The 137,821-nt window shown below is 51.0% G+C and overlaps 7 protein-coding genes, 1 long non-coding RNA gene and 2 other non-coding genes across 21 annotated transcripts in view; 6 read left to right on the top strand and 4 right to left on the bottom strand.

The window, feature by feature from the left end:
• The window catches only part of LOC125085061 (complement C3-like), a 26,359-nt gene extending 26,120 nt beyond the window's left edge, over positions 1 to 239 (top strand). Inside the window, exon 41 of the mRNA XM_047703194.1 lies at positions 1 to 239. This exon is cut by the window's left edge and continues 254 nt beyond it. The gene's annotated coding sequence lies outside the window, so the exon portion shown is untranslated.
• Positions 240 to 15,599: 15,360 nt separating this feature from the next.
• SHFL (shiftless antiviral inhibitor of ribosomal frameshifting) lies at positions 15,600 to 20,577 on the top strand. The gene is made up of 8 exons (XM_047703178.1): positions 15,600 to 15,913; positions 16,386 to 16,509; positions 16,705 to 16,754; positions 18,130 to 18,168; positions 18,332 to 18,481; positions 18,897 to 19,000; positions 19,126 to 19,280; positions 19,821 to 20,577. Exons 1-8 carry the CDS (start codon positions 15,893 to 15,895, stop codon positions 20,045 to 20,047), a joined length of 870 nt encoding a protein of 289 aa, XP_047559134.1. The 5' UTR covers positions 15,600 to 15,892; the 3' UTR covers positions 20,048 to 20,577.
• On the bottom strand, positions 20,085 to 27,651 carry ANGPTL6 (angiopoietin like 6). The gene is made up of 7 exons (XM_047703126.1): positions 27,596 to 27,651; positions 26,380 to 26,464; positions 23,032 to 23,614; positions 22,167 to 22,344; positions 21,429 to 21,616; positions 21,077 to 21,347; positions 20,085 to 20,522 (listed from the first exon to the last, which is right to left on the bottom strand). The coding sequence occupies exons 3-7, from the start codon at positions 23,605 to 23,607 to the stop codon at positions 20,332 to 20,334; spliced, it is 1,404 nt and encodes a 467-aa protein (XP_047559082.1). The 5' UTR covers positions 23,608 to 23,614; positions 26,380 to 26,464; positions 27,596 to 27,651; the 3' UTR covers positions 20,085 to 20,331.
• Positions 23,569 to 25,013, top strand: LOC125085054 (uncharacterized). Its single transcript, XR_007122769.1, has 2 exons — positions 23,569 to 23,907; positions 24,353 to 25,013. It is a non-coding gene; the product is annotated as an uncharacterized LOC125085054 (long non-coding RNA).
• A 1,144-nt stretch (positions 27,652 to 28,795) lies between the features above and the next one.
• Positions 28,796 to 36,246, top strand: LOC125085025 (suppressor of SWI4 1 homolog). Of its 4 annotated transcripts, XM_047703148.1 has the most exons (14): positions 28,796 to 28,891; positions 28,980 to 29,150; positions 29,628 to 29,729; positions 29,917 to 29,967; positions 30,074 to 30,244; positions 31,593 to 31,669; positions 31,866 to 31,973; positions 32,067 to 32,190; positions 32,289 to 32,367; positions 32,479 to 32,608; positions 32,685 to 32,851; positions 32,935 to 33,051; positions 33,929 to 33,948; positions 34,904 to 35,125. In XM_047703148.1, the coding sequence occupies exons 1-14, from the start codon at positions 28,874 to 28,876 to the stop codon at positions 35,123 to 35,125; spliced, it is 1,557 nt and encodes a 518-aa protein (XP_047559104.1). In that variant the 5' UTR covers positions 28,796 to 28,873. The 4 variants fall into 4 exon arrangements, with proteins under 4 accessions (XP_047559104.1, XP_047559093.1, XP_047559114.1 ...); XM_047703137.1 differs by lacking the exon at positions 33,929 to 33,948 and having other exon boundaries at positions 32,935 to 33,015; positions 34,904 to 36,153; XM_047703158.1 differs by lacking the exons at positions 28,796 to 28,891; positions 28,980 to 29,150; positions 29,628 to 29,729; ... (7 more) ...; positions 32,685 to 32,851; positions 32,935 to 33,051 and having other exon boundaries at positions 33,164 to 34,609; positions 34,904 to 36,246.
• Positions 29,772 to 29,857, top strand: LOC125090182 (small nucleolar RNA SNORD105). The gene has a single exon (XR_007124231.1). It is a non-coding gene; the product is annotated as a small nucleolar RNA SNORD105 (small nucleolar RNA).
• LOC125090201 (small nucleolar RNA U105B) lies at positions 31,698 to 31,785 on the top strand. Its single transcript, XR_007124237.1, has one exon. It is a non-coding gene; the product is annotated as a small nucleolar RNA U105B (small nucleolar RNA).
• Positions 36,247 to 36,248: 2 nt separating the features above from the next.
• On the bottom strand, positions 36,249 to 40,468 carry EIF3G (eukaryotic translation initiation factor 3 subunit G). Its single transcript, XM_047703170.1, has 11 exons — positions 40,358 to 40,468; positions 40,173 to 40,219; positions 39,595 to 39,678; positions 39,408 to 39,496; positions 39,215 to 39,274; positions 38,252 to 38,356; positions 37,969 to 38,158; positions 37,083 to 37,190; positions 36,852 to 36,988; positions 36,659 to 36,765; positions 36,249 to 36,375 (listed from the first exon to the last, which is right to left on the bottom strand). The coding sequence occupies exons 1-11, from the start codon at positions 40,375 to 40,377 to the stop codon at positions 36,360 to 36,362; spliced, it is 963 nt and encodes a 320-aa protein (XP_047559126.1). The 5' UTR covers positions 40,378 to 40,468; the 3' UTR covers positions 36,249 to 36,359.
• Positions 40,469 to 55,707: 15,239 nt separating this feature from the next.
• Positions 55,708 to 100,360, bottom strand: DNMT1 (DNA methyltransferase 1). Of its 4 annotated transcripts, none has more exons than XM_047703117.1 (40): positions 100,205 to 100,360; positions 91,583 to 91,619; positions 90,781 to 90,888; positions 90,369 to 90,588; positions 89,673 to 89,751; positions 88,061 to 88,136; positions 85,571 to 85,605; positions 85,110 to 85,194; positions 82,799 to 82,833; positions 81,686 to 81,770; positions 79,947 to 79,981; positions 79,149 to 79,230; positions 76,334 to 76,368; positions 75,964 to 76,009; positions 75,789 to 75,869; positions 75,610 to 75,719; positions 72,503 to 72,621; positions 72,133 to 72,225; positions 71,183 to 71,334; positions 70,834 to 71,021; positions 70,546 to 70,729; positions 68,830 to 68,927; positions 68,472 to 68,619; positions 67,045 to 67,160; positions 66,661 to 66,865; positions 66,449 to 66,582; positions 65,320 to 65,493; positions 63,446 to 63,667; positions 62,444 to 62,636; positions 61,627 to 61,711; positions 61,321 to 61,449; positions 60,891 to 61,173; positions 60,533 to 60,674; positions 59,506 to 59,672; positions 58,936 to 59,113; positions 58,117 to 58,312; positions 57,667 to 57,833; positions 57,341 to 57,457; positions 56,344 to 56,439; positions 55,708 to 56,063 (listed from the first exon to the last, which is right to left on the bottom strand). In XM_047703117.1, exons 1-40 carry the CDS (start codon positions 100,282 to 100,284, stop codon positions 55,974 to 55,976), a joined length of 4,905 nt encoding a protein of 1,634 aa, XP_047559073.1. In that variant the 5' UTR covers positions 100,285 to 100,360; the 3' UTR covers positions 55,708 to 55,973. The 4 variants fall into 4 exon arrangements, with proteins under 4 accessions (XP_047559073.1, XP_047559042.1, XP_047559053.1 ...); XM_047703086.1 differs by having other exon boundaries at positions 56,349 to 56,439; XM_047703097.1 differs by lacking the exon at positions 100,205 to 100,360 and adding an exon at positions 99,622 to 99,992 and having other exon boundaries at positions 56,349 to 56,439.
• Positions 100,361 to 119,661: 19,301 nt separating this feature from the next.
• S1PR2 (sphingosine-1-phosphate receptor 2) lies at positions 119,662 to 134,031 on the bottom strand. Of its 6 annotated transcripts, XM_047703026.1 has the most exons (4): positions 127,018 to 127,203; positions 124,905 to 124,982; positions 124,455 to 124,495; positions 119,662 to 122,174 (listed from the first exon to the last, which is right to left on the bottom strand). In XM_047703026.1, the coding sequence occupies exon 4, from the start codon at positions 122,130 to 122,132 to the stop codon at positions 121,074 to 121,076; it is 1,059 nt and encodes a 352-aa protein (XP_047558982.1). In that variant the 5' UTR covers positions 122,133 to 122,174; positions 124,455 to 124,495; positions 124,905 to 124,982; positions 127,018 to 127,203; the 3' UTR covers positions 119,662 to 121,073. The 6 variants fall into 6 exon arrangements, with proteins under 6 accessions (XP_047558982.1, XP_047558989.1, XP_047558972.1 ...); XM_047703033.1 differs by lacking the exons at positions 124,455 to 124,495; positions 127,018 to 127,203 and adding an exon at positions 133,981 to 133,998; XM_047703016.1 differs by lacking the exon at positions 124,455 to 124,495 and having other exon boundaries at positions 127,018 to 127,202.
• Between the last annotated feature and the right edge of the window lie 3,790 nt (positions 134,032 to 137,821).

The raw sequence follows: 137,821 nt of genomic DNA, 5'->3' as shown, positions 1-137,821 counted from the left end.
AACATTCATCAAGGAACCTGACATCACAAGGACGTGCCTCCTCCCTCACCCTCCAACGGCATTTCAATTATACTGGCCTCCTTTGTGTCCATCCAACACCCAAGTTGATTCCTACCTCAGGACCTTTGCACACACACTGTTCCCTCTACCAAGTACATCCTTCCTCCAGATATATGCATGGGTTGAACCCTTCCCTTATCTGGACTTTCTTTGTCCTCATGGCTGAATAATATTCTGGAATTGAAGTGTTTAAGTGTTCCTTCCTCAGAGATACTTCCTTTAATAACATATCTAAAAGAGATCCCCCTTCCATCACTCTCTCCCCTTACCCCGCTTTATTCTCTCAATAACACTTATAAATACATTGTATATGATATTATCGGTCTGATTGTTAAATGGACATTTCTCCTGCCTTTACAATGTCGGGGCCATGTCTGTCTTGTTCACTGCAGTGTTCTCAGTTCACACAACAGGGGGCTGGTACACAGTAGGTGCTCAGGAAATGATTGTTAAATGAATGCATGAATGAATGAATTATGAATGAATTTGGTGCCCACCCTGCACTTGGTCCTGATGGAATATTTGATAAGGAACCCCCGGCAACTGGGGAGCTGAGACAGGGGCCAAGGGAAAGTGAACGAGTTTCATCATGTGGCCTGGGATGGAAGTGGGAGAGCTGCCAAGCCAAGGCAGAAACTCAGTGTCTCCAGGAAACCCCAAGTGCCAAGGGACTGCAAGGCACCCAGCATGGCTTGATCTTGGGGTCTCAATGAGGGACCAAGTTAAGAGGGAGAAAGAGAAAGATGGGGCAGGGAGGTTGCTGGGTTGGCTGACTTCATAAAAGGTTTTGAATCCCAGGCTAGAGGACTTAGTCATTATCAAGGGCAGCAGGGAGCCATGGAAGACGTTTGACCAAGAGAGGAGCTGACCAGCCCTGAGGTAGAAGGCCCAGCTGGTTGATGGATGAGAGCGGAGTTGATGGCAGGAGACCCGGGGAGGAGGCTGGAGCTGTGGGGCCACAAGAATAGCGCAGCAGGAAGAATAGCTGCTGCCTGAGTTCAGATTCTGCCTCCACTTCCTCCTGGCTGTGTGACCTTGGCCAGTTTGTCACCTCTCTGTGCTTTGGTTTCCTCGTCTTTACCATTACTTCCCTCAGAGAGTAATTGTGAGTGCCAGCATACAGTAAATATTCAGTAAATCCTCACCGGCCTTCCAATGAGGAGGACAAGAGGCCATGGGAGAGAGCAGAGTTGCTAGAATCTACAGGTCAGAGAGAAAAAGCAGGTCAACGACTCCTGCTCAAAGCCCTCCCAACGCCTGTTGCTCCGCTGCCACAGCCCTCAAGGCCCTGCACTGTGGCCCCGTCACCTCTCTGATCCCATGGCCCCCCACTCTCCACCTCACTCACTCCAGCCACACTGGCCTCCACAGTTCGCAGAAACTTCTAGCTCTTTCTTGCCTCTGGGCTATTGCTTAAGCTGTTCCCTCTGCCCAGAACACTTTTCCCATGATTGCTTACTCTTCATCCCTCCAGTCTCCACTCAGAGACACCTCCAGCCACCCCAGCCAGATGTACTGGACCCTTTTCTCTCCCTGCAACCTGCTTGTTTACTTCAGAGTACATGCTATAGTGCATGTGACATGCTGGGTTCTTTACTCACAGCTTTGCTGTCTGTCTCCCATACGGCTGGGAAGAAAGGCAATTTAGTCACAGTTATAACTGCAGCAGCCCACGCAGGGCCTGGCACACAGTAGGTGTTCATTTTGCTGAATTAATGATGGATTAAATTAAAGAGAAGAAAGGGAGAGGAGAAAGAGAGAAGCGAATGGAAAGGAGAAGGAAAGAAGCCAGCAGCAGAGGGGCTCACAGCCCTCAAGCTTAGAATTTTTTTATACATTTTAGAAGAGTTTAGGGGTGCCTGGGTGGCTCAGAAGGGTTAAGCCTCTGCCCTCAGCTCAGGTCATGATCTCAGGGTCCTGGGATTGAGCCCTACATCAGGCTCCAGCCCTACATGGGGCTCCCTGCTCAGTGAGGAGCCTGCTTCTCCCTCTCTCTCTGCCTGCCTCTCTGCCTACTTGTGATCTCTCTCTGTGTCAAATAAATGAATAAATCTTTTTAAAAAATAAAATAATTTTTATTTTACTTTTTTTTAATAAAAGAATTTTTAAAAGAAGAGTATGTAACAGAGACTATATGTGACCTGAAAAGCCTAAAATATTTATTACCTTGTCATTTATGGAAGGAAATAAAAGTGCCTACCCCTGAATTAGTGCCTTAGTTTTATCTATTGCTATCAAACAAATTACCCCAAAACTTGGAGGTTTGAAGCAGTAAGTATTATCATTTACAGTTTTGGTGGGTTAGAATCCACAGGGAGCCGCTGAACTGCACGGTTTGGGCTCAGGGGTCTCTCACAAGATTACAATTAAATGTCAGCTGGGGCTGCTGTCATCTGAAAGCTCGACTGAGGCTGGAGAAGCCCTCTCCAAGGTAGCTCCCTCACATGGCGGGCAAGCTGGTGGGAATTATTAGTGGAGGATCCAATTCCCTACCATGTGAACCTCTCCAAATCATTCCCTCATGTCCTTATGATATGGCAGCTGGCTTTCCCCAAAGTGAGCAATCGAAGAGAAAAAAGCAAGGAGGAAATCACAGTGCCTTTTAAGAGCTAGTCTCAGAAATCACACAGCATCATTTCCACAACTCTATTGGTCTCATGAGCCTGCCTGATTCAGTGAGGACAAGGACTATACAGGGCATGACTGTCAGGAGGCAGGGGTTCCTGGAGGCCATCTTGAAGGCTACCAACCACAGTTTAGTGGCAGAGTTTGGTATCTGAACCCAAGCAATCTCACTCCAGAGTCTGCATTCAGTACCAAGTACATATGTCTCTCAGTGGCAAAGGGTAGGCACACTTGTAAAACAGACCTCATTTTTTAGATAAGTTTTAAATTTACAGAAACACTGAGAAGAGGGTACAAAGAGAATTTCCATGTACCTCTGCAGTTTCCCTATTATCAACATCTTACATTACCATGATACATTTGTTAGAAATGGCAAACCAATATATTTTTTAAGATTTTATTTATGTACTTGAGAGAGAGAGAGAGTGAGAGAGAGAGAGCATGAGAAGGGAGAGGGTTAGAGGAAGAAGCAGACTCCCCGCTGAGCAGGGAGCCCAATGCGGGACTTGATCCTGGGACTCCAGGATCATGACCTGAGCTGAAGGCAGTCTCTTCACCAACTGAACCACCCAGGTGCCCCACAAACTAATATTGATACATCTTTGTTCCCTGAAATCCACACTTTAGATTTCCTCAGTTTTCACCTAATTGCCCTTTTCCTGTTCCAGGATCTCACCCAGGACATCATATTATATTTAGTCTGTGACAATTTCCCAGGCTTCTTCTTTTTTTTATGTCTCCAACAGTTTCGAGGAATCCTAGCCAGGGATATTGCAAGATGACCTTTTATTGGGATTTATCTGATGTTCTTTCATGATTACACTTGTGGGGTGATAGGTTTAGAGAAGGAATATTGCAGAAGTAAGATGACATCTCCATATTATATCAAGGATATATAAATCAACATGATTCATGACAACTGCTGTTGACCTTGATCAACGACTGAAGTAGTGTCTGTCAGGTCCCCCACCGTAACGTTACTAGCTCTGCTCCCTTTTGCACAGTGCACTCTTCAGAAAGAAGTCTTTCTGTACAGTTCATGCCAAGGGGGAGTTATGTTCCCCTTCCTTCATGGCAGTATAGTTTCATGAATTACTTGGAATTCTTCTGCACAGGACACTAGACTCTTTTCCCCCATTTATTAACCTATTTAATCACTAATTGTATTATCTGGAGTGTAGCTCAATATTGCTTGACCTTGTTGCTCAAATCATTCTCTTTAGCCAATAGGAGCTCTTTCAGTGGGCTCCTTGTAGGTGTGTACTACTAAATTAGATCCTAGGAGCGCCTGGGTGGCTCAGTGGGTTAAAGCTTCTGCCTTCGGCTCGGGTCATGATCCCAGGGTTGTGGGATCAAGCCCCACATTGGGCTCTCTGCTCCGCAGGGAGCCTGCCTCCCCCTCTCTCTCTGCCTTCCTCTCTGCTTACTTGTGATCTCTGTCTGTCAAATAAATAAATAAAATCTTTTAAAAAATAAAAATAAAATAATGAATTAGATCCTAATAGAGTTGGAAGTTTATATTCTCACTGCACCATAAACTGAGGTTTTTCTTTTTTCTCGAGATGAAATTCACATAACATACAATTAATCACTTTAAAGTGCACAATTCAGTTGCTCTTAATATATTTAAAATATTAGGCCACCAGCACCTCTCTTGAGTTCCAAAATTGTTTCCTCACTCCAGAAAAACACTCTGTCTCCATTAAGTAATCACTCCCCACTTCCCTCTACCTCCCAGCCCTGGTAACCACTTTAATCTGCTTTCCATCTCTATGGATTTGCCTATTCTGGATATATCATGAAAAGAAATTAGGCAACGGGGTGCCTGGATGGCTCAGTCAGTTGAGCATCCAACTCCTGATTTCAGCTCAGGTCATGATCTCAGTGTCGTGAGATTGAGCCCCAGATGGGCTCCACACTCAGCCCAGAGTCTGCCTGAGATTTCTCTCCCTCTCCCTTTGCCCCTCTCCCCGAGCCGTGCTCTCCTTTTCTCTCAAATAAATAAATAAATAAATAAAATATTTTTTAAGAATAAAAAGAATCATGGGGCACCTGGGTGGCTCAGTGGGTTAAAGCCTCTGCCTTCAGCTCAGGTCATGATCTCAGGGTCCTGGGATCGAGCGCCGCATCGGGCTCTCTGCTCAGCAGGGAGCCTGCTTCCTCTGCTCTCTCTCTGCCTGCCTCTCTGCTTACTTGTGATCTCTGTCAAATAAATAAATAAAATCTTTTTTAAAAAAAAGAATAAAAAGAATTGGGCAATATGTGACCCTTTAGCTTCTTTCACTTGGCCTATTTTCAAGATTCATCAACGTTGAAACATGTTCTTTGTTCTTTGTTTCTTTTATGGCTGAACAATATTCCATTGTATGGATGCAGCATATTTTGTTTATCCATTCATGTGTCCTTAGACATTTGGTTCATCTCCACCTTTGATTACTGTAAATAAGACTGCTATGAACATGGGTGTACAAATACCTATTTGAGCCTTCCCTGAACATGTCCTGAGATAACTCCCACTTGGCCACGGTGTACAATCTATTTAACGTGCTGTCAGATTCGGTTTGCTAGTGTTATTTATCCGCTAGCTCTTGCTCTCCTGGTTACCTACTAGCTCCTGGTCGAGGGTTGCCCCAAAGGGCATTAACAGCTGTGCACGCTGAGAACCAAGGAGACGCTGAAGAAGAGAACAGAAAAATGTGTGTGCCTTCTTGAGGTAGGATTTGCATTGCATGGAAATGTCCCTGGCAGGTCCAGCTGGAATCCAGGGAGGCCAAGGAGATGGAAAGCAGGGCACCAGGAGGTTACACATACAGATACAACATAGACACGTTACACATATCTACCCGTGTGCACATGTAAATACACAATTCCTCTCTCTGAGGCTGCACGATGTTCCAATCCTACTTTTCTACACATTTGTTTCACTCTCCACTCACATCAGTCACACATGAACAAAATAGAAAGTTTTAAAAATTAGTAAAGGTTGGGGCGCCTGGGTGGCTCAGTGGGTTAAGCCTCTGCCTTCAGCTCAGGTCATGATCCCAGGGTTCTGGGATCGAGCCCCGCATCGGGCTCTCTGCTCAGCAGGGAGCCTGCTTCTCACCCCCCTCCCCGCCTACCTCTCTGCCTACTTGTGATCTCTGTCAAATAAATAAATAAAATCTTTAAAAAAAATTAGTAAAGGTTATTAGCTTAATCACAGAACCTGATTGATTCTGGCTAATTTAACCAGAAAAGTTTAAGAACACTTAAGAGTGGGAGCATCTGGATGGTGAAGTCGGTTAAGTGCGTGACTCTTGGTTCCCACTCAGTTCAGGGGTCTGGGATCCCTCCCCACGAGGGGTCCCACTCCACTTGGAGTCTGCTTGAGATTCTCTCTCCCTCTCCTGCTGCCCCTCCCACTTCTGTGCACACCCGCTCTTTCTCTCTAAAATAAAAATAAATAAGGGGCACTAGGGTGGCTTAGTTGGTTAAGCCTCTGCCTTTGACTCAGGTCATGTCCCAGGGTGCTGGGATCAAGCCCCGAATCCAGCTCCCTGCTCAGTGGGAAGCCTGCTTCTCCCTCTCCCACTCCCCCTGCTTCTGTTCCTTCTCTCGCTGTGTCTCTCTCTGTCAAAAAAATAAATAAAAATCGTTTAAAAAGGGGCGCCTGGGTGGCTCAGTGGGTTAAGCCTCTGCCTTCGGCTCAGGTCATGATCCCACGGTCCTGGGATCGACCCCCACATCAGGTTGTCTGCTCGGGAGGGAGCCTGCTTCCCCATCTTCTCTCTCTGCCTGCTGCTCTGCCTACTTGTGATCTCTGTCAAATAAATAAATAAAATCTTTTTTTTTTAATTTTTTTAAAAAAGATTTTATTTATTTATTTGACAGAGAGAATGAGCATGAGCAGGGAGAGAGGCAGGGAGAGAGAAAGAGAGAGACAAACAGAGCCTGACACAGGGCTGATCCCAGGACTCTGAGATCATGACACTTAATGGACTAAGCCACACAGTGCCCTATCAAATATTATAAACCAGATATTATAACTATGCCCAAGAAGTAAGAGCAAACACCTTTGAACTAATGGAAACAAAGGAAACCTCAATAGAAAAATAAAGTTGTTAGAAAAAGAACCACACATGGGAAACCTGAGTGGCTCAGTTGGTTAAGCACCTGCCTTGGCTCAGGTTGTGGTCCTGGGGTTCTGGGATCGAGCCCTGAGTCTGCTCCCTTCTCAGGGGGGTATCAACTTCTCCCTCTCCCTCTGCCCCCCAGCCCCTGCTCATGCTTTCTTTCACCCTCTCCCTCTCTCAAATAAATAAATAAAATCTTTTAAAAAAAAGAAAGAAAGAAAGAACCACATGGATGTTTTGGAACTGAAATATACAATAACCAAAATTAATAGTTCACTGGATTAACTAAGTAGCAGAATGGAGATCGAAAAGGAAAGAGGCAGTGAACTTGAGGAGAGAGCAAGAGAAATTATCCAGTCTCTACGCCGGCGCTGTAGCATACTATGAAGAGGTCCAATGCTCCTGTCATCAGAATCCCAGAGAAAGAGAAGAACCGTAGTACAGAAAAAGATGTTTGAAGAAGTGCTGGAGGAAAACTCCCCCAGGGGACAAAAGATAGAAGCCTGCTTCAGGACAGAGATTTTTGTCTGTTTTCCTCACGAGTAGAGCAACACTTGGCACTCAGCATCTGTTGGATAGCTAAGACCCGGTGAGGTGCGGGAGCATCTCCAGCAGATCCAGAGTGGGCACCGGAAAGTTGCCTTTTAACGAGTGAGGCTCTGGTGTTCTGGGAGGTTCGAGAACCAATTCAGCTCTTCCTCCTTCTCCCACCCAATTCCATGCCTGTAGCTTCTAGCATCCCACATACCACCTCCTTCTGGAACACCAGCCAGACGCTCCCTCCTCTGCCTGCCTGGATATACATAGGGAACATTATGGTTCTTTCCTGAAGCCCCTAGGGACCCTTTGAAGCCAGAGTGGGTATCTCTAGTGTGTCTCATTCTCTCATTTAACTCTACAATAGGCACAAGTGCTGTTTTCCCATTTCGTGGATGAGCAAAGAAAGGGCTTCAGGAGGTTCAACCATGGGTTTGGGGTCCCCCATGGGTAAGCGGCAGAGAGAGACCACATTCTGGTTTGAGACCACATCACGTGACAAGAGTAAAAACAGGGGTGCCTGGGTAGCTCAGTGGGTTAAGCCTCTGCCTTCAGCTCAGGTCATGATCTCAGGTTCCTGGGATCCAGCCCCATGTTTGGCTCCCTCTCTCTGCCTGCCTCTCTGCCAACTTGTGATCTCTTTCAAATAAAGAAATAAAATCTTTAAAAAAAAAAAAGTCAAAACAAACACTGAACACCTGTTACAAGGCTCTGGTCTAAGCACTGCTCACCCATGACCGCCTTTTCTTTTCCCAGCAACTCTTTGAGATGGGGACTGTTTTCTTCCAATTTTGTAAGTGAGAGGACAGATGTGCTAAAAGTGTGTGTATCTTCCCAGAGTCCCTGATAACAAAGTTCCTCTTTTGATCCCGAATACTATTGGTTCAGAAATCTGAACATATATTTTTTAAATTCTTGTTTTTCTTTGAATGCCACTATGATGAAGTCAGGTAGAAAAATAAGTCATTCTTGTGGCTCAGTTGGTTAAGAATCTGCCTTTGGCTCAGGTCATGATCCCAGGGGTCCTAGGATCAAGTCCTACATAGGGCTCCCTGCACAGCGGGAGTCTGCTTCCTCCTCTGCCCCTTCCCCCACCCATGCGCATTCTCTCTGTCTCTCTCTCTCTCTCTCTTTCCCTCTCCCTCTCGCTTTCTCCAATAAATAAACTTTAAAAAATCTTTAAAAAAAGAGGTAGTTCAAAGGACAAAGATCTCAAGGGGCATCTGGGCTGGTCTCAGGGTTGTGAGTTGAAACCCTGCCTTGGGCTTCATGCTGGAAGCAGAGCTTATTTAAAAAGTAAAATAAGTAGGGGCGCCTGGGTGGCTCAGTGGGTTAAAGCCTCTGCCTTTGGCTCAGGTCATGATCTCACGGTCCTGGGTTTGAGCCCCACATCGGGCTCTCTGCTCAGCAGGGAGCCTGATTCCTCCTCTCTCTGCCTGCCTCTCTGCCTACTTGTGATCTCTGCCTGTCAAATAAATGAATGGAATCTTAAAAAAAGGAAAAAAAAGTAAAATAAGTAGAATAGAGTAGAATAGAATAAGCAGAGGACAAAGATCTGGAAAAAATATCCATCATATTTAATGGGTGTTATCCCAGGGGCAAGGGCAATGAGGAGTTACTGTCCCTTCGAGTATTATTATTATTTTGAATGCTACATGAGGACACCCTAGCAAAGAGATTCCCCCAAAAGCTGACATATAGAAAAGAAAATGTGATGCCCCCCCATCTCAAGCTCCCACCCGCTTCCCCTCTCCACGAACCAGAACTATCTACAGTTTGCTTTCACGTACCCTGTCCCCGTTCTCCCCATGTTTGTGGACACGCCAGTGGTCTCGGACAAAACCATAACTTAAGGTTTTGTTTTCCTGTGTGTATAGACTTCCTCTTTCTAAACCAAACGTTTCTTAACGTTTGATTTTTTTTTTTTCCTTTTTGGTACAAGCACACTATACTTTTGTAATCAGAAAGAAGAAAAGGCAGAGTCCTGTTCCGGGGCAGAGAGCCATCCACCATCTTCGAAATTTCCAAATGTAAAAATATCGAAATTTCAAACTGTAAAAAGAGATGAGGTCACGTGGGGTGGCCTAGAGCGCAGGATCTGGTGCAGGTACCTCACATACACTTTCCTGATACTTCGCCTGTGAGCTTTCTGGAACACAGGGTTAATGATTAACGGCGCGTTTCTGCTGCCAGAACACAGGCCACCCTGCCCAGGACTGGAGCAGAGGACTGTCCTCCCACAGGGCCACACATTAGGAAAAGCAACATAAACAAGGGGATATGATAAAAGAAACAGCTATATGCTCCTTGGAAGGCTACTGTTTGCTTTGTATCCTCTAAGTCAGCACAATCCCATAAAATTATAAAGAAACTGGTGAGGCGCGCCTGGGTGGCTCAGGGGGTTTAGCGTCTGATTTCTACTTAGGTCAGGATCTCAGGGTCCTGGGATCAAGCCCAGCATCTAGCTCTGCACTCCCTGGGGCGTCTGCTTCTCCCTTTCCCTCTGCCCCTCCCTTCCCTCCCTATGCTCTCCCTCTCTCTCTGTGTCTCAAATTAAAAAAAGAAACCAGTGAAATTAATTATGATAATTTTATTTAGCCCAGTATATCCAAAATATTATCATTTCGACATGCAATAACATAAAAAAGCCAGTGATGTGTTATTTTACCTAAATTTTCAAAATCCGGGAGCGTTTGACACTGACAGCACATCTGAATTAGGACCTGTCACATTTCAAGAGCTCTAATGCCACATGTGGCCAGTGGCTGGCTTCCCTGTCAGACAGCACAGGTCGACATGGCTTATCTCTATGAACTCATGGAAACTGCACAACTCTATTCCCATTTCAGAGATGGGAAAACTGAGGCCCAGGAAGTTTAAGCAAGATTTAGTAATTGACTCAAACCCAGACTGGTTCCGAAGCGAACCTGCCGTGACCTGTACCCTTCCCGTCCTCCATTCTAGCTTGATGAGTGGTGTGATCGCAGGCCTGCTTTCAAGTCCCAAAGACGTTGCTTATAAGCGGGGTGCCCTGCGTACTTCGTTTAATCACTCTGAAACTCAGATTTATCATCTGAAAAAGGGACAGTGACACGGAAGCCAGAAGGCAGAGGAATGAATGAATGACCCCAAAGCCCCGAGGACACCCCACACAGCGAGCCCTGGATACACTCCAGGTATTGTAGCCACGGTAATTTTTCCACTTACTGAATTTATTTAAGCAGAGCCCGAAACATGTTACCCAACCTTTGCACATAATGCATTCCTGGAAATGTGTTTGAAGCCGATTTCGCAAAACTCAAACAATAGATTTCTGTGCCGTGAAGAACATTCCGTTTACTAAGGACTAGGCCAAGTATGAAACCCCAAGCTACTTTTCATCTCTTAGGTGTCATGCTCCAAGACGTATTTCCAGGATTTCATATATATTATTTTTAGAAGTAATTGGGTTTATCTTACGGTGTATTTTTTGGTCCCGCTGACAAAAGTGATGGGTGCTTATTGAGACAAAAAAAAGATTCAATAATTAGGGGCGCCTGGGTGGCTCAGTGGGTTAAAGCCTCTGCCTTCAGCTCAGGTCATGATCCCAGGGTCCTGGGATCAAGCCCCACATGGGGCTCTCTGCTCAGCAGGGAGCCTGTTTCCCTTCCTGCTTCTGCCTGCCTCTCTGCCTACTTGTGACCTCTGTCTGTCAAATAAATAAATAAAATCTTTTTTTAAAAATTCAATTGTTAGAGAAATATGCAGTGCGGAAAGTAAAGGTAGTATGGAGACCCCAGGCAGAAATACACACAAATGGTTGGTGTGTGCACCCAAGGAGGGGCTGTCCCTCCAAGATGTCAAAGCATCAGAACCCAGAACATGAAAGAAATGGTTCAAATACCATGCAGATTGCTTTCGTAGGTTTTGCCAAGTTGCGCTCCCCAACCGTCCTACCAAGAGATGCCCTCACGGTTTGGAGATTTCCTGCTTCCCCAAACCTCCAACTCTGGGCATTCCCAAGTTTTCTTCATTTGGTTAAATTGAGGGGAAATTGACTAAATTATGAGAGGCACACACATGCTCCGATTGTGTCCACTGCCTCCACAATTAAACCCGTCACCCAGCTTAAGCCTCCAAGGATCCGGCTAAAAGATGGGCTTCTTTCGACCTGAGCTTCCCTTCCCTCCACTAGCCCCCACCACCAGTGGCCTTTAGCTTCCTGTAATGGACCAAACCGCTTCCCACCTCAAGTACACAGGCTGGGCCTCTTCGACTAGGAAACTCTAATTCACCTTTCAGAGAGAACTAGAGTAAGTTCCCAAACCTGTTTTCCCATTTGGATTAACTTCACCACCTTTGTGGGGGTGCTATGAGGATCATACGAAATACAGAGTTTCAACCACTTGGCACAGTGTTTCACAGTGTTAGGATTTCAGCTCGAGGGGCACCTCCTCCAGGAAGCCCTCCCTGGCCACCCTGCCCAGGTCAGGATTCCCATGTGTTATCCTTTTTCATGGACCCCTCAATGACTTTTTTGGGGGGTATATGTCATACATTCAATATGAGAAACAAAGGCAGAAGAAAAATAATTAAATGACCTTACTACCTACAACCCATTGACAAGTCCTTGAAACAGGCAAAGTGACCTTCCTCTCGGGACTCAACTGCCTCATTGTTGAATTTTGCTAAGGGCAAAAGGCAATCTTAGCCCACCATCCAACCCCCATCCTGAAAGCCTACTTTAATAAAAATTCTTTTGGAAGCTTCTTCCTTTATCTCTAAACCCCCCAAGATAGTACATGTTGGCAATCATCGCCCAAGCATATGGCCCACTGATAGATATCTGAGGAGTCTTATGACCAGGGTTTTATTACGCAGTAATAAATGACCTTCTCCCAGCAACAGCTAGCCCCCTCAAGGTCCAGGAAACCTTGCTTCCAAAATTCTTTAGAGACTTAGGCTATCACCAAACCCCTCCCAACTTGAATGTGGATAATGGGCCACTCCTCCTGACCCCAGTACAGCTCCTTCTGCCCATGGGTCCTGTCCTCGTGCTTGAATAAAACCACCTTTTTGCACCAAAGACGTATCAAGAGTTCTTTCTTTCTTTTTTTTTTTTTTAAAGATTTTATTTATTTATTTGTCAGAGAGAGAGAGAGAGTACAAGTAGGCAGAGTGGCAAGCAGAGGCAGAGAGAGAAGCAGGCTCGCCACTGAGCAAGGAGCCTGATGCGGGACTCAATTCCAGGACCCTGGGATCATGACCAGAGCCGAAGGCAGCGGCTCAACCCACTGAGCCACCCAGGCGTCCCTCAAGAATTCTTTCTTAGTCCTCGGCTTCGAATCCTAGCATTCTTTCCTACATCGAATATAATAATTACTTGTGATATCATCTGCTTTGTGCTTCTCTTTACTATTAAGACCATGAGCGAGAGAAGGGCAGAAATGGTACCCAGCTCCACACCCGCCACCAAAGGATGCACTCGACGCCTGTCCATCAAATTAACGGATGTGATGAGGGAGCAGAAGCCTGGCTGAGGACCAAGCACAGGCTGACACTCGCAACCCCCCCTCCCCCATATGTGTGACCTTCCTCCAGGAAACTTCCAACTTACTTAATGCTTTGCTAGAGGGGAAAACGTACTTAGCTTGATAATAGCAAAGCCTCCAGGAGCCTGAGGATCTTCTTTAGCATATGAAGGACCTTTTAGACACCTCCCTTTGTCCTGACCTCCCTCAGCAGCTTGGTATAGAATCAATTCCTCCTCACAACCCCCATGCCACTCTTTCTGCCCACAGGTCCTGTCCCCGTGGTTAATAAAACTGCCATTTTCACCAAATGTTTCAAGAATTCTTTCATGGCCATCGGCTCTGGAGTTCACCCCCTCCCCCAAACCTCACCCACATCCCAAAACCACATCAAATGGATAGATAGGTAAGGGTTCAATCTTTGACTCAACTAACCAACATGTCAGAGGCTATTCTTCTTTTTTAAGATTTATTTATTTGGTGGGGGAAGGGCAGAGGGAGAAGAAGAGGGAGCATGTCAAGCAGACACCCCGCTGGGCGCACTGCCCGCCTTGGAGCTCGTTCTTGCAATCCTGAGACCAGGACTGGAGCCACTGAGCCACCTCGACGCCCTGGGACTAGTTCTTATCCCTGTTAGCTGCACATCTCTTTTCTCCCTAGCCACACCTTTCCATAAAGACAAAAGATAAAATGCAGTAATACTCCAACCGACTACCCACGCACCTACAAGCCACACTCCGCCAGGCAAAGATGGCCACAAAGTCAGAAAACTGTTGGTGGGTAGGCAGCGCCCCCATGTGATCGCTGGAAATGTTTGCTTCTCTGTCCATCCACGGTGGCCAAAATGCAATACTCTGGTTCTATCTTCTGTTTATCCTTCCGAATCCACTGCTCTGAGAGGCTGACCACGGGGCTGGCTCCCTGGCTCTCCCTGCCGTCTGGTGCAGCCAGTGAGAGGCTCCAGCAAGAGATGGGAAGATGGGAGCCGGCAGAAGAAGGGGTCTTGCTTCTCCTCTCCCTGAACACAAGCCGGATCTAGTGACTTGATTTTAACATACAAAAGGTCATGGTGGAAGTGATGCTGTGTGACTTCCAACACTAGTTATAAAAGATGCAACTCCCACCTGGCCTTTCTTCTCTTGTTGGATCCCCTGCTTTAGGGAGGTCAACGGGCCAAGCTGGAGGTGGGGGTACACTCAAGCACCCAAGGAGGGAGGAATTGAGCCATCCCACCAACAGCAAGCACCTGCCCATCACATTGAATGAGCCATCTTGGAAGTGGACCCTCCCGCCCCAGTCAAACATTCAGGTGACTGCAGCTCCCGCCAACATCGTGACCAATATTTGCGAGAGCCCCTGAGCCAGAAAGTCCAGCAAAACCATTCCTAGATTCCTGATGCACAAAAACTCTATGAGACTGTTTGATGCTCAGTGCCCAGAACAGTGCCTGGCACAGAGTTAAGAGCTCGATATGATGGCCGTTATTATGAGAATCTAGCAGATCTGGGGGCGCCTGGGTGGCTCAGTCAGTTAGGCATCCAACTCTTGGTTTCCTCTTTAGGACATGATCTCAGGGTTGTGAGATCGAGTCCTGCGTCGGGTTCATACTGGACACGGAACTTGCTTAAGAGTCTCTCTTTCCCCCCCTTCTTGTGGCCCCCCCCCGCCCCTCCCAGGTGTGCTCCACAGGTGCACTCTCTCTCTCTATCGCTCTCTGTCTCTCTCTCTCTCCATCTCTTTTAAAAAAAGGGATCTAGCAGACCTGGTTCATGTTAGAGCTGGATCAGTCTCCCACCTGTTCCTGCCTGCTTGTCACCCACCCCGGCTGCAGCCTCCTTCTCCACTGCATAAGTAGTAATTACATACTATATATTATATATCCTGTATCTATATAACAAGAGATTCCCCTCCACACCTCCCCCCTTCCTTCAGGATAAAATCCCAGGTACTCTATGCAGCCTCCACGCTCTCCTCTCTGCTGGAAATTCCATTCAGCCACAAAGAATCGTGAACTGTTTCTGTTCACTAATTGGCTCCAGATGGGGTGCACAGACCCACAAAGCAAGCTTTGGAGGTCAAGGAGAAAACATTAGAACACCTATATTTTTTAAATCTCCATTTTTGGTGCGTTTGTTAAAGAATATCTTTATGTAATAGAGGCCCCAGGCTGGCTAGGTGGGTGGAGCATGTGACTCCTGCTCTCAGGGTCACGAGTTCAAGCCCCACCTTGGGTGTGGAGCCTACTTTAGGGGGGGAAAAAAGGGCTAGCGGAGAAGATTCTCCACCTTCCAATTTACGGTGCAGATTCCCAGGAACCCCTAGACTACAGGCTGCTGCCGCCAGACTGTTAAAGACCAGTAACCTCTGTTTTTAACAAGCATCTTCTCGGTACACAGTAGGTGGCCCAGTGACAAGTTAGCCTATCCCAGGTGCTATTACGCGCTCTACCCCGGGTCTCGAATCCTGGCAGACACACACAACCAAGACGTAGCCACTGTATCATCCCCATTTTACAGAGGAGTAAACTGAGGTTCGGAAAGAAGACACGGCCGCGTTTAAGAGACTCAGAGCGAGTACGGGGCCCAGGTCCTCCATTCCTGAGGGAGGGGAGGAGAGCGAGCGATGAAGTGGGGGGGCGCGAGCTGAGGGGGCACGGAGATTCGCGGCGGCCTTCCGATGCGGCCCCGCCCCCACGAGGGACGTGAAGACGCGGACCCCGCGCAGCGTGGGGACATGTGACCGATTGCAGAGGCCGCGGCGCCTCCACCGCCCGAGGTCCGCGCGCTCCGCCGCAGGGCGCAGACCCCTGGCGCCCGCCCGGGTCTGGGGCGCAAGAGCAGAGGCGGAGCCGGGGCGGAGCCAGAGCGCCCCGTCTACCCCGTCACCCCCAGTAATCGAAAGCGAAAGAGGGGGCCAGGGAGGAAGGGCGGGGACGCCCGGAGGCCCCGCCCCCTGCCGTGCGCGGCTGCTGGACCCGCGGGCGCGCCCAGGTAGGGGGGCTCCGAGCGCGCAGTGCGGACCCTCGCGGGAAACTGCGCCGCCGCCACCATGTCTCAAGAAGGTGTGGAGGTAGGAGATGGCTACGGCTGGGCCGGGGGGCTCGCGAGAGGCGCCGAGGAGGGGCCGGGGGCGCGGAGGGGCTTCGCAGTTTCTGGGGACTCCATCCGAAGCCCAGACCTACCGCCTGGCTGGCACTCGTCCCCCCCTCCCCCGGAAAGGAGAATGACCGCCACATCCCCCGGGTGAGATGAGGCCTCCTCAAAGAAAAGCGGGGGCTGCAGGGTAAAGGGTCAGAGGCCAGAGGTTACCTGGCCAGCCTCCTCCCTTATCCTGGGACGCTGGCACCAGTCCGCTCCCTCCCCCAGTGCCCTGTGGGGACTTTGGCTTTTTCCAGGAAATGCCGTAGAGGGATGGCGGGGGTGGAGGGGGGGGAGACCAAAACCAAGGGTCAAGTTCAGGCTGGAAGAAGGATGCCTAGAGATGGAGGGGGGTCAGTCGCTCCTTTCCTTACGCGATCGGAACCCCCCTTTGCCCCCCCAAGCTGGAGAAAAGCGTCCGGCGCCTCCGGGAGAAGTTTCATGGGAAGGTATCCTCCAGGAAGGCGGGGACTCTGATGAGGAGATTTGCCAGCGACCACACGGGAGTGGGGCGCTCCATCGTGTACGGTGAGCCGGTTGGGGTCCGGGGCCTGGTAGGGGTTGGGAACCGGGAGCGCGCAAAAGAGGTGTGATCTGGTTTAAGGGTAGGAAGAGGCGCTGAAATGATCTTCTGAGAAGGGTCTGTACTGGGCCCCTGGGGGACCCTGAAACTCCCACAAGATCCTTCAAGGACCTTTTACTTACACTTACTCTTGCCACCAGGAGTAAAGCAGCAAGATGGACAGGAACTGAGTAATGACCTGGATGCCCAGGTAAACTGCCCCCCCCATCAAAGGGTGGGGTATCTGAGGAGGGGGAACCGAAGGAACCTGGTATATCCATGATGAGCCCCTTCTGTGCACCACCAGTCCCCAATTCATGATCCACATAGACTTACCTTTCCAGCCACAGGTCCAACCAGGGAGTGTGCAAACTAGGCGCTCATTACATTGTGATGGCATTGAGTGGGAGAGAGAGACGAAACTAGGCAGTGAAGCAAATCAGGATTAGTGTCATTGTAGAGGACCCTGGAGGTCAGAAAAGGCTTTCTGGAAGGGGTGTGAGGAATAGTGATCCTGGAAAGTGGGGTGGTTGGAAAGGGTCTTCCTGGAAGAGGCAACAGAATGAGCAACAGGCGGACAGGCTAGGATAAACAGAAATGGGGGAGGAGAGAGGGGCAGGGGACCCCATGTGATGAATGAATGAAAGAATGAATGAAAGGCTTTGAGGCACAGGTGCAGTGTGGCTCCTTTACCCCTTAAATGATTTTGGTGGCCAGAGCACTGTGGATCTCACCTGCCTGAAAGCACCCCCCTAGTTGTTAGAGTGTAATAAGGTACATATTGTATTCTTTACATTCACTCATGTAAAGGGTATGATAAAAAATAATGAGAGGGGCACCTGGCTGTCTCAGTGCGGGGGAGGGGAGTATACGGACTCTTTCTCAGGGTCACGAGTTCAAGCCCCACATTGGGCATGAAGCCTACTTCAAATAAAGAAAAATGATAATAGGAAAGTGAGCGCTCCCCCTGCAGTAGGGTTTTCTTGAATTTCATCCCCATACTGATCCACTGAGTCGGTCCCGTTATCACGTCCGTGCTGCAGACGACAGAACCGAGATGGAGAGTGATGGAATCACTTGCCGGGTTCACACAGCAAGCAGGTGGCGGTTGGGAGGGATGTCAGCCATGGCGCTCTGAGATGCCCCTCATTAGTGGTTTGGCTCCACTCCCACAGCTGGAAACGTTGGAGTCAGGATTGGAACCTGCATCTCTCTGAATCCAGAGCCCAAGCACTTAGCCTAGAGCCGCATGGACTCAAAAAGGCGACGGGTCACAGCGCCACCAAGTGTGGAGCATGGGGTCCGGGCCTGCTGGGCCATGCGCACTCAGGGTGATCTCAGGCAACCCCTCTCCCAGCTCAGAGCCTCTGTTTCTTTATCTCAGCAGTGGGGGTGGTAGGTGCATCCCCACTCAAGGTGACTATGAGGATAACTGAGTTCATGCACCTGACCTTCTCTAAGCTCCTCCCGAGTTAGGAACTCCCTACTCATATGGGGCCAGAACCTGGCCACTCCGCCCCAACAAATAATGGTAAAAAGAGGTCCAAGCTGCGTCCCCATTTCCTGCCCCTGATGTCTCCACCCAGGACCCACCGGAGGACATGAAGCAGGACCAGGACATCCAGGTGAGTCCAGGGTATGGGACAGCAGTAAGTAGAGTGGAGGAGGACATCCACAGGCGGGGAGAGTGGAGGGCATCCGTGGATGAGGAGAGGGAAGAGGGAAGAGGGCTGATGTGTGTTTAGGTTCACAGTGAGGCGTGACCGCCCTTTTGTCCCCATCCTGCAGGCCGTGGCGACCTCCCTCCTGCCCCTGACAGAAGCCAACCTCCGCATGTTCCAGCGAGCCCAGGAAGACCTCATTCCCGCCGTGGATCGGCAGTTCGCCTGCTCCTCCTGTGATCACGTTTGGTGGCGGCGCGTACCGCAGCGTAAGGAGGTGATGACCCAATCCCCCTTCTCGGTACCCATACTTCTGACTTGAGAGTATCAACCCCAAGAGCCCAATCCCTCACCCACAATCTCGGAGCTTGGCCTCCATCTCAGACCCCATCCCTCCGGCCCTCCAGCTCCACCCCCACCTCAGAGCCCGACCTCTGGCTCCACAGTTTTGACAGCTGCCACCGAAATCAAACCTGACCCCAAAACCACAATCCCAGGTCTGGATTTGGAACCCCTGATCAGTGGTGTGCTTCTGGTAAATGCTTAGTAGCCCAGCTAGTGTAGGGAGGTGGGGGGAGAACCCCAGATTTGTAGTATTTGTCAGTTTCCATGGGGTACCTATTCCCACTGCCAGTATCAAGTTCCAGGGGCGCCCCTCTGACAAGAGCCTGCTCCCTACTCTACATGCCCAGGTGTCCCGATGCAGGAAGTGTCGAAAGCGCTATGAGCCGGTGCCCTGTGACAAGATGTGGGGTGTGGCTGAGTTCCACTGCCCGAGGTGTCGGCACAACTTCCGGTGAGGGTGCTGACCCCCACCCAACCCCCACCCCCACCCCGCCCTGCACCCCCCCAGCCCTGCCCTGGTCCCACCCTGCCCCCGGCCTTACCTTTGGACCCTCATGACCCTGCCCCCCCCCCCAGGGGCTGGGCACAGATGGGGTCCTCATCCCCCTGCTATGGGTGCGGCTTCCCCGTGTATCCAACACGGATCCTCCCTCCGCGCTGGGACCGGGACACGGATCGCCGCAGCACCCACACCCACTCCTGCTCGGCTGCCGATTGCTACAACCGGCGAGGTGAGGGCCCTGCATGTCCCCCATGACCTCCCTCCACTCAGGGCAGCCTACTTGACCTTGACTCCTGGGACATCCACCTCTGAGGCCTTAGTACCAAGGTGCCTGCCTGCTTCTTCCACGTGCCTCCTAAGGCCTCCGCCCCCAGAGCCACTTAGCGCGTCCCATGGCATTAGCCCCTCCTTTCACATCTTCAGTGGCCTCCCAACACCAGGCCACCCAAGACCATGATCCTCCTAATAGCCGTCAGCCATGTTCTGTGGTCTTGGCCCTGAGGCTTGGTGGTTTCACCCTGTTCATGACCTTAGCCTCTGCCCCTGTGGTCTGTGTTCTTGGTTCCTGTTTTGTGTCCTGTAGTCTCAGGTGATGCCCATGTCCCTGGGTCTGTTGTGGCTTCAATACCTGGAACTTGCATTTCTGAGTTTCCTGTGGCTCTGGCCCAGGTCCCTCCCCTCTCCTGAGCGCCCCATGGCTACAGCCCCTTTGCCCCCAGACTCTTGGGTGGCCTCAGGCTCCACGGTCTCAGAACCTCTCCCTCCCCAGAGCCCCACATGCCTGGGACGTCCTGCGCACACCCCAAGAGCCGGAAGCAGAACCACCTACCCAAAGTCCTGCACCCCAGCAACCCCCACATCAGCAGTGGCTCCACGGTGGCCACCTGCCTGAGCCAGGGGGGCCTAGAAGACCTGGACAACCTCATCCTGGAGGACCTAAAGGAGGAGCTGGAAGAAGAGGACGATGAGGAGGAGGAGGGCGGGCCCAGGGAGTGACCCAGACAAGGGGCAGATCCAAGCCAGACACACTCTGTGGAGATTTTGTGTTGTTATAAAATATGAGCTCAAACTGAGATCGAAACGCCCTCGGGGAGCCATTTGGGTCTGAGAGATGGGCAGGGGGATTCCTGGGTCCCGTTTTCAGGGCCGGGGAGCAAATCCACACCAGGATGGGCTATGGGATGTGGCCCACGCCATGTCACAAAGCAAGTGTGGCCAGAACAACGTGGGCTCCTGCTGACAAACGTTCCCTGGGACCCAGGGGACGGATGGACAGATGGTCACAGCCTCAGGGGCCGGATCAACATGGCAGCCTTCTTGAGAGAGTAAGCCCCGCCACGAAACTCAGCCCAGTAGACACCATCTTGGTAGCGGCTGCGGTAATGGCCACCGCGGTGCCACACACCATTGAGGTTGGAGTGGGCACAGGCGTGGTACCACCAGCCTCCCCGCTGGTACAGGGCACAGTTACCTGAGAAGAGAGAAACCGCATATCCTGTCACCAAAATAAAAGCTTCTTCCACTACCTCACTAGTGCAAGGCTTTCGTCAGGCATCCCCTGGCCTTCCTTACTCTTACTGAACACAACCCTGAGGTCCTCTCTCTCCTCCCCAAAGTAAGAACCCTGGCCCCCATTTTCTTTTTTAGAGTAATATCTTTAATTCCTTCCCTGTCACCCTACCAAAGTACAAGTTACACCTTTTCCACCCTTTTCTGGAAACCAGGAGCTCTACCTTTATGGGGGGGGGGGGAGGGAATCACCTACTTCCTTTCTAGAATAAGATTTTTAGCTCTCATTCCCTGCCTTTCACCAGAACAGGAATCTTGACTCTATTAGGAAAGAATTTGCCTCATCAAAGAAGGAATCTAGGCTTTCCATCCCCTCACCAGAATAAAAGTGCTCTCTGTTCTCTTGCTTACCCTGATCCTTATCAGAGGGAAGTTTCACCCCACTTTTCATTCATTTCCTCCCTAGGAGTCCCACCTCCGGTCCCCACTCCCCACCAGAATAAGAGCTCTCCTTACCAGAATAGGAGTCTCGGTCCCTATCCACGGTGCTGAAAGGCTTGTCATTGTGCCAGGAAAGAGAGTCTCCAGCATCTCCATAGTACTGGCCAAGCCGAAGGCGATAGTGGTCACTCTCAGGCTCCAAGGAGAAACCATCATAACGGGCTCGTGCCCCACGCCCTCCCCAGTCCTCCAGGAGCACCAGCAACTCATGGTCCCCACGGCTGGTTAGCTGATGCACAGGTTCCAGGCCCAGCCAGTATTCCCCATCAGGCTGCCCAAAGCCCACCTGGCAGGACAGGGAAGTCAGAAGGTCAGAAACAGGTTCCCCACCCTCTGCCCAGCCCTCCCCCTACCTGCCTGCGCCCACCTTGTAGTGCTGCCAGGTGGTGAAGAAATTGACAGAGCCGTCTTGCCGCCTTTGGATCACTGTCCAGCCTCCACCCTCCAGCTGTTGCTCACACCACACTGACACTACATGCCGGCCCAGTCGCAGCTCATACACGCCACTCTGCCTGTGGCCCGCCTGGTGGGCCTCTGCACAATCCTGCCACGGACCTGTGGGTACAGAGATGGGGGAAGGCAGAGCCCGGACTAACCAACCCCTTATTGAGATGAGTCCTGATTCTCACCTCATCCCCTCACCAGAATAGCAGTCCTGCCTCTCCCACTCCCTGACCAAAATAAAAGCCCTAATATCCATTTCCTTACCTGAGTTAAAACTCTAATTCATTCTTTTCTCACTACAGCAAATACGGAGCCTGGGGTACTTAAATCCTGGTTCTACAGTCTCACCAGAATAGAAATCCTGAACATGACACTCAGAACTAGCTTAAATGTTCACCAATAGGCAGTCCTAAATTCCCTGTCCTCTCATCAAAGGAAGAGTACCTCCTTCCCTGTTCTCATACCACAGTAAGAATTTTGGTCTTTATCAGAATGAGAGTCATAGCTCCTTGTTCCATCACCAGAATAAAAGCATCATTTCCTCTGGTCTCCTTACCATGAGAGAAATCGGCCATTAAAATTCTGGCTCCTATTTCCCTCTATCCACTGCACTGGAATCCCTTAGCTCCTCACACCCTCAACAGCCCTGCCCTCATCTTACCTGTTGGCTTGGTGGGGACAGCAGGGTGCCCTGCGGGCATGGGAGAGGCCAAGGGGCCCTGCTGTCTCAGGGTCTGGTCTCTCTGGGGCTCTGGAGCTGGGTCTAGCCTTCTGCTGGTGTCATTAGTGCCACCCACCAGACTGACAGGAACCACAGGCACCAGGGGTGGTGGCAGGAGCTGGGATGACCAAGAGACTCAGATGTGACCGCAGTAGCCTTCAGTTGAAAAGATACTGGGGCCCTAAATCCCCCAACACCCAGATAGGTGGGAGATCAGGCAGGGCCATGTCCTAGCTCTAGAAATGATACTCCCCAAAGCCTAACTCTAGCTTTCAAGAGTACAGCTGGGCCTAAATTCACAGCTGAACTGATCTGTGCCTCTGACGCTCCTTTTCTGCAAAGTAGAGATAATGAGTTGAGTACCTCCAATAATAAGTATTAACTTGGAATCCTCCCAACAGCCCTGTAAGGTGTGGGTTGTCACAGAGCAACAATCTTACTCAAAATTGGGACCAGCCATATTCCAGAATTAAGGATAATATGGCAGCATTTAGAAAGAGTAACATAGGACAGACATCTAATAGCATAACACCTCCATAACATGGGTCTTTAGTCTTTACATAATAATATGCTTGATTACAAACTCTACGAATATTTATATTAAGTGGATAAGTAATGATTTTAAGTGGCCACAATCGCGTTCTGACCCAAATGAGCTGTGGGAGGTGAGGTCGGAATCCGGTTTGGGGAGCTTTTCAGATTTCAAAACTGCGGATCAGAGATCGCGCGTGGGGTCGCAGGAGCCCCGTCTTACAAATGTTTCACACAGGAAGTGGCTACGACTCCTGGCGAGCTTAGAGGTTACCTGCTGCTGCCCGCCCGTGCCCCCCGGGCACAGGCGCTCCAGGCGGGCGATGAGGCCACTCTGCTGGGTGACCAGCTGCGCCAGCTCCCGGAACTTGACATCCAGCTGATGGAAGCGGGCGGCGGCGCGCTGCGCCTCTGCTGACACGTTGAGCACGCGCTCCCCAAGCAGCGCCAGCAGCGCAGCGGGCTCCGCCCCCGGGACTGGCCCCGCCCCCGGGCCCGCCTCGTGCTGCAGCTGCGCGCGCAACTGGCCCAGGCGCGCGCTCAGGCCGCGGCTCTCTTTGCGGAGCGCGCGCACCTCTCCCGCCACGGCGCCGTCGGCTGCGGCCAGTCGCTGAAGTTCGCGCAGCAGTTCCTCGTGGCGGCCCACGCGCATGCGTAGCGCCGCTACCTCGCTGGCGTTCACGGCCTCCGCGGCCGGGCGCGCGGCAGACGGTCCGCTCCAGCACACGGCGCCCGTGAACTTCTGCTGGGGCAGCACGAAGGTGTAGGTGCAGCGCGGGGTGCCTGCCCGTGCCCACGTCGCATCCAGCAGGAGCAGCAGCTGCAGCGTGCGCAGCGGAGGCGCCCACATGGCAGACCTGCAGGCAGAGGACGAACGGGAAGGAGGGCAGCCCCCCGAGCCTAGCTTGGGCCCCCAGCTCTCCGGCTGGGCCGAACCTGCTTTGCTCCAGGTCCACGCAGGCTCGCCTCCCCGCCGAGCCCCTCCGCACCGCCCCCCCACCCCGCCACCTGGCTGGAAATGCCCAAATGGGATCCCACCCCGGCCACTCCATTGAGTTCCAGGCGCCCTGTGGGACAGCATGTCGTGCATTCATTCAACAACCGTTCACTGAGTGCTTGCTGTGTTCCAGCCTCAGTTCTAAGGAATACGGTAGGGAACAAAACACAAAAATTCTTGCCCTCTTGGGCAAAAAACAAGGTCAATAAACTATAGGAATTAATATAGTGTATTAGATGGTGCTAAGATAGCAGTAAATAGTGGAGAGATGTGGGGATCCGTCCTGGGCAATTTGAAAGGAGGGAAGACCTCCTGGAGGAGGTGACATTTGAATAAACACCTGAAGGAAGTGAGGGAGAAAGTAATGAGGATGTCTGAGGATGAAGAGCATCCCTGCCAGGGGGAACAGCAAATGCAAAGGCCCTGAGGCTAGACTGTTCCTGGGAGGCTGGAGCAGAAGCAGAGGGAGAATGGGTGGGAAGAGGTGAGGTGGGGTGAGAGGTTAAGTCTCACTAACTCAGACTAGTAGCAGACACCCCATCTCCCACATCCTCAGACTAAAACCCCAGAATCATCCCTGTCTCCTCTTTCTTCACAGCAGATCCAACCTATCAGCCAGGCCTGTCAGCTCTTCTGTTTAGGCCCTGAATTCCTCCACGTCCCGCACAGCCATCACCCTCCAACATGATCCCAGCTCCAGACTCCATCTGGATTTCCTTATAGCAGCTGCCCCCCCAGGCCTCCAGTTGTCTGTCATCAACCTCTGGTCTGTTTCCCACAGCTGCCAGAGTCAGGCCATGTGTCTCCCTTTCCTAGAACCCCTCGTGGTCCCCAGCTCACTCAGAGCAAAAGCCCAGGTCTTCCTGTGCCCGACAAAGCCCTGCACCCTCTTCCTATCCCGTCCCCGCCCTCTTCTCCCTCCCACTCACCCCTCACTCACTCTGTTCCAGGCACACTGACCTCCTTGCTGCTTCTGAAACACAACAAGGATGGTCCTGCCTCAGGGCCTTTGCTATTACCTCACTCTAGAGCATTCTTCCTAGAATTTTCACATGGCTCCCCCTCTTTCCTTATTTGGGTCTTAGCTCACATGTCCCCTCCTCAGAAGCCCTCCCTGACAACCCCATTTAGCGTTGCTCCTCCTGGGCGCTCCCTGTCACAGTCCAACTTTTTCATTTCAGCATTTGTCACTCTGAAATTGCCTCACTTGTTTGCCATTGTTTATGATCTGAATTCCTCCACCAAAACATCAGCTCTCAGAGGCTGAGTCTGGGTTTTGTCCCGTGCCTTGTGCCACCCACACACCCCTCAGCACCCACAAGCCCCAGGTCAGCTACATCCTCCCACGTGTTCCCTGGCTCACATAGGTGAGCTCCTGTAATTATCTTCCCTTGAGGGCATGCACAGAGGCCTCCTAGCCTGGCCCCCATGGCCTTCATTCTTGGGATTCACCTACCTACAGCCTCTCAGACTAAGGACATACGTGCCTCCCGCATGCACTTGCCCACACTCAGAACATGTCACAGGTGTCCACACATCACCCCCGTATTTTCCAAGTCCCACTATGTCCAAAGCCAGACATCCTGGTGGTCACACAGGCTCGTGCCCTGGGGTCTTCATTGTCACACACATTGCCTTGTTCACACATTGACCAAGCACTCCTTTAATGCCTACTGTGTGCCGAGAGCTGTTCCAGGCAATGGGGACACAGCCATGACCAATACAGACACACAAAAAAATCCCTGCCTTCATGGAGCCAACATCTCGGTGGGGAAAGCAGATGGGGGGTAGGGCAGAGGGTGTTAAGTGTTTAGGAGAACACTCAAGGAAGGGGGTGGGAGTCCCCGGATGAGGGGCCATTTTAAACGGGGTCAAGACTCACTAAGAATATGCCACTTGAGGGGCGCCTGGGTGGCTCAGTGGGTTAAAGCCTCTGCCTTCAGCTCAGGTCATGATCCCAGGGTCCTGGGATCGAGCCCCGCATCGGGCTCTCTGCTTAGCAGGGAGCCTGCTTCCTCCTCTCTCTCTCTCTGCCTGCTGCTCTGCCTACTTGTGATCGCTGTCTGTCAAATAAATAATCTTTAAAAAAAAAAAAAAAGGGAAGAAGATGCCACTCGAGCAAAGACCTGTAGAAAGAGAGAAGGGTAAGAACATTCCTGGCAGAGGGAACAGCAAGTGCAAAGGCCCTGAGCTAGGACCTTGCTTGATGTGCCCAAGGAACATCAGGGAGGCCTGTAAGACTGCAACAGAGTGAGCAAGGGGTAGAGCGGGAGGAGTTGAGGGCAGGGAGGGAACGGGGCAAAATGGGCAGGGCTTTGTGGGCCTCAAGAGGACCTGGGCTTTTTCCCTGAATGAGGTGGGAACCCCAGAGGGTTTTGAGCTGGATGCTCACCCTCATAGTCGCACACCAAACAGGAGCTCTCCTTGCCCCCTCCTTGAAGACACCAGGTCCCCCACAACAGGGATGGACCACCCCCCTTGGAGCCAGATTGCATATGTGCAACATCCCCCACCTTCCAGGATCTCAACCCGGGGTAAGAGGGAGGCCTAGGGAAGCCCAGGTCTCCCAACAGACAAAATCAGCCTCCACCTGCCCTCCTGCCCTCCCGCCCTCTCACCTCTCACCTCTCAGGACCAAGACCCTGCGTCTGGCAAGGCTCGAAGCAGGCACAAGGAGACCCAGGAGCAGCTGAAGGTCCAACAGGAGCGCCTAAGTGAGGATGGGGAGAGGCTGGTGGGAGAGCAGGAGGGAGGAGGCTGGTCGCCCCAGAGCCTGGGATGAGAGCTGTGGTGCTGAGCCTGGGAGTTCCAACTGTAAATATTTAGCATTTCCCGCATGAGAACCGAGGCAGAACTGCCAGATCCCCCTGCCCAGGCCACCAGAGCCTGATAACACAGGTCAGCGTTCCGGACGTTCCCCCACAGCAGAGCACAGAGCGTGGGAGGCTGCAGGCCCCGGGAGGCTAGCGGGATTCCAACCTCCGACATGCACACACCACAGAGAAAGACAACAACAGCAGACATCAGATCAGCAGCACCTGCTGCATCAGACACGACTCTCGACTCCACACCTTTAATCTCAGTCTTCCAAAACCAGCGCTGGTCTCTCCTGTAGGCAGCCGCATTTTACAACAGGGAAAACTGAGTGTGCGAGAGGGTGAGTGACTTGTCTGCAGCCACATGGCTGGAGAATGATGGGACTCAGCCCCGGTAACTTGGCTCCAACATTCACACACGAATAACCACAACCCTCACACACACCCAGGTGCCTGTAACAGTGCAGACACAAAGACACACGGATATCCAACGAGACATGGGGACCCCTGCACAGAGCCACAAAGATAGACAAATGGAATCTGTGTGTGTGAGTGTGTGTGTGTGTGTGTGTGTATCTGCGGATTTGCCTGGCATGGGCACATATAAAGACACACCTGGAAACAAAGCACAGATTCCAGCAGCAACTGTGTGTCCAAAATATAGTCACAAACACACACACACACACACACACACACCACGACTTAAAGGAAAACACCCTGTGGGTGGAGTACATCTGTTCTGTGTCAGACGCATACACACCCAGGCACACAGGGTCTCACGCTGGCAAGCACAGAGGTGCTAACTAGGTGTACGGTGAACCTCTGGCACCCGCCCACCTGCCCGCCACAGTGAACATGTTCCCATTTGTCTCCCGCACACAGCGTCACATCCTCAGGCCAAATCTTGCAGGGACAAAACAGGCAAAAGTAAGCATGCAGTCATTTCTCAGAGGTACAAAGAGACTCACGTATAGCCCACCAGAGCCTGGACTAGGGTCTCCCACCTGCACAAAGGCCTCACTGACCTCCAGATACAGTCTCAGGAAGCAGTCCTCTTCGCCCAGTTCCTACCGTCCTGAACTCGTAACCCGAGTGGACTCCCGGGCTGAAAGAGGAAATGGTCGTCCCAGATCTGAGAGAGGCTGCCAGGCTGGGCTCCAGGCCTGGGCTGCCCCCCCCACTGGGCCCCATGGCCCCCCACCCGCAGTCCCCTCCAGCTTCCTCCATTGGCAGCCGAGAAGAAACCTCATAAGTCATAGAGAAGGACTGACAGAAGGGAGTGAGAGTCCAAGAGACAGAGGAGGGGATAGTCATGGGGGAGATGGACAGAGACAGGGGGAGTCAGGAAGAGGGATGTGAAGAGAGAAAAGGGGATAGAGACAGAGACAGGAGAGATCAAAACTTGAAGGCAATGAGAGACAACTGATGGCAGAGACAAAGCTGGGGCAGAGGCAGAGGCAGACAGAGATAGGAAGAAGACAGGGATGGGAAGGGAAAGACAGAGGAGAGAAAAGGGGAAAGAATTGGGGAGGAGAACCAGGATAGGGGAAGCAAATGGGGGAGGGGAGACAGCTGAGGGAGGGGAAGCTTATGGGGGAAGGAAACCAATGGGACAGGGAAAGAGACGTTGGGGGCGTCCCTTTCCCCCACCCCAAGGTTCTGGGGTAGAAGCCAGAGGCCTGAGGCCAAGACTGGGGCTTTGAGCGGAAACCAGGAGGAGGTGAGTTATTCACAAAGCTCCCGCCTTGCCCTAAGTTTCCAGAAGGTGATGTGGAGTTTCCATCTCTTAGCCACAGACAGGGCCTCCGGGGAAGACAGCTGGCCCTCAGGAGCTGAGGCCCACATGTCTAACTGCCACGCTCTACTCATTTCTCTGGTTGTTCCTCAAGGGCCTGGTGCTGGCGTGCCAAGCATTGTGCATACATCATCTTTTTAAATGGGTCAGAGGAGAAATGATCACCATCCTCACTTTAGGACACTTGTGGGAGCCTTGGAGTGGATAAATTGGCTCTCAAATTCACCCAGCTGGTGTAAATGGGCCGAGGAAGGATTCGAACCCAGGGTTCATTTCTCTGCAGCCCAAGCTGCTTCCCCGAGACGCTAGCCCCGCCCGGTTTCCGTAGAAACAAGCACCAGGTGTCTCCATAGCAACCCCTCCGCGGATTCCTGCCTGCCGCTACCTGGTGCGCATGCCCGTGTGCACCGCGCGTGCCGCCCCACGTGATCACCACGCCGGCGGCGGAAGTAAGCGGCGCAGCGCCGGAAGCACAAGGCAGAAGGATCCTGGTGGAGGAGTTGGCGGCATGGGGCAGTCGGGGCGGGTGAGACGCTGCGGCAGGGGGAGCGGTTGGGGCTGGCGGGGTCCCTCCGGCGGCCGTGGCGTTGACCGCTCGCCTTTCACCTCCGCAGTCCCGGCACCAGAAGCGTGCGCGCGCCCAGGCGCAGCTCCGCAACCTCGAGGCCTACGCCGCGCAGCCACACTCGTTCGTGTTCGCGCGGGGTCGCGCAGGCCGCGGCGTCCGGCAGCTCAGCTTGGATCTGCGTAGGGTCATGGAGCCCCTCACCGCCACCCGCCTGCAGGTCTGCACCACCCACCTCGCCTACATCAGCCACGGGCCCGGTCTTCGCGGCTGCGGAGGTGGCTTCAACCGCGGAACCCCGCGTGGCTTCAGTCTCGGGTGGAGAAAGGGAGCTCTGTGGAGAACATCGTCTCAGCCACTTAGGGATGTGTGGGGGCAGCGGATGAACGCGCTCAGCTGGGGCTTGCCTGGATGCCTAAGGCTGGTGGTTTAGTAACTCGGATGGAAACGGCCTCTCTTAAAGGTCTGGGGAAGTTAACGTCGCACGGCCCAGTTGGATCATCTGCGGACTGGGCGGTGCACAGTATACAAGGGACGAATTCAAATCTGATTAGTTCTAGAGGTCGAGCTCATTCCATTCCTTTCTTCTCTTTCTCGGAAAAATTAAATGCAAGGAAGGGCATAACAGCTTCAGCTCACAGTCTTTGCTCCAGAAGAGAGATTTATGATGCTTCCAATTTGTTTTTGCAATTCTCAGATACGAAAGAAAAACACTCTGAAGGATTGTGTGGCGGTGGCTGGGCCCCTTGGGGTCACACACTTCCTGATCTTGAGTAAAACGGAGACCAACATCTACTTTGTGAGTTAATACCCACAGCCCTCATCTTCTCCCTCCCCTGTTCCCCCAACTCTCATGATGAACCCATACGCCTCTGAGTTGCCATGATTCTGGCTTCAAAGTAAACGCTCTGAAGAGTTAAGCAGAGGTTCCCACTCCCTGCTCCCTAGCTGAACGCCTCGACTCTCACCAGCTGTTTTTTCTGTAGAAGCTGATGCGGCTCCCGGGAGGCCCCACCTTGACCTTCCGGATCAACAAGGTAAGGTTTGGAGGTGGTAGGAGGGCCATGTTGGGTGGAGGATGGGTTTGGGGTGGTGCCAGCTGCATGTGGTCGGCAGGCACCCACTCCTCGCCCTGTCCTGCAGTACACGTTAGTGCGAGACGTCGTATCCTCCTTGCGCCGACACCGCATGCACGAGCAACAGTTTGCCCACCCGCCCCTCCTGGTCCTCAACAGTTTCGGTCCCCATGGCATGCACGTGAAGCTCATGGCCACCATGTTCCAGAACCTGTTCCCCTCCATCAATGTGCACAAGGTGAGCGGATCCTGGTGTGGTGGCAGGTAAGAGTGGACGGGCAGACAGTACAGTAGGTACCACACATAGGCCCTGGGGATTTTGCTCAGTCTTCACCTCCCAGCATTGAGGCTCAGAGCTCCAGCTCCTGAGGTCCAGTCTCACCCTTGTGTTCTGTGACACCGGGGTAAGAGGCTCCCTCATGAGCTGCCTTACTCTCCGGAAGATGGAAAATGATGCTGACCATCCTTTATTTCTCAGATGTGTATTGAGTGTTGGGCTGAGTAGTGTGGTAGGTGTTGTGACTCCATCTTAAGATAGAAAAATAGTTTGAGGGGCGCCTGGGTGGCTCAGTGGGTTAAGCCTCTGCCTTCGGCTCAGGTCATGATCCCAGGGTCCTGGCATCGAGCCCCGCATTGGGCTCTCTGCTCAGCAGGGAGCCTGCTTCCTCCTCTCTCTCTGCCTGCCTCTCTGCCTACTTGTGATGTTTCTCTTTGTCAAATAAATAAAATCTTTAAAAAAAAAAAAAGGAGTGAAATGCCTTTTTTTTTAAATACGATTTTTTAAAAGTATTTATTTATTTATTTGACAGAGATCGCAAATAGAGACAGGCAGAGAGAGGAGGGAGCAGGCTCCCTGCTGATCAGAGAGCCCGATGCGGCACTCGATCCCAGGACCCTGAGGTCATGGCCTGAGCGGAAGACAGAGGCTTTTTTTTTTTAATGTTTCATTTTTTTTTAAAGATTTTATTTATTTATTTGACAGACAGAGATCACAAGTAGGCAGAGAGGCAGGCAGAGAGAGAGGGGGAAGCAGGCTCCCTGCTAACCAAAGAGCCTGATGCGGGGCTCGATCCCAGGACCCCAGGATCATGACCTGAGCTGAAGGCAGAGGCTTTAACCCACTGAGCCACCCAGGCGCCCCTTAAATAAGATTTTTAAAATTTATTTAACAGAGAGAGTAGGAGCCGGGGGAGGGGCAAAGGGAGAGGGAGAAGCAGGCTCCCCACTGAGCAGGGATCCTGGGATCATGACCTGAGCCAGAGGCTGACGTTTGGACACCCAGGCACCCCAGGACTGGATTTTTTAACTTCTTTGGTTCCAGGGCCCCAGCTCCTAATGTCTGGTACCAGCAGGTTTCACACTGGGCTGCTAGATGCTGATCATCAGGGAGTCTGGTGTGCACAGCCTCAGTGAGCTTCAGAACCAGGATTTCAAGCCAGCAGCCCAGCCAGTGCGTTAGGCCCCCCAGCGCTAGCAGCACCCGGTGCACCCTTGCTGGGGATTTCTGGAGTGGCCATGGCCTGGGCTTGTGCCATGCAGGGAAGCCTGTGGGTGGTTCACGTGGTTCCATGTGCCCCCCCCCCCAGGTGAACCTAAACACGGTCAAGCGCTGCCTTCTCATCAGTTACAGTCCCGACTCCCAGGAGCTGGATTTCCGTCATTAGTGAGTCCTGCGAGGGGTGGGCGGGGCCTCACGTGCGGCTGACGATCGATCGATCGCGCTGCGGCTGAGGCGCTGTGATTGCTCAGTCTCAAAGTAAACTCTCTGATGCCCTGTGGAAAGGGTAGGCGGGTGGAGCTGACCTCCAGTCAGTCTCTTGACTCCTGACTCCCCCCTTCTCACACCCTGGCTCCTGCAGTAGCATCAAAGTCGTTCCTGTGGGCGCAAGTCGTGGGATGAAGAAGCTTCTGCAGGAGAAGTTCCCCAACATGAGCCGTCTGCAGGACATCAGCGAGCTGTTGGCCACGTGAGGAGGGTGCTGGGTGGGAGATCAGTCCTGGGGACCTGCTGTCCTGGGGGCCTGCCATCCCCTGCTGACCTTGGTGTGTCCTTTGCGCAGGGGCGCGGGGCTGTCGGAGAGCGAGGCGGAGCCGGATGGCGAGCACAACATTACAGAGCTGCCCCAGGCTGTGGCAGGCCGCGGGAACATGCGGGCCCAGCAGAGCGCTGTGAGGCTCACTGAGGTGAGGCCCGGCCCCAGGGCAGGCCTAGGGGCAGAGGTCACTTCACTGGCAGCCCCTAGCCCTGAGGGAGAACTGACTCTTCCCCCTTGTCTCTCCAGATTGGGCCTCGAATGACGCTGCAGCTCATCAAAATCCAGGAGGGTGTGGGGGAGGGGAACGTGCTGTTCCACAGTTTTGGTGAGAACGGGGCCGGCGGACCATGGGGCTGGGAGTCTCAGGCCCTCCAAGGTGGGTCACGGGGTGCACCGGACACACTTGGATCATGGTGACCTGTCTTTTCCTGGCCAGTGCACAAGACTGAGGAGGAACTACAGGCCATCCTGGCAGCCAAGGAGGAGAAGCTGCGGCTCAAGGCCCAGAGGCAGGACCAGCAGGCCCAGAACATCCAGCGCAAGCGGGAGCAGCGGGAGGCACACAAGTGTGTGGCAGTGGGCTGTGCTGGGGAGGCAGGGTCCCAGGTGCAGGTTGCCACCCTCAGTGCCACCCCTTTGCAGGAAGAAGAGCCTGGCGGGCATGAAGCGGGCACGAGCAGGGGCTGATGGGGATAGCGATGCAGAGGACCCCGGTGTCCCCCCAGAGACAGAGGGGGCTGGCCAGCCAGAGGAAGAGGAGGACGAAGCCGAGTATTTCCGCCAGGCAGTGGGAGAGGAGCCCGATGAGGGTATGTGGCTGGGGTCGCCACATCTGGGCACCTTAGGCTTGTCCCTGTGCTGTGGTGGTCTTGACACCATGTTCTTCCCACAGACATGTTCCCAAAGGCAGCCAAGCGAAGACGGCGTGCTGGGCCCCCAGGCAAGAAGCAGCAAGGAAAGGAGCGGAGGCCTGGTCAAGGCACTGACTCTAGGCCTCCAAAGGCCAAGGGCAGCAGGCCCCAGCGGGGCCAGACCAAGCCGGGACGCAGAGGAGCTGCCTGGGACCGCAGGCGAGGCCAAGCACGGCCACCTAAGAAAGCGGTCTGAGGCCAAACCGGAGCGCCAGATGGAATGCCCCAAATTGGGGCCCACAAGATTCTGCCTTGGGCTAGTGTAGTCCTGGGTTTCCTTTCATAAAGGAGCCGTTTCCCCAACTTCCCACTGTGGTAAATGACTGATTTCCCATAAGTCTGAGTCTGCATTTGCAATGGAAAAACTTGGGAGTTCTGTGTATAAAGCCAAGGGGCCCATGGCCAGGAGTCTGGGAATTGGATGGGATTCTGCCCCAAACCTGCATTCTTTTCCCCCATGCTGAGCAGCGGGAGTGCGGGGCCGCTTGCACAGATGAAGCTGATGGGCCTCTCGCCGCCTCCCCACTTCCCCCAGCACCCCCAGGATTACTTGCAAGCTTGTAAGGGGCCCGCTCTGGAGGGCAGGGTGTGAAGAGGAAGGAAACCAGGGGGCGGTAGAAGGACTGGAACTGGCTGTGGGTGGAGCTGCAGGGAAGGGAGGGGCCGGCCGCGGCACTGCTAACTCAGGGACTGGGGACTAGCACCGCCAGGGCAGCAGGCACGCCGGCCATGGCTGCCACCACCTCAGGTGAGGAGCGGACACTGCTGGGTTGGTTGAGCCCAGCAGATGTCTTGGGTCCTCAGCCGCTGCGCCTCAGCCCAGGATGGAGGGTGGGGGCGGCTGGCTCCTAGGAGGTGGAGGGCGCTGAGTCAATCACGTCTGGACAGGGACTTCCTCCCAGAGCAGAGATTGGACCGGGAGGCAGAAATGTGGCTGGGCCAGCAGTCAGGCAAGGGAAGGGTGCATGCATTGAGCAAGGAGCCAGGGGCCTGGAGTTGACTAGAGAGACCAGGAATGGGCTATTTGCCCACCCCTGAGGTGGAGTTGGTACGTGGAAGAGAATCCTTCCCTGCATGGCTGAGTCCCAGGCCTTGTTCTGGGCACTGGAAAGCCAGGGGCAGGGCACTCCCTGGCCTCAGGAGATGTTCTGGGGGCTTTCTTAACAGTGGTCAGGTGGATGTATGGGCTTTACAGAAATCGGGGACAGGATGCCTTTGCAATGTTAGAGGAGTCAGAACGGGCCTCTTGGGGTTAGAGACCTGGAGATAAGTGGGGGCTGGTGAGTCAGGCAAAGAGACTCCATGCAAAGGCCCTGAGGTGGAATGTGCCTTACAGAAGAGCCTGAAAGGCGGTGTGGGAAGGACTGTCAGGAGTGAGTCACCCAGAGCCTGGGAGAAGAGCAAGCTGGTGTGAGGGAGCCTTTTGCTCCTGGGGCCCTTCAGTGGAAGAAGCGTGCACTGCGTTTTCCTGCCAGTGAGGAGGAAGCCAAGAGGGCGCTGAGCAGAGGAATGTGACCTGACCCGGGAGACTGTAGGGAGAACGGGTTGGGATGAGATCAGGAACTGGGAGGCTGGGCCAGATTCTGAAGATGGTGGCAGTGAGACTTGCTGATGCGCCAAGTCTTAGAGGTACTGGGGCGCCCCCCCCCAAGCCTGGTGGTTCTGAGTTACCACTCTTGGTTTACACGTGTCCTGCGAAGGCAGTGACCACGCCCCTTCTTGACGGTTCAGGACCCAGAGCAAGCTTAGTCACCATCACAGGACTTTGGCTTCTGAACTTCCTGGGCGTGTTTCCTCTGTAAACTGGCAGGTGGCTTCTGGGCAGGGAAAGGACTGAGAAATCGTGTCCCTAGGGGGCTTATGTGACCAGGCACAGGGCAGAGGCTCTGGAGGCAACGAGAGCCACACCAGGAGGGACAGTGCTCACGGGGTGACCCCATCTGCCCATAGGTGCACGGCCCTGCCCAGCCAACTTCTCAGCTGCCATTGATAACGTTCTCAGTGGCTTCCAGGAAAACTTTCTGTGGCCCCTGCTGGTGGGTGAGTTCCTGGTGGCCGTGGCCAGCAACAGCCTTGCCCTCTACCGCTTTAGCACACGGGAACAGCGCCCGTGGCACCCCGCGGTGGTCTTTTCAGCCCAGCTGGCCATCAGCGACCTGCTCTATGCCCTGACACTGCTCCCGCTGGCTGCTTACTTCTACCCGCCCAAAAATTGGCAATACGGGGAGCTGGCCTGCCGCCTGGAGCGCTTCCTCTTCACCTGCAACCTGCTGGGCAGTGTCTTCTTCCTCGCCTGCATCAGCCTGAACCGCTACCTGGGCATCGTCCACCCCTTCTTCGTCCGCAGCAGCTTGCGGCCCAAGCACGCCTGGGCGGTCAGTGCCGCAGGCTGGGCCCTGGCAGCCCTGCTGGCCTCGCCGACGCTCGGCTTCTCCCACCTGAAGCGGCCGCTGGAGGCAGGCGGCTGCACAGGGGCCCAGCCCATGGCCTGCACCAGGTGCATGGGGACGGCAGGTGACCACCACCTGGAGGCCTATGCAGCCTACAGCATGGCGCTGGCGGTGCTGGGCTGTGGCCTGCCCCTGCTGCTCACCCTGGCAGCCTACAGTGCCCTCGGGCGGGCGGTGCTGCGCAGCCACGGCATGACAGCGGCTGAGAAGCTGCGTGTGGTGGTGCTGGTGGCCAGCGGCCTGGCCCTCTATGCCAGCTCCTACGTGCCCTACTATGTCACACAGGTGCTCAACGTGCACGCACGGCAGCGCTGGAGGACCCGTTGCCCGACCTTTGCCAACGAGGCTGAGGCCCAGGCAGCACTGGACTGGAGGACCTACATGAGCCACCAGGTCACGCGGGGCCTCATGCCCTTGGCCATCTGCCTCCACCCACTGCTCTACATGGCCGTGGCACCCAGCCTGGGCTGCTGCCCCCAGAGCTGCCTCGGCTGCACGGGGAGCCGAACCCCGGAGGAGGATGCTAGGAGATCTGGCCAAGTCCTGCCCCTCAAGATCACAGCCACTCCCCACACCTTGGGGCCCTAATCCCCTGAGCTTGGCCCATGAACTATTTTGAGCTGCCACCTTCTCACCACAAGGCACTGAGACTAGCAGCAGAATGGGAGCTGAGAGCCTGGGAGGCCCCCAGCCCTGAGCCGCCCCAAACCACCACTTCCTCCCCTACAGAAAGACCCGCTGGGGGCCAGAGTGGGAGATTTCTGCCTACAGCACTGATCTTAGGGAGGGTTGGCCCTGCTAGCCACAGAGCAGGTGACAGCCGTGAATAAACGAGATAGAATGTGACAACTGGAGCCTTTTTATTGCCGGGAGCCCCGGGCTCTCGGGGGCTACCTTCTAGGGCCATGAGGTCCTGGGGCCGGGGCCGAGAAGCAGCAGCAAAGGTGGCAACTGGCTTAGTTGGTTGATGGCCTAGAGAGAGAGACCGGTGGTGAGGACAGCGAGTGCAAGGGCTCCAGGCCCTGAAGGGAATTCCAAGACCCCTTGCCACACACACGTGGGGCCTCCGTGACAGTGGGGCGGGGGGCGGGGGAGGACGACGAGGACACAGTCAGATGAGCAGTGGGCCCCTCGAGAAGGAAAAGACAGTAAACCCGTAGCTCAGAACAGGCTTAGGGACTATGTGGGGCCCACAGTCAACCCGAGTATTGGCTGGGAAAGGTAGGGGGAGGCGGGGGTGTGGCAGAAGTCTTACTTGGCCCACTCAACGTTGAGGATGAGGTGGTCATATCCAAAGCCGGACACCCCAGCGATGGCTCGTGCGGCATCCTCACGGCGGTGGAAGCTGATGAAGGCAAAGCCCTGAGGGAGGGGTATGGAGTCAGGGGTGCTCAGGGAACAACCAGGACAGGTGACCCCTTCCACAACCCCCATGGCCACCAGCCCACCTTGGACTGGCCAGTGGTCTTGTCCTTTGCCAAGTAGATGCGAGAGATGGAGCCAAAGGGCCGGAAGAGCTCTTGGAGGTCAGTCTCACGAGTGTCCTCTGACAGGTTGGTGACACGGATAGTGGCATTGTCGTCGGCTAGATAGGCAAGGCACAACTTGTAGAGGACAGCCCTAACCAGGCCCTGAACGAAGGATAATCATGAGACTAAGAGGGTCCACCTGCCACTCACCTCTGCGGTTGGGCTGCATGGACTCCCCGCGGCGGCTGGCCCCATCCCGCAGGCTCGGTGGCACGTACTTCCCAGTCTTGTTCTGGGCAGCCTGCACGGGCTCCAGCTCTGGAGACCAAAGCAGCTGGGTCAGGCCTCACCCTGGCACAGAGGAGGCACACATCCCCCCAGGATGCTGGCAGCTCTGACCCTGAGGTAGCCCCGGCACCATCTATCAAGCCACCGACACCTGGTTGTTCCGAGGCCCGCTGGCGGCAGTGACATGAAGATCACATCCAGAAAGTCAAAGCAAGAACCCACAGGAGTTGATGCCATCCAAGGCAACACAGGACTGTGGTCTGCTCAGCTTCATGACACACAAGAACACCGCAGGGACAGATGACAGGCGTGCTGCACACCTAGTCACAGTGTAGAACCGTCCAGACTCAACCCACTATCAGCAAACCACACCAAAAGACTTGGACCCCAATCACGGGTCAGTCTGCACAGGTGCACACACATACCCGCCTCCCCTCCCCAACACACATGCACATCCATGGCAGATGGACACAGCACGCTCAAGTCTGGTCACAGTCTGCAGCACAATCACACCTGGCAAGTCTCAAGCACATGCAGTGTAGACACACAGGCATGCAAAGGAATGATCCACCAGACCCCAACAAGGAACGATGGGTGACACTACCATCAGTCACAGCACCAGCCCAGCAGGTCTCTCTCTCAAACACAGGCCACAGCCACAGACCTACAGTGCTAGTGCCGACGTGAGAGATGACAACTTCCCAAGGGGGACAGCCCCAGTCACAGCACAAGACCAAGGTCTCTCCCAGTGGTGCACAGGACTCTCCCCACCCCACGGCCTGCCAAGCCGCATCCCAGGCCCGGGCACCTCCAGGCAGCTTCTCCTTCTCCCCGGTGGAAAGGCCCAGCTGCTCAGCCAACTCCTTCTGCATGGGCCCCAGCGTGTCCTTGTAGGGGCAGCGGGTCGTCCAGTGGTCGCCCTTGCAGATGCGGCAGGACACGATCTTCTGGCCCTTGAGCTTGTTCATCGGGTCCTCCTCTTCCTGGCAGTTCAGATCCTGGCCGAGCAGTCAACGGGGGTTCAGAGCGAGGCTGCCACACCCCGGCCACCACCATCATGGCCACCAGGCCTGCCCTGTTGCCCCACTCACCTCTTTGCTCGTGATGAATGTCATGGATACATCGTCACTGACTGTAGTGGTGGCCACGTTGGGCCCTGGTGGGTCAAACTCTGAGTTCCCAAACTTCTTCCAGTTCTGGGCTCAGGGCAGGATGGGGGGACAGGTAAGGGCAAGTGGGACCCCCTCCATTGGCACCCCAGACCTACAGTAGCCTCCTTCAGGGTGCCTGGCCCTTGAACCACATTCTTCACCCTCCTGAAAAGCCCCCCATTGTGTGACAATGACAGTTCCTGTTTCCTAGTGGGTCTCACTAGGATATGCCAGCTCCTAGCTTCATACCAGCTCAGGAAGCAGGGACAGCTTTTGGCCCCAAGTTCTAGAAAAGAGAACCAAGGCCCAGGGGGAAACAGCCCCACAGCTAATGATTCCTGGGGGACCCGTGACAATAGGTGGGCCAGCTCCCATAAGGGAAGTCATGTGCAGGGGTGCACAGAGGTCACCCAGACTATGAGGACCATTAGCTAAACAACCAAAGCCTCAGCTTCCTCCTCTATAAAGTGAGGACCACAAATGCTCCCCACCTCCCAGGACAGCTAGGGGGATGGATGAGAGAACACTTCCTGCAAAGCACTTGGCACTGCGGTCTGGCACACAGGAAGTGCACAGAAAATTTATGACTATCATTTCTTCCTAAGCACACAGCCCAATTAAATGGAAGCTGCTATGACCACATGAGGGGAGGGCTTGCCTCTGTTCCTCCTGGTAAACAGGCTGAAAGGAGTTAAGAATCTAAGCCCACCCACCTTCTGCACCCTGGACTTCTCAGTACCCCCAACAGAGCACAAACACCCCTCGACCTCAGTTCTGCTCCAACACCATAGGGACAAAGAGCTAAACCCCACGTCTACAAATAAAGGTATCAGAAAAAAGGATTCCTAATTCCTCTGAGTCAGCTCTGGGACAGCCCCCAAGACAAGGGAAGAAGGGTCTCACCTTTCTCCTTGCGACAGCCTTTGAGGCCTTCCGCGTCTCAATTCTGAATGTGCGGACAATCTGTGGATGGGAGGGGGGAGGTTGGGACTTTGTCTCAGGGGTCCTGGGGCCAACTAACCCAACCCACACGCCATCCCCTCCCGGCCCAAATGCCCCCAAGCCCAGGGGCACCCACCTCTTCCCCCAGCCTCACCTTGAACTTCTTGCCATCCTCATCTATCTTGTACTCTGTCACTGTCTTGATGTTTCCATTGATGACCTCCTTGGGAGGCGGCAGTGGAGCTAGGAGAGAGAAGAGGTGAGGGAACTGAGCGCTGGGGACCAGGAGGGAATGCCGCTGAGAAGAGACAGCCCGGAATGGAGCAGATATCAGCACTCACCTCCCGGCAGTAACTCAGGTTCTGGGCTGGTGTCGCCAGTGGCCAGAGGGATCCCCTTGAGGAGCTCGCTGGTGACACATTTGTCTAGGAAAGGGAGTGTGGGGAGAGGGCTGAGCTGGAGGAGTGGGAACTCCCAAGCTAAAAATGAAGGGACCTTTGGGATGATGCCCACCTCAGGGGCGGAGGAGGGTCGGACCAAGGGCTGAGGACTGGCAAAGAAGTGCCCTGGGATAGCCGTGCCAGGACGTGGAGCGGTGGTGACCTCGAGCAGTGGCAAGGATGAAAGCGAGGGGCAGCCCATAAAGATACCCGGCGCCAGTATAAAGGCAGGAGGCAGGCTGTTACAACTTCCTCCCCGGAGCAGGTCTGAGCACTGGGCGGTGGCATGCGAGGAGGAGGGACTGGCCAGCGACTATCTGGAATCGGCGACAGGCGGGCCCAGAGGGAGGATAGCGCGGGGCAGAGGGTGACCGTGAAGGGGGATGTGGGATCGGACGGAGGTGCCAGGGTTGGAGCAGGCGGCAGTGACCTGCCTGGGGAACTGGCTGCGGTGACCTGGGACGAGCCGGCATACTCACCGTCCTCGCCCTCCTCCTCCACCTGGTCGGCCCAGCTGGGCTTCGAACTGCAAAGACAAGTTTGCGGAAGGGAAGGCTGAGTGAGCGAGGCCAGGCCCCTGCCGGCCCGACGCACCAGGACCCACGATACTCCCCCAGGAACCCCAAGCCACCCCCCAGGGTCCGCCCCGCGACCCCCGACTCACTCAAAATCTCCAGTCGGCATTTCCAAACCTTCCCCACGCAACACAAGCCCGGGCCAGAGAGCGGAAGTGAGGGGAGGGGAGACTTCCTGTGCCGCCGCCTAGAGCAGCCCGGCACCAGCGCCCACAGCGCCCCCTGCGGACGGAGGTGGAGGTGCCGGCTGAGGGGGAGGCTGGGCGCTGGCACTCAGGCTGAACAGAGCCTCAATTCCATTTACCTTTTAGAAAAATTTAAAATGTGGGGTGCCTGGGTGGCTTGGTGGGTTAAGCCTCTGCCTTTGGCTCAGGTCATGATCTTAGGCTCCTGGGATCCAGCCCCACATCGGGTTCTCTGCTCAGCGGGGAGCCTGCTTACCCTTCTCTCTCTGCCTGCCTATTGTGATCTCTCTCTCTCTGTCAAATAAATAAATAAAATCTTTAAAAAAAATTTTTTAAATGTACTAGTAACAATAAAGTTCACTTATTGAGAGCTTTCTGCATGCCAGGCGCTGCGAGGAGGAAATTATCATTTTCGTTTTGCAGCTGAAGAAATCAAGGCTGGTCTTCCTAGTCTGGGAAGAGTTTTCCTTTTTTTTTTTTTTTTTTTTTTTTTTTTTTTTTTTTTTTTTAAGGCTTTATTTATTTATTTGACAGACAAAGAGAGGGAGAGAGCACTAGCAGGGGGAGAGGTAGGCAGAAGGAAAGGGAGGAGCAGGCAGAGGACGAGAGAGGAGCCGGCTCCCCCCTGAGCAGGGAGCCCCGCATGGGACTCAACCCCAGCTGACTGCAATTAACCGACTGAGCCACCCAGGCACCCATCTCTGATAGAATCTTTTCCACTTACTTGTTTATTGTCCAGCTCTCCCTTAAGAGTATTAATCTCGGGGCGCCTGGGTGGCTCATTGGGTTAAGTCTCTGCCTTCGGCTCAGGTCATGATCTCAGGGTCCTGGGATTGAGCCCGCTGGCTTCCCCCCTCTCTCTGCCTGCCTCTCTGCCTATTTGCGATCTCTCTCATCCTGCCAAATAAATAAATAAAATTAAAAAAAAAAAAAAGAGTATTATTCTCAGAGGAACACACTTGGCTCCCAAGGAGGCCAGAATGAATTCTTGGGTAACAAAACACCTTGGATATTACAATGGCTTGTGACCCTCCAAAATATTACTCCTACATATTTATTTTACATCGTCAGGGAGAAATTTGAATTAATTAGATTGAAATTAAATTACAGGGGCGCCTGGGTGGCTCAGTGGGTTAAAGCCTCTGCCTTCAGCTCAGGTCATGATCTCAGGGTCCTGGGATCGAGCCCCACATTGGGCTCCCTCCTCAGCGGGGAGCCTGCTTCTCCCTCTCCTTCTGCCTGCTGCTCTGCCTACTTCTGCACTCTCTCACTCTGTCAAATAAATAAATAAAAATATTTTTTAAAATAAATTAAATTACATTGAAAGATAATCACACTTTTTTCCTTTAAAGGGGCGATAACGTAAAAAGGTTGAGAAACCCTGTGTGGGAGGTCATCGGTAGAAAGCAGACATTTCCCTGCTTTGTTTGCCTCTTGGGTGCCCAGCACATATGGGCAGGGGGTGGTCTGCCCATACTAAGTGCTCCATTAATGGGCATTTGGGGCAAGGTGGGAACTGGATCATAAAGGGCTTTTTAAACCAGGCTAAGGACTGTAGCTCTGTAGGCTGTCAGTATGGCTGAGGTCACGGACATGTTTTGAATGGTGACCCATTGTGACCACATTTTCTTGGGAGAAAGATTGTTCTGGAAGCCTGTAGAGGGTAGAGTGGTAAGAAATGAATTAGCAGATGAGAAAGGAGCCTGGGAAAATGAGCAAAGAAGGGTGTTTTGGCAGTAAGAATGAAAATACAAAGTTTGTACAAAGGGCCAATAAACATTTGGGCAAACTTACTCAAATTTACTCCAAGAAATGCAAAATCTTAGCAACATAGCAGATGGGCAAAACTTTAAAAATTTGATATTACCCAACGGTAGCAAAGATGTAGAAAAAGAGGCTCTCATACACGCATTAATGCATGAGATTACACAGACACTTTGGATAGAAATTTGACATTCAGTAAAACTTAAAATGAACATACGAATTTTGTTTTATGGTGGCACAGGCTTACGATAGATCAGTTTCCAATGCACAACACAGTGATTCGACCCTTCTGTACATCGTGTGGCATTCAATATCGTCACCACCTGCCACCATACAAAGTTATTACAACATTTTTAAGATTTTATTTATTTGAGAGTGAGCACAAGCAGGTGGAGTGGGAGAGGGAGAAGCAGGCTCCCCGCTGAGCAGGAAGCCGATGCGGGGCTCGATCCCAAGACCTGGGATCATGACCTGAGCCAAAGGCAGACGCTTAACCGAATGAGCCATCAAGGCGCCCACCCACAATATTATTGAGTAGAATCCCTATGTAGTACTCTTCCCCACCATGACTTGTTTTTTGTATTTTTTTTTAAATAACTGGGAGTTTGTACCTCTTAATCCCCTTCATCTGATTCACCCGTATCTGTTTTCCTTTGAGCAAGCCAGTAGTTCCACCTGTGAGAAAAAATGTATACATGTATGTGACAATGTAAGAATCATTGTTCCGGGGGCGCCTGGGTGGCTCAATGGTTAAAGCGTCTGCCTTCAGCTCAGGTCATGATCCCAGGGTCCTGGGATCGAGTCCCGCATTCGGGCTTTCTGCTCAGCAGGGAGCCTGCCTCCTTCTCTCTCTCTTTCTGCCTGCCTCTCTGCCTACTTGTGATCTGTCTGTTAAATAAATTTTAAAAAAATCTTAAAAAAAAAAAGAGTCATTGTGCAGTATTGCTCATGAGAGCAAAAACTGGACTGGCCTAGCTGTCTGTTGCAGGTTAAATAGATTAGGGTATGCTATGCCACAATCTATGTGATTAAGGAAATAGATCTCCATTTGTGGTTATGTTAAAAAAAAGTATATCTCCCAAGATACTAGGAGGAAGCAAGATGTAAAAATGGCATGGATTATAGGGACCAATCCGTGGAAATATTTAATAGCACATATATGGGGGCGCCTGGGTGGTTCAGTTGGTTAAACGGCTGTTTTTGGCTCAGGTTATGATCGCAGGGTCCTGGGATTGAGCCCCATGGTTGGGATCCCTGCTCACTGGGGAGCCTGCTTCTTCCTCTGCCTTTGCTGCTTCCCCTGCTTGTGCTCCCTAGTTCGTACCCTCTTTCAAATTAATGAATAAAATCTTTTTTTTAAAAAAGCACATATAGGGGTGCCTGGGTGGCTCAGTGGGTTAAGCCTCTGCCTTTGGCTCAGGTCATGATCCCAGGGTCCTTGGATCGAGCCCCACATCGGGCTCTCTGCTCAGCGGGAAGCCTGCTTCCCCTCCTCTCTCTCTCTCTCTGCCTGCCTCTCTGCCTACTTGTGATCTCTCTCTGTCGAATAAATAAATAAAAATATTTTTTAAAAAAGCACATATATGTAGGGGCACCTGGGTGGCTCAGTGGGTTAAAGCCTCTGCCTTCGGCTCAGGTCATGACCTCAGGGTCCTGGGATTGAGCCCTGCATCGGGCTCCCTGCTTGGCAGGGAACGTGCTTCCTCCTCTCTCTCTCTCTGCCTGACTCTCTGCCCACTTGCCATCTCTGTCTGTCAAATAAATTAAATCTTTTTTTAAAAAGTGCACATATATGTAGATATATGCAAACTATTATCTGAAAAGAAATATCAAACTGGGGGCACCTAGGTGGCTCAGTCTGCTGAGTGTCTGCCTTCAGCTCTCGTTGTGATCCTGGGATTCTGGGATTGAGCCCCATGTCAGGCTCCCTGCTCAGTGAGGAGTCTGCTTCTCCCTCTGCCCCTCCCCCCTGCTCATGCTCTCTCTCAAATAAATAAAATCTTTTAAAAAAATCACTTTCTTTTTTTCTTTTTTTTTTTTTTAAAGATTTATATTTTATTTATTTGACAGAGAGAGATCACAAGTAGACAGAGAGGCAGGCAGAGAAAGAGGGGGAAGCAGGCTCCCTGCCGAACAGAGAGCCCAATGCGGGGCTCAATCCCAGGACCCCGAGATCATGACCTGAGCCAAAGGCAGAGGCTTTAACCAACTGAGCCACACAGGCACCCCTATATCAAACTTTCTGAGGGATGTTTCAAGAGGAAGACATCAGGAGAGGAAAACTTGTTTTTGGAGTTTTCTGCTATATTTAAAAATTTTTACTATGTGTATACATTATTTTGGTTTAAATATAAGTATACGTATACATATAACATTATGCACTTGATTTTTTTTAAGATTTTATTTACTTGTCAGAGAGAGAGAGAGAGAGAGACCACAAGCAGGGGGCGCAGCAGGCCGAGGGAGAAGCAGGCTTCCTGCTGAGCATGAGCCTGATTCGCAGGGCTTGATCCCACGACGCTGGGATCATGACCGGAGCCGAAAGCAGACACTTAACGACTGAGCCACCCAGGCATTCCAATTATGCACTTTATATATAAATCTGCAGTGTGTAATATACGTGAGATGCAACATATAAATGTATTTTAGTGTGTTTTGCACACCCACAACCCTGCATTCCCTCTTCTAGGATTGGCCTAAGGAAGGTCATGTCCAAGTGTATTAAACTGTCTGTAAAAAGGGTCCATCCAGCACAGTGTGGCTTGAGGGATTGGAAAGCTGAAAACAGCACAAGCATCCTGAACAACGGATTAGCTACCTGTCGCCCCATCTGTGCAAGCACAATCCCTGGAGAGAAACCGTGCTTCTGTGGGTGCCCACAGGACATTAACCACTAAAAACGGACACTTCCGGGAATTTCTATCTGGCTTCACCTTTGCTACCTTTCTGGCATTTTTCTCTATAGAACACTTTTTTGTCTTTAAACATCAGGTACGGGGTGCCTGGGTGGCTCAGGGGGTTAAAGCCTCTGCCTTTGGCTCAGGTCATGATCCCAGAGTCCTGGGATCGAGCCCCACATCAGACTCTCTGCTCAGCGGGGAGCCTGGCTCCCCTTCTCTCTCTGCCTGCCTCTCTGCCTACTTGTGATCTCTGTCTGTCAAATAAATAAATAAAATCTTAAAAAAAAAATAAACATCAGGCACATATCACCTTTACAAAAAGTCAGGTATTTCCCAGGGAAAACGAAGAGGTCCCAAGGGAGCACAGGATGTGGGGAGAAGCTGGACTCCAAGGGTGGATGGAAAAATAAAAACGCCCATGATTCCCTCTCCTCCAGCTCTTCTTTGTAGCACAAACATCCTTCCCACATCCGGAATCTCTCCTGGACAGCCGCCAGGACAAGAGCCCAACCAGCTGCGCCCAGCACATGAGGAGGGCCATGGGGACATGCACAGTAGGCCAGTAGGCCGTCCCCCCAGAAACTCTGGCAGCTCTAGGGCCGTTCGCCAGATCTCACGGTGTAGAATTCTACTTCCTGGTATTTTCCAGAAGAAACGAATTTTCCTATCTACAAAAACCCAGGTGTTAGAATATGGACACAGATGGGTGGTGGGGGGTGGGGTGGGGTGGGGAGAAGGGGGTTCAAATCACAGGAATGTGTTCTTTCACAAGCCCACAGGCTAGAAGTCTGAGATCAAGGTGCTGAGCAGACAGGGCCCTGCTGAGGCCTTTCTCCTTGGCTTTGTAGGCGGCCATCTTGGCCCTCTGTTTTCACGTGGTCCCTACAGAAGGACACCAGTCATCCAGTCATATGGGATTAGGGTCTCCCTGCATGACCTTATTTTTTTTTTTAAGATTTTATTTATTTATTTGACAGACAGAGATCACAAGTAGGCAGAGAGGCAGGCAGAGAGAAGAGGAAGCAGTCTCCCCGATGAGCAGAGAGTCTGATGTGGGACTCGATCCCAGGACCCTGGGATCATGACCTGAGCTGAAAGCAGAGGCTTTAACCCACTGAACCACCCAGGCGCCCCAGCATGACCTTATTTTAACTCAGTTATTTCTGTAAAGGTCCGATCTCCAAATACACTCACATTCTGAAGTCCTTGGGTTCAGGCTTAAATATGAATTTCAGGGCCACACAATTCAGCCCATGACACAACTCAAAAGTCTACCCACATATGAATGGATAGTCAAAGATAAGCTGTGGTCCATCTCTCCAGTGAGGTACAATATAGCAAAAAAAGAGCAATCTAACACCCACAATGAGAGGGGTGCATATCCCAGACACAAAAGAAATGATTCCATAGGGTACCATTTGCAGGGAAATTCTCAAACAGGCAAGACCAACCGATAATGAAATCAGAACTGAGATGATCTCTGAGGGTGGATGGGTGCCAGCACCTTCCAAGTGATGGGAATCTCCTACATGTCCATCTGAGCCGTGGAGGACACCAGCAGGTGTAAAAGGTAATCCAGCTGTACACCTATAAGATGATCTGTACCCTTTAATGAAATCTGGAGAGGAACAAAGCAAAGTTCATTCACTCCATCTCAGTTCTATCCATAGCACTTTTTGCTCTTTAAAAATTACCTTGTTGGGGAGCCTGGGTGGTTCAGTGGGTTAAAGCCTCTGCCTTTGGCTCAGGTCATGATCTCAGGGTCCTGGAATTGAGCCCCACATCGGGCTCTCTGCTCAGAGGGGAGCCTGCTCCCCCCGATCCCTGCCTGCCTCTCTGCCTACTTGTGATCTCTCTTTGTCAAATAAATAAATAAAATCTTAAAAAAAAAAAAATCGGTAGAGTTCTGGAAGATGTGAATGAAGATGGCAGCCTCCTGGTCTCCAGCCCGGAGGAGCCAAGAGCCCGGGGCCCCACTCCTCAGTGCGCCCTCAGAGAATAGCGCCCAATTACTCCCGTCACCCTGGCCTCCGGCCGCGCTCTGAGCTGACCGAGCCTGCGACCGGTTCAAGGTAACGCTGGTTAACTGAAAGCTAAGCTGCTGGGGTGTTATCAACCTATGAGACCTGTGGATGGGAAATACCAAAACCCAGCTCACCCTGCTAGCCACTCCCACAGTAGGGGTGAGAAAAACCTGAGGAACACTTGTGAAGTGTACATTCCAGAGGCAGAGACTCACTAAAACCTGGGACTTAACCACGGACTACAGAACACTTCCATTCCCCATACCTCACCACTATATTGCCAGTGGCCTATTTACAGAAGTTCCTTTTACCTGTTTTATCATAGAGAAATATTAGAAAAAAATGACAATGTATACCTAATGGCAAAAAGCACGATTCGAAGTGACAGAGCATGCATAAGAAGCAGACATGGCAGAGATGTTGGGATTATCAGACAGAGGATATAAAACAACCTGGATTAATATGCTAAGGGCTCTGTGGATAAAGTGACCAGTATGTAAGAACAGATGAGCAATGTAAACAGAGATTTGGAAATTCTAATAAAGAGTCAAAAAGCAATGCTACAGATAAAACCACAACAAAAACAAACAAAAACCAAACTGCTCTAACAGAAATGCAGAAAGCCTTTGATGAGATTATTAGAAAACTGGACACTAATACATCTGACTAAATAATATGAGTTTGAGGGTATCACGATAAAAACTGCAAAATGAAAAGCATAGGGGAAAAGACTGAAAAACCAACCAACCAACCAACCAACCAACCAACAAAAAAACAACCGCAGACTATCCAGACACTGTGGAATAATTACAAGCAAGATAATCCAAGTAATGGAAATACCAGAAGATGAGAGAGAGGAATACAAGAACTAAATGAAAAAATGACTGAAAACTTCCCCAAATTAATACCCGATACCAAATCATGGAAATAGCAGAATAAATGCCAAAACTAAAAAAAAAAAAAAAAAAAAAAAAAATCACCTTGTTCGTTGTCGATTTTGTCTGCCTGGTTTGGTCTCAGGGCAGGAAGGGACACTGTTGGTTTGTCATCTCGCCATGTGCCCAGACTAGGCACCGGGTCTGGAATAGAGTTGGTGTGCAGTCAGTGGTTGTAGGACACTATCTACCTAAGTTTTCTAGTCACAGATGACCATATGAGAATGTGGACAAAGCTGACAGACAATGGCAGGGTGTGGGGCACCATCACAACTTAAAAAGGGAAACAGGTGCTGACCACCCATTTTGGTGATTCTGGGATGCACTGCATTTTTTCTATAGCTTGCCTTTCTTCAAAAACTCCAAACATGGGGCGCCTGGGTGGCTCAGTGGGTTGGGCAGCTGCCTTCGGTTTGGGTCCTGGGATCGAGCCCCACGTCGGGCTCCCTGCTTGGTGGAGAGCCTGCTTCTCCCTCTCCCTCTCCCAGTAGGCAGAGACTGCTGCTCTGCCTACTCGTGCTCTCTATCTCTCTGTTAAATAAAGAAATATTTTTTTAAAAAAATACAATAAGGGGCACCTGGGTGGCTCAGTAGGTTAAAGCCTCTGCCGTTGGCTCAGGTCATGAACCCAGGGTTCTAGGATCGAGCCCCACATCGGGCTCTCTGCTCAGCAGGGAGCCTGCTTCCCCCTTCTCTTTCTCTGCCTGCCTCTCTGCCTACCTGTGATCTCTGTCAAATAAATAAATAAATAATCTTTAAAATTAAAAAAAAAAAAAAACAATAAAAAAACCCGGACAAACATGCTTGAGAGAGAAAAGCAGGTTGCAGATACCTATGTGTGGTAAGATAGCACTAACCAAATATTTTTAAAGACCTAGAGAACATGAGGTTTATGGACTCACAAATGTGGGAGTGGTGGAAAAACTTGGACAGGAAGAAGACACGCAAGCAACGCTCTCTTAGTGGTTATGTCTGGGGAAGTAGCAGAGGGGGATCTGGGAGGCACACAAAAGGGTTATAGCTGTGCCTTGCATGTTTAGGTCATTATGTCATTTGTCATTATGTCATGCTGTGGGAAACAGCAGGGAAGTTGCTACAAAAAAACTCCACACAGAATCAGCACGTGATCCAGCAATCCCACTTCTGGGTACACCCTCAAAGGAATTGAAAGCAGGGACACACACGGATATTTGTACCCGTGCTCAAAGTAGCAGGGATCACTTTGGCAAAAAGCAGAAGCAGCCCCAGTGTCTGTTGACAGATGAATGGGCACACAAAACATGGTCCATCCAGTCAATGGACCGTTATTCAGCCTTAAAAAGGAACGACCTTCGGACACCTGCTAAGACCCAGAAGAACCTTAAGGCCACTGTGCTCAGTGAACCAAGCCAGTCACAAAAGGACAAATACTGCAGGATTCCACTCATAGGGGCTCCCTAGAGTCAAGTTCACCGAGACAGGAAGCAGATGGTGGGAGCCAGGGTTGGGGGAGGGAGGTGGGCAGTCGGGTGTTTCATGGGGCAGAAGTTCTGTTTGGGAAGATGAGAAAGTTCTGGAGACGGATGGTGGGGATGGCTGCACGACTGTGGAAATGTGTTTAATGCTACGGAACTGAACACTGAAAATGGTTAAAATGGTAATTTCTATGTATTTTAGCGTGATTAAGAAATTAAAAACACAGGGACATACCCACACTGAAAACAATGAGCTACCACTTCACGTCCATTAGGACGGATGTTTAATTAATAAACAGAAAACTAAGCATCAGTAAGGAAGGGGAGCAAATGGAACCCTGTGCATTGCTGATGGGAATGGAAACGGGTGCAGCCACTGTGGAAAAGAGTTTGAGACTTTCTCAAACAGTGAAACATGGGAATTGCCTTCTGGTCCAGCAATTCCACTCCTAGGTACGTACTCACAATAATTGAGAGAAGAGGGGCACCTGGGTGGTTCAGTGGGTTAAGCCTCTGCCTTTGGCTCAGGTCATGAATTTGGGGTCCTGGGATGGAGCCCGGCATTGGGCTCTCTGCTCGATGGGGAGCCTGCTTCTCCCTCCCCCTCTGCCTGCTTCTCTGCCTACTTGTGATTTCTATCTCTCTGTCAAATAAATAAATAAAATCTTTAAAAAAATTTGAGAGAAGGGACTCAGGTCCCCCCACACCAGTGCTCACGGGACCTTTGCTCACCATAGCCCGTGGAAACCACCAAGGGTTCCCTGATGGACACAAAAATGTGTGGTGTGTCGGACAACGAGGTGTTATTCAGCCTAAAAGATAATGAAGGTCTGGCACCTGCCACAACATGGATGAACGTCAAAAACATGCTAAGTGAGGGGCGCCTAGGTCGCTCAGTTGGTTAAGTGTCCGGCTCTTGATTTCGGCTCAGGTCATGATCTCGGGGTCCTGGGATTGATCCCCACATCGGGCTCTGTGCTCAGCGGGGGGTCTGCTTGAGATTCTCTCTCCCCCTCTCCCTCTGTCCCTTCCCTGCTCTAATAAATTTAAGATTTCATTAAATGTAAGATTTAATAAATAAAGCCATAAAAAAAAGCAAAACCATGCTCAGTGAAAGAAACCAGATACAAAAGGACGAATACAGGATTCCGATGGGAGGTGCCCGGAGAGCACAAGCTCGGACAGAAAGGAGAGTAGAGGGGGTTGGCGGGAGGGAGGATAAGGAGTTAGTGTTTAATGACTCTGTTTGGGATAAAAATGTGCTGGAAAGTGCAGTGAGGGTTGCACAACAATGTGAATGCAGTTGAATGGGCACTGAATTATACACTTTAAATGCTTTATAAAAAAACAAGCAAACAAAAGCCACATTAAAAAAAAAAAACAAACCCAAACCCAGCCATGATTCTTGACTGAATTAGATTAGGGTTACAAAATGAGCATCTAAATCTATTCTATCAGCTGATTTACTAATGGCCATTCTGTTGGAGACAGGAGCTTTCTCACCAGCGGGCACCACCAGCTTCTCATTAAATATAGTTCTTGCCAGAAAGGCCTGATTTCCCCCCTTTTAATGATTTCGAAGTACATGATCGTGTTTAACAGTCACCTCAAATGGTAACGAGACTCTGAGCCACCCGTGGATTTCATTGATTAGAGGCACTAAAATCTACTACAACCCGTGTTCTTGTCAATTCTCAAGTCCATGAGGTTTTTCTTCCTAGGAAAAGGCTGGGTTGGACTCTGACGGAAGATTCCCTGCCAGGCAGCCCGAGAGGTAGAAGTTGCCGGAAGCCATGTCCCCTCCCTCAGCCCCAGGAGTGCCACAGGAGTGTGGTCCACAGCCTGGCTCAGACCGGTGCTCTTGGGGTACACGAAGGCAGATGTACCTGACAGGCAACCACACCCTTGGGCCACGACGGAGGGACAGGCCACTGCCCAGCTCAGACCCCATTGCCAAGCCAAAGCGCAAAACAGTTTCTATGCCTCACGCTAAAGTGAATCTTCAGGGGCACCTGGGTGGCTCAGTGGCTTAAAGCCTCTGCCTTCGGCTCAGGTCATGATCCCAGGGTCCTGGCATCGAGCCCTGCACCGGGCTCTCTGATCGGCAGGGAGCCTGCTTCCCGCCCCCTCTCTGCCTGCCTCTCTGCCTACTTGTGATCTCTGTCTGTCAAATAAATCAATAAAATCTTAAAAAAAAAAGTGAATCTTCACATTGTTCTTGGTATCGAGTTGTATACCTGAAGCAAAGACTTCAGCTGGAAAAGTATCACAATAATAAGGGAATTCAGCAGGTTGGCTAGATTTAAAAAAAGTAACAACAAAAAAACCCCACACAGTATCCAAAGTCAATAATCAATACAAGGGGGGCGCCTGGGTGGCTCAGTGGGTTAAGCCGCTGCCTTCGGCTCAGGTCATGATCTCAGGGTCCTGGGATCGAGGCCCGCATCGGGCTCTCTGCTCAGCAGGGAGCCTGCTTCCCTCTCTCTCTCTCTCTCTCTCTGCCTGCCTCTCCATCTGCTTGTGATCTCTCTCTGTCAAATAAATAAATAAAATCTTTAAAAAAAAAATAATCAATACAAGGGGCGCCTGGGTGGCTCAGCGGGTTAATCCTCTGCCTTCGGCTCAGGTCGTGATCTCAGGGTCCTGGGATGGAGCCCCGTGTTGGGCTTTCTGCACAGCGGGGAGCCTGCTTCCCCCTCCCACTCTGGCTACCTGTCTACTTGTGATCTCTGTCTGTCGAATAAATAAAAAATAATAATAATCAATACAAAGGGTGCCCGGGTGGCTCAATCGTTAACCGTCTACCTTCATCTCGGGTCACGATCCCAGGTCCTGGGATCGAGCCCCACATCGGGCTCCGTGCTCAGCAGGAAGCCTGCTTCTCCCTCTCCCGCTCCCCCTGCTTGTGTTCCCTCTCTCGCTGTATCTCTGTCAAATAAATAAATTAAAAAAAAAAAAAAATCAATACAAGTCACTCTTTCTATAGAGGCAAAGGACCACTACTTAGAAAATAACATCCTTCCCCTCCCCACCCCTCAAAAAAAAAACCCAAAAAAGAAATCCCGTTATGTTGATGATGGAAGGATTAAATACCTAGGAATCAAGTTAAGAAATCTGCAGTATCAGGGCGCCTGGATAGCTCGGTTGGGTAAGTGCCGGGGGCTTGATTTCGGCTCAGGTCATGATCTGGGATCCTGAGTTCCAACCCCACCTCAGGCTCTGCACTTAGCGCAGAGGTGGCTTGGGATTCTTTCCCTCTTTCCTCCCCCCGCCCCTCCCACAATACACTCTCTCTCTCAAATAAATAAAATATTAAAAAAAAAAAAACAACTTAAAAAAGATCTGCAGTATCTATATTAAGACTGAAATGTTGAGGGACAAAAATATCTGTAACCAGGGCAGACCCTATTCTCAGAAAGGCAGGCTTGTCATTAGCTCAGTCTCCCCCAGAAGTCTGTACATTTAATGGGATCGCTATAAAAATACCCAAAGGTTTTTAGAAGGTATGCCAAATCTAAAGGTTTTTTTTTTTTTTTTTAAGATTTTATTTACTTATTTGACAGAGAGAGACTCAGCGAGAGAGGGAACACAAGCAGGGGGAGTGGGAGAGGGAGCAGACTCCCTGCTGAGCAGGGAGCCCGAAATGGGAGTTCAATCCTGGACCCTGGGATCATGACCTGAGCCAAAGGCATATGCTCAACTGTATGAGCCTCCCAGGCGCCCCAAATAAAATCTTGAGAAAAAAAAAAAAGGCAAAAAGAATAGTAAAAGGGATGTGGGTTCATTTATCAAAATACAAGCTGTATGTTCAGGACTGTTTTCCTATTAGACCTCGACAGAAACAAGACAGAACCAGACCAGGGGCCCAGCAAGACATTCACAGGTAGAATAGCTTTTGAAGTGTAGTTTCAGTCAACGCTACTGTTTGTAGCAGGAAAAAATAAAATACACACGCTGTACTTGGGCAGAGGACGACTTCGGGAGGTAAGGATTCCATTGTCTTAATCAAAGGGTTTAGGAATGGGGAAAAGGTTTAACATACTTCACTCTACTCACAATATACTTTTTTTTCTACTTTTTTTAAGAGGGGGACAGAGGGAGAAAGAGAATCCTGAAGCAGACTTCCCGCTCAGTGTGTCCTGACACGGGGCTCAATCCCAGGACCCTGAGATCAGGAGCTCAGCCAAGATCAAGAGGCAGATGCTTAACCAACTGAACCACCCAGGCGCCCCTCACAATATACTTTCTAAATGAATTTTTAGTGTAAAAAAAAAAAAAAGAAAAGAAAATTAGGTGGGCAAACCGAAGGTCTAACAGGAAATAAAATCTGATGGGGGAACTTTACCAAGCTGTTGTGTTCACCGTGTGCATTTGTTACCTGGTCAGTAAATAGCTGAGGTGTTTATTTTCATCCTCACAGAAGCAACGTTAAAAACGAGGGGCCTGGGGTGCCTGGGTGGCTCAGTGGGTTAAGCCTCTGCCTCCAGCTCCGGTCATCATCTCAGGGTCCTGGGATCGAGCCCACATCAGGCTCTCTGACCAGCAGGGAGCATGCTTCACCCCCCACCCCTGCCTGCCTCTCTGCCTACTTGTGATCTCTGTCAAATAAATAAGTAAAATCTTTAAAAAACAAACAAACAAAAAACAAAAACAAAAAAAAACGAGGGGCCAAACAAAACAAAATAAAACAAATAACAAGGGGCCATAGAAATATGGAAGAAAGCACTAGTTTCTGATCTGGGGGTAGGGAGAACCTTTACACTTTGCCTCTGAATAACAGAAAAGCAGACACATGTAAATCTAATCCCTAAAAATAAGATTCCTATCCGGTAAAGATAGGACTTAAGATCCAAGTAACAAGCAAGGGGGAAAATCGAATGCCCAAAAGGCAATCAGCAAAGACCAACTCACGAGGCATCAGGGACAGGGAACACCTTCCAGTGGCCACCAGACACCTGAAAATGTTCAGTCGCTCTTTAAAATGCTAACAAGGCTCTCTCTAGGTCACTGACGAGGACTAAAGAAGCAAAAGCCAGTGTAGGCTAAAGGGAAGTTCGCACTGTTCGCACCATTTGAATGTTCGCACGTTAAAACCTCTAGACGGGGGGCGCCTGGTTGGCTCAGTGGGTTAAAGCCTCTGCCTTCAGCTTAGGTCATGATCCCAGGGTCCTGGGATAGAGCCCCGCATCGGGCTCTCTGCTCCGCAGGGAGCCTGCTTCCCCCTCTCTCTCTGCCTGCCTCTCTGCCTACTTGTGATCTCTGTCTGTCAAATAAAAAAAAAAAAAAAAACCTCTAGACGGGTAGGTTGGTCCCATGTTCTGAAGTAGAAACAGGAAACATTCACACTCAATGATCAGGCGCCCCCAGGCGTTTCCCTGGAGGAGACGGAAAAGCGCGCACAGGGATGTTCAGCGCAGCACTGTTTACAACAGGAGGGAAGCATCTAGGCCCTTAGCAGGAAGGTAGTTTTAAGTTTTACAGTTGAACTAGGTTTGGTCCTTCACTCTTATGACCAGAGACTGTCACTCACTGAGGGGAAAGCGACAGCTAAAGGGCCACCAGGGGCGCCATTTACCGGTAGTGGTGGTAGGAGGGGCGTTCCTTATCCTAGCAGTGGTTCCCTATGTCGTGAGTGATGGTGACTAACACTTCTTCGTCCGCTTCTGCTTTGTTGGCGCTTTATAGCAAGTCCTTTCCCAAAGACAAACCAAAGGAAAGGTCTGTCTTAGAATTCGGTAGGACTGAATTAGGCTCAATGCCCAGGAAGCCTACCTAAAAAATTCAGTTTGTCTGTGGGCACCAGGCCAGGGCTCCAAGCCACTCTTCTTTCTCCACCATCGACTGCACAGGGCTTCTATCCTCATAGTCACAAGATGGCTGCTGTGCCACCAGGCATCCCCTTCCATTCCAGAGCAAAGAAAGGCTATGCTGGGAAAGGCCAGCATGAAGACTGCTCCCTTAAAAGGCTTTCCTGGAAGCCACATTAACAAATTCCACTTGCCAGACCTATCGCAAGTTGACCCCCACCCCAAGCACGGACACTGCATCCCGGGAGTGATCTAACTTCCGCCTGACCACTCTGTGGAGTCCCCTTCAGCCCTGAGGAGCCCATGCGCACCCAGATGCAGCTGTGAGTCAGCCGGAAGCCCCTCGGAAATCACAAGTCACCAGCCAGGGTGGTTTATAGGAGAGATTTATTTGAAGAAATATTACAACATATAAAAACTACATAAAGTCTTAATTTCCACTCATACAGTGGCAGATTTGATACAACGCAGAATAAAAAACTTTTAAAATCCAGAATGCACAAAGTACGGCACAGTTTGATCACTAAGTCATTAGTTGATAAGCAAACCTCACAGAACAGCTTCATGTCAGCCAAGGCCACAAACACCGTGAACGACACATTTGAACTGACAGATTGACATGTTAAAAATACAACATCAGTGCATGTTGGGGATCCCTGGTGCCAGAAACGAGGGCGACAGGAGGTTAAGACTAGTCCTTAGCAGACTCCTCTTCCTTGGTTTTAACTGAAGGGACATAAAAAGGGAAGTCACCGCAGAGCACACGTGTGACAGACACTAAGCAACACGTAAGCACGGCAAACAGGCTGAAACCAAGGGCTATGACAGCAGCCAGGTGTCCCTGCTGATGGCGCAGCAGACAGGCAGCGGCAGCAGCTGGGAAGGGACATTCAATGAGACTGCTCCCGGGGGCTCCCAGGGATTCCCAGGCCACCCTGGCCAGCGTCTGACCCAGGCCACAGGGAGGCCCGAGGAAAGGGCCCAGAGCCAACCACACGCCCCGCACCGTACCTGAGGCACTCTCTCGAGCTTTGGCCAACATACAGCACTTGATCTCCAAGCCAATGGCTTTGGCCAGAGGCGGCGGCACAGCGTTACCCACCTGCAGGAGGGAAGGAGGGAGATGCCTGGCTTGGCACGACGGGGGTCAGCACCCGCCTCTTGTCAGAACAGCGATGAGGGCACGAAAGCCCAGGTCTCCTGCTCACATGGGCTTCCAAAGCCCTTCTACCATGATGGCTCTGGGACCCTCCAACCAGCCCATCTTCACACCTAAAACCCCGTGTCAAGACCCATCCACAGAAAAGGGGCCTTTAAAGGGCTTCAGAAAAATTCAGCCAGACGCGGATGCACCACGCTCCACTTCCGGCCAAGAGGGGTTGTTTCTAGACAGCAGGACTCAGGGGGTGAGGGGGGCAGGAGATTTCTGCTAGAAGCGCAGGCGCTGCTGGCTTTGTGAGCAATGCGCAGGCATTTCTTAGACGGAAATCCATTTAAGAAACAGCTAGCTCAACACCCTGAGCATCAGCGAGGGACGGCAGGTTCCTTCCCAGCCTTAGCAAGTGGCAGGTGAGAATTCTACCACTGAACCACCCATGCTCTTCCCAGCCTTAACAAGTGTGAATTTCCACCACTGCACGTTTCCTCTGCTCCCTCACTGAAGTTCAGTGCCCTGGAACTTTCCTTTGGGCTAAACTTGCCTCAGAGCTATAAACAGCAACCAATGTGCTCAACGAACAACAGCCTGGCCTGCACGCACCCTGGGCCCTAGGGCCGGGGTCCCTCCGTCCTGGCATCCCCTGCCTGGGAATACGGAGGCCAATTGGCCAAAGAACTCTGGCTGCTCAGTGTCCCCTCAGAAGGGACCAGGTGAGTCCTGCTCTCCACTCACACACCCTGCCCCTGGTCAGACTGACGGGCCTGTGCCATCAGGGCCACTTGGTGTCATTCGGCCCCTGCTCAAGGCCAGAGGAAAAGCAGGCCCAGTCCCACTCCCCACTGACCTGCCGGTGCTTATCGAGGATGTTGCCGAACAGCCGGTAGGTGTCCGGGAAGCCCTGGGAGCGGGCACACTCCCGCACACTCACGACGCGGTGCTGCTCGGGGTGGAGAACGCGGCCCTGGGGGCGAGAGGTGAGGTGGAGAAGGGGAACAAGCCTGGGCCCATCCGCCCCATTGGAAACTCCAGCCTTAGGCTTGATGGCCGAACCGGTCTCCGTCAGCACAGAGGGAGGAGGTGGAGAGGAGCCCCAGCCTCTCGTGGGCCGCCCCCGCCCGCTGAGCCCATGCCTCTGTCCCCTCCCAGCAGGACCCCAGCCCCCAGCCCTACCTGCTTGCCCATGGGCTCAGGGTTGGTGACAGTCGTGCTGAAGAAGCCGTCCCACTCCAGCCGTCCGTAGAGGCCGGCCCAGTGGTTGTGCCTGTTCCCGGTGTGGGGCAAGCACCAGGGGATGAGGGTGTTGAACTGTCTAGCTGCAGAGTCACAGGCTTTGCCCGCTGGAAGAGAGGGCTGCGATGAGACTGCGGTTATGGAACGGGAGGGACAGAGCAGCGACAGTCCCCAGCCACACACACAGCGTGCACTCAGCACCTATTTACAGCAGGGACGTCCAGGGTTGGGCTGTCTGTGCCTTGCCCAGGTCTGTGAGCGGCAGTCCCCAGCATCACCGGCCGGGAGCCCCCGGACTGTTGCAGGCCATGAGAAGCTAAGGGGGCTGGGAGTTGCGGTTCAAGGTAAACCCAAGGGAAGTCCCATCCCGGGCACCGGCAGGGTCCCCACCTTCCACGCAGGAGCAGACTCCGCGGAGGGCCCCGGTGCTGCTGCAGCCATTCTTCTTGTCGTGGTACGTGTAGCGCAGCTTCCTGGCCATGGTGCCGTCGGAGAGCCGCACCTCGATATTCGGCAGGTCGCGCCAGTCGGAGCCAGGCGCCAGAGGGATGTGCCGCATGCGGGCCGCCACCAACGCACTCATGTCCTGAAAAAGCACAGCAGGGCCCAGCTGTCGCTTCAGTCAGGGAGCGTGAAGCACCCGTGGGAGGCTGGATGCCACCATTCTCGGCACTGGAAATACCACAGTGCCCGGGAACCCCCGAGGGGTCTGTATCCCATCGTGGGAGACGAACGGTGGCCCAAATCAACAGCCTGGGGACTGCACGTGCCATGGAGGTAGCAAAGCAGGGACGTGCAACAGCATGGGGGAGAACAGGTGAAGGGACAGCTTAGGGCAAGCTGAGAGGGCTTCTCTGAGGTGGTGACAGGTGAGCAGGCCCCCGCGTGATCAGAGAATCACCCAGAGAAAGAGCTGGTGTATCTGGGAGAATACACAGAACATGGGCAGAAGAGATGAGGTCAGTCCGAGGGGGCAGTGGCCGAGCCCTGCTGCAGGAGGCATGGACGGCAGGGGCAGGAAGAAAAGCAGGAGGCAGGAGAGGAGGGTGGGAACCAGCTGAGAGGACGCTGATCTGGGCTGAACTGGAAGGGGCCAGGCTCAGATCCTGCCTCCCACCCCAAGCCCTGGCTGGGCTCCAACCACATGTTCCATTCTCATGAGGCCACTGGTCCGACCAGGCTGGCCCTGCTCTGGAAGGGTGCTGTTACCTTACAGATGTGGTCCCTGAGGATGGGCTGGTACTGTGCGCCCCTGAGCTGCCTCTGGAACCAGGACTGAGGCTCCCCGTTGTACAAGATCTCAAGGGACGAAGCTCCATTCCGGACCTCAGGGAGGTCAGACATGGTGTCCCGCACGGTGATGGTCCGGAACGGGCCTGAGCTTAACCTGCAACAGCACAGCAGACCACTGACAACCTGGGAACCCAGGCCACAACTGTCCCTCATGTTACAGGTGCCATATCCTGGCGGCTGGCACTGCCCCCTCCAAAGAGGACAACCTAGCTCAGAAGTCAAAGGGCTGCCCAAGGCCGCGAGTATACGAAGAGGATAAGCTGTACTACGGGTTCTGCTCCCGATGACGGCCAGGTCTGGCGGCTACCCCGCGTGCAGCCCTCACCCAGAGGCCAGAGCAAGACCAGAGGAGGGAAGTGCTTGTGCGGGAGGCCGGCACCTTGCCGCCTGCACTAACACATTCTCGGCTCAGGCCTCTCCAAAGACCTGCCAACACCCCACCTGCCAGGGAACAAGCACGACACGGCGGGGTGCGCGGGCTCCCACCTGGTGATGTTGCTGACGAACTTCTTGTCGTCTACCACGACGCTCAGCTGGCAGGCCCGCGGCGCGAACACATGCAGCGGCTCTGGGAACAGGGGAAGCTGCTCTCCGGGGGCCGCAGCCAGGATGATGGCCCGCCTCCGCGTCTGGGCCACACCGTACTGACCAGCCTGCGGAGAACGCCGGACACGCACACTCAGGCAGGCACCTCCAACCAGCCCCCTACTTAACCCAGCAGGTTTGCTCCCAACAAGAGTAAGTGGGACCAGATGAAAGACAGGAGAGCCCATGCCAAGGCCACTGGTCCCCGAAGACGGGAGTAAAGCGTGCTGGCGACTACAGCCAGCTCTTTCGAGAGCTCTACGCGGGGTCCCGTGATCTCAGCGCTCTCGGTTTGGTGGGTGAGCCCAGGACTCACGAACGCTGGACACGGGGGGTGGGGCTGGGGGGCAGCCCAGCGCCTCGCTCACGCAGGCACTACCTCACTGCCTCCCAGCCAGACTTTCTCCCCATTTTTGAGCACTGCTTCGGCTGTCGTGATGCCGCTAGTTACTGAACAGGTACATACAGACTAGCCGCTTTTCAGATCAAGCATAGTTCCCTCTGATCACCGCGCAGACAAAGCTGCCCGTCGCTCCCTGGAGTACGACCTTCCCCTTCTCCTGCGGTTTGTACGCACGCTCGTTCACCCGAAAGAGACCACCGTGAGCGCTGGTGGTTTAGCTCTGCACTTCCGGCTTCCCCACCCCCAAGGGGATCTAACTGCTCCCCAGAGCTCCGGGCTGGCCACCACCCTTCCCTCTCAAGGGAAAGGGGCTGGAGACACTCGGCCCCCGCCACGGGCACCAGAGGACACGACTCTCGAGGCCATAAGAGGGAAGTGGACTTCCTGGAGTGCCAGATCCGTGTCCCAGCCACCACCTCACTGGCACTCACTGTGTTACAGGCCTGTCCCGTTCAACTCTGCTTTTGTTAGAAACCATCTGCCGCCGCCCGGGACCCCGTGTGCTGCCCCACCCTGGCCACCCACCTGCAGCACGCCGAAGGTGCACTGGTAGCCCATGCGGACCAGGCAGCGGAGAGTGAGCTTCAGGACCATGGAGCGCTTGAAGGAGACGAAGTTCCGCACGTTCTCCAGCAGGAAGTAGCGAGGCCGGTAGTAGTCACAGTAGCTGTGGGAGGCGGCAGAGACCACGGGGGTCATCCACACGCACCAAATGAAGAACCCCTCTACCAGAAGCTACACCCGCTGACTCAAGTCTCTCTGCCGAGAAGCCAGCCACCAGCTCTCTGGAGGCAGAGGCTGGGCGCCTCGCCCGCGCGGCCTGCAGCAGGCACGCTAGCCACCCTCAGGCAGCCCTGACCACAGGGGCTTCTACTCTGTTTACCTGAGAAAGGAAACCACCAGGGAGTTCTTGAACTTGGAGTAGGTCCGAGAGTTGAAGCGGTTCATGCCACTAAACCCTTGACAAGGCGGCCCACCGCACAGCATCTCCACGTCTCCCTTCTGAGGCAGCTTCTGACCCCGGGAGTTGGTCGCCTCCCCGGCCATGACCAGCTTCAGCAGTACGTTGCAGTCCTCCGTGAACACCGTGGACCCGGGATTGTTGAGCCGAAATGCCTGGGCCGCAGGGTCCCACATCTCGATGGCCCACAGTGTTTCCGAGATGCCTGGGACATACAAGGACAAAGGTGTGCGAAGCATCCCCTCGAATCACACTGGAGGCAGAACTGTGACCGGAGCCAGAAACGTCTTCCGGGTAGAACCTGCCTCATCCAGTTTGACTAGTTGCACAAACAGACTCTCACGGTGCGTACCTGCTTGGTGGAAGCCTTCTGACAAGCCCCCGCAGCCGGAAAACACATCCAAGGTCCGAAGCTTTGGCAGTTTAATTTCGGTCTCAGGCTCACTCGGCTCACATGTCTGAGACTTTGCCCTGCCCTTCCCTGGAAGAGACAGGCCACAAGTTAGGTCAGAGCCCTAACCTGCTCTCCTTAAACCCTCATTTTGAATTCACAGCAAAGAACAAGCTAACAGCAGAAGCTGTGTTTTCATACCAAAGGACTCATAAGTTCCCGAATTACGTAAGACAGACTCGAGATCCGTGTGGAATAATGACGTACCTTTACCCTTCCCTTTCCCTTTATTTCCAGGGCTGCGGGCATGGTTTGGAGGATCTTCAAAGCTTTTGTTCTTCGCATTATAGGCCTAAGAAGGAAAAAACCACAACAGTCTGGCAGAGAAATACACTGGTCCCTTTTCTAACAAAGAGAATTTAAGTTAATCTGATAAAGATCCACTTAATTTCTCCCTAATTACGGCCACAAGCAATTAGCCATCAATAAGAATACTTCGATTTTATTATGCTGGAAGCAGGGGCAGGGGGAGGGGAGTTCTACGATACAAACATTTTATGGGGCCAACACTGGAACTCCTGCTATTCTAAGTACCTGGCCTACTCATTCTAAAAATAGGCAAAGTGACAACGGGGCCTCCCACAGGGCCACCTGAGGGAGACAGGCGTGGACCAACTTCAGATGACCTAATGCAGGAAAAGGCACGCTCAAACAGCTCAAAAGCGATTAGCTTCATTGACAGACTCCCAGATCCCTTCTCGGTCACCAGTGCTCAGCCGTATACACCTCACCTGGCCACAGATGCCTGAATGAAGGGACTGAGAGGCAGGACTGAGTCTGCCAGGCAAAGGGGCACCTTTCCCTAGCTCACATTAAGGCACCGATAGGGCTAGCACAGGCCACCTACTAGTCTCCAAATGCACTGTAGATGCATAAGGACTCTCAAACGTTACTTCTGGCTCAAAGAAGTGTAAGTTCCAGAAGAACTCGAATACTGCACATATACTCTGAGCAATTCCACGACTTTCTTGGGGGCTGGGACTTTGACCTGAAGCCCCTCCCTCCAGCCAGTGCAGGGTACCACCTCAAGGAAGTAGAAGCGGTCCGGCCCCCCTGCAGAGAAGTCCTGGAGGCCCCCAGGCAGGTCCTCCCCGTACTCCACGGTACAGCGGCCCTGCACGGCCTTGAAGTCCACGACCACCTCCTCATCGCTCCAGTAAAGCAGGTTGATGTCTGCATGGTAGCTTGCTGGGGTAGACTTGTGGGTGTTCTCTGGCCTGAAAATGGAAGCGTCTTGGTTAACAATTCTCTCTCGCTGTTAACTAACAAAGAATTAAACGGCACATTTCTGGGGGTGCTCAGAAAACCAACAGGTAAAGACCACAACCCCGTTAGTTCAGCTTGAGTTCTATCCCCCTTCATTGGCACGACCAACTGAGTGTGATGCCTTGCCATGAGCTCAGGGAATGATTTGCTGGCTCCTTTACCATGGACAAGAGCTGCCCGTTGTCCATTAAGCATCTAGAGCTTTCTTCTCTTGCTTATCCTAGCCAGACTTCTCGTTTCTTTTCTGCTAATATAAATGATTATTACAAAGACTTTAAAAAGTCTTTGATATACATTAGTTAAGTGAAACAACCTTATACCCATCTCTGATTATTTTCAGGTTAGCTCCTAACCACTACGAGTTACTAGGATCCCAGAAGCAGACTAAGTGAAGCCAAGAACTTGGGAAAAGGACAGAGGGAACCCCAGAAACAGGAAGGGGCACCTGGGAAGAACAGGAGGACAGAATGGGGAGGGGACATGGGAGGGGGCAGAATCCAGACAATCCATCCCTGACTTTGTCACACACTTGACTTCTGCGTAAGGATTTGGGGCAGAGAACTCTGTCACTTTAAAACAAAGGTCTAAAGCAAGGCTATGAAATAGAATTAAGTCACTGTTATCACCCACTAGATAAATAATCAGAAACACTTCGAGAAACAGCTGCCTTTACCAAGGTCTTAAAATACCACTGTTACGACCCCATTTCAGACTTCTAGAAAGACTGCTGCCTCCCGGAAGAGCAGAGGCCTTCACTGACCTATAAAATTTGTTGATTCTGATCTTGATGTCAGTCTCGTTGGGCCTGCCGTTGCTCTTCTTGATACAGAAGATTTCTTTTATTCGGCCAATTCGATATGGCTCAGGAGCATCCAGGTTACTGCCTTTGATGTAATCCGAGTACTTCCGGTAGTGTTCTGGATACAGATCTTCGTCCACAGGCTCCTTCCGCGGGCGTTTGATGGGACTGGACAGCTTGATGCTGCGGAGAAGCAAACATTACGCGTAACTGAACGTGAGACCACAAAAAGCAATGACCTCGGCCTTCCTCACCAGCCAGTAACAACTACTACTTAGCTTGAACACCTTAGAAACTAATGCAGCTAAGTGCCCCGAGACTTAGAGAACGATTAAATCTCACCCATATAGTTTAAAATGAGCATTCTCGGGGCGCCTGGGCATCTGCCTTCGGCTCAGGTAATGATCCCAGGGTCCTGGGATCAAGCCCCACATCAGGCTCCCTGCTCAGCGGAGAACCTACTTCTCCCCGCCACCCGCCCCACCTCACCTGCTTGTGCGGCTGTCAAATAAATGAAATCTTTAAAAAATAAAATAAACCGAGTCTTCTCCATCTGTGCACTGCTCGCTATAATAGCTACTGACACTGTCGCAGTCTGCCCAGCTCCCGGCCACACAGCAGGACCGCGCTTCCTGGCATGTGACTCATCCTGCTCAATGAGTGTGAGAAAGGACATACAGGTACTTCTGGGTGGGAACAGTTAATTGCCAGGAGAGCCTCTGGGGTGCTTCCCCTTGGCTCAGACCGGCAACTCTGAGAAGGTAGTGGTTCCACCAGCTCAGCTCCGAGTGACCCAACTGGCCAAGTGCCCTGCTGAACTATGATGGACACAGCGCAGGCAAGAAGGAAACCTCCCGTCTATGGGCTTGTTCCCAAGGCATAACCTATGCTCTGCCGACTGAGGTGCTGACCGAGCAGTGAGGCTGCAAAAGGCACGAGGCAGAGACTCGCAGTCTGGGCAAGCCGGATGCGGCCTGGCTGCCGAGGTACTGACCATCTGATCTGGCTGCACGCTGTCAAGGCTGCCATTCAGGAAGGAAGCTGCCGTGCTTTCCCACCAGGCCCCCTTAGTTGGACAGGCTCCAGGGGCGCCCCCAAGCACCTGTGCAGACAGCACCAGGACACACAGCACCTCAGACACCCTCCCCTCCGCACCACGGACAGCGGGGCTGAAGGGGGATCCAGGTGCCAACTGCACAAGGCTGGAAGGCCCCTGCCCTGTGCTCTGTAATTCAGAGTAACTGAATGGAGGGGTGAGGACTGGGTTCCAACTGGGACTTTAGGGAAATGCCACTGCAAGTCGGGAAACAGAGAAGCTCGGGAAGTGCTGGTTGTCAACGCAACCATGTGCTAATTCTTAGAACAAAGACTGGATCAAGTGTGGAAATTCCTCGGCTTTATTTGTCACCGAAGAGCCCCAACCCCGACTCAGAAAGAGGTCTTGCTCCTTTCTGGTCAGTGGGCTTGCAACTCCTGTTTGTTCAATCTTACTCTAGGCCAGGCACTGGGCTAAGTGCTTTCTGTTCAACTCACTTCATCCTAAGAGCTCGGTGGGCGAGACCATCCTCCCATGGGACCGACAGGGCCTGAGAGGAGATGGTCTCATCTCCCCAACACGCGCACCAGCGCCCCCTTAGCCGGTGCATCCTTGGGCTTCCATCAGGCTTATAGCTTCACTCTGCTCTGGAGGGCTGGCCGTGGCTGGTCACCACAGATACTACAGTGACAGTTTAGGCAGCAGCTAGTCCTCAGGGTCCAGGCTGGGGGACATCGCGAAGCGAACCCTGTGCTGGTCCAGAGCTCAAGGCCCTGCCCTGGGCAAAGCGGGCACTCACTTGAACGTGAAGGCCTCGGGGAGGAGGTACACGCCATCACCCACTCGATACTGGATGCCGTTCTTGGTGGCCGAGCTGTAGAGAACCCGGGTGTCCAGGTCCTCAAGCTGTTCTAGGACCCTGGGAATTTCTTTCTGCCTCATTTCAGCCAGACGGGCACAGCTTACACAGAACCTGAAGCAGCAAAGGACAGAAACAAAGGCCCTGAGCTGCTGAGCAGCGGCTGCACGAGCAGCCAGAGGCCCAGAGACTCTGAAGACCAACAGAAAATATTGCAAATATTTGCAGGAAATAGCTTTCCTGTAGTTTATGTTCACGCTTTGAAAACACTTATTTGGGACCCAAGATATAACACAAGAAACTGACAAGTCAATTCCACTTTTGAGTAGTTGATATAAAAAAGGCAAAACCAAACCAAACCAAACCCCTAAGACACACAGAAAGTAGAGTACAGGAGAGAGTATACCACAAGCAAGAACGCAGAGTGGTTTGGTCAGAGCTCAAGTCAAAGGAGTCTCAGACCGTTCTCTACTGGCTGAAAAGCTAGCTGGTAAAATTCAACATTATTTCTCGTCCATAAGCCCATAAAGGAGAGCTAGAAATGGCCCTCATTGGAGATCAAGTCACAAGGGAGCGGCAGGCTGACGGGAGAAACACCAGAAGCGTGCAAGGCGGCCCTCTCGGCCTCTGAGAGGCGCCGGAGCCACGCTGCGTCCCAGCAAGTGAGGCACGGAAGCCACAAAGGAAGGTGTGGGGCGCTGAACATCTGGAGAAAATCTTAAAAAGCAAGCCTCCCTAAGAGCAGTTAGTCACCAGGTAGAATAAAGCAGCATCAAAGGGAGCACTCACGGAAGAAAACCTCTAAGAAACACAAGAAAACGTGCAAGGTCTGTAGCACAGACGCCGAAAAGCGCACAGAAGCACACATTCTGCTCCTGGACGGGAGAGCCTCTCATGAAGGGAACTCCGCGCCCAGTCCGTCCACACACTTAAAGCAACTGTGACCAAGTCAGGCCGTCTTCGGTTGGTGGGGAAAAGGAAGCCCGGCAGACAGCAGCACGCATGAGAGTCGGAGGGCCGTGTAGAGCCGCACAGGCCCTGGAGCACCGCCGGCCGGGCCAGCACTCACTTGTACTTGTTCTCCTCCGTCGGCTGGGTTTTCGGAGGGGACTCGAATCTGGCGTAGTCTTGATCATACCACAGCTGGTAGAAGTAGGTCTTTCCGTCATCCTCCGCTATCATGGCCTCGGGATCCATGCCTCCCTTTGAGCACAAGGACCTGGTGTCAGCCACGACCCCACGCAGAGAGAGAAGGGCACGCGAGGGGCGCTGGGCACTCACCTCCAAGGCCCAGTTCTCCGATGGAGCTTTATAGACGACCTTCACCTTGCTGTGGATATACGAAAGCTGCATGTCCTCACATTCGTCCACCAGGAACAGCTCCAAGGGGTCCGACGTGGCTCCGAGGACCGTGTCTGTCCCGGCGCAGAACCAATGGGCATGGAACATCTGCCCGTTGCTGCTGTCCTCCCACAGCGCAGTGACCCTGGAGCCCGAAGAAAGGCACGCACTTGACCGGCAAATCCGGAGTGAATCCACTTAGGGCAACTTGTGTTTTCTTTTTGCAATTAGCCTAGCAAAGAGCCGCCGCTGCTCTCCGAACATGAGCATCTGCTAGTGGTCTAAGAACGTGTGCTGAAGTCAAGCAAAGGAAAAGGCACAAACCTTGCCAAATACAGCGGTTTTGAGGAGTCATCTGGAATAACAGAGACACAGTCCCCCACTTCCAGGGTTTCTGAGTCGATGCACACCTTCTTAAAGTAACTCTTCTTCCCATCAGTCTGAAAACGAGAGCTTCATTTCAGGTGAGGATGGGTCTGAAGGTCAGTCTCGGCTTGACCTACCTGTTCCTATTACTTTGCATAAAAGCCTAATTTCTAACAATTTTGTTAAGTCACGAGGCTCTACCGACCCGGTTACTACAGAAAACATCTGCCTCCCTTAGCTAGAAGTCTGCGCAAAGAGCACTCGTTCCCTCATCAGCCCTGCCCTTCGGTGCTGGCAGCAAAGCAGATACCAGCATTTGACTGTAAACGGCACCGGTCCCAGCTCCTCGTGCCAAGGTCCTAAGGCCACACCCTGCCCCCAACTCCTGCCCGCCACGAGGACCTACTTCTCCCACCAGGAAAGCTAGTTTCCAACTCAGGGCCCCCGCCCTGCCTCTCCCCCACATCTTTGTGAGGCTGGTTCCTTGCCAACCTTCAGGGTCTCCGCTCAGGTGCTGCCTCCTCAGGAAGCCTCCAAGGCCCCAACCTCCCTCCAGCTCTCCGCCCACTGGACAGTACGTGCCCCTTTCCTATCCTGGAGGGAGGATCAGCACACAGGACAGAGGCTTAGCCGCACCCAGGCTTACAGCAGCGTCGGGCAGGGGAAGGCCTCACGCCACATACCAGATCTTTGGCTTACAGACATCAAGGAAGCAATGCTAAAGGAAAGGGAACCTCTCCAGCTTTGGTAAAAGTTGTGCCTTAGGGGAACCTGGGTGGCTCAGTGGGTTAAGCCTCTGCCTTCAGCTCAGGTCATGATCTCAGGGTCCTGGGATAGAGCCCTGCATCAGGCTCTCTGCTCAGCAGCAAGCCTGCGTCCCCCCTCTCTCTCTGCCTGCCTCTCTGCCTACTTGTGATCTCTGTCTGTCAAATAAATAAATAAAATCTTAAAAAAAAAAAAAAAAAAAAAAAAAAAAAAAAAAAAAAAGTTGTGCCTTAGACAATCACAGAACGACAGGGAGGCAATCTGCTAGTGTCTCCAAAACACCCACACCCAGGCCAGAGGGGGCAGCGGTGGCTCTCTTTGAAACAAGCTTTGATGGAGAACCAGCCTGACACTCCAGGACAGTGTCAAATGCCCACTTTGAAATGTTAGGAAAACAGAGTTTGGGGCACACAAGCAAACAAAAACAAAAAAACCCCAAAAGACCATTTCTGGTGCATGGCCAAGGGCCCTGGCCTCTCCCACTGGCCCCGCTCCTCTCGGGGGCAAATGAGCAGGTTTCTCTGCTCCAGGACTCAGGCTGCTGAAGGGGTGTGGCAGTGACACACAGGGCGACTACTTTCTCAGAGCTGTGACAATAAGACCGTCATCTCCAGGATTACCTTGACAGCATCTCCAACCCAAGAGATCCGGTTCTTGTTTTGTTTCTTTTTCTTCCCCTGATGCATTTTTTTGGGTGATGGCATCTCTGGAATATTATCATCGACCTCTTCATCGTCATCTGCCTCCTTCATGGCCATGTTGGGGCACCTGTAAAGTCACTCGTTATAAGCAAATCTCCTTTATAAGTGAAACCTACTGGGGCTTTTGTAGTCAGATAAAGGGGACAGGCCTGGTGACAACGCTAGATAAGGGAAAGCTGCCTGCTCCGGATACCCTGGCCCACCTGTTCTGGGCCAAGCTCACTCGCTATCGACTGGCATTTTCCTCTGCCACAAGAGCAGTGTCAGCCAAACCTACCTCCTCTCTTGGCAAGCCTGTTTGCTCCGTCCGCTACCACCAAACTTAACCATATCTTTACAGGCTTTACACTGTCCACATTCGGGCTGCTGACAAACCTAAAAATTTTTAAGAAGTGAATGAAATGGCCATTAGTAACTATTGGCAACCTTTTTTTTTTTTTCTTTGGTGAATTACAATTTTAAGAAATTGTATTTAGCCTCATTAGGTTAAGTATGAGAAGGAAGTCCAGAGCAAGATCCCATTCTTCCCCTCCAGGCGAGCAAATTTAAAAAGCAGGACATGTGTTGGGACAAGTGCAGAGAAAGCAATGCTCAAAGGGTAAGCCAGCATCACCACCCTGGAGTTTTCTAGACCGAAGTGAAACATAACCCACACCCCGGCAATTCTGCTTCTACATAGAAACGGTCACAAGAAACCTCACTCAGGGACACTGCCACAGCATTGTAACAGGGATAATGCTGGGAGATTCATATAACAAAATGCCATTTAATAATCCAAGTGAGTCAACTAGACTGAACCGCATCAACACGGAACAGGTGCAGACACCAGCCGTGTGTATTTAAGGCGCGTTGCACGTACGTGCGCTAGATGAAAAAGTAAAACCGAAAGAATGGTAAGGACATGTGAGTTCCTGTGAAACCAAAAGGAGCGCGCAGTCCAGCAGACAGCATGAACACAGGTTCTAAAGGCAGCTGTGGCATTTCGCATGAGTGTTTGTTCAAAATAAGTCAAACACAGGCGGACCCCAACTCCAGGCCACCACGGTAACATGAGCCGAATAAAGTTTCTGGTTTCCCAATGCAGACGGAAGTTATGTTTACGCTACGGTGTGGTCTTTTAAATGTGTTATTAACTAGCTTTAGGTCTTAAAAAAAAAAAAAGATAAAAGGAAGTATATTTTTAAAAAATTCTTTACTGCTAAATATATGCTAACTAACTATCATCTGAGCTTTCAGCAAACTACAATCACTGGTCATAGGTCACCACACATATGATTAGTAAGTGTGAAATACTGTAAGAATTACCGAACTGTGACAAACTCAGGGAGCAAATGCTATCGGGAAAATGGCACCAACAGACCACTCAATGCAGGGTTGTCACAGAACTTTGATTGGTAAGAAAGAAAACCAACCCCTCAAATCAAAAATACACACAACCCTCTCCCCAAATGCAGTGTCTGCGAAGGACAGGAAGACAAGGGATACCCACAGTGGACACCAAAACACCGCCTCTCCACGTGACCCGAGAGATTAACCCCCAACTCCTGAGTGAGGCAGATGTAAGAATTCACAGCAGAGAGGGCTCTTAAAAGGCCTCAAATCTACTTTGGACGGAGTCTCCACTTCCCTGAGAAAGTTACACTGGGAGACAAGGAAGGCTCCCGGCGGGGAACGGGGGGGGGGGTTTCCTCCCCATCAGAAGCGGCAGCGCCTCTGTGTGGGGTAATCCCTCCCTCTGCACCCAGTGTGCACCTGTCACACCCAGTGTGACCCAGACAGAACAATGCCACCGGGAGGCCAGCCTCTTCGGTGACAGTGGCGTTCGCAGCAAAGTGCCCAAGCACCCCTCTTTCCACAGCTGTTCGGTCAATGTGTGTGTCCCGTGGGGCAAGCAATCCCCCCCAGATAACTGACTCTGGCTTAGGGGTGACGTCCGAGCAGGGAGAGTCTCAGGCTCCCGATCACTCAGGCAGCACAGCCCGCGTAAGATTACCTCACAGACGCCGCACCGCCGGCGCTTGAAGGCATTCTCCTTGTCCTCTTTGTCGTCCTTTTCGATTTGCTCTGCGAAGAAAGTGTCGAAGATCTGGTAGACCAGCTTGGTCGTGGTGGCTTTAGTGGGACCTTTGTCCTTCTCTTTGGCAGAATGCCCAATGGTCCGACGTCTTTCAGCTCGCCTGCAACAGAAGTTTCCATCGTGTTAGGGGCTGGGAAGAAGTGCCCAGGACACTGTACCTTCGCTGGTCTCGTGTCTTCAGTTTTATTCCTGCCACATCCTTACCTTTTCCCAAGGGTGACCCCAGCCAACTTGATCAGGTCTCTCATGCAAGGGGTCAGAAAGATGGGCTGCTCGTCACTGTCCCCAGCCTCATCGTAACTCTCTACTTGTTCTACCACAAACTGGGCGTGTCGAAGGAGAGAGTCCTCTGTGAATCGATTCAGGTTGAGCACAGAAGGAGGAACAGTGGTCTTTAAGAAAAACATCAGAAGTTTCTCTTAGGCTTAAGCGAAACTGTTCTCATGAAACCGAAAGACAGTTTCTCATCTTAGATGTGAAGATTTTCGAGCAAACGCCACGCAGCCCATAAACAGGCAAGCAGCCCAGGTCACGAAGACCCTGAGCCTCTCACCTCAATCTTGTTGATCAAGTCTTCATAGGTGGAGTCTGGGTTACCCTGCAGGAACTCGACCACAATCTTACTTATGTAGATCTTCTCCTGCATCACACTGAACAGCGGCGCGTACTCGGGGTTGGGGTCCATCAGAATGTACTCGGCAAAAGCTGCAGTAAGTGGAAATTTTAAAAAGTGGTTTGAGGGGCGCCTGGGTGGCTCAGTGGGTTAAAGCCTCTGCCTTCGGCTCAGGTCATGATCCCAGGGTCCTGGGATCGAGCCCCGCATAGGGCTCTCTGCTCAGCAAGGAGCCTGCTTCCCTTCCTCTCTCCTTCTGCCTACTTGTGATCTCTTTCTGTCAAATAAATAAATAAAATCTTAAAAAAAAAAAAAGAAAAGGCGGTTTGAACCTAATGGCAACTATGACAGCCAAAGAGTAGGGATGAGTCTGTGAGGACTCTGGAACAGTCTAAGTCGTTCCCTATGCAAAAGTCACCAAAATGCAAAGTACATTCAGAGTCAACTCGTTCAGAAGTGGTCTGAGACAGCCAGGGAATGGGGGCGCCCGGCTGGCTCACTTGGGAGAGCACACAACTCCATCTCAAGGTTATGAATTCAAACCCCACCTTGGGTGTAGAGATTCCTTAAATAAAATCTTAAAGACATCTAGAGAATAGGAGACTGGCCAAGTGGCCTTATTTCGGCTCATCTTTGATTTTGGAATTCAGTCTGGGTTTGAGCTAAAGGGATAGGACCTGTTCTTTCAGCTAACTGGAGGGTCAATTCCAGAGCCAGCTGGAAAAGTCATTCTGTTGGAACCCGACCTTGTTCCCACACAGTCACAAGTTAGTCAGCTGCTGTTCCCGTGAGCCTGAGGCAACCCACCAGAGCCCAGGCGAGCCCCAGGGAGGGCTGGAATGAAGGCCCCTTCAGATCCCGTTATAGTCCCCAAGCAGCCACATACTTACAAGTGCTGAAGCCAATGAGCGCCTTTTCGCCCCCGTCAAAGCCAGTGATCCACCATTCGTTTATGGGGCCAAGATTTTTGCCATTAACACCACCTAAGAGAAAAAAAAGAAAGTTTCCTGAAAATGAACTAAGAGTCAGGACTCCCATCAAACCCCAGAAGGGCCAGTGGCACCGAGCGCCCCCGAGCTGACTGCTCTTGACAGGCAAAGCGGGGAGTCCCCAGGGCCAGCGGGCTGTGCTGACAGCGGTCCGCAGCACGGTCCCAGGTCCCAACTTGAAGAGGGCGGAGCGCCAGCTGAGCACTGCTTTGGAGGCGAGCTTCATTTTTCAGACCTCAGTCCCACACAGAACCCGGAGCGCTCCACTCACCTTCGAGAGATGGGTCATCATCATATATTGGCTTCGCGTAACCGGAGAAGAAGAGTTCAACGTTCTTCTCGATGAGGCCGGTGTCGATCGGGCACAGGTGACCGCGCTTGCAGTACACGCTAGACAGGCAACAGAGAGCCGTTACCAGCCCGCTGGAGAAGGCAGGTGGCCATACAGAGTTCCGTGCAGACCCGAGGTGATGGGACCAGGCGCAAGTCCTAGGCTCCTACCTTTCTGGTTGCCAGAACACTAGATCGCCACAGTGTCCTCACCCCAACTGTTCTACCGGACTCTCCCACCTGTGCATCAAGAGGACCTTGACGCCTGCAGGCCTACGTGTCTACAGGGGTGACACCAGATCAGGGAGTCTTACAGCGGGAGGACAGGAAACCTCGTAGGGGAGGAGTAACTCCGTCTTCCCTTGGCATATTGCTAACGTCTAGGGCTTGTTCCACTCAAGGTCGTGCAACACTTGCTTCCATTAGCTCCAAAATGCTCTTCACTGCCCCAGAGAGAAGCTCATCTCCGGTAAGCAGACACTACTTCCTATTCCCTCCCTGCCCTGGCAACTCCCCACTCTGTCCGCATTTACCCGTTCACAGTATTTATACGTGGTCAGTGCTACAGGAGTTTCACCTCCAAAAAAAAAAAAAAAAAAAAAAAGTGTAAAAGTGTAATACAGCATACTACATTAACAGCATAAAAGTAGTACAAAGATATGGGAAGGACAGACTTCGGCTCACTCAGATGGTTAAATCTCAAGCTTCAAAGCATCCACGGTCCTGTCACCCAAATGTCAAACTTCAGAAGAACATGAAATCAGGGTGTGGGGGGGGCGGGGTGGGTCTTTCTGCTCATGCTGGCCTCAGCGACTACTTTCTGCCCCAGAGGTATATCTTGTTCCTCAAAGGCCCAGGCAGGCCACATGCCATCTGCAGCGCTGGGGAGAACCACCCTCCACCACGATCCCGGAGCGTAGCCCTTGGAGGCCAGAAACCCTCATCGTGAAACCTCATAGAACTTAAGAAATGAAAACATGAACACCTTGAGCTGAACTCCGCTACTACATGGCAGGCATGACAGACAGACATGAGTCATAGCTCTGCTCTCTGGACTTACAGCCCAGTGGGATGCGTGGACACATATCAAGGGAGAGCAGGACACCATGGACCTACAGAAGAGGAGGAAATAGTACCCAGCCAGACAAGCTTTCCATGAGACCTCTTTTTTTTTTTAATTAAAAATTTTATTTGAGGGGCGCCTGGGTGGCTCAGTGGGTTAAATCCTCTGCCTTCAGCTCAGGTCATGATCCCAGGGTCCTGGGATCGAGCCCCACATCCAGCTCTCCGCTTGGTGGGGAGTCTGCTTCCCCCTCTCTCTCTCTGCCTGCCTCTCTGCCTACTTGTGATCTCTCTCTCTGTCAAATAAATAATAAAATCTTAAAAAAAAAAAATTTATTTGAGATAGAGTGAGAGAGTGAGAGACAGCACAAGCAGGGGGAGCAGCAGGCAGAGAAGCAGCCTCTCCACCAAATCAGGAGCCCAGTGTGGGGCTTGATCCCAGGACTCTGGGATCATAACCTGAACTGAAGGCAGCCGCTTAACCAACTGAGCCACTCATGGGTTCTCCTGATAGAGGTGATATCAGGGAGAAGTTCTAAGTTCCAGGCAGGGGCAGGACCCACTAGTTCATAGTGCAGACCCTGCCCTGGACTTGCATCCATTTGCCACTTTTAGCCCAAGTACCAGAGGTCACCAGAGTCCCTCAATACCCCAGGCAGTCTGACTCCAATGGCCTGAGGTTAAAGAGCACATTATCCCTGAGAAGTATGTCTTTAGTGCCACCTCCCCGCCATGCAGGAAGGAGTCTGCACCAGAACCCTCTCCAGGGGGCAGCCAAAAGCCCCCAAGCTCTGACACTCCTGACTACAGAAGCCCTGGCTCCCCAAACCCGGTCTGCGGAGATGCAACAGGGACACACGAGGGCATGAACGTCGGCGGTTTCAACACAGCACGCTTCCGTGGCCGAGGCGAGGGCCAGGCCTAGAGATCACAGGTAGACGGACAGCATCCTGACACAGATCAGGATCCTGATCATGTTGGAGAGGAAGATACAGCCGACCACCGACCACAGGAAGCAAGGAATGTACTGCAGAAGAAACATACTGGGGATCCTGTCTGAGGGCAAGAGAACCCCTAACTGGCTCGGGCTCACAGGTGTCATGGAAGTGATGCCCATCTGAGGCTTGCATGAGGTGTGACGGAGGCCACCCTCCACCCCCCGCACCCCACAGGAAGGGGAAAAGCACCTGCCATGGCCGGAAAGAAATCCTGGGCTAGTCCTGGAGTCAAGCCATTTCCCACAAACAAAGCACAGCCTCACGGTAGCTGCAGCGAGAAGGGGCCGAATGGAACACAGGGCGCTGAACACGGAGACTCCGCATCTTCAAAGGTTTGTCTGAACCTTGCCAAAGGCGCAGTCCAGATGCCAACACCCTCACGCAGAAAACTCGGGGGTCACTGCCACAGTCTGCAAAGCCCTGCAGGATCTAGCACCCTCCCTGACCCCTGGTTCCCTCAACTCCCACCACAGCAGCCTCAGGACAGCGTCGTCAACAGCTAATAGGAGTCCACCTCGCAGTCGCACGCGCTGTGCCGTCCATGTGCGGAGGCGGGGGTGTCCTTCCCAGCCATCCCCTCGGCTCGTACTCCAGCTCACTAAGGGCTCTGCTCAAGTCATGTACCCGCCATTCCACACATGTTCTTTTCTCCCACCCCCTCTGCTCGCCGTGCCTTTCCCATCTGCCGTAGCTGTCACTACCTGACAGGGAGGACGTTGTTTCTGCCCCCACGAAAGCAGGGACCTGCACAGCTCCATCCCTAACACCGAGATCAGTACACAGCAACCCTACCACACTCCTGCCATCTTTGTGGCTCTTACCCATGAAGTCTTAGCAACTTAGGAAATGTTACAGGTTAGGTGTTAAACTTCACTAGGATGGGGGAAGGGGGGAAATACACAAAAACAGACAACTTCACGGGGACCTTAAGTTCGGCATCGTTGGAGAAGCGCTGTTTTGCTATGGAGTGGAAGCGCGCGTTGGTTACCTGAAGCAGGTCAGTTTGTGCTGGGGAAGAGCCTCGTAGCTCTCAAAGCCAGACTCGTTGGCATCGAAGATGGAGAGCTTCTCGCTGGTCAGCAGCTGTGGCTCGTCCACCTGCGAGACAGCACGCCGTTAGGCAGCGGCAGAGGCCGGCCGGGACGGCGGGGCGGAGCTGGAACTTACCGCGTCGGGAGGGTGCTGCTCGTACTTCAGATCCGCGTCGTCCAGGTACTGTCCACACTGCACGCACCGCAGAGGGTTGGTCTGGGGGCAGGGACACAAACAGTGCTCAGAGGGTGGGCGCTGGGCAACCCCGCCGCCACTGGAGCACCGGTGTTACCCCTGGCTGCAGGTTTACCTTGGAGGACACTACTGTTTTGACTCGGGCCATTTTCTTCTCCATTCTGAGAATAAAGCACAAGATGGTTTGGTTTTTAAAATCCTTTCAGAACATGTGAGAATCTACCAAAGCCACACCTTATCTACCAACAGCACCAGCATCGCTGCTGCCTCGTGGCAAGGTGCTGGGTCCCCTCCCCACCCTTCCCACCCAGAGGGCAGCTGCCTCAGCAGACTGGCAGGGCTCGGGTCCTGAGCTCACAGAGCCAATCAGACACAAAGCTAAGCTACGGCTGCTCTCGCAATTCACTAAAAGCCTCTTTATCTTTCCTTCTAGAACAAGAATTTTAATAAGACCTGCTTTAACCAAGACAAAAACAAGTTCTTACGGTTCTTTGGATGTAGTTTTGCGTCTCTTCTCTTCCTAAACAGAGAGAACAAAAGAGGAGTGAAGGATACAACAAAGTATTTTCCATCTGAATAATGCTTCAGAATTTTACATACATGTTTATCACAAAACCTGGTCAGAGGCAGAGAGGAAGGCAGTCAAAGGACCTGTGAGGCCCCAACCATCTGCCGTGTGTAAAGTCTTATATTCAAAATTCCCATAATGAAAGCCTTTTTTTTTTTTTTTTAAAGATTTTATTTGAGGGGCGCCTGGGTGGCTCAGTCGTTGAGCGTCTGCCTTCAGCTCAGCTGGCACTCAGGGTTCCAAGATCCCGGGATACTCAGATTGAGCCCCGCATCGGGCTCCCTCCTCCTTCCTCTCCCATTCCCCCACTTGTGTTCCCTCTCTTGCTGTGTTTCTCTCGGTCACATCTTATATCTGTAAAATCTTAAAAAAAAAAATTCTATTTGACACAGAGTGTGTGCAGACGTGCAAGCAAGTGCACACAAGCACAGGGAGCAGGAGAGGGGGAAGCAGGCTCCCCACTGAGCAGGGAGCCCGATGCAGGGCTTGATCCCAGAACCCTGAGATCATGACCTGAGCCAAGGGCAGACGCTTAACCAACTGAGCCACCCAGGTGCCCAACAGAGACCACTTTAAAACACACACACACACATACACACACACAAAAGTTTAGGGGCGCCTGGGTGGTTCAGTTAGTTAAGTGTCTACCTTTGGCTCAGGCTGTGATCTCAGGTCCTGGAATTAAGCCCTGCCCCTTCCCGCACCTCCTGGCTCCCCACCTTATGCTGGCTGTCCCAAAATCTTTAAAAAATAAAAATTTAAAAATGTTAAAAAATGTTTAGCTTTCTTATACAAGCAGTACCTCGTAAGTCAGCAACTGATGAGGGGTGCTATGGAATGAATTAAGTCCCCCTCAAATTTCACGTTGAAGCCCTAACCCAGAATGTGGCTGTATTTGGAGGAGGCTTTTAAGGAGGTGGGAGGTGACCAAGGTCGTAAGGGTGGTCACAAGGTTGGGTCCTAATCCAACAGGACTGTGTCCTTGTAAGAAACAGCAGGCTCCCGCTCTCCCTCCACATTTGCACAGGGAAGAGCCTGTGAGGGCACAGTGAGAAGGCAGCTGTCGGCAAGCCAGGAAGAAAGGCCTCACCAGAAACTAACCCCGTTGGCATTTGATCTTGGACTTTGAGTCTCCAGAACTTTGACAATAAACATCTGTTGTTTAAACCACCCAGACTATGATATTATAGGAGTCTGCTTGGGCTGCCATAGAGAAAGGGAAAACCTACTTCTAGAATTATTTGGGGTAAATGAAGGAATGAGAAAACTGGACTATCACCACTCTGCAACTCCCAGCGATAAAACAGACTTATGCAGTAACTGCTAAAAACCTCCGTGAAAAGCTGAGAGGGACTTTATGAAGGATGGGTCAGGTGACAACCCTTCGGCCCAGTGATCACTCTTAAAACCATAAACAGACAACTGTGCCTTCTGGTGTGATGCAACAGGAAGTGCCTGGCACCACCTCGGCTGTCCAATGGAAACAAAAGACCCGCTTCTCAGTAAGTCTCCAGACCTACCCCTCAGCCTGTAGGAGACAGAGGACTGGAGAGAGATGCTTAACACACATGGGGGGTGCAAACGACAAAAACCCAAACCGAGAAACCCTACAGGCAAGCCAGTTCCCTCCATAAACTGCAAGAGGAAGGGGCACAACTCTGGATGAGCCAGGACAAATGTCAACCAAATTCACCGGACAGACCTTGTTTGGGTCCCGATTCAGTGTTTGTTTGTTTGTTTTTAAAGATTTTATTTATTTATTTGACAGAGAGAGAGAGAGAGAGAGAGATCACAAGTAGGCAGTGGGGCAGGCAGAGAGAGAGGGGGAAGCAGGTTCCCCGCCAAGCAGAGAGCCCAATGCGGGGCTCGATCCCAGGACCCTGGGATTATGACCCGAGCCCAAGGCAGAGGCTTTAACCCACTGAGCCACCCAGGCACCCCAGTCTCCACTGTTTTTATAGTTTTATAGGCAGGGAAATTTGAACAGACTAGACCTGGACATTATGCTAATGGTGGTCTTGTGGTGATATTTAAGAAGAATCCTTTCCTCTTACAGGTAGTTCTTCTGTAAGTATTTTAGTAACACATCTGGGATTTGTTCATTATCACCCAGGGGCGAGGGAGGATGGGAGAATGGGGAGGGACGGACAGAAACACAAGACCGGAGCTGAGAGCTGTTGCAGGTGGATGAGAAGGCAAGGGGTCGCTACCCTATTCTGCCTACTTTGGGGGTATGCATGAACGCCTTCATAATAAAAAGTTATCTTAAAAAAAAAAAAAAGGCACCTGGGTGGCTCAGTGGGTTAAAGCCTCTGCCTTCAGCTCAGGTCACGATCCCAGGGTCCTGGGATCGAGCCCCGCATCGGGCTCTCTGCTCAGCGCAGAGCCTGTTTCCCTTCCTCTCTCTCTGCCTGCCTCTCTGTCTACTTGTGATCTCCGTCTGTCAAAAAAATAAATAAAATCTTTAAAAAAAAAAAAAAAATCTGGGGCACCTGGGTGGCTCAGTGGGTTAAAGCCTCTGCCTTGGGCTCAGGTCATGATCCCAGGGTCCTGGGATCAAGCCCTACGTTGGGCTCTCTGCTCAGCAGGGAGCCTGCTTCCTCCTCTTTCTCTCTGCCTGCCTCTCTGCCTACTTGTGATCTCTGTCTGTGAAATAAATAAATAAAATCTTAAAAAAAAAAAAACACTTTGGGATGTAGGAAACACAGCAGGATTGAAAAACAAGAGCTTACCTTTTCATCCTCATCTTTTTCCTCAGAAACTTGTGGTTTTACTCTTTCAGGTTCTTTCTCTTCAGGTCTCCGTTTGGCAGCTCTATTAGGTAAAGAAATATATGCCAAATATTTGCTCAGAATAACCATATTGCCAACTCATATAGAAAGTAACAAATTTGGGGCTCCTGGGTGGTTCAGTCCTAGTTAAGTGTCTGCCTTCGGCTCAGGTCATGATCCCAGGGTCTTAGGACCCAGCTCTGCACCGGGCTCTCTGCTCAGCAGGGAGCCTGCTTCTCCCTCTGCCCTCCCCCCAACTTGTGTTCTCTCTCTCTCTCATTCTCACTCTCAAATAAAATCTTAAAAAAAAAAAAAAAAAATTAATGCCTCCCTATTGAGAAGCAAAATATTTAGAATATATCTGGGCAACAGATTCTTTCTTCCCATCCAATGAAGAAAGCCCCTTGTGATGGTTGATGGTGGCTTTAAAAGGAGCATTGATAAGTTGTAGTAACCCTAAGAGAAGGCCCCCAGAAGCCCCCTGTGGCCCCAATTTGGGCCACATGAGAAGTGCTGGGAGCTAAGAGACGCATGAGATTGTGCAGGGCTGGGACGGCTACCCAAGTGGCAGAGGGTAAGGGGTAAGGAAGAGGCCCAGGGTAATTTCTTATCCAACCCTGCCTGAAAGGATCCAATATTCCAAGAGTATCATCAGCTCCCTGTAAACCGCTACATCATCACAGATCTCTAGAACGATAATTTCAGGAACGAAAATTTCACAAAGCACAGCACAAAGGCACAAGCATTCCAACCACTTACAGATCTTTGGGTTGACTTCTGGGTCTCTTTTCATCCTAAGAGGGTGAAGCAGGGAGGAGAGAGAAAGAGGGGAAAAGTTAGTTTCTGAGAAAAGAGCAAGACCAAACTGAAAGTATCAGTTAACAACCGCAGCACTGTGGAACTGGAGAACAGGAAAGTCTAGAAGGATATACAGGGTAGAGTCGAAACTTCTAATTTTTAACTCCATTCCCTACCCCCTCCAAACAAGAGTGGACCAGGAGTTGGCAAAGAGTTTCTAACAAGAGCCAGAAAACAAACATTTTTAGATTTTGTAAGCCACACGGTCTGTGTTGCAACTACTCAGCCCCGTCATTATAGCATAAAAGCAACCAGAGACAATACAGAAGTGAAAAGGCACGGCTCTGTTCCAACAGAACTTTGTAAAAAGGAACATAGGCCAGATTTGGGCCATCATTAGCCAACCCAGTCCCAGGAAAGCTCATTGTAAAAGGGAATATTATAGCCATTTAGAGTATGTTGTAAAAAATGCCTGTAGTTCGATCTCTCATTTGGTCAGAAGTGAAGAGGTCATACGGACAGCAATGGAACAGCAGGAAAAAAACCAGGACAAAACTTAGCAATCCAGTATGGAAAATCAATAAAAGAATTCCCAGCAGTCACCAACTCCTTGTTATATACAATCTAGCACCTTCTGATCTTATGTACAAAAAATACTGCTGATAAATTTATTGAGCTCATTTTCATAGAGTAACAACTCTATTAGTAGATTTATTAAAACAGAAAAGCTAACAATATTAGAAAGAGTCACATGTGTGTTCTCTCCATCCCTTTCTACCATGAGGCAAAAGCTCCTGTCACTTTCTGTCCGCAAGGACTGGGTGTTCCGACACCATCCCAAAGGTCTCTCCAGAGGGCCTGGAAAGGGATTCTGGGCAAGCACCTTTAGTAAGATAACCGGTATCTGGGCAGAAAAGGTGAGAGACAAGAAGATGGTAGAGCAAGCTGGAGGTGGCACCAAAAGGGTCAAAGGCCACAGAATGAGAATGGATGCCTAGTGCCAGCCAGGTTGGAAGGAAGTTCATGACCCAGCAAGTCTGTGACCTGTCTCCACTGTTTAATCTCAACAGACAAACGAACTAACAAAAAATCATGACAGAGACAATCCTGGGATTGTCCTAGTTCAGCTTCTCTTAGAAGCGAGCACACTGCCTGAAGGGCTGGAGAGCCCGGTGCTGCGGCTCCCCGGGCAGGAGTACCCCTCCCCTGGAGCTCAGGTAGCAGGACCGCCCTGCAGCTGACCTCGCCAGCCTGTATTTTCATGAAGGCCCAGCCCTGCTCCACACATTATGTTTTAGAGTTTAAATGTGTTTACATAGCTGAAATGGGGGGGCTGGCAGGATGGGGAGACCTAGACTGAGAACTCAGGAAGCCAGCAAAGCAGCACAGCTGTGGCCGATGTGTCTGAGGGGACACAGGTCAAGCCTTCTCACGGAGGAGCTGGAGAAGCCGACGCACACCCCTTTGGCGAGGCGCACACAGGCCCCACCCACTGTGACGGGTAAACAGACAACTGTACGTTCACTGACGTGCAATGATAACCATCAATCCCCACCAGGGGCATAAGGTAATCTTCCCAGAGTCGCCCCATGGGTAGGTAGGACAGGAGTTGGACCCAGAGCCCTGTCCCACCCCATGTGTCCCAACCACATGGGAATAGATAAAAAGTGACATTTAAGAAACCACAATTCAGTCTTTACCTTCTCGTCTCCTTCATTCATTTCAGCCTGCGCCCCCGCGCTCCCTTCTCTGTCTGGCTCCTCCTTAGGCTTCGGTTTAGGTGTTCTGTCACACAAATGGAATACGTACACGCCGGTCAGCTCAGGGAGCCTGACGCCATTGCAAGCAGCCCCCGCGATGACTAGACACAGCCTCCCCCCACGACTTAGAGCATGGGTTGCCTTTCCCGGCTGAAGGGCAAGCTTTCCCTGCAGGAAACCTGAAGGCATTTATTACTTCAGAACTTGGGGTCTTTAGAAATGCCATCAGCATTTCATACAGATGTTGCTGACATACAGCAGTAGCTTGAAACAAAAACAAACCCCCCACCCCACCCCAATAGGACTCCAGTGATTTCCTGCAACCTGATGGGAACTCTGCCTGCAGTGGAAGAAGGCAAGTGTCTGGGCCTGAGGTCACCCCGGAGGGGTTCACAAGGGCCAGTCTGGTGTGCAGCCCGCCCCGCAACCACGGGAAGCCGGCTCTCCGCACAGTACCTTGGCTGCAGGGCCCTGCTGCCCCGTTTGGCTGTTCCGCCCACCCCGAGAAAAAGGCCTAGCCTCAACATTTACTTCAGCCAACTCGACGTCAACAGAGGCTTGAGGTGCTTTTCACCTCTGCCCTCACGCTCTGGCACCACCACGAAAGCGCACCCCAGCTGGCCACGTCCTGGAGCAGAGGCAGATCATCCCCATCACCCCCACCACCTCTGGCCAAGAGCAGCTGACAGTCACCAAGATGCAGACTCGTAAGCTAAATAATGCTGTGTGAAGCCACTGGGCTTTAGCAAGAGTCTGCTACAGTGTCTTGAACAGCTGCCCGGAGGAACACAGCTGTTCGTCCAGTGCCCTTTACCGCCCCCTGACAAGCGATTGCTGCAGGACTGCCAGGAGGAAGGGGCCGGGGTCATGATCAGCTGAGAGCAACGGAGCCCTGCGTTCACCACGGTGGGCTGACCTCCCACAAGCACAACCAGCCACACACACGTATAACTGACACACCTAATGCCCTGTCCGGCCAGCTCTCTACCAGAGTGCTTATTTCAGCAACTAAGTTCGCAGCAGAAAGTGCAAAGGCATGTTAGGCATACTTACGGTTCTTTGGCTTGACTTCTGAGCCGCTTTTCTTCCTGGGGGAGGGAAGGGGAGGAAGAGGGGAGAGAAAAAAACGAGTTGATTTTCCTTCACTTCGACCTGATCTTTTTCAAGATTTTATTTGGGAACACACGTGCAGAAGCAAGCAAGCAGAGGAGGAGCAGAGGGAAATGGAGAGAGTCTCCAGCAGACCCTGGGCTGAGTGCAGAGCCCGACACGGGGGCTCGATCCCAGCACCCCAAGATCACGACCTGAGCTCAGTCCAAGAGTCGGATGCTTAAATAACTGAGCCACCCAGGTGTCCCACCCTGATCTTTCTGTAAGTGTTCTGTGGAAATAAACCTAAACCGATCCTATAGTCTAGCTGGTGGGAGTAAAGACTGTCTTCAAGACAGCACATTTAATTCTGGTGTGGTAGGTGGACAGAAGTGGCAGGATCTAAGAGTTCTATAATCCAAGTATTTTACCCCCAAACCCCTCTATCACCCGTCATTTGGAAGTGGACAACCTCACAGACAGCTAGCTATCAGAACAGGAACCATAATAGCGGCAGGAAGCAGGATGGCTTACTCGGCAAGCGTTCTACCTCAAACCCTGACAGCACGTCGGTTTGCACCCGACTTTAAAGAGCTCAACACATCTCTCTGGAAAACATCGAGGTGTGCTTGGCCTCAAACTCCACATTTTGTGAAGAGACCACAAGGGCTGGTGATGTTGAGAAGAAACATATTGCAGAAGCTCTACTACAAGACAACATCCTGGGAGCCCGACCACAGCTAAGGAACCTCAATCCTGCCCAAAGCTCCTTCGGAGGGTGGTCAAGAAAGCCCCCTGGAACGGCCTGTGCTCAGATGAGCTTGGAGTGCTCTAACCATAACTGCCGTCTAGTTTTCACCAGTATCAGGGTAGGAAAGGTGATCAATTAAAGGCGAGCGTTAAGGACCAAGTGGCTCGAGAATTACCATACATCTCAGCTGCTCCCCCACTAGAGCAATAAAACATGCCCATCCTTTAAGAGATTCCCAGTCACACCAGTAACCCTCCCAGTTTGTTTAGAAACTTTTTTTAAAAATTTATTTATTTGACAGAGAGAGAAAGAGATCATAAGGAGACAGAGAGGCAGGGGGGAGTGCGGAAGCAGGCTCCCTGCTGAGCAGAGACCCGGATGCGGGGCTCGATCCCAGGACCCTGAGATCATGACCTGAGCTGAAGGCAGAGGCTTAACCCGCTGAGCCACCCAGGAGCCCCCTGTAAGGAACTTCTAGCCGATATCTTCACAGGACACAAATCAGGACCTGAGGTCGCTCCACCACCTGTGACTGCTGGTTAGCAATATGTCACACAAGAAGTACTATCCAATGGTAAGGCTTCTGGTATCAAACCCCTAGTCCCTTTCCTATCCCCTCCCCGAGGGGGTTCAGGTGGCACATCTCTATTTCACAGAACCTTAAGATCTGATTTTACAAAGAAATGGGAGGTCTGAGGAAGACCTGGGGGGAATCTGGCCTTATCTCAGTTAAGAATACAACTAAGCGGTGCCCAGTAGCTCAGTTGCTTCGGTGTCTGCCTTCAGCTCAGGTCATGATCCTGGGGTCCTGGGATCAAGCCCCACATTAGACTGCCTACTCAGCTCAGCCGGGAGCCTGCTTCTCCCTCTCCTTCTGTCACTCCCCCGGCTTATGTTCTCTCGCACCTTCTCTCTCTCAAATAGTTAAATAAGTATACAACTTAAAGGGGGGCCCAATCAGTCGAACGTCCAACTCCGTTTGGGTTCAGGTCATGAGCTCAGAGTCCTGGGTTCAAGCCCCACATCAGGCTCCATGCTCAGCGCAGAATCTGCTTGAGAGATTCTCTCCCTCCCTCTCCTTCTGCCCTTCCCCCAACTCACCTCTCTAAAATAAATAAAATCTTGGGGGGGGGTGCAACTTTATATCTGGATGCTGCCACAGAATTCTAGCACCACAGGTGTTTGAGAATGAGAATTCCGCAAAGACTTAGTGAGTGAGGGAGGCAGATGGACAAGGGCAGGGACCAAAGTTCTGTAACTGAGGCGTGAGCACAAGGTCTAGCTGAGCCTCAAGCCTAACACTGGTGTGCTTATCCCCACAGCCACATAACCCCCCGTCCAGGTAGAGAACCACAGAAAAGGGGAGTTTGAAACACATTTTGGCTAAAGTCAAGGTCATTTTGATTAGAGAAAGTCATTTTGTTCCTACAGGCTCCCCACTCCCCCGATCCCCTTCCTAAAACCAAATGGGAACTCAAAGATTAAAAAGTACAATCGACAAACTTGGATGGGACCAGGCTTTACTTTTTCATCTCTTTCTTCCTCTTCTTCCATGTGTGTTCCAGGTTTTACTCTTTCCGGTTCTTCTGCAGGGAGCGGTCTAGCAACTCTGTCAAGCAAAGTAGCACAGACCCCAAGGGTGACTCTCCCAAACTCCTCCCCTGCAAGCAGTTGTCATCCAGTCCTTCTCTTCCTACCCAAGGAAGCAATCTTCATCCCAGAACCTCAAAAGGCACATACTACTTTAATATTTAATAGGACCTTTAAATCTGGCTCTGACAACAGCCAGTTGCCCTCAATTCATTCTTTGCAATGAGAATTCTACATGAATTGAAGGTTAATAATCTGACCCCAAATTCCGCATTCTTAAGCCATCTATAGTCGCCATGGCAACTCACAATAAAGCTCCTTAAAACTCTTCAGAAAAGTCATTTCAGTAATGAAGATTGCACATTGTACAGAAAAGATGTATTAATTATTCTTACTGTTCTCTGGATGTAACTCTCCGTCTCTTTTCCTCCTGTGTGGAGAGAAGGGAAGAGGACACAAATATTCATTTCAAAGAAGATCAAAATGAAAAGCATGGGTGAGAAAGAGTTCAATACATCTGATACAGTTAAACAGGGCAGAGGATCTGGGTTGGGGGGAAAGATCTGGGCAACCATCGGTCTGGTAGTGATGTCCCCACTCCCTCAAAGCAAAGAAGAGGGCCAGGAGTCGGCCCAGCACATGTCTGTGTACCAGCTGGTCTAGTGAGGGTATGTAAAAGAATCAAAGATCCTTCACCTCCCGTCAGGAATCCTTTAGCATTAGAGAAAAAAAAAAAAGTAATCTGAGATTCACATCAACAAGTAAGAATGACAACCTCAACCAGACACCGGCTCTTCTCAGATAATACCCCAGTGCCCCATTTCCCTAAGTTCACACTATTTGCCATCTCCAGGAGAACTATATGTATTTAAACGGGATGAAATTATTGTGATAAAACAGATCTGTACCTGGTTTGAGGTGGAGGTTACAACGATAATCGACACATGTGAGTATATACACATAAGCGAGAACTGGTGAAGTCTAATTGCACCAATGTCAGTTCCTGGTTTTGCTGCTGTGTTAGTTATAGGACAGGTACCCATCGGAGAAAGTTGGGTAAGTTGCCCAGAACCTCACTGTAATCCATTATTTGAAACTCATATGAAAGAAATCTGTATCTGTATCTATGGAAAATCCTGCCTCCAGGCTACCTGCAGACTTGAGCGACATCCACTCCTCCCAGAGTCTCCAGCCTGTTGGCCTGTCCCGCGTGTTTCACAACTGCCAGCCTTAAACCCATGAGCCGATTTCTTAAGATTCATTTTCTACATGCGCACAGTCTGTTGGTTGCTTCTCCAGCAAACCCGGACGCAGACAGTACACTAGTTCACGAAAATATTCTCTCTCTCAATCAACATAGAAGAAACTGATAAATCCTACCGCCAGCCCCCAAAGTTCAGGGAGAAGGGAGATCTATGCACCAAAACATCCTTTTGTACTACTTAGTTTTACTAAATGCACGTAATGCATTGGTTTTAAAACACAGTAAATTTTCAAAACTTTAAACTGACTAAAGTGAGATTATCTCTGTATGATAAGTTACGTGACCAACGCCATCTGATACCACTGTTTGGTACATGAAGCCTTCCTCTAGACTAGTGGAACAGATGGTACTTTTACAAGTGTCTCACCCACAAGGCCTCCAGGCCTTACACAAACTCAGAAACTGAAATACCCGTTTAAGAGGCCAGATGAGAAGGCTATGTAAGCCTTCCAAAAAGTTAGGGTGCGAAAAACCACTCTAAAACGAATGCATGTGGGAACAAGCTATTGATAGGATAAGAGCCAGCCTGCTTCTGCCTGTTTGTTTTTCCTAGGAGACAAGAGGCTTATCCACTGACTAGTGGTTCCCTCTGTGCCTCAGTTTCCCCTTGAGAGTGGGTAACCCAAGTAAACTGTAACTATCTGAATAAAGGTTATGAAGATTAACATCAAGTTCCTAAAACCAGAATCACTGTGTCTCACAACAGGATGTCAAACCTACCTCAATGCTAGGGATAGCCCAGTGACACCTGAATGACCCCTCAGTCTGGTGCTTCTCACCCAGAGCAACTTTATCCCTCACCCCAAACTGGCAGTAACTGATGATGCTTGGGGTGGTCACAACTGAGAGGGGAGAAGGGGGTTCCTACTGGCATCCAGTGAGTAGAGGTCAGGATGCTGTGGTGTTCCACAACCCAGAGGGACGCCCTCCCCACCCCACCCTCCAGCAAAGGAGCAAGTGGCCCCGAAAGTCAATGGCACGGCTGGGAAACCGGGGCTTAAAGAGGAGTGTCTGTAGTTTGCTCTATCAGTACCAATAAGGCATTTATTACCTACACCCAAACCTAGACTTCCCCTCAACTTACATAGCTAATCCCAAATCAAAATCAAAATGAAAACGAATGTGTGACCGCCTGGTATTATCTAGGTATGGCCCTCAAGTCACAAGGGAAAAGTACCATCAGAGATTAACGTTTTCTGTATCAAAGACCCTCAATAAGCCACGGGCTTTCTAACCTAAGAGGTCCAAGCAGCACTGGTCTACTACACACAGAAGCTGTCTGACGCTCTGCTGTTAGACAAGCTAGATGTGGAAAGGGGACTTAGGAGAGCAGCAGTGAAGGCTGTAAACCTGTCACATTTGATTGCCAGTCTTGCCCGCTAGAGAAGTAGGAAGTAGAGGGAACAGACTCTGAAGATACAGGGCTGCCTTGTGAGTAGCAGGGGTCCGTGGAGCCCCCAGGCCTAACAGTGACATACTTCATACTGCCCGGGTGCAGTGACGTGTCCCTAACACCATCTTGGTCGCTTCAAGTCCATTTAGGTAGTCCTGACTTTACACTTAGCCTATCATATCAGCAAATGTACCAAGAGAAGGGGAGGAAAGAAAATGCCAGCCCTACCTGGTCTTTTTCTTCCTCAGGAGACTCATCCGATTTCGCTTTTTCCTGCTCTTCCTCGGGCTTCCGTTTGGCAGGGCTGTCAGCAACAGGAAAGCCAACTGTTAGCTCCGCCGGACGCCAGCACTCCAACAGATCCGAGAGGACTTGTAGCCCTCCCCACCAAAGGCAGCCTCTTTAGGACACATTCAGGTCATGGGTGTCTTATTCCCTCCAAGGAAATGCCCTCACTGCCGGGATATTAAAAGAGGCTTCAAGTTTAGTGTCTGAGTGACAGGTTAGACTGTTGCCATTTTGCAAACCTAAGAAATCATGGATCTCGATGTCGATCAACAGCTGCTGGCATCACAGAAGAGACCTCACATGCCTCTAAGAACACATGGCACCATCTACAGAAGGGTCTCAAAAAATAATAGAGCTGGAAGCTGATCAAGCTTCTAGAGCTAACCAGTTTATAAGAAACACAAAACAAGGAAGACATTAACGAGGACGCAGTCAGCGGGACCTAGAAACTCCATGGGACAAATGAACTAATTTCTTCAAATAAATGGCAAGAAAAGAAAGGAATCTAATTAGAAAGGCTTAAAACAAATCAAGCAAACAAAATTTACCAGACACGAGGAAACACAGACACTGGCTATGTGTTTCATAGTAAGGAATTATTATGCTTTATAAAGTACAAAAATATTAGTACAAAAAAATATTTTGTCTTTTTAAAGAGACTGCTAGGGGCACCTAGGTGGCTCAGTGGGTTAAGCCTCTGCCTTCAGCTCGGGTCATGATCTCAGGGTCCTGGGATGGAGTCCCGCATCAGGCTCTCTGCTCAGAAGGGAGCCTGCCTCCCTCTCCCTCTCTGCCTGCCTCTCTGCCTACTTGTGATCTCTGTGTGTCAAATTAAAAAAAAAAAAAAAAAGACTGCTAAACGTTAACATTTTTATTCACATTTTGCTGGAATTGCTAAACAAAAAAAAAGAGAGAGAGAGAGAGAGAGAGAGAAACCAATTTTATTATCTAGAAATTATTATCTAGAAATATACTGAAGGGGCGCCTGGGTAACTCAGTTAAGCGTCTGCCTTCATGATCCCAGGGTCCTGGGATAGAGCCCCACATCGGGCTCTCTGTTCAGCAAGAGTCTGCTTTTCCTTCTCCCTGCCGCTCCCCCTGCTTGTACTCTCTCTCTGTCAAACGAATAAATAAAATCTTGGGGAGCGGGGGAATCTTTAACAAAAGACAGAAATATATTGACATGACATGTCTGGGAGGGTTTCAAAATAATCCAGTTGGGAGAGAATTTATGGGGTTACAGATGAAAAGATGGCCAGCTGGTAACTGTTGACACTGGGTGACAGGTATCTGGGGCTGGGCAGCGGGGGTGGGGGCCGGTGTCATTTTATTATCATGGCTAGTTTTGTATATATTTGAATGTTCCCAGAAAAGTAAGAACACAGGTGTTAAGAAATGCTTTTCATCAGTGTTTAACAAAGAAAACTGTAAGACTAAAACCTATGCAATGTGGAACTCAAAACTGCTAAATTATACCCTACTAATTCCATTCCTGTTTACCAAGAATGGTTTGCCCTGAGAAAAGATGGCTGTCAATTCATTATATACTGACCCCCTTGAGAAATGAGATAGGATGGTGGTCTGCCTGGTAGTTTGCCTTGTAATCCTGGGGCTAGAAGAAGCAGCTTCAGCTGTTTAAAGAAAAAAGAAAAAAAAAAAAGCCACTATGAATAAAAAAGTTCACAAAGTGTAGTTCTTAAGCATTAGCAAGCTAGTGCTGAGAATCAGGTTCTGAAGATTAAGTACCCTTCTTTTTTTTCTCCAACCAACAACAATCTCAATAAAAGGTAGCAATTAGCACCTGCCAATTTGCTGAGCCATGGTACTGGAGCTCTTCATTGAGGGGCCATAGCCTGACCCAGAGAAGGAGACAACCTCCTCTATGTCGTCAAAAGACGAAGTGGCCAAGAACCTGACCTGCGCTCAGCTCCCACACTCTCGTGTGTTTTTACAAATTCCAGAAGAGTTACTTCGACTATAAAGGAGACTATACATTGAGCTTAAATAGGCGTTTAACTTAGAAATAGTATTACTACCTCCTGTTACCTTATACATCACCAACTTAAGCTACGTTTTGGGACCTCCTGCTCCGTATTTGGTCAAAGAACAAATCGTACATCCAAGCCAGTTAGGAAGTACGCGCAAGAAACAACCCAGGAGGTACTGTCCCGGGGGAACCGACGGCTCCAAGGCTGGTACCATGTAAGGGGACAGCTAATCTCCACCAAGATTAAGTAAGTGGTCTTACACTTGGTCTCTCCATCGGCCTTGCTTCGTCTGGGTGTGGGAAGTTTGGAAACGGGTTTGGGAGACTTCTTTTCCTCTGCCATTCCCACTCTGCGGTCCTCGCCGCTTGTCTGGCTCCCGTTTTCTAGACGTCCGTTCACTTCCCGGCTGAAAGCATGAGCTCCGTTCTCCAAGGATAAATCTTTATTTAAAAGGGATTTGACTTTAGCCAGGTAGCCCTCCTACAGCAGGAAAGGATAATTTAAGTAGCAGTGAATGTAAACAAGTGGCAACAAGAGAATAAGGAAACACGCATTTCCTTTATAACTACTGGGTAACAAGGAGAGCTGGGGAGGATTCTGCCTTCCTGGTCACACGGGAGTTACAGGGGAAGAGACACTTTCTAGACACCAGGATGCTGAGAATGGACTTACCTCTGATAATTCTTCTTTATGTAATTTGGTTTCCAAGTCACATAACTGATTTTTTATTTCTGTTTGCAGAAATTCATGCAAGAGATTCAGTTTCTCCTTCACACATTCCTAAGGGAAGGATATAGGTTTAGATGTCCCCAAACTCCCAAGTCACTAATGGGCCACTACACAGATAATTAGGCCGCAGGGTCGTGAAATACCAACTGAGTGGCAGGCAATGTTGACTCAGCCCGGAAAACTGAATATTCCCAAGACACGTTTATGATGTTTCCCTTAAGATCACATCATACCATCTCCAGAGCGGTGAAAAATGGGAAGATTAGGAGGTGGGATAGAGACATATAACAGTGTATTGGGAAAAAACTGTGCTTTTGAGAACTGTGACCAGGACAAGTTACAATTCAGAACCGATGGTGTGAACCCAGATTGGGAGACTTATCAGTGAGTTACCAAGAGATCAGCAGCACGTTAACACAGAACATTAAGAATAATATCTAAGCTATCCTCAAAACTATGGAAAAAAGCGCAGGAGCCTGAATGGCTCAGTCGGTTGAACATCTGACTCTTGGTTTCAGCACTAGTCATGATCTCATGGGTCATGGGAATCAAGCCCCACGTCAGGGCATCTACTTGAAGATTCTTTTCCTCTGCCTCTCCCCCCACCACTTGCACACATGCACACACTCTAAAATATTTTTCAAAAATACTATGAAAAAAAGCTGACTTCACTTAAACTTTTTACGAGTCATAAACTATCTGTAAAACAGTAACGTCTGGTAATAAAATTTAAGGTGGAGGTTACCTTTTCTGTTAGGCTATCTCTTTCCAAATCTTTGAGCCTGTGGGAAGAAAATGGAGAAAGAAAGGCAATTATGCAACTCTGTTTACTCTAAGACTAAAACCACAGTTGTGTGCGTGTGTGTGTGTGTGTGTGTGTGTTTTAAAGATTTTATTTGTCAGAGAGCGAGCCAGCGAGCGCACAAGCAGGGGGAACAGCAGGCAGGGGCAGAAGGAGGCTCCTTACCAAGCAAGGAACCTGATGCAGAACTCGATAACAGGACCCTGGGATCAATACCCAAGCCAAAGGCAGCCACTTAACTGACTGAGCCACCCAGGTATCCCTAAATCCAAATTTGAAGAACTTTGGAAATAAATTTGACATGTAGCAGTGTTAGGGAAAAAACAAACAAACAAAACACCGCAGTGGTTTTCGCCCACCCAAGCTAGAAATCCTACTACAATGCCTGTAGTCGTCTTTAAGAAGTCACTTATGATCTGAATGAGGTCTCCCCTCCCACCCCCAGCCCCCTTAAGGGTGCAGTTTTTCTGGTAGTGAGAGAATAGAGGAGCTCCATAACGGTATTATTTCCAAAGGAACTAGGGAAATAGAGGCAGGCCATATAGTTGGGGTGCACCTGTCAAATGACCTACAGGAGGTCTTCCTCCAGTTGGTCTGGCAAGACCCCATGAAAGGGCATACCACAGGGTGGCCAGTGTTAGAAGGAATGGGCCAAGGTCATAAGGTGCTGTGAAGGAACAGCCACATAAGAGAGGGAAGTAGGGGCACCAGAGTGGCTCAGTCGGTTAAGCATGCTACTCTCAATCTCAGCTCGGATCTTGATCTCAGGGTCGTGTGTTCAAGTCCAGCACTGGACGTGGAGCCTACTTAAAAAAACAAAAAACACACAACAACAAAAAGGAAGTAAAGGCATCTGGTGCAGCAGGGAGTACCCACACTCAGGGGTGACAGATGAAGTGAGAAAAATTGTTGGCTGGCGCCTCACCAGAGAGCTCCTCCTTTGGAATGTTTATACCTAATCCTTCAGGAGTGCAGAACTGTCATGAGTTTGGCGAGAAAAGCAGAGCCTGATTTGATCACTGAAGATTAGCGTCTTGCCTCTTTTTCTGGGGGGAGTGGAAGGGGACAGAAGACACTGAGGAAAGGGAGGTGAGTGGACAAGCTTTGGTTCCTAGGCCGGGTGCCACCTGTGGACAGTGCGGGAAGAACAGGTCTAACCAGCTGGGTTAGCATCGGTCACTGGAGAAGTGCCCTGGGCAGGGACCAGGCCTCTACCATCTCTGGACCCTCCTACCCTGCACCCATACAGACAACGTACTCTTATCATTAGCCAAAAGGGCAAGAACAGAGCTCTCCCAGCCTGGTTTTTCCAAAGAGCCACGTGTGAGCGCAACACAGGGAATGCAAGCAGCAGACTTTGCGGGACTCCTGTCACACAGACGCTGCTCTGAGTGCGTGGGGGCCCCCCCTCTAGCTTTGACCCCCACCACATCTGCAGGCACCGATTGCATGCCAGGCCCTGTTCCAGGCAACGAGCTGGGTAGTGGGATGCCGGGACTGCCGGGAAGGGACCTTCAGACCTGGGTGGTCAGGAAAGGTCTTTCTGTAGAAGCCTCTGACGGGGGCGCCTGGGTGGCTCAGTCGTTAAGCGTCAGCCTTCGGCTCAGGTCATAATCCCAGGGTCCTGGGATGGAGCCCCACATCGGGCTCCCTGCTGCACAGAGAGCCTGCTTCTCCCTCTGCCACTCCCCCCAACTTGTGTTCCCTCTCTCGCTGTGGCTCTCTCTGTCACATAATTAAAATCTTTTTTTTTTTTTAAGATTTTATTCATTTATTTGTCAGAGAGAGAGAGGGAGAGGAGCGAGCACAGGCAGAGTGGCAGGCAGAGGGAGAAGCAGGCTCCCCTCCAAGCAAGGAGCCCGATGTGGGACTCGATCCCAGGACGCCGGGATCATGACCTCAGCCGAAGGCAGCCGCCTAACCAACTGAAGCGCCCAGGCATCCCCACATTAATAAAATCTTAAAAAAAAAAAAAAATCTGACTGCAGACACAGTGGCAGTATATACTATATCACTCACACACACACACACACACACTCTCTCTCTCTCTCTCTCTCTCTCTCTCTACATGTAACCCCCTTCCACCCTCGACGTAACTCAGGTCCGGGAGAGCTGCAGAACTCTGTTCACGCAGCCAGAGGCACACACGAGGCTGCAGGGGCCTCACGCCGGGCTTCTCCGTCCTTCTACTCACAGAACCCTGGCGACAACACGGCCCCCTGACCCTGAGGCTACCTCAGGTGCTAAGGACGATGCTCAGCTGGCGGTGAAGCCCCCCCTCGCCCCCCAAGCACCCTTTCCACAATGCCGACGACTACCTCGGGGCACAAATTCTGCCCACCTCTCCCACGACCTGGGATTGTTTAGCCTGGCAGAGAGGAACCAAATAAACTCTTCAGGGGACCTCAAATGCCTTGTCCTGTGAAGACAGACTGTCCCCTGCCTGGCCCCAGAGAGGAAAGGCGGAGCCCAGGACAGGCCCTGGGGAGCCAGAAGTGTGACAGGGACGAGGCTGGGCAGTGCACCTCCGGACACCCAGGCTTCCATGGAAGAGTCCATCCCTTTCCCGGGAAAACAGAGGGCGACACCATCTCACATCTGCTTTGCATTCAGAGCGGGGAGGATTAGAACAGACATGGAGGACCAGGCAGGATAGTCAGAGAGCAGCCATGTTATGAGATAACACCTCAGCTCCCTTGCAGCCCAAGATCCCATGATTCATTCCTCGTTGCTTCCCTCACACAGTCCTACAAGGGAAATAAACTGTGACTGAAGGAATCAAGCAAATATCATTCAAACCTGAGGGCTTCCGAGGAGCAAAGGTATAGAAAAGCATCAGGAAGGACTAGCCCAGGGGAACAGCTCAGCGGGAACGGAGCAGGGGAGCTGCCCAAACAGGAGCCGTACAGTGGAGGAGCTGGCTCAGGACACCCAAGAAACCCACACAAGTCAGGCTGGGTGCCAGTCTGAGGGAGGTCAATAACATCAGGCTAAAAAATTGATTTTGTTCCACAGTTAAACCACTGAAGGAATCGTAGGGGGAGGGGAGGGCAGGGAGGAAGAAACCAAGACACCAGAGCCGTGTTTTAGGAAAATTAATCTGGCAAAATTACATAATAGGCAGGAAGAGATTACCAAATGTTAAATCACTCTTTAACACACTAGAAATGCTGGTCTGTAATGTGATTTATCAGGAATGGAGACCACTGCTAAAGAAGTTACAAAACTTCATGAACTCTGCCTCTTGGAACTGGCCGCGTGGCAGATGGGACAGGGCTGTCTGAGATGGTATCTCCGATGGCCTGAGAGGGTATCCTGCCTGTGGGAGGCAGGATAATGAGCCCTTCCCAAAAAGAGATGTCCATGTCCTAATCCTCCAGAACCTGGGAGTACTGGTGTCTCACTGGTAAAAGGGACTCTGCAGATGTGATTAAGGTTGTAGCCCTTGAGATGGGCAGATTATCCTGGATTAGCCAGGTGGGCCCAATCTAATCACCTAAATCCTTAAAAGCAGAAAAACCTCCCAGATGCATTTCAAGAGATGTGACTAAAGAAGGGTAAGAGAGAGATGTGGCAAGAGGACTGGCTTTACTAACTTGAAATAGGGAGGCAGTGGGCCATGAGCCAAAGGGTACATCACCTCCAGAAGCTGGGCATGGTTAGAGCCAGCAAGAGAAGAGGGACCTCAATCTTACAACCACAAGGAACTGAATTCTGTCAACAATTTGAAAGAGTGAAGAAACATTCTCCCCAAGAGCCTCCAGGAAGGAATGTAGCCTGCTAACACTATTTCATCCAGCGAGACCCATACCAGATTTCTGACCTACAGCATTGTTAGAACAAATTTACGTTCTATTTAAACCACTAAGATAATTTGTTATGGATCCAATTAAAAACTAATGCATGGGACGCCTGGGTGGCTCAGTTGGTTAAGCCACGGCCTTTGGCTCAGGTCATGATCCTGGAGTTCCGGGATCGAGTCCCACATCAGGCTCCCAGCTCTTTGGGGAGTCTGCTTATCCCTTCTCATGCTCTCTCTCCCTCTCTCAAATAAATAAATAAAATCTTAAAAAAAAAAAAAAAAACCTAACGCGGTATCAGAAATTCAGAACATTTTGGTAGAGAAAAAGTAAACAGGCCATGAGTGTGAAGAGTGACATTTCAGGGAACAGTGGCTCAGCAGCACTGGCTGGCTACCCGGCAGTTTAGAAATTAAAACCGGCTTTCCTGAGGCCTCAAACCTGGAGTTAGTCCTGTCCAGCTGATAGGCCCAACCGCTACAAGTCCTAGGACTAGGAGAGGTAAGGGCCCAGGGACGAAAGAAAATGATTGGCGGGGGCAGAATATGGGGGGGGAGAGAGGGTCCCTGGTAGTAAACCGCACCACAAAAGCCAAGGATAGAAAGGATTAAAAAGCAAGAGAGGGACGCCTGGGTGGCTCATTGGTTAAGTGGCTGCCTTCGGCTCAGGTCACGATCCCAGCGTCCTGGGATCGAGTCCCACATCGGGCTCCTTGCTTGGCAGGGAGCCTGCTTCTCCCTCTGCCTCTCACTCTGTCTGCCTGTGCTTGCTCTCACTTCTCTCTCTATGACAAATAAATAAAATCTTTAAAAAAAAAAAAAAAAAGCAAGAGATACTGAGAGATGAAAGAGGACAGAACACCACCTCAGTCCTTGAGAAGAAAGCCTGAGCAAGAGTAGAACTGGATACCTGGCACAAAAGCAAAGGCGGCAGCGGAAGGAACAAGCCCAGACCGTTCTGCAAGAAGCCAAACGTGAAGGCTGGAATGATAAGCAGGATACACATCATCTGTACATGTACACGGCCGACACTGAAATACCGACATCAGCCTCGGTAGCAGATCTGCGTGTTGCTACTCTAAATCATGCTCCCCTAATGGAAGTGAAATACACAGCGGACCGTGCAGTAAGTAGCACAGAAGGTTTTCTGGCAGGGGCTGCTTTACCACATTTATACCTATCAGCTTAGGTGGTCTTCATAACGCCGAGGTAGCATGGGCAACACCGTTCCATTTTACAGATAAAACACCAAGAGGTGGGGTGCCTGGGTGGCTCAATCCTGACCTCAAGGTCCTGGGATGGACCCTGTTCAGAAGGGAGTCTGCTTTTCCCTCTGCCCCTCCCCCTTCTCGTGTGGGCTCTCTCTCAAAAACAAATTAAAAAAAAAAAAAAGAAAGAAAGAAAAAAGAAAGACAGACAGACCGACCACCAAGAGGTTAAAAAACTTAGCCCTGGGGCACCTGGGTAGCTCAGTGGGTTAAGCCTCTGCCTTCAGCTCAGGTCATGATCTCAGGGTCCTGGGATCAAGCCCTACGTTGGACTCTCTGCTCAGCAGGGAGCCTGCTTCCTCCTCTCTCTCTCTGCCTGCCTCTCTGCTTACTTGTGATCTCTGTCTGTCAAATAAATAAATAAAATCTTTAAAAAAAAAAAAAAACTTAGCCCTACAGCTATGGTAGGAAGGAATCTGAACCCCGGTGGTCTGTACCTCTAGAATATTCCTGCTGGGGAGAAATAGGAGAGTCCGTTTTGCCCTCTTCAATACCCAATCAGTTGGAGTCATGGAACTAGAGCTAAGAACTTGAAACCCGACTTAATCTAATCACAGAAGGGCTAGCAGTTTAAAAAGCTGGCACAATTACTTAGGCTAATCAGAGTGGTACAAAGGAGGTTTGCTACAATCTGTGCTTGAATCCAGGCTTCCTTAGAGGGGAAAGTCTTGCATGCACGCCTTTCAGAGTCTACTCTACACCAAATTACAGAGTAAATAAGGCAAACAAATTACCATCCACGCCAGGGTTGCAAAGGCAACATGCAGGGTGCTTGGGCAGAATTCAACACCCTTCCTGTTATGGGGAAGAGGGATGGTCTTTCTGAGCACAGTCTGAAGGATGAATGGACAGTAGCCAACTTAGGGAAGGGGTAGATAGGGAGCAGCTCAGCATCCCACTGGCCGCTCTGCATGGTCTCAGGCCCTGAGAACCTGAGGTCTGTATGGCTTGTGAAAAGAGCACAAGATGAATCAGACAAGTGGACAGGGATTCTGGACTTCAGGACCAGTGCACCCGGCAGTGTGTGAGGGGCAAGGAAACCATCAGATCCAACTTTTTAAGAGGATTCACAGTTTCCACTTGGAGAAAAGACCCGAGTAGCAACAGGAAGACCAGTGAGAGACTTATTGCTTTATACAAATGGTGGCTTGGACAAAATAAGAAATTTAAGTGGAAAAATATAGCTTGTCCTGAAAGGCATAATTTTTAGATTTTGGGTGCTTTATTTTATACAGTTTTTCGATTTGGGTGCTACACTTTAAAAATGAAGTTAAAGACTTAAGAACCCAAACACGGAAAATACTTTCTGGTATTACTACATTATCTAATGGAACTACACGTTTAAAAAAAAGCTGACACATATAGGTAAGCTAGCAAAAGTGACAGAAACGCATGAGGACCTGGCCTAGTTTTGTTCCTAGACTGTTCTACTGGACTTAAGTACCTCTTGTGTTCTAAGTCATACCCCTTTAATTTTCGTAGATCAAGAAGTTATACCTCCATTTACAAATCTAAGGGAGTGTTGAATACCATGTTTATGTATTTTGTACAATGAAATTCAAAATGTAAGACAAGAGGTGGTTGAGGGTCCCATAAGCAGACAATTTCAATGTCCATCCCATGGCCTAAAGCAGAATCCCAAAATTCTGCACCTACAGTAGGCAATTCTGGTTCAAAGTAATATGAAACCTAAGGTAACGGAGGATGGTAAAACTTACTTAAGAGCATTCAAATTCAGCCAAAGACTTACACTGGCCCAAGAAAACCCCTAAGCTAAGCCAGTGGCCTATTCAAAACCCTAGATGAAAGGAAACGTTTTGGTAAGAAGCAGACATCAGCAGGAATCCTTGCTTCCTCACAGCAAACTCCTACAGCATCCACTCTTAAGAACTTTTGAGGATTAAATGAGGAACTGTCAAGTGCTTTATATGATTAGGGACTGACTGGCAGAAGTGACAAAAAGCTAGATTAGCCAATAAGAATGCTAACATGTGGGGATTTATGTGCTGGGCATAGTCTCATGTCATCCAGTGTCAGTTTAAAGCCCACGTTAAGGAGTCCATGGCCACAGCCTGTTTATGACACTTGCCCAAGGTCAAACAAGCCAGAGGAGATGAGAGTTCTCACCATCAGAGTAAAGAAGACTGGGCCCAAACATCTGTTGGGTCTGTCACCACCAAGCCAGGGATTTCCATAATTCCATTTCAAGTTCTATCTTGGGAGGATACAGATAGGGATTCTTCAGCAAGACACACCTCCTCTGTGATTAAGAAGCGGACTGAACTTTAAAACCCGTGGTAGGGACCCCCAAATACAGCCGTCCCCACCCCCATACACACACACACACTCCCAACTCCAAAAGCCCAAAAGACTGGCCTGGCACAACCATAGGAAAAGCACAGGGAAACAGGGAAATGGCAAAACCAGCTCACAAACCCAGGGGGGGGCAGTTCCCGACTGGTCAAGGTTCCAATGACTAGTGTTCCGAGGAGTGCCGATTTTCAGGAGTGAAACTGGTGCCCGTCACAAACAGGAGCCCAGTATTCTTGCCTGAGACCCATCTGCACAGAACTGCTACAGCCAGTCCGGACACTAACTGCTGTGCAACACAGGCGCACACACACGAAACTGCAGCCACTTGTGTGAAGCGCGCACGCATACACACACACACACCCATGGCCACTGTGTCACGCGCGCATACGCGCGCACACACGAAACTGCAGCCAGTTCTCCCTAGCGAGGCTTCCTTGACGCCCATGGCTCACAGGCACAGATTTACTGGGAAAGACCATCCAGCCTTCATGCTGCCCGAGCCCCTGGTCCTGCGCTGCACAGTACGAGCTCCTTCCAGATGCGACTTCCCCGCAGCAGTCCTAGATGAAGGAAGCCCCCCAAGGAAGACGGGGGTCGCAAACCTGAGCCGGCCGCGCCCGGGGCCCGAGCGGCGACGTCTGTCTCTGGAGGCCGCCATCGGGATGTGCTGAGCGGGGTGCCAAGGGGGGCGCCCCCAAAATTCCCCCAGAGACGGGACCAGCTCGACCCCCCCAGCGGGCCGGGCACCGGAAGTAGAGGCCGAAGTGCCCGGGCCGAGGGGTGTCCTGAGGCCGCGGGCTGCCCACTTCCTGCGCGACCAAACTGGCGGCAGGACCCAAGGCCCGTGGCTCCTCCAGGAAGGGGATCCCCAAGGAGAACCCAAAGCTCGCTCTACTTTGAGATCAGAAGTGACCCCAAGTTTCTAGTCACCAGGGAACTGTGAGGGGCCTCGGCCCATTTTGGCGCCAAACGGCCAGGGGTGCGCGCGACCGGAAGTGCCACCCTGCCCGCGCCAACCGCCGCCGCGCCGTCCCGCGCATGCGCGCCCGTCTGTCAGCGGCAGCCACGGGCTACCAAGAGGGGAAGCAACCCCCCCACCCCCAACGCCGAGCCACTTCCCAACCCCCCCCACCCCACCTCATCTCCCCCAGCCCAAGTTCACAAACCCCCCCATGCGGCACCTACCGCCTACGGACATCATCGGGCAGGGAGATGGCTCGAGAGGCCAGCGTGGGCACCCGGGCCGGGGCGGTGCGGGCAGGCATCTTGGAAACTGCAGCAGAGACAGCGGCGCCGGCGGCAGAGGCAGCCCTGGCTTTTCGCGCGGAAACCGACGGGGAGGGGCGGTGAGCTAAGACGGCATGTACCATCTCGGCCCCCGACGTGGGGGAAGGCGGGACGTACCATAGGGAGAGAGGCCATACCATGTGCGGGCAGATAGAGTGGAGCAGGTCGTGCACAGGGGCCGCGCAGGCGCGAGAAGGGAGCACACCCCCGCCTGGAGCCGTGGGCTCGTCCAAGCTCCCTGTTTGCTGGGAGCCTCGCCTGAGAGGTTCATTCATTCATTCTTCCTAGCATGCTGGGGATAAAACAGGGAGCATTCCTACAGGGCTCCAGCATGTGGGCTCTTGGGATTGTAACTGAGGACTTGAACTCCACTCCATCTATATGCTCATTATAATGACCTTGGATGGGTCATTTGGACCCAGGCCCCGTTTCATCTTTAAAAAGGTGCTAATCGCGGATAATCTTGAGGACGCACAAACCATGCAGGTAGCATCACCGATCTCCCAGTGTGGGGAGACCCAGGCCACTTCCACAGCCTGTGTGATTAAAAAAGCACCAGAACTTGGGGAAAGGATAGTCTCTTCAAATGGCGTTGTGAAAATTGGGGAAATGTTTATGTGCCAACAAGTAAAGTTGGATCCTTACCTACAGCATATAAAAATTAACTCAAAATGGATTAAAGACATAAATGTAGACTTGAAACTATGCAACACTTTGAAGAAAAAAGGGGGGTTCACAACATTGAATTTGGCAATGATTTACTGACTAGGACATGAAAGCACAGGCAATAGAAGCTAAAAGGCAGATGGGACTACAGCAAACAATTTATGCACAGCAAAGGAGTCAACAAAGTGAAAAGGCAACATATAGAATGGGAAAAAAGATTGCAGACCATATATCTGATAAGATGTTAATATCCAGAATAAAGAGCTACAACTCAACAAAGACAACAACCTGATTTTAAAGATGGGCAAAAGATTTGAATAAACCATTCCCTAAAAATACACAAATAGCCAACAGGCATATGAAAAGACACCCAACATCACTAATCAGGGAAATGCAAATCAAAACCACAATGATGGGGCGCCTGGGTGGCTCAGTGGGTTGAGCTGCTGCCTTCAGCTCAGGTCGTGATCTCGGGGTCCTGGGATCGAGCCCCCGCATTGGGCTCTCGGCTCAGCGGGGAGCCTGCTTCCTCCTCTCTCTCTGCCTGCCTCTCTGCCTGCTTGTGATCTCTCTCTGTCAAATAAATAAATAAAATCTTTAAAAAAAAAAAACACAATGATAGTCGCCACTCTAATGGGCATGAGGTGAACTATCAAGAAATTATTATATATATGTGTGTATATATGCAGTACACACACACATACACACAATAATCAAAAGCAGGTGCTGGCAGAAATGTGGAAATTAGGATCCAAGTGTACTATCAGTGGGGATGTAAAATATGCAGCCAGCACAGAAAAGAGTGGAGGTTCCACAAGAGATTTAAAAATGGAGGGACGTCTGCGTGGCTCAGTGGTTAAGCGGCTGCCTTTGGCATAGGTCAAGATCCCAGGGTCCTGGGATGGAGTCCTGCATCGGGCTCCCTGCTCAGCAAGGAGTCTGCTTCTCCCTCTGCCCCCTGCTCCCGCTCTGCTCTCTTTCTCTCTCTCCCAGATAAAATATTTATAAATAAATAAATATGGGATAACCACATGATCCAGCAATCCTACTTGTTATATATTCAAAAGAATTAAAAGAAGGATCTCTGGGATGCCTCGGTGGCTCAGTTGTTAAGCGTCTGCCTTCGGCTCATGTCCTGATCTCAGGGTCTTGGGATCGAGCCCCTGCATCAGGCTCCCCGTTCGGTGGGAAGCCTGCTTCTCCCTCTCCCACTGCCCCTGCTTGTGTTACCTCTCTCGCTGTGTCTCTGTCAAATAAATAAATAAAATCTTAAAAAATAAAAAAAAAGAAGGATCTCAAAAAGATATTTGCACACCCTTCTTCGTCGCAGCATTATTCAGAGTGGTCAAGAGATGGAAACAGGGGCGCCTGGGTGGCTCAGTGGGTTAAAGCCTCTGCCTTCCGCTCAGGTCATGATCTCAGGGTCCTGGGATCGAGCCCCACATAGGGCTCTCTGCTCAGCGGGGAGCCTGCTTCCCGCCCCCCTCCCCCTGCCTCTCTGCCTACTTGTGATCTCTCTCTGTCAAATAAATAAATAAAAATCTTAAAAAAAAAAGAGAGAGAGAAAGATGGAAACAACCCAAATGTCCTTGGAAAGATGAAGGGTTTCCAGAAAATGTGGTATATACAATGGGTTATTCAGCCTTAAAAAGGGAAATCCTGCCCTTTGTGGCAACCTGCAAGAATCTTGAGGTCATTATGGTAAATAAAGTAAGCCGGTCACAAAAAGACAAATACTGGGGCACCTGGGTGGCTCAGTTGTTAAGCATCTGCCTTCAGTTCAGGTCATGATCTCAAGGTCTTGGGATCGAGCCCTGCATCGGGCTCTCTGCTCAGCAGGAAGCCTGCTTCTCCCTCTCCCACTCCCCCTGCTTGTGTTCCTGCTCTCGTTGTCTCTCTCTCTGTCAAACAAAAACAAATAAAATCTTAAAAAAACAAAACAAAACAAAATACTGCATAATTCCACTTATTTAGGATCTAAAGTAGTCAAAGTCTCAAAGAAAAAGAGCAAGCCCGGCCTGGCTGGCTTAGTCAGTAGAACAGATGGCCCTCGATCTTGGGGGAGTTCAAGCCCCCCATTGGATGGAGAGATTACTTAAAAAAAAAAAAAAAGATAAAAATAAACTTTACAACTGTAGAAAAGAAGAACCATGGTGGGGACCAGGGGCTGGTGAAAGGAGGGAGAAGGAAAGTAGTTCAGTGGAAACAAATTCAGTTTTACAAGATGAAAAAGTTTCAGAGATCTGCCGCACAACCTCAGGCATTCAGTTAACACTACTGTTTACTTGAATATAGTTAAAATGGTAAGAGTTATGTCTTTTACCACAATAAAAAATAGACCATTCATAGAGGGAGGAGTTAAAAAAAAAGTACCTGCTGAAACAACAATAAAAAAAGCACCAGGGGTGTCTGGGTGGCTTAGTGGGTTAAAACTTCTGCCTTCGGCTCAGGTCATGATCCCAGGGTCCTGAGATCGAGCCCCACATTAGGCTCTCTACTCGGCAGGGAGCCTGCTTCTTCCTCTCTCTCTCTGCCTGCCTCTCTGCCTACTTGTGATCTCTGTCTGTCAAATAAATAAATAAAATCTTAAAAAAAAAAAAACCACGGGGCACCTGGGTGGCTCAGTGGGTTAAGCCGCTGCCTTCGGCTCAGGTCATGATCTCAGGGTCCTGGGATCGAGTCCCGCATCGGGCTCTCTGCTCGGCGGGAAGCCTGCTTCCCTCTCTCTCTCTCTCTCTGCCTGCCTCTCCGTCTACTTGTGATCTCTCTCTGTCAAATAAATAAATAAAATCTTTAAAAAAAAATAAAAAAAATTAAAAAAAACACACATCAGAACCGAGTTACAAATTATGGTACATTTTTACATTTTCATATTACAGATTTTATCAGTCACTTGGTTTGTAAACATGCATGTATACTAGGTTTCCCCAGCAGCTGGTGGGGGGAGGTCAGCCTGGCCAGAAGTGGATCTCAGACTGTTTGCAATGGATTACCCATACATGGAAGGATCCAGGAAGACTGAAATATTAATAAGACTAAAATTAATAGCTAGTAGTATTTTTAGCAGCACTTACATACTATACTATTCTCTTTAGAGGAATTTGTTTAATCCTGGAATATTTGTCACAAAGGAGTCTGGCTCAGAGGCTGCTTACCCAAGATCGTGGACTAAGTAAGCAGCAGGGGCCATGAATCCAGGGGTCCTTAGCTACTGAGCCCGAATGCAAAACAGTGATACCCAGCTGGCTGGTTAGTTGTCAGACCCCCTGGAGGTCCAGAGGCAGGGCTGGGGGGAAGTAGATTAAAAAGTAAGAGCAGGGGCGCCTGGGTGGCTCAGTGGGTTAAGCCTCTGCCTTCGGCTCAGGTCATGATCTCAGGGTCCTGGGATCGAGCCCCGCATCGGGCTCTCGGCTCAGCGGGGAGCCTGCTTCCTCCTCTCTCTCTGCCTGCCTCTCTGCCTGCTTGTGATCTCTCTCTGTCAAATAAAAAAATAAAATCTTAAAAAAAAAAAAAGTAAGAGCAGAAAAGGGGTGGTAAATAGAAGACTGTGTCACCAAAGGGAGGCTCAAGCCCCTGTAGATGGGCCAGAAGCCAGTTTTGGAGCCCCGAACACACCTTAAGGCACAGGGTGCTCACGGGACAGGGGAGAGAGGAGCAATAGACTATAATTCTTTGTCAGGGGACTCAGCTCACAGGGGAGCAACCTCATTTAGTCTAGGCTCCCTCAGGTGATCCCTTTACTGAGAGATGATTCAAATGGTTTTACACATGGGGCAAGGCCTCAGGGACATAAAGACTGGCCCTAGGAATACGGGTGACTTCTGAGCACCTCCAGAGTGACAGGTTAGACCACTGGAGACCCATCCCCCACCTAAAAATGGGCTCAGCCCTTGAGAGAAATGAATGGAACTTCCAGAAGAAACCGGGTTCGGCTCTTGCTGGCATTAACCCCGTCTCCACCTCTCAGTCTCTGAAGTAGTGCTCATAAACACCTCAAGAGAAAGACTTATCAGGCCTGAGCTCCCTGCTTTGGAGGCCACATTCCAGCCTTCAGCTGAAGGGCCACCCTCCAGAAGCCAGGAGAGGCTACGTGTCCACCCAGCCAAGGTCAGGGCAGCCCCAAGCACCAGGGCCAGTGCGGAGATAGCCACATGCCTTGAGCCACTCAGTCAAAAGGCCAGAGCTGAGTCACCCCACCGGCTGGGGAATTAGTCATGGCCACTGAGCTCTCTCTTGGTGCCAGGCCCAGCAAAAGCTTGAGGCAGTGGCAGCAACACTCCAGGCTTCAAAAGGGACACTTTGCCACTCACCCCAGACAGAGGCCAGGCAGGAAGACCAATAGGGTGGGCCTCTCAAGCTTGCATACGCTCACACGCGCGCTCTCTTGCTCTCGCTCTCTCTCTCTCTCTCTGGGCTCACGTGGCCAGGAATCAGATCTGGGAAAAACAACTCTGGAGTGTGCTGGGAGGACCCACTTGCATTTGGCAGGGCCCTTGAACAGGCAGATGGCTTACTGTTTGGGATCACAGGAGGTGTGTTACCAAGCCCAGCAGCCTTCAAATCAGTGTACGGATATGCCCCTCCAAGGGCACCACCCCAACCTAGATCATCCTCAGCGCTCTCCCAGATGACCTGCCCCACGTCCTTCCTGGGTTGCCATTCAGGCCTCTCACCACATATTCAGCTATTGAACCCCCTGCCAGTGGGAGGGAATCTTCTCAGAATCCATCTGATCAGGTCCCCTCCTCCCTAACCCATTGAATGGGCCAGAAGGCCTTCTCAAGGCTCTTAGAGTAAACCCAACCCTTATGCATTTAGCCTCACCCACATCAGCTGTTGCCATCACTCCTTTGCTCCCCCCAGTTGAGCCACACCCTGGTCACCCCGGGCCCCTTCCTGCGCAAGGCCTGTGGTAGCCAGCCTCCAAGAGGGCCCCCAACATTCTTTGCCTTTTGGTATTCATCCCCTTGTGGGGTCCTCTTGGAACCAGGGCCAAAGGAAGATGGTAGAAGTGAAAGTGCGGGACTTCTGAAGCTAGGTCATAAAAGACATCGGCAGTACCACCTTGTTTTGGTGGCGGAAGTCAGCAGCCATATTGTGAGGATGCTCAAGCAGCCCTGTGGTGAGCCAGGGCAAGAGGCACTAAGCTGCCGGCCATGGGCGTGAGCCACTTTGGAAATGGCCCTTCCAGCCCCAGCCAAGCTTTCTGACCACTGTAGCCCTTGCCAATACCCAGCTGAAAGGTATGAGAGATCCTCAAGCTGGAATTGCTCCCAGGCTCACTTTGCTGCTTAATTCCCAACTCACAGCAACCATGAGGGATAATACAAGTGATCTGTTCTAAGCCACCAGACTTTGGGGCTTTTTGTTATATAACCATAGTTTTCTGCATTTGCTGTTGCCTTAGTCTGGGAAGCCCTGCTGTTTCACACACCATTTCTCCTGCTTAGAAAATCTTTAATTCATTCTTTCTACTTTGACTCAACCATCACCTCCTTCAAGGAGACTTTCCTGATCTCCCCCAGCCCAAAAGGTGTCTAGTAGGCTCTTAAAACCATAACTCTTTCTTTTAGAGCCCCTTTTTTTTAAAGACTTTATTTATTCATTTGACAGAGAGAGATCACAAGTAGACAGAGTGGCAGACAGAAAGAGAGGAGGAAGCAGACTCCCTGCTGAGCAGAGAGCCTGATGCAGGGTTCGATCCCAAGACCCTGGGATCATGACCTGAGCCAAAGGCAGAAGGTTTAACCCACTGAGCCACCCAGGTGCCCCTCTTTCGGAGTCCTTACTTCAGGTGGTGATCACATAGTGTGCAGTGACAGTTTAGGTCAGTCATACCTCCCTATGCCCAACACCTAGCAAAGTGCCCAGGATATAGTTGGTACACAACAAAGACTCATGGAGGGGCACCTGGCTGGCTCAATCAGTAGAGCAGGAGACTTGATCTTGGGGTAAGTTCAAGCCCCATGTTGGGCATAATGATTATTTTTATGGGAGCGTGCCTGGGTGGCTCAGTCAGTTGAGTATCTAACTTCAGCTCAGGTCATGGTCTCGGGGTCCTGGGATTGAGCCCTGTGTCTGGAACCCACTCAGCAGGGAGTCTGCTTGTCCCTCTCCACTTTTCCCTCCCACTATCCCCATTCATGATCGTTCTCAAATAATAAAAATAAAATCTTGGGGCACCTGGGTGGCTCAGTGGGTTAAGCCTCTGCCTTCAGTTCAGATCATGAGCTCAGGGTCCTGGGATCAAGCCCCGCATCAGGCTCTCTGCTCAGCGGGGAGCCTGTTTCCCCCCTCTCTCTCTGCCTGCATCTCTGCCTATTTGTGATCTCTCTCTTTCTTAAATAAATAAAATCTTTAAAAAAGAGGGGTGCATGGGTGGCTCGGTGGGTTAAAGCTTCTGCCTTCGGCTTGGGTCATGATCTCAGGGTCCTGGGATCGAGCCCTGTATCGGGCTCTCTGCTCAGCAGGGAGCCTGCTTCCCTTTCTCTCTCTCTGCTTGCCTTTCTGCCTACTTGTGATCTCTGTCTGTCAAATAAATAAATAAAATCTTTTTAAAAAAATCTTTAAAAAAGAAAAATAAAATAAAATCTTAAAAAAGGAGATGATGATGATGATGACAACCACCTCACAGAACCCTGCATAGATGAGGGTGTGATGCTTGTTCCTCCCCACTCCCAACATTAAATGTTCAGTCTACAAACATTCATCAAAATAACAAATCCACACATTTTTTTAAAATAAAAGATGTTGGGGGCGCCTGGGTGGCTCAGTGGGTTAAGCCGCTGCCTTCGGCTCAGGTCATGATCCCAGGTCCTGGGTTCGAGCCCCACATCGGGCTTTCTGCTCAGCAGGGAGCCTGCTTCCTCCTCTCTCTCTGCCTGCCTCTCTGCTTACTTGTGATTTCTCTCTGTCAAATAAATAAATAAAATCTTAAATAAAATAAAATAAAATAAAAGAGGTTATTTATTTGACAGAGAGAGACACAGCAAGAGAGGGAACACAAGCAGGGGCAGAGAGAGAGGGAGAAGCAGAGCTCAATCCCAGGACTCTGGGATCATGACCTGAGCTGAAGGCAGACGCTTAACAACTGAGCCCCCCACCCCCAGGTATCCCTGCACATGCTCTTATTCAGCTATTCTACTTCCAGAAATTTCTCATAAGATTTGGTCATACATATGTGCAAAAGGAGAAGAGGACACAGCTCTTGACTAGCTTTGTCTGTAGCAAAAGACTGGAAATAACCTAGTTCTGCTTCAGTGAGATTTAGTTAAAATAAGTGTATTCCATTCACACAGTGACAGATCTCACAGTAACGAAAAACAAAAGGATATTTTTCCATATAGTACCTTAGAGGTTTATTTTTAATTGCTAATACAAAACAAAGCAAGATGTAGAACAGAATGCAGAGTAGGATACAGATTATATGGGGAAAAAAAGGAGAATTCTGGGTATTTACTTATTTATACATAAAGCCTTGGGAAAGAAACAAATGGTTAACTTCCTGGAGATAAGGAATGCTAACTAGCAGGGTAGAAGCTTTGGGCAGGAAGAGGAGTTTTTCTGAAGTTTTTTTTGTTTTGTTTTGTTTTGTTTTTTGCCTTTTTGGAATGCTGGAGCATGTGGTTATTTAGGTCAAACAAAAACAACTGGCAGAGCAGCAAGGAAAGCCTGTCTTTTCAATAAATGATGCTGGGCTCATTGTATGGCTGGCTATATGGAAGAAGGTAAACCTTGATCCCTACCTCACACCATACACAAAACTGAATTCCAGGTGTTTTCCACATTTAAATATGAAAGCAAATTCAAGGAAGCTTTTAAAATAAAATATGCAACATCTTTGTGACTTTAGGATAAGCAACTGTTTCTTTAACAGGACCTAAAGCACATTAATCATAAAGGAAAATGTCAGGCTGTATTAAGAGGATTTTTTTGTTCATCAAAAGATGCCACTAGGGGCGCTGGGTGGCTCAGTGAGTTAAGCCTCTGCCTTCAGCTCAGGTCATGATCCTAGGGTCCTGGGAACAAGCCCCTCATGGAGCTCTCTGCTCAGCAGGGAGCCTGCTTCCCTCTCTCTGTCTGCCTGCCTCTCTGCCTACTTGTGATCTCTCTGTCAAATAAATAAATAAAATATTTTTTAAAAAAGATGCCACTAAAGACAAGACACAGATGTATATCCACTGACCAAGGACTCATATCTATAATACACATTGAATGCCTTTGAATTAATAGAGAATTATCTGTCTCTTCTTTATTATTTTTTTTTAAAGATTTTTATTTATTTATTTGACAGAGAGAGATCACAAGTAGACGGAGAGGAAGGCAGAGAGAGAGAGAGAGGGAAGCAGGCTTCTCGCCGAGCAGAGAGCCCGATGCGGGACTCGATCCCAGGACCCTGAGATCATGACCTGAGCCGAAGGCAGCGGCTTAACCCACTGAGCCACCCAGGCGCCCTCTTCTTTATTTTTTTATTATTTTTTATTTTATTTTTTATTTTATTTTTTTTAAAGATTTTATTTATTTATTTGACAGAGAGATCACAAGCAGGCAGAGAGGCAGGCAGAGAGAGGAGGAAGCAGGCTCCCTGCTGAGCAGAGAGCCCGATGCGGGGCTCGATCCCAGGACTCGGAGATCATGACCCGAGCCGAAGGCAGAGGCTTAACCCACTGAGCCACCCAGGTGCCCCGTATTTTTTTATTATTTTTTAAAGATTTTATTTATTTTTTGGACAGAGAGATCACAAGTAGGCAGAGAGGCAGACAGAGAGAGAGGAGGAAGCAGGCTCCCCACTGAGCAGGGAGCCCGATGCAGGGCTCGATCCCAGGACCCTGGGATCACGACCTGAGCCGAAGGCAGAGGCTTTAACCCACTGAGCCACCCAGGCGCCCAAGAATTATCTGTCTCTTTAAGTGGACTAGAGTTGAACAGTTACTTCACAAAAGAGGATATCCAAATGGCCAAGACTCATATGAAAAGCTGCTCAACATTAGTCATCAGGGAAATGCAAAATGAAACCACAGTGCAATATCAGCTTACACACACACACACACACACACGGATGGCAAAAAATGAAAAAAAAAAATTTTTTGCAAGTGTTAGCAAGACCAGAACGCTCCTAGAGAAGTCCAAAATGGTATGGCCACTTTGGAAAATGATTTGACGATGTCTACTAACGTTAAATGTACCTCTGCCCTATGACCCAGTAATGCTACTCCTGGCATGAGTACCTCTACACCGAAGGATGTGTATAAAAATATTCATAGCAGCTTTGCTCACAAGAGCCAAAAACTGAAGACCACACAACATCTAACAATAAAGCTAAAAATTATGTATTCAAACAATGGAATACTAAACCTAAAGGTCACAACCTCTTTCTGGAGAGGGTCAGATAATAAATATCTCCGGACATGTGAGCCATATTCTCCGTCACAACAATTCTACTGAGCAGCTGTGGGGTGAGAAGAGCCATAGATGATTATGTAACTGTGCAGGCACAGCTATGTTCTAATAAAACTTTATTAGTGGACACTGAAATTGGAATCATCTCATACTATTTTCACAGATCCCAAATGTTGTTCTTCCCCCACCACCAAAATTAATAATTGTAAAACCCGGGGCGCCTGGGTGGCTCAGTCATTAAACATCTGCCTTTGGCTCAGGTCATGATCTCAAGGTCCTAGGATTGAGCCCCATATCTGACTCCCCCTCAGCGGGAAGCCTGGTGCTCCCTCTCTCACATCCCCTGCTGGTGTTCCCCCCCTCTTCGCTGTCAGAGAAATAAATAAAATCTTTAAAAAAAAAAAGAATTATAAAAACCCTTCTTAGCTTATAGTTCCTACAAAAGCAGGCTGTCAGGTGAATTTAGCCTGCAAACTATACTTTACAGAACCCTGATATTCAGTATTGAGAATAAGCACTCTATGTTGGCTAATTGAATTTAAATTAAAAAAAAAAAGCACTCTATAATTCCATGCAAAATCACAGACAAATCTCAAAAACATTACGCCAAGTGAAAGAGTCCAGGCCTAGAGGAGGACCAACCACATGATTCCGTTTATGTAAATCCCCAGAGTACGTCTCCCCACTTCTCTAACCCACTTCAAGCTTGGGCCTCCTTCCTTCCTTCCTTTTAAGACACTTAAGTCCTGCCTTTCCTCCCTCAGCCCACCCCAGGCTTCTTTGGCCTGCCTGAGTCCTGTGGCCACCGCCCATTGTAGCCACCAGGCCCTAAAGGAAAACAGTGGACAGACTCTGAGGAATCACCCACCTCCTGGCGCTTGAAGGGAAAACACACAGCATCCGCTCTGGAACTGCAAAGAAAATCTTCCTCACCACACTGAGCAGGAATGAGAAGTGGGCCTGCCTTGGGCCATTAAATCAGAGGGACTTCACATGAAGCCTCTCCTTTCCGGAAATGACCACTAATTAACCGCAAGTGCCTCTCCAAAGGCAATCACGAAGTGATTAAAACTACCTGGGAAAGAGACATGAACTGACAGTCTCCAATGGGGGCATTGGGGATGCTTCTAGAAGTTTTCTCACACTCCCAACTGTGGCCTTGGAGTCCTGAACCAACGGACCAGGTGGAAGGAGCCAGAAGGGCACGTGTTGTGTCCCAACCTGGGCGCTGCTGACATTTGGGGCCAAATAATCCTTTGTCATGGAAGACTGTCCTCTGCCTGCAGGATGATCAGCGACATCCCACTTCCATCCTCAGGTGGGGCAACCAAAAATGTCTCCAGACTTGGCCAAACATCCCCTGAGGGTGTGGATCACCCAGGGTGAGAATGATTTCCAAATGGAAATGATAAAACAACAGCTTTGTCCAAGCCATATTTCTTCTGGGAAATATCTTACAGACTAAAATCAGCCTCGCACCAGCATTCTGAAACTTGTAAGTCATAGATGGGTCGCATCAGGAGCAGCGCAGAGTGAAAATGCAGAGTTCTGGGCCCCGGCATCAGATTCTACCAGCCCTGGTAGCACCCAGGAAGCTGTCTTTTTTACAAGCTCCTCGCCTGTGAAAGTTTCAGAAGCATTTTCCCCAGCTTTATTGGGGTATAATCACCAATTAAAACCTGCACGTATTTGAAGTGTACAACATGAGGTTTTGATATACGTATACATCGTGAAATGATTACCACAATCTAGCTAATTAACATTCCTAGCACCTCACTTAGTTATCATTTTTTGTGTATAGTAAGAACACTACTATCTTAGAATATTACAACTGTACAATACAGTATTAACCATAATCGCCATTCTGTGCGTTAGATCTCAGAAATTACTCGTCTTACTTTTTTTTAAAGATTTATCTATTTATCCATTTGAGAGAGAGAGAGCAAGTGGTGGGGAGGGGAAGAGGGAGATAGAAAATCTGAAGCAGGTTCCGAGCTTTGTATGGAACCCAACATGGGGCTTCATCTCAAGATCCTGAGATCATGTCCTAAGCTGAAACCAAGAGTCGGACACTTAACAAACTGCACTACCTAGGCACCCCAGAACTCACTGATCTTATAACTGAAAGTTATGTACGCTTTGACCAACATCTCCCCATTCCCCCCTCTTCCCAGCCCCTGGCAACCACCATTCCACTCTCTGCTTCTGTGAGTTCCATTTTCCTAGATTCCATGTATAAGCAAAATTGTTCGCCATTTGTCTGTGGCTGGTTTATTTCACCCAGCATTATGTCCTCCAGGTTCATTCACAGTGCTGCGAATGGCAGGATTCCCTTCCTTATGGCTGAATAATATTCCACTGTGATTATGTATGTGCACATCTCTCTCACACTTTTTTTTCACTTTTATTTTATTTTAAAGATTTTATTTATTATTTATTTGACAGACAGAGATCACAAGCAGGCAGAGAGGCAGGCAGAGAGAGAGAGAGGAGGAAGCAGGCTCCCCGTGGAGCAGAGAGCCCGATGTGAGGCTCGATCCCAGGACCCTGGGATCATGACCTGAGCCGAAGGCAGAGGCTTTAACCCACTGAGCCACCCAGGCACCCCTAATATGGGATCTTTTGTGTCTGGCTTCGTTCACTTAGCATAATTATTGTGAGTTTCATATATGCTATTGGGTGTATCAGTATACATGTAATATATACCACTTTTTATTGCTGAGTCATATTCCATTGTATGGATATACCACATTTTGTCTTCCATTTACCAGCTGGTGGACATTTCAGTGGTTTCCACTTTGGGTCTATTAGAAAAATGTTGTAGGGGCGCCTGGGTGGCTCAGTGGGTTAAAGCCTCTGCCTTCGGCTCAGGTCATGATCTCAGGGTTCTGGGATCGAGCCCCGCATCGGGCTCTCTGCTCGGCAGGGAGCCTGCTTCCTCCTCTCTCTCTGCCTGCCTCTCTGCTTACTTGTAATCTCTCTCTCTGTCAAATAAATAAATAAAATCTTTAAAAAAAAAAAAAAGAAAAGAAAAATGTTGTAATGAACATTCACACAAGTCTTTGTGCAGACGGACCTAGGTTTTCATTTCTCCTGGGTAGATACCTATAGTCAAATTGCTGGGTCCTATGGTAAGTTTACATTTCCCTTTGTAAGAAACCACCAAACTGTTTTCCAAAGTGGCAGTACCATTTTACATTGGAGGCTGGAATTCTTAGCATATCAATTTTACAGAGGAAGAAACCTGCTGAGGTTTGTCAGGTGACTTGCTCAAAGTTGGCTTGGGTTGTAGACTATTGGATTTGAGACTCTGGTCAGGTTTTTCAAACTTTCTAGTTTGTACCCTTTTTTTTTTTAAGTAAAGAGAGTTCTTTTTTTTTTTTTAAGATTTTATTTATTTATTTGAGAGAGACCGTGAGAGAGAGCATGAGAGAAGAGAGGTCAGAGGGAAAAACAGACTCCCCAAGGAGCTGGGAGCCTGACTCGGGACTTGATACTGGGACTCCGGGATCATGACCTGAGCTGAAGGCAGTTGCCTAACCAACTGAGCCACCCAGGTACCCTCTAGTTTGTACCTTTAAAGATTTTTATTTTTTATTTATTTGACAGAGATCACAAGTAGGCAGAGAGGCAGGCAGAGAGAGAGAGAGAGAGAGGAGGAAGCAGGCTCCCCGCTGAGCAGAGAGCCCGATGCGGGGCTCGATCCCAGGATCCTGAGATCATGACCTGAACCTAAGGCAGAGGCTTTAACCCACTGAGCCACCCAGGCACCCTCTAATTTGTACCTTTAACACCTACACCACAGTCACACTAAAAACGAATCATCCACTCTCAACTTCATCCCCCCCCCCTTTTTTTTTAAATGATTTACCTTTTCCAGACAAGACATTCAGGGAAAGATGGTGAACATCAGATGTCTGAATTTTGGGAGAATACACTTGTTTTGTAGACAAATGAGAAAAAAGAGCCAGGAGGTAGAGATCGGAAGGTAGACCAGAAATCCTCTGGAAACAATGGATCCAGTCAACGGTTGTCCATGGATGACCAAGCCATCAGGAGTAGTTGGATGGGAGAATTTATAAAGCTGGGCTCAGGCTGACGGCATCTGAACATCCTGATCGGTCTTAGTTACCAGCAAGAGAGAGAGAGACAGCCAGACTTCATGTCCTTCTGATGTAAGTTTCCAGCACTACCTATCAAGAATTGAAGCCAAAAATACCAATCTTGAATCTGACAGGAGTCCTGTTAAATGACCCCTTGGGGCTGCTGTTGACTAATACCAAACTATGGGAAACTCTCCAGGACAAATAACCTGGTTTCTTCAACAGATGAGTTAGGACAGAAGGAAGGGATGGAGGAAGGAAGGAAGGAAAGAAGGAAGGGAGGAAGGGAGAAAGGAAGGAAGGAAGAAAGGGAAGGTCCTTCCCCCTACTTCCTCTCATGCTTTCTTTCTCTCTCTCAAGTAAATAAATAAATAATATTTATTATATTATTTATATATGTTTATATAATATACTATTTATTTATTCATGTGAGACAGAGAAAGAGAGAGGCAGAGGCAAAGGGAGAAGCAGGCTCCCCATTGAGCAAGGAGCCCCATGTGGGGCTCGATCTCAGGACCCTAGGATCACAACTGGAGCAGAAGGCAGGTGCTTAACTGACTGAGTCACCCAGTTGCCCCATAAATAAACTCTTTAATAAAACAAAAATTTAAATACCTCAGAGATTCATTAACTAGATGCCACAAGAGGGCCTTGTTTGAATTCTGGATCAAACAAGTCAAATGTTAAGAAAGAAAACAGAGACAGATGGGGAAATTTTTAACACTGATTGATACTTTTGATAAGCCTGATCATGGTATTGTGGTTAAGTTTAAAAAAAAAAGTGTCACTTTCTTCTAAAATAAAAAGTGGAAGAAAATGATGTGATAGCCTCTGATTTTCTTAAAAAAAAAATCGGTGAGTAATAATTGGTTCAGACAAGAATAGGTACTAAATGACTGAAAATATGGCAAGTAACAGGATATTTACAGAGTCTCAGAGTACCTCCCCACAAGATACTTAATAATTACGAAGGAGGAAATGGTAAGTTTCAAGTGGGGAAATTTGGCAAAGGCAACCAAGTGATCAAAGTTAACATTGCCGGTGATGGGACTAACTGAGAAAAACACCTTACTTCTGTGGTATTTCTGCCAAAAATGCATAACCTGAATCTAATCATGAGGAAACATGAGACAAACCCAACGTGAAGGACATTCTGCCAAATTACTGACCTATATTTTTCAAAAATGTCAAGGTCACAAAAGACAAAGAAAGGGTCAGAAACTGTTCCGATTGAAGGAAACTAAAAGGACAACTGCCTGCCACGAGTGATCTGGGATTTTCTTCTGCTCTAAAGGTCAGCACTAGGACAATTAGTGAAATCTGATGAAAGTTTATAGATTCCTGATTTTGATCTTTTTACTAAGGTTATATTATATAAGAGAGTGTCTTGTTCTTAGGAAACACGGTGAAGTATTTAGGTAGGTAGATGGATGGTGGATGGATGTATGAGTGGATAGAGAGGAGGATGGAGAGGGAGGGAGGGAGTGGGAGGGAGAGGGAGGGAGGGAGTGGGAGAAAGAGGGAGGGGGGAGGGAGGAGGAGAGGAAAGGAGAGGGAAGGAGAGGGAGGGGAGAGAAAGGAAGAGGATAGGAGCTTGGACCTCTGGTAACTGGGCATCTTTCCTTACCCAGGACCAATTTCCTCCAAAACCCTTTTTTTTTTTTTAAAGATTTTATTTATTTATTTGACAGACAGAGCTCTCAAGTAGGCAGAGAGGCAGGCAGAGAGAGAGGGCGAAGCAGGCCCCCTGCCGAGCAGTGAACCCCAATGCTGGGCCCGGATCCCAGGACCCTGGGATCACAACCTGAGCCGAAGGCAGAGGCCTCAACCCACTGAGCCACCCAGGCGCCCCCCAAAACCCTTTTATATAAGAGAAATCAATTTCTCTCTCTCTCTTTTTTAAGATTTTTCTTTTTCTTTCTTTTTTTTTTTAATTTTATTTATTTATTTGACAGAGAGAGAGATCACAAGTAGGCAGAGAGGCAGGCAGAGAGAGAGAGGAGAAAGCAGGCTCCCCGCGGAGCAGAGAGCCCGATGTGGGGCTCGATCCCAGGACCCTGAGATCATGACCTGGGCCGAAGGCAGAGGCTTAACCCACTGAGCCACCCAGGCGCCCCACAATTTCTGTCTCTTAATTTAAGTTACTAATATTTGTTTTCTGTCATCTGCAACTGAACCTAATCTTGATGACATAATTAAAAGAAATATTCCAAAAATCATGAAATAATAAGTGGAGGGGCACCTGGGTGGCTCAGTGGGTTAAGCCTCTGCCTTGGGCTCAGGTCATGATCTCAGTGTTCTGGGATCGAGTCCCACCTCGGGCCCTCAGCAAGGAGCCTGCTCCCCCCCGCCACCTGCCTCTCTGCCCACTTGCGATCTCTGTCTGTCAAATAAATAGAATCTTTTTTTTTAAACTACTATTTAGATTCTTTTTTTAAAAGATTTTATTTATTTATTTGATAGAGATCACAAGTAGGCAGAGAGGCAGGCAGAGAGAGAGAGGAGGAAGCGGTCTACCCGCTGAGCAGAGAGCCCGATGTGGGGCTCTATCCCAGGACCCTGGGATCATGACCTGAGCTGAAGGCAGAGGCTTTAACCCACTGAGCCACCCAGGTGCCCCAATAAATAGAATCTTTAAAAAATAATAATAATAAGTGGAAGCTACAATGTCATTCAAAATAATAATAAAGGTGGTAAGACTTATGAAATTTTTTTTGAAATGATGGCATAATGCCGAGAGGGTTCAGCTGCTCAAAGGCTGTGGAAACCAGATCTGCAATCTAGAATTGTGCTGTTAGTACTCTAGCCAATGGCCACTTGTGGCTCTTCACTTTTAAATTAATTAAGATTAAAATTCAGCTCCTGCATTGCACTAGCCACATTTCACATACTAGACCCTTAAGGATCAGCATTTTACCAGGTTATTGTAGGTGATTCTGATGCTCCCTAATGGCCAACAGCCTCCGTAGGGAAAATCATCTTCCATCCCTGTGGGTTGGTCTGCTCTCTTCTAGGCTCCAAGATTGGAGAGATGTCAGCAAATTAGATCTTCAGGGCAGAATACTGAGAAGGATCAGATGTGACTGCAGTTTTCAGCCAAGGACCACCGGGGTTCAAATCCCTGCCGCTCCACTCATGTGCATGACTTTGGTCAGATTCCTTGACCTCTCTGGTGCTTCCATTTTTTGTTTGTTTGTTTGTTTGTTTGTTTGTTTTAACCTGTCAGAGTGCCAATAATAGAGTCTACAGAGTACCCGAAACCATTGCTTTCTCTATTTTATTTTCTTCATAGGAAATAAACGTCTCACTGAAAAGACCAGTGTGTGCTTTTGTTTTAATTCATTTGACAAACATTTATTGAGCACCTGCTGTGTCCTCACCACTGTTCTGAGCACCGTGGCCAAGCAGTGAGCAGGACGGACAGAAACCCCGCTGTCACAGAAGTGGCATTCCAAAGGGGGAGGTAGAAAATAATCAGGATGAGGGCGCCTGGATGGCTCAGTGGGTTGGGCCTCTGCCTTTGGCTCGGGTCGTGATCCCAGGATCCTGGGATCGAGTCCCGCATCCGGCTCTCTGCTTACCTCCCCGCCGTCTGTCTCTCTGCCTACTTGTGATCTCTCTTTCTGCCAAATAAATAAATAAAATCCTAAAAAAAAATAATCAGGATGAAAAGGAAAAATGTGTTGCATATAAGAGAGTAGCAAGGTAAGTAGCTAGGACCGGAAATGTCAGCATGGCTGGAGGCCTCACCCAGGGGGATATTTTATTGTAGGCCAGAAGGACCAGAGAGGCAGCACAGGCATATGTGGGGGAAGATCATTCCAGGCAGAAGGAACAGCAGGTGCAAAGGTTCTGTGATGGGAACATAGCAAGTACCATTCAAGATGCTACAGACAGTGATAAGACAGTTGCTGTCCTTTCTTCAAGGTGCTCACATTTTAATGGAGGAGAGGAGATGGATAAAGTGATCTATGACATCCTCCCACGTGATGAGCAGGGGAGGGATTTGGTAGAGTAGAAGATAGGGCAGGCCTCTCTGAGGAGATGGTGTTTGAGCAGAGGCTGGGAAGGAGGCAGTAGAGAAAGCAGGTGTGTATCTGGAGGAAATCTATTAACTCTGGCCTGGCCTGTGTCTCTTCTGTTCCTTCCTCTCAGCCGGGACTCGGGTTTCCAAGCAGAGGTTGTCTGTGAACCGCTCAGGGGATTCAATGGGGAGTGCAGACCTTGCAGTGTGTGGTGGCTGTCTGCCCCACTCCTTCTCTCATTGGCCACTCTAGTGTTTGCGTTGGTGTGCTGGGTGGGGCTCTAGCTTAGGGGACTGTGTTCCCCATCAAAGCTCCAAATCTATCTTCAAAGGAGCTGCTGGGCCCTGTGCCTCTGCGCAGAAGGGAGTGTCAGCCTGGAGCTGAGCTAGGAACCCACCCCCCAGCTGTGTCCCATCTGGGTTTCTCCTGGTTCTGGGTGGGGTCTGGCAGCTCACACCCCCTCTATTCCTTCCACTGCAAAGAGTGGGTGGAGGATACTTTCTCTGGCCCGGTGGTGGGGCTGGCGGGATCCAGAGTCAGCCCAGGGAAATGTTGAAATCCCTTGTGCCGGGTTGCAAATTGTTCCCGCCTGAGTTCATAGCCAGACAGGCCCTTGCCCCAGCTAGCTGTGTGACCCCGAGCGGCTCACTTACCTTCTCTGAACCCACATCTCCACGATAGTTCATAGTAACTCCCACCTTCTGGGGATTCACGTAATGGGAAGTGCTTGACGCAGTTACCCATTCCTTTGGGGAAGACTGAGCCCTGGAGGGTCATCAGGGCCCATGTCCCCTAAGACCATCTCCTAGGGAGGAACAGGTAGGTAAGATGAGGTGAAGTAGGGGACCCTCCCACACCTGCCAGGCTATCTCTGAAGGGAAACAGGGAGGTCGGGAGTCTAATTAATCACTGGGAAGGGCCAGACAGATGCCCTAAGGGAAAGGTCAGCATTCACACTGTTTTCTCAGAAGTCACTGTAATCCTGGCTTGGGTGAGGCTCGGGGTTGGGGCACAGAATAGGAAGGATGACAAAGTATGAGCGGTCTGGGCAGCAGCCACCCTCCCCATCCCGTCCACCCTCCCTATCCCATGCACCCTCCAGCCACCGGGTGCTAGTTAGGGGAATGGCCGCCTTAAGTCTCAAAAGACAACCACCCAAAGGAGGAATTGAACCGTTTATTGGCCTGGGTCCGGGTCTCAGGCACGAGGGGCATCTGGGGAGCTGTATGGGGGAAGACAGGCCCCCAACTGGCTCCTTGCCCCCCAACACCCTCTTCCCCAGCCTTTGCATTCACAAGAAATTGCTCTGAGGCATGAGGTTTCCTTCCCCGAGGCGAGCTGTACCCCAGCTCTCAAGCGGGGAGATGAGCCAGCAATTACAAAGGGGTCTGTGCGGGGGCCAACCCCTCTTTGGCAGCTTCAACACAGACGTGAGACAACAACAGCATCCATTCCGGGGGAGCACGGTGGGGAGAGGAGGTCACACGCATCACACACATGCACACACAGACACACATAAATATATATTTGTACCGCAACATCCCTTCCATTTATCCATGGAATTTAGCGAAGTCCTTCTGGGGCAGGCAAGAAGGGAGCACCCCACAAGCGTCGTCCTTGGCCCCCTGACCCCCATGTTTCTCCATGCAATGCAACTTGAAAGGAGGCACAGCGGACTCAAGGCTGCCCTGCCTCAGGAGATCTGGTTACCCTGGCTGCGCTGGAGGTGGGAGTACCTTGGGCAGGGGGGTGGTTTTTAGGAATGGGGGTCCTCTGCCAACAGCTCCCCTAGAGCCTTCTCAAGTTCCACCCTTTCCCACCAGGAGGCCCAGAGCCCTCCTCAGCCCCCCAGACCAGTTTTTCCAGCCCTTGGTGACTCCTTTGTGCCCCAAATAGTGCAATTGGCCAGTGAGGTCTGAGAATAGCATCCAGCATCTACCCCCAACCCTGTGGTTTGCCAGCATCTCGTGGAGAGACGGAGGAAAGGGAAGAAGCCGCCAAAGTGGGCAGCTGGTGAAATTTGGGGAAGCTGTGGACTGGGGCCTTGCAACTGTCAGCTGGGGCCGCCCAGGACAGTCAGGGAGGAGGCCTCCAGCCCTTTGGGAACAGTGGTTGTGGGGAAGTGGCTTAAGGTTGTCAGGAAAAGGTGACAGCGGGGCTGGATTCAGAGAGGGAAGTTCCATGCAGGGCAGAGGGTCAGAGAGTCGTGAAATGTTGAAATCCCTTGTATCGGGTTGTGAATTGTTCCTGCCCTGAGCTCCCCCCCTGGAGTGCTTGCCTGCCGTGTCACCTGAGTGCTTGCCTGCTGTGTCACCCAGGCCCCTTCCAGGTCCCCTGGGGCCTCCCCGCGATCCAGTTCTGAAGGCGGTCACATTAGTTACTGCACTAGCCTCTGACCCCGTTGGAGCTCTGCCATCTGCCGGGTGGGGGGTCTCAGCGGGCCGAGCCCAGGGTGAAATATTTTCAATGTCACCCAGGTCTGTGGTGTACGGGCATCTTGCTTCGCAGCCCCCTCTCTGTCCAGGGAGACAGCTCACAGAGCCCTGTGCCGTGGCCGGGTGGCCTACTTGCCCCTCAGACCACCGTGTTGCCCTCCAGAAAAGTGGGCGATGTAGGCATGTGTGTGCCCCTCTCCAGGGAGCTGGAGCTGCGGAGAGGTAGGAGCCGATGGCCCGGGGTCCCACCCCGCCGTCCTTGAACCCCCGCCGCCCGCCGGCAGCACTGCAGCGGCCGCAGCACCTCCCGCCGCAGGTCCCGGCTGCGCCACGTGTAGATGACGGGGTTGAGCAGCGAGTTCAGAGTGGCGAAGGCAAAGAAGTAGTGGGCCTTGTAGAGGACAGGGCAGGACCGGACAGGGCAGGCGTAGTCCAGGAGCAGGATGCTAAAGGCCGGCAGCCAGCAGACAATGAAGACACCCAGCACGATGGTGACCGTCTTGAGCAGGGCCAGCGTCTGGGGGCCGGCCACGTCGGCATGGCTGGAGCGGACCACGCAGTAGATGCGGACATACAGAGCGACAATGGCCAGTAAGATGACGGAGAAGATGGTGACCACACAGAGCACGTAGTGCTTGGTGTAGAGCGGCAGAACAGTGGAGCAGGCCTCGAGATGGCCCAGGCAGTTCCACCCAAGGATGGGCAGGCCGCCGAGAGCCAGCGAGATGAGCCACGAGGCCGCGATCAGCAGCAGCATGCGGCAGCTCTTGTCACTGCCGTAGAGCTTGACCTTGGCAATGGCCACATGCCGCTCAATGGCGATGGCCAGGAGGCTGAAGACAGAAGCGGAGAGTGTGATGAAGGCAGAGCCCTCTCGGGCAAACCACTGCACCGGGGTCAGCCCCAGTGTGACCGGGCCCGATAGCAAGGTATTGGCGACGAAGGCCACTCCTGCCAGCAGGTCCGAGGCGGCCAGGTTGCCCAGGAACAGGTACATGGCTGAGTGGAACTTGCTGTTGCGAGCGACCGCGATGAGCACCAGCAGGTTCTCCACCACGATGGCGAAGCAGAGGATGATGATGATGGCCAAGGCCACCTGGCGGGAGGGCGTCTCCTGAGTGTCCAGAGTCTCCTTGGTGTAATTGTAGTGTTCCCGGACCTTGCTGGGGCTTAGGTACTCTGAGTACAGGCTGCCCATGGTGGGGCTCAGTGGCCCGCCAGGGCCATGGGGCTGTCAGAGCTGCAGAGAGAGAAGACAGACAGACAGACAGATGGGTCAGTGCCATGGCTGCTTCCTGGGTTCTGACTTTGGGTGGCTGTGGTTTGAGTCCCAGCTCCCCTTCTCACTGAGCGGCCACATGAAGTCAGAAGCATCATCTTCCCTGCTTTACCAACCGGAAACCCAGAGAGGTTAACTCACTTGCTCTGAGTCTCAAAGCCGGTAAGTGGTAGAGCCAGAAAACCTCCCCAAAGCCTCTATAACCTCAAGGTTGTGAGGTCTCAAAAGAACAGAAGCTCCCCCAAAGAGCATGAGGGACACAAAATAAACTTCCAGAACTCTTGCTCACCTCCCCAGACAGCGAGCCTTGGGCAGGGCCTGGAGGGCTTGTCTCCCTTTTGGAATACACTGGAGCCCGGGGCCTCATGCCGCCTGCCAACCTGGGTCAGCAAGATGCTGGCTGCTGATAGCACCATCCCCCGCTCATTACCACCCACTGCCCTGGATTTCAGGCTGGGTCTAAGCCTTGCGGCCATGGGTGCTCCCGAGATAAGGTCTTGGGGAGACACCAGGGCGGCCCTGAGGTTTAAGCATCTAAGAGGTCATGGCATCTTCAAGGACGAAGACCTTGGAGGCAATCCAGGGTTCAACCCCGCTCCACCTGACATGCTGTGAGACCTTGGGCAAGTCACTCAACACTTGGCCTCTCACTGCAATGTCCTCATCTGTGCAATGCAGAGAAGAAAGCCCACTTTATAGGGGAAATGGGAAAATTCTCTTGAATGGCACAAGGGGAACCCTTAGCACATAGCAAACAGTAAATACTAGCCGATATATTAGCCCCCCTCTTCCTGCCACACACACAGCTGGGGACTAGGTGCCCTCCAGCCAATCTTTGGGGAGGGAATGTAGACTGAGTTAGCCAGGCAAGATTCCCAACATCCTGTTCTCATCAGCACCATCTAGCCCTGCCCTGGGACAGAGGGTCCCAGAGGGGTGGGCAGGGCGCTGGCAGCCCCCTCCCCAGCCAGGATGAAATCCAGATGTGAGGCCCCAGGAAGAAGCAGGGTGGAGTCCTCACTTCCCAGTCACATCCGGTGTGGGAAAGGCTGGGAGGGGGTGATGGGATGGGGGAGCCACAGGAGACCAGTCTGGGAGGTCCTGGCTGGGAGGATGGGGCAGCTGCTGCAGCGCTGAAGCTGAAGTCATGTGAGCCGAAAGAGGGGGCGAGAGGCACCCGGAGAGGGGGTTGAGAGGAGAGGGGGGACGGGCATTTGTTTCCATGAAAGCCTGAGTCACCCCCCCTCAAGGAAAACTGAGCTGTCGGGGGAGGAGGCGGGAAGAAGCGTGGGCAGAGAGGCTGAGAGGCCAAGATCATGGCCTCCTCCCAGCTTGGTGGTGGCGGTGGGGGGTAGTCTCAGAGGGGCTGGTGCAGTGTCTGCCTTTGGCGGAGGGGAGCCAGGAGGAAGCTCCAGCCTTTAGCTAATTGGGGAGGGAGCGGGAAGAGCCCTCCCTAGGTGCCTGGAAACAGGCCTGGCAAGGAACACGTGCGCTCCTGGAGGACGGTTCCAGAAAAGGCTGGTTAGGCTGGTTCCTAGTGAACCTGAGAATTATGGGGGGCTTCCGGGGTTACCCAAGCCATGTCAGTCCCTGGACGCCCCCTCAGAGGAGGCCCTGGCCGGGGGCCTGACAGAGGCAGCTGCTCCCCCTGGGTGAAGGGGCATCCGTCCTAGTTTGGAAACAGAGAAAGGCTTGTGCGCATCCCCGGAGACTGCCGCCCCGCCCAGATCGCCAAACAGAGGCCCCTTGTTCCGCTGCCGGATCGGGCCCTGGGCGCCCCGATGCCCTCTGGCCGTTGCAGGCTGCAGCCGCCCGGGAGCTAGCCTGGCCCTGGCCTCCGCCCCACTAGATCGGCCTTCGGGGCAGAAACAGTCCGCGCCCTGATTGGCTGATTTTCAATCCCAGGGCCTTGAGCGATTCGCCCATTGGCCTGAGCTTTCCGTCCTCGGCATTTGATTGGCTCTCTAAGGAAGGCGCTCGTGATGGGTCCTTTACAGGCCGACCACATCTTTCAGAGAACAGAGTTAGGGCTGTGTGGATGTCCCTGGGGACAGTGTGAACTGCAGCCTCACCGCCGGGTCACGCCGACCAGACGCCCCCAGGCTGCCCTGGCCTCCTGGGCCCCTCCTGGGGTTCATGACTGAGAATCAAGGACCCGTTGCAGGCCTGGGAAGCACCCGTGCTGGTGGTCGAAAAGCCTAGGTCACCCCCTTCACCCCTCCCTCACACGGGGCCACCAACCTTCTGGTCTGGCAGCCAAGAGGAAGATTTATGGAGGCTTCCTGGAGAAATAAGAATTGGGTTCAGTCCTCACACCCCAGAGGCCCAGTCTGACTTCTTCCCTGGGGTGGGGGTGGGGTGGGTGGGGGGATACTGGGAGCTGCACACTCACTTTCTGCAGCCCTTGGAGGCTGTCAAGGCTTCCTCAGAAGGAGGGGTGGCTCGCCTAGTTAGAGAAGGGGAAACCGAGGCCCACACTGCTTCCCTCTTCTCATCTTCCCCACTAGGACTCTGCTGAAGACAGAGCTTAAGGCAGGCTCATGCTTCCCAGAAAGAGGAAGCGGGGCCTGGAGATTGGGGCTGGCAGAAGAGGCACCCCCACCCCACCCAGGCAGATAGAGGCCTTGGCTGCTTCCCTCCCTGTGTCAGGCTCCCAGACCTGGCTAAACGCAGGGCCTGTCTCCCGCTCACCTTCACCAAGGCCGTCCTAACTTCTTCCCAGAGGCTCAGTAAGAGGTCACTGGGCTCAGAGCCAGGGAATGGCCAGGCCTGAAATGGAATGAGAGGGACAAGTGACAGGGTTTGGAGGGAAGGGAAGATAGACCAAGACTGTTCTGTGGGAGATTAGAAGAGAGGAAGGACAGGGAAAGCCTCAGCGGCTTCCAGGAGCCCCTCCTCCAAGTTCCACTGAGGCAGGCCCTGTGCTAACAGTCCCACTGTCACTCACTGATCCCTGCCATTGGCCCTAGGGCAGTGCCCCCACCCCTACTTTTGGTTTCCCTTAAGCGGTCAGGCGCGCCCTACACTGCGGTTCTCCATGCAGCGACCAGGGGGAGCTGTTTAATTCACAAAGCCAATATACTGTGTCACTCCCTCACCTCCTAATTCTTCCATGGCTCCCCACTGCCCAAAATGGCCTGGCCCTTGCCCATCTAGCCTCCTGCCACGCTCCCCCAGGGCCTCTCCACTCCAACCACGCTGGCCTCCTAGGTGCCACCCCCATCCCTACCTCAGAGACTTTGCTCTCCCTCCACCTGGCATGCCCTTCCCTCAAATCCTGGAATGACTGTCTTCCCCTCTTTCTGGTTTCGGTTTTAAGGTCACCAGCTCAGAGGGGTCTCCTCTGACCGTCGGTCTGCCATAGCCACCTTCCCCGGGGCCTCTCTATGACAGCATCTTGCTTCATTATCTTCACACAACTTGCCATCCTCAGAGATCATTATTGTATTTTATTGTGTTCTGTCTGGCTTCCGTGGTAGAATATGAGTGTTGGAGGCCAGCGACCAAGTCTGTTTTCAGCCCCTTTGGCGTGATGCCTGGCACACAGAAGGCGCTCTGAAAACGTGTGATGGATGGATGGATGGGTGGATGGATGGACGGACGGACGAGTGAACAAAGCCCCGAGGGTTCCCGAGGTAGAGGCACCTCAATTTAGCCTAGCCCCCAAACCAAAACAGAGGCTGGAGACGCCTCGGGTGGCCGGCAGCCCCCTGACCAAGCGAAGCCCAGCGCGTCTCCGTGGAGACAGCAGCAGGACCCGCCCCCGCCCTCCGGCTGCAGTCTAGGCCTCCTTATCTGGCGGTGGAATGCGCGGTATCCACACTCGCTCCCGCGGGGGCCTCTCTCGCGACAGCCACACGCGAGGAACCCGTACATCTCCCGTGGCTGCGTGGGGGGGGGGGACACCTCTGCGTCCCACCAGGAGCTTCGCCCCAATATTCCCGGAGAGCTTAAAGGCGGGAGTTGGGAGAGGGGGTTGTGATCCCAGTTGCAGCCTCTTGGTAAATACCAAACCACCATCGCGCCACGCGGGGGTCCGTGGGCTCAGCGCGTGGCTCCCGGAGCATCTGACTGGCGCAGAGTCGGGGGAGGGCATGGAAATCCCCGGGTGAGTCAACTCGTGCCGGAGGAGGGGGCGAGGTTCCGACGCTCAACTGGGTCCCCGAACACACGAGGTCCGCGCCACGGGTGACTGCACCCCCGCCCCGTCCCTGGGCCCCAGGTGAAAGGAGAGGCGCGGGAGTCACGCACTCACGTTCCCTTTCCTTCCAGAACAAAGCCACACCCCCGAGGGGGTGACTGAAGAAGACGAACTACTCGGGGAAACTGAGGCACAGAGGCAGACCTGCAGGCGGTGGGGCAGACGGCCCTCCCCGGGGACCCCGCCCCTTGACTTAGAAGCTCCGCGGCTCGCTGCACCTTTCGCTCTGGCCCAGCCGGAGTCGGCCTGCGGGAGGGCCCCTCCCCTTCACACACACTCCCCAAACCCTCCGGTCCCGGACCACACCGCTCTGCCTCCCAGACTCTGGCCGAAAGAGCTCGGATCCGCCTTCTCTTCGGCGCCAACTTCCTGCCGCCGGGGAAGGCGGGGAGCTCAGTCTGGGGGTTCTGCCGAGGCTGTAGGGGCCGCCCGGAGTCGTGCAGAGGGCGCACAGTGACCACTCCCTCCGTGCAGCAGAAGCACGGGCGGCGCGTGCGCGCCCCGGTGCGCCCCCGACCCCTGGCCTGGCTACCCAGCTCCGATCCTGCGACTCAGGGATCCTGGGCTCGTCCTTTCTGCCTCCCACTCGTCCCGCACACTCACCTGGCTGGGCCGGCCCGGGTCCCTGCCCTGGCCGGAGGGGCTCGCTCTGGCGTCTGCGTCCCCGGGACGGCATCGGCAGGGGCTGGGGCTGCCCGCCGTACTGGGACTGTGTCCCGGGGCTCCCGACCGGGGACAGAGGGGGGCGGGGAGAGACACCGCCTAGCCCCCCCACTCGCCCCGCCCTCCTCCCCTCCCCTTTCCGGCGGCGGCGGCAATGAATTCCAGATGTGGCGGGTCTGCCGGGCCGCGCGCGCTGGGGACGGCGGGGGAGGCGCGCGGGGTCCCTTTGTCCGCACCTCCCCCCACCCCTCGCCCTGCCCCTCCCAGGACCCAGTCGTGAGAACCTGCGGGAGCGTGACGTCACGCGGCTCCGTGAAACCACTGTCTTCACCCTGAAACAACTGTCTTCAATTGTAGATGTACTATTGGGTCATCCCTGGGACCCCGGAGTTGGAGAACCTGGGACCCCATTTATATACTCAACAAGGAGACACCAAAGCCCCTATGTGTCAACGCAGCAAAAAGGCACGAAGCGCCTGCTCGAAGTTCCTCCAGCAAATCAAGTCCCCACTATGTGCCACGCCTTGGCCCAAAGACAGGAGTAGCTCTTGCCTCGATAAGACCTCAAAATTCAGAAAAGACCCCTAGAAAAGTGGGAGCACCCAACAGTCTCCTTTGCCTCTGCTGATGATCTCAGAGTCGCCCTTGCTGGAGTCAACCAAACAAGAAGGCCCAGGCTCAGTCCACCTTCCAGCTTGGGGCCCAATCTTCCACACGGTTCTTTGGTTTCCCTCTCTTTTCCTCATTCAGCTTTTCCCCGGGCGACTGTGTGCCTAGCTGCTGAGAGGGAAGGACACCCTCACTCACATTCATGCACACACACATGTGTGTGAGAGATCAGCAGCTAGGCAGCATAATAGGAGAGCCCTTGGTTCCTCCAACAAACATTTTTGGTATACCTCCTGGGCAACAGCAGTGAACAAAGCCAGAAAAAAGGGCCTCACCCTTTTGGAACTTATGTTCAGGTACAAGAGACAGCCTTTTAGGGGTGCCTGGGTGGCTCAGTTGGTTAAGCGACTGCCTTCGGCTCAGGTCATGATCCCGTAGTCCTGGGATGGAGCCCTGCATCAGGATCCCAGCTCCAGGGGGATTCTGCTTCTCCCTTTGACCTTCTCCCCTTTCATGCTCTCACTCTCTCTCTCTCTCAAATAAATAAATAAAATCTTAAAAAAAAAAAAGAGCCTTTTAGGAGGACACTATTTGTGAAAATGCATACATAACCTTCATATACACTATTTACCAGATACATTAAGCACCCGCTGTGTACCGGATAGTATCCTAAAAGGCTGGATATATCAAGATCAAATCAGACAAAACTCTGGGTCCCTATGGAGCTGATGTTTCACCACATGTCCTCAGAATATGCAGAATATTGGAGGAAGAAGAAACCAGTGAATTCCCTGGGAGTGGAAGGGGAAGATAGGGACAGGGCATGGAAGGGAGGCTGCTTTCATTCTATGAACACTCTCCTAACTTTTGATTTTTGTAACATGTGCACAGGATCCTATGCCAGTAATAAGTTAAATTAAAAGTGGACTGCTAGGGGCGCCTGGGTGGCTCAGTGGATTAAGCCACTGCCTTCCGCTCAGGTCATGATCTCGGGGTCCTGTGTATCATACTTCAGTCAAGAACCTTGAAATATACAAGGATGAAAAGGGTTATCTGCACTCCCATGTTCATCGCAGCATTGTACACAATAGCCAAGATATGAAAATAACCTTAGCATTCGTCAGTGAAGGAATGGATAAAGAAAATGTGGTATAGGGGCACCTGGGTGGCTTAGTCAGTTAAGCATCTGCCTTTGGCTCAAGTCACGATCCCAGGCTTTTGGGATCGAGTCCCAGGATGGGCTCCCTGCTCCGCGGGCAGTCTGCTTCTTCCTCCCCTTCTGCACCCCCCCCCAGCTTGTGCTCTCTCTCTATCTCTCTCAAATGAATAAATAAAATCTTTTAAAAATTATTAAAAAAGAGGGCGCCTGGGTGGCTCAGTGGGTTAAGCCGCTGCCTTCGGCTCAGGTCATGATCTCAGGGTCCTGGGATCGAGTCCCGCATCGGGCTCTCTGCTCAGCGGGGAGCCTGCTTCCCTTCCTCTCTCTCTGCCTGCCTCTCTGCCTACTTGTGATCTCTGTCTGTCAAATAAATAAATAAAATCTTAAAAAAATAATTATTAAAAAAGAAAATACGATGTGCACATGCGATGGAATATTATTCAGCCATGAGAAGGAAGAAAATCCTGACATTTTCAACAGCATGGATGAACCTGGAGAGATTATACAAAGTGAAATAAGCCAAGCAGGGAAAGACAAATACTGTTTGGTTATCACTTATATGTGGAATCTAAACAAGACAAAACAAGGTCAAACTCAGAGAAACAGAGAGGAGGAAAGTGGTGATTGCCAGCTGCTGCGGTGAGGAGGGCAAAGGGAGAGCTGGGTAAAAGGGTACAAACTTGCAGCCGTGAGATGAATAATGTCTGAGGCTGTAATGTAAAATGGGGTAGCTGTCCTAGCTGACACCATATTGTATAATTGAAATTTGCCAAGAGAGTGGGACTTAAATGGTCTGATACACACACAACATAAATATGGGAGATGACAAATGTGTTCGTCAACTAGCTGTACTCTTCCACAGCGTCTACATGTATCAAATCAACATGATGTACACTTTAAATATCTCACAGTTTCATATGTCAACAATGCCTCAAGAGAGCTGAAATTAAAAAAAAAATTAAGGTGGCTTGATACCTAGACAATGCAACCAGTAGAAAGAGAGGTTGGGTGCAGTCTTCTGTATGTATATACTTCATAAAGAGTGTTGAAAAGCAGGGTGCCTGAGTGGCTCAGTTGTTACGCGTCTGCCTTCAGCTCAGGTTATGATCCCAGGGTCCTGGGATCGAGCCCCGCATCGGGCTGCCTGCTCAGCGGGAAGCCTACTTCTCCCTCTCCCACTCCCCCTGCTTGTGTTCCCTCTCTTGATATGTCTTTCTCTGTCAAATAAATAAGACCTTTTAAAAAAAAGTGTTGAAAAGCAAAAAGATACAAAAAGAAATTAAAATTGATCCATTTAGGCCTATTAAAAAGTGAAAATGGATTTGTCTTGGCGTGAAACTCTCTTCAACGTGTTAAGCTGAAAATAAGCACAATGCACATTGGTTTGCATTGCTGGCCCGCGTTTCTGGGTGTATTTATAAGGGTTGTATAAATACACACACATTTGCCTGTCTGCTCACCAGCCACCTCTGGGAAAAGGCACAAGACACCAGTCACGGTGGTTACCCTTTGGCAGAGGAACTGGGGACAGGGTAACAGGTGAGAGGAGGCCAGATCTTTATGGTGTACCCTGGGGGAACTGTTGGAAATTTTCAGCTCACATTATCAATTTTAAAAATTGACAAAGACATGAAAAATCAAATAACAGGTCACAAATCACCAGACTTCTAGTCATAAAATCATTCTTATCATAAAAATAATGACTATTATCAATAATATAAACAATAACATGCCTAATAAACATACTGATGATAGTATGTAACATATTGCTATTAAATTAATGTATATTAATAATTAATATATTTTTAAAGATTTTTATTTATTTATTTGTCAGAGAGAGAGAGGGAGAGAGAGCGAGCACAGGCGGACAGAATGGCAGGCAGAGGCAGAGGGAGAAGCAGGCTCCCTGCTGAGCAAGGAGCCCGATGTGGGACTCGATCCCAAGACGATGGGATCATGACCTGAGCCGAAGGCAGCTGCTTAACCAACTGAGCCACCCAGGCGTCCCAATAATTAATATATTTTTAAAAGAACGATATTTAAAAAGAAGAAACATGTCTAAAAAGAATAAATTTATATTAATAATAAACACACTCTTTTTTTTAAGATTTATTTATTTATTTATTTGACAGACAGAGAACACAAGTAGGCAGAGAGGCAGGCGGCGGGCGGGGTGGGGGAGCAGGCTTTCTGCTGAGCAGAGAGCCCGATGTGGGGCTCAATCCCAGGATCCTGGGATCATGACCTGAGCCAAAGGCAGATGCTTTAACCCACTGAGCCACCCAGGCGCCCCAATAAACACACTCTTAAAAAAGAATAAACTTTTTAAATATTTTTTATTTATTTATTTGACAGAGAGATAGAGAGACCACAAGTAGGCAGAGCGGCAGGCAAAGGGAGAGGGAGAAGCAGGATCTCCACCAAGCAGAGAGCCAGATGCGGGGCTCAATCCCAGGACCCCAGGATCTTGACCTGAGCCAAAGGCAGCCGCTTAACCAATGGAGCCACCCAGGCGCCCCAAAAGAATAAACATTTAAACAAAAAAGAATAAAAAGAAACAATGAGCAGCTGGGTGGCTCCGTGGGTTAAGCATCTGCCTTCGGCTTGGGTCATGATCCCAGGGTTCTGGGATTGAGCCCCACATCAAGCTCCCTGCTCAGGGGGAGCCTGCTTCTCTCTCTCCCTCTGCCTGCTGCTCCCCCTGCTTGTACTCTCTCTGTGTCAAATAAATAAATAAAATTTAAAAAAGAAAAAAGAGAGAGAGAGAAAGAAAGAAAGAAAGAAAGAAAGGAAGAAAGAAAGAAAGGTAGGTTGAAAATCAATATATTGGCAGACCTGGCTGGCTCAGTGGGTAAGAGCATACAACTCTTGATCTCAGGGTCATGAGTTCAAGCCCCACGTTGGGCACTGGGCACAGAGCTTAGCTAAAAAAGATAGAAAGAAAGAAAGAAAGAAAGAAAGAAAGAAAGAAAGAAAGAAAGAAAGAAAGAAAGAAAAAATACTAATGCCACATGTATGTACACAGCCTATATATTCATATAGTACTTGATGCTGCCTCTGGTTATGCCTCACTGGTTTCTGCCATCCAAAATTGACTGTCCGATGGAGGAGACAGAGAAGAAATGAGATCGTTCTAACACAGGTAGTAGGACCTTGATGGGGAGATAAAGAAAAGTCAGACGATGACTTTGTTCCTTTTCCTGAGCCAGATTTCCACTCAGTTCCAGGCCAGATCTTGGGGTCCGATCAGACCTCAGCAAAAACTCACTGAAACGTCTGCCAAGTGAGTGTGTTGCCTGGACAACCTCTAGAAACCAGGTGTTCAACCCACGGGGTACAAAGCACAAAGCAAACTGGGTCCTCCTCTCACCAGGGAGCTATCGAAGCGGAAATCTCAGCTCTCTGTGGGGACCCAAAGGCTGGGGAGGAAGTGCCCCCCCTCACTCAGCCCCGGCTGGCTCAGCAGTTTGCCACCCCCCCAAGGGACCTGGGGGTGGGGTAATATCAAGGCCACAGACATATCCGGGCCGTCTGTCAGGGGACTATGGCTCCTAGACAAAGGTGATGTCCCCAGAGACACACAGATACACCAACAGACGACTTCCGCCTCCCCCCACTCCTCCACCTCCTACTTCTGGGTCAACCCCAGGTCTTGGCGGTCAGCTGAGGGAATGGGCTGGAAAAAGAACTGGAAAACACTGCAATCCTAGACTTCCTGAGGGTCTGGGAGGTCAAGGGGAAAGCTGAGCCCTGAGGGGTGGGGGCTTGAATCAGAGAACAGTGGAAGAGGAAGGAAACAAGGCCCTTTTCTTGGGGAGCTCCCAGGCAGGGGAAAAGAAGAGAAGGAAGAGGCTTGGAGCAGCCTCCATTAATTATAGGGCCGCCGACAATAATGGCTAACGCTCCCACAACGCAGACAGACGGGGCTGGGCGCGGCTCTACAAGTCCTCACAGCTGGGGGGGGGCATTATTATTGTCATCATCCCATTATTTTTAATAGACCTCAGTGTTTAGAACAGTTTTAGGTTCATAGCAAAACGGAGCAGAAAGTACAGAGATTTCCCATATACCTTCTGCCCTCTCACAGGCACAGGCTCCCACTACCAAATTTCCACCCAGGGGCTGCATTTGTTACAGTGCTTACATGTGGAGGCACCCAGAGCCCGTAGTTTGCGTTGGAGTTCACTCCTGGCATATATTCTATGGGTTTGGATGAAGGTATGGCCAATGACCCACCATTATCGTTGCACACTGAGTAGTTTCACTGCCTGGAAGGTGCTCTGTGCTCCACCAAATCATCCCTCCCGCCCCGCCTCCCGCCGCACCAGCCCCTGGCACCACTCCTCTTTTTACTGTCTCCAAAGTTTTGCTTTTTCCTCATCACCCCATTTTAAAGATGAAGAAACCAAAGCACACAGCAGTGGTGAGACTTGAAATGTAAGGGCCTATTCAGCCAGAACGCTCCCACCCCGGTTGAACTGCCATTTTGTTGTAAAACTTAAATTGACTCTGCCCCCCCCACCCCACCCTCCCGGGGAACTTACTTAAAAACAAGGCCCGGAAACCAGTTCCAGGTAACAAAGACCAGGTACAAGGGTGGGTCAGGCCAGGTGGAGGTATTCAATCAGTGTAGGCGCATACTGTCTTCCTAGTTACCAGGGAGTATGGGCCTCGCCCTTTGGGCACCTTTTGGGCGCCAATTCTGACCAAGGTGATGGGCTGGTTCAAATGTCTACTAGGGTAAATTGTAATTCGATTGGTCACCTAGCATGGCTGTGAAGCTTTCTCTGTGTGTTACAGTCTCATTGGCCACCTGTGTGTGGCCAGGCCCAACTACATGGCCTTTGCTCTATAAAAGCTAGTCTCTGAAACAGAGAGAGGTCGCCCTCTCTGTAAGAGGTGTGGCCCCAAACGTTCGGTTTAATTCTTGATGCTTGGCGCGAAATAAAGCTTTGTTTGATCTTCGCTTTGTATCAGTCTCGCTCCTTTAATCACGGACCCATTATTGGGGGAACCCAGCAGAACTAGAACTCTCTGCTCTGCTGCCCGTCCCGAGCCCCTGTCCTAGTCCTAAGGCGGTGACCCACCCCCCCCATCCCTGTCCCAGTGGGTCAGAACAGAAGGGCGGTGCTTACCAGTCAGGACCGCATCCATCGCTGGTAAGATGGGGAACATTCTTCTTAATCCTTCTGTCCTCCCTGGGCTTCCCCTCTCCTCCCCAGCCCCCAGCTCTTGGTTTTTGGCAGGAGGAACTGCATGAAGTGTCAGAGACAGGTCCCAAGTTTCTCGTCATCATCGCAGCACTGGGGGAAGGAGCCCCAACTGTAGAGAAGCTTTCCAGATGCTGATTTTGGCAGGCGGTGAGGCTGCAGCCGCCTGGCCTCCTCCTTGGGCTTGGGGCCCACTCTCCGCTTCGGGGATGGGGCGGGAAGCCTGCCGGTGGAGGCCAGTCCCTGCACATCTGCAGCAGATACAGTCTTGGGCCTTCCAGAGCTTTCTCTGGATGAGGGAGGCAGCAGTTAGGGGAGCTGGGCACGTCAGAGACCAACTTTGCAGCAAGCCCCCCTACCCCAGCACTTATATATAATATGCCGGTTCCTGTCAAAAGCTCGCAGCAGCTCCCTCAACTAGAGAATGGCTAGACAAACCACAGGGCACCCTTACATAGAAGACCACTCAAGGACGGAGTATCGGTGACTTCGAGTTCCAAAAGTAAGGAGCTAGTGACATAGAACAAAATAGGTGACTCTCCAGTGCATTCTTTTTTTTTTTAAGGACTTTTCTTTATTTATTTGACAGAGAGACAGCCATAGAGGGAACACAAGCAATGGGTGTGGGAGAGGGAGAAGCAGACTCCCCACTAAGCAGGGAGCCCAAGGCGGGGCTCGATCCCCAGGATCATGACCTGAGCTGAAGGCAGACACTTAACGACCAAGCCACCCAGGCACTCCCTCCAATGCCTTCTAAGGAGGGAAAGTAGCCAGACACAAAAGGCTATGTACTGGATGATTCCGTTTCTATGACATTCTAGAAAAGGCCAAACTAGAGGGATGGGGAACAGACCGGTGGTTTGCAGGGAGCTGAGGACAGTGGGAGGAACTGCCTAGGAAGGGCTCAGCGGGGAGTAGATTTTCAGTGACGAAATAATTCCTTCTCTTGCTTGTGGTCATGGTTACGTGACTCTATGTCTTTATGCGAGCTTGCAGAACTGTACCCTAAAAAGGGAAGACTTTATGTTACTTCAATGGTATCTTAAAAAAAAAAAACTGTATCTGAAAACAAACAAAACACAAATGCTTCCCAACTGCCTTACATCAGTCAAGGTCTACACAGGGACCTCGATGGACAGAGGGGATTTAGCGCAGGGGTTGGTTATATAGATAGGAAACCCAAGTTGGGGAAGGGGTTGCATAGACTACTTAGAAATAAGCAAATAGGGGCGCCTGGGTGGCTCAGTGGGTTAAAGCCTCTGCCTTTGGCTCAGGTCATGATCCCAGGGTCCTTGGATCAAGCCCCGCATCGGGCTATCTGCTCAGCAGCGAGCCTGCTTCCCTTCCTCTCTCTCTACTGCCTCTCTGCCTACTTGTGATCTCTCTCTCTGTCAAAAAAATAAATAAAATCTTAAAAAAAAAAAAAGAAAAGAAAAGAAATAAGCAAATAGGGAGGCTGTGCCCAGTGGGAGCCACTGCCAGTGCAGGTGGAGAGAAATATCATGATTCTCCCTAGTCTTCTGCCCTCCAGTCGTCCTCCAGGATCTGCCATTGGCTAAACGTGGGCAGGAGCCCATGGGCAAGGGGATGGCCTATGCCAGGGTCAGCCCCTCGCCATGGGGCAGGGCGGAGCAGGGAATAGATGGGCTGAAGGTACCTAGGCCCTAGGTGAACACAAAACATGCGAGGGTGGGGTAATTATACTCCCATTTTACAGAGGAGGAAACTGAGGCCTGGGGAGCCCACGTACCCTGCCCCAAGGGGTTCAAGGCCTTTTTTTCTGCACTACTTCCCATCTGACCTCAACTGAAGGGAACTAAAGGGAATGGAAATGTCTATGCAAATCAGGCCCACCCCCGCGGCCTCTGGGGGCTGCTGTAATGGGAGACTCCTTCTCTTCATGCTTGGCGGTCACCCACAAACAGAGCCGCAAACGAACACACAGATGTTTTGTCAGTGATGAGGGAGCAGCTCTCCCCAGTAGGTCAAGGTCCCTGGTCAAGCCTGCACCCACACCCCGTACCTCCTCTCTGAGGGCTGCCCCCCATACTCTATCCTTGACCTCTGGCCTTTGTGAAAACCACTGCACCATGATGGGGGACTAGAAAAGACCAGATGTTGGGGGGGGTCCTCCACCTTCTGATGTCTGCTCTCTAAATTGCTATCATGCCCACAGTCAGCAGGGATCTTCTCTGAGGGGCAAGGCTGACATTGGCCACACACCACTGGGGACAGAGGTCACCTGCAATTGAGCCTTTGATCCACAGGAGAGGGCCAGACACATCAACCTTTGACCTCCATCCTGGCTTGGGCCAAAATGGCCAAACTTTGAGCTTTTCAGTATGCAGGTCTCAGGTCATTACCTCCCTTTCATTAAGGCTCACTCACAATCAATATATGCGGGTAGAGGAGCCCTATGCAAACTTCTTTCTCTACATCCCATTGCTCAGTTACTAGGTACTGAGAACCTACTGGATGCCTGGCACTCTTCTTAGCAAGGAGACCCAGCAGGAAACAAAGACCCCATCCTCCAGGAGCTGGTGTTCTTGTGGAAGAGGCAGTCAAGGATCAAGATAAACAAGAATGACATCATCTGTTAGAATGGGGTAAGCATACTGATGTATGAAGAATGTGGGGTAGGACGGGAACAGTGACTTTAGACCCAGTGTCACCTGAGGTAATTATTTGAGTAAAGACCTGAAGTAGGTGAGGGAGTGAGTCATGCAGATATTTAAGGAAGAGAGGTCCAGGCAGAGAGAAGCACCAGTGCAAAGGCCCTGAGGTTGACATGGGATTGACCAGTTCTGGTGAGAAGACCAGTGTGGTGTAAACCACAGAGTAATAAAGGGGGAAGGTGGGAGGAGATGAGGACAGGTCCTGCAAGGCCTTGTGGGCTGCAGCGAGGACTTTGGCTTTTGCTCAGAGTAAAATGAGAGGCACGAGGGTTCTGAGCAGAGGAGGGATGTGATCTAACTCGTGTTTACAGGCTCCTTTGGAGGAGGGAAAAACACTGTGGGGAGTGGACGTGGAAGGAAAAGAGAATTCTGATCGTTCACTCAGCTCAGGAGGGGAGGGTTTGCGTGTGTCCCACTTACACGGCTAAGCAGACCAGACTCTGAAAGAGCTAACAAGTTGTCTAGGGGTACTCAGCCACTTAGTGGCACCCTCTAGATGTGAACGTGTGTCTCTGTGACTACAGCGTCATTGGGTAAATAATCTTTTTCTTTTCTTTTCTTTTCTTTTTTTTTGGTATCTTATGTTCCTGTGACATCGGGGGCAAGGGGGGCGGTAGAGATCTTGAGATCCAGGAGACAAAGGGAGGACTTTCTGTGTTTCTGGTAATACCCCTGCAACAGGATTTTGAGCAAAGGAATTCACTCAAGAAACATGTATTGAGCCCCTACTGCGTTACAGCTACTATCCTGGGTGTTGGAGCTACAGCAGGGAAGGACACTGAGCAAAACTTCTGTCCTGGGGGAGTTTATGTTCTAATGCGGGAGACAGACAAAAAGCATCAAAAACCAGGAAATTACATAGGATGTTAGAAGAGAAATACTGATGGGGGTGGGGGACAGGATAGGGGGTCTGAAGGGCCAGGAGTGGGGATTGCAATTTTGAATGGGGTGGTCAGGACAGGCTTCTTGGAGGAGGTGACATTTGAAAAAATAATTGAAGGAGGTGAGAGATAAAGCCATGTGGAACTCTGGGAGAAGTATGTTCCAGGCAAAAGAAACACCAGTGCAAAGGCCCTGAGGTGGGTTCAACT

Source organism: Lutra lutra, chromosome 1 (genome assembly GCF_902655055.1).
Source record: "Lutra lutra chromosome 1, mLutLut1.2, whole genome shotgun sequence".
NCBI classification, from domain to species: Eukaryota; Metazoa; Chordata; class Mammalia; order Carnivora; family Mustelidae; genus Lutra; species Lutra lutra.
Note: the sequence above shows the minus strand (reverse complement) of the source record. Positions and strands in the feature narration are given on the sequence as shown.

What these genes read in the sequence shown, in the direction of transcription:
- SHFL (XM_047703178.1), top strand. Translation starts at nt 15,893, where the DNA reads ATGTCTCAAGAAGGTGTGGAG. An exon ending in GTAATGACCTGGATGCCCAG is followed by an intron (nt 16,755 to 18,129) that starts GTAAACTGCCCC and finishes GTCTCCACCCAG; the next exon opens with GACCCACCGGAGGACATGAA. An exon ending in GCGTACCGCAGCGTAAGGAG is followed by an intron (nt 18,482 to 18,896) that starts GTGATGACCCAA and finishes CTACATGCCCAG; the next exon opens with GTGTCCCGATGCAGGAAGTG.
- ANGPTL6 (XM_047703126.1), bottom strand. Translation starts at nt 23,607, where the DNA reads ATGTGGGCGCCTCCGCTGCGCACGCTGCAGCTGCTGCTCCTGCTGGAT. An exon ending in GCACGGGCGGGCAGCAGCAG is followed by an intron (nt 22,345 to 23,031) that starts GTAACCTCTAAG and finishes TGGTCATCCCAG; the next exon opens with CTCCTGCCACCACCCCTGGT. An exon ending in CCACCTGGCAGCACTACAAG is followed by an intron (nt 21,348 to 21,428) that starts GTGGGCGCAGGC and finishes CTGTCCTGCCAG; the next exon opens with GTGGGCTTTGGGCAGCCTGA.
- LOC125085025 (XM_047703137.1), top strand. An exon ending in GAGCTGGATTTCCGTCATTA is followed by an intron (nt 31,670 to 31,865) that starts GTGAGTCCTGCG and finishes TGGCTCCTGCAG; the next exon opens with TAGCATCAAAGTCGTTCCTG. An exon ending in GAGCAGCGGGAGGCACACAA is followed by an intron (nt 32,609 to 32,684) that starts GTGTGTGGCAGT and finishes ACCCCTTTGCAG; the next exon opens with GAAGAAGAGCCTGGCGGGCA.
- EIF3G (XM_047703170.1), bottom strand. Translation starts at nt 40,377, where the DNA reads ATGCCGACTGGAGATTTTGA. An exon ending in GGAGGAGGAGGGCGAGGACG is followed by an intron (nt 39,679 to 40,172) that starts GTGAGTATGCCG and finishes TCCCTTTCCTAG; the next exon opens with ACAAATGTGTCACCAGCGAG. An exon ending in CATTCATCACGAGCAAAGAG is followed by an intron (nt 38,159 to 38,251) that starts GTGAGTGGGGCA and finishes CTGCTCGGCCAG; the next exon opens with GATCTGAACTGCCAGGAAGA.
- DNMT1 (XM_047703117.1), bottom strand. Translation starts at nt 100,284, where the DNA reads ATGCCTGCCCGCACCGCCCCGGCCCGGGTGCCCACGCTGGCCTCTCGA. An exon ending in AGAAGGCTTCCACCAAGCAG is followed by an intron (nt 61,174 to 61,320) that starts GTACGCACCGTG and finishes TGTATGTCCCAG; the next exon opens with GCATCTCGGAAACACTGTGG. An exon ending in CTGAGCCCATGGGCAAGCAG is followed by an intron (nt 57,458 to 57,666) that starts GTAGGGCTGGGG and finishes TCTCGCCCCCAG; the next exon opens with GGCCGCGTTCTCCACCCCGA.
- S1PR2 (XM_047703048.1), bottom strand. Translation starts at nt 122,132, where the DNA reads ATGGGCAGCCTGTACTCAGAGTACCTAAGCCCCAGCAAGGTCCGGGAA.